Source organism: Cajanus cajan, chromosome 9 (genome assembly GCF_000230855.2).
Source record: "Cajanus cajan strain Asha chromosome 9, NIPB_CcT2T_4, whole genome shotgun sequence".
Classification (NCBI taxonomy): domain Eukaryota; kingdom Viridiplantae; phylum Streptophyta; class Magnoliopsida; order Fabales; family Fabaceae; genus Cajanus; species Cajanus cajan.
This window is the reverse complement of record NC_138525.1, coordinates 46,960,755-47,079,699: the sequence shown is the minus strand read 5'-3', so window position 1 is coordinate 47,079,699 and position 118,945 is coordinate 46,960,755. Positions and strand designations below refer to the sequence as shown.

Genomic DNA, 118,945 nt, shown 5'->3' with positions numbered 1-118,945 from the left:
GCAAAAGAAAGAAGTAATCTAATGACTTCTATTCTTGCTACAGGGGCAAAAGTCTCATCATAATCAATTCCCTCTTCTTGATTATACCCCTTAGCCACTAACCTTGCCTTATTTCTTATAATGATTCTAGATTCATCAAGCTTATTTCTAAAAACCCACTTGGTTCCTATAATTGGATAATCATTTGGTAATGGCACTAAATCCCATATTCATTTCTTTCAAATTGATTTAGTTCCTCTTGCATAGCCATTAACCAATGTTCATCTTGTAGTGCTTCATCTATTGTCTTAGGTTCAACTTGTGAGATAAAAGCCATAATATTACAAATATTCTTGATGGATCTTCTAGTTGACACTCCTTTACCAATATTTCTAATTATATTTTCCATTGATAAGTCCTTAGAAGTTTTCCATTCCTTAGGCAATTGTTCACTTATCTTTTCAGTGGTTTCATTCATTTCACTTTGTTTAGGCTTTTCATTAGGTTCACTTTCTAATGGTGGTTGATCAAGCAAATTAGTCAAGTCCTCTATTTCAGTTTGCTTTGTCTCTTGTTTGTTAGTCTCATCAAACAAAACATGAACTGATTCTTCAACAATTAGAGTTCTCTTGTTATATACTCTATAGGCTTTGCTATTTTTAGAATATCCTAAGAAGATTGCCTCATCAACTTTTGCATCAAATTTTCCAAGTTGCTCTTTGCCATTATTCAACACAAAACACTTACACCCAAATACTCTAAAGTATGAAATATTAGGCTTCCTCCCATTATAAATCTAGGGTGTTTTCTTTAGAATAGGCCTAATTAGAACCTTGTTTAACACATGATAAGCTGTGTTAATCACATTAGCCCAAAAATATTTTGGTAGTTTGGTCTCATTCAACATAGTCCTAGCTAATTCCTCAAGAGACCTATTTTTCCTTTCAACAACCCCATTTTGTTGAGGTGTCCTAGGTGCTGAAAAATTATGATTAATACCATGCTCCTCACAGAATTTTTGGAACAAAATGTTTTGGAATTCACCTCCATGATCACTTTTAATTGATGTGATATTTGTGTTCTTTTCATTTTGAACAAGCTTGGAAAATTTCTTAAAAGCATTAAAAGCTTTACTTTTATTTGCAAGAAACATAACCCAAGTGAATCTTGAATAGTCATCTACAATAACTAACCCATAGTAGTTCCCACCTAGACTCATGGTTCTTCAAGGACCAAACAAATCCATGTGAATTAATTGTAAAGGTCTAGTATTTGAAATCTAATTTTTGCTTTTAAAGCTAGCCTTCAGTTGCTTGCCCTTTTGACAAGCATCATGTAGTTTTCCTTATTAGACTTGAGTTTAGGAAATCCTATCACTAACTCCTTTCTACTAAGTTTTTTTAAGTGATCCATGTGAATATGTGCAGCTCTTCTATGCCAAAGCCAAATATTGTCTTCTTTGGTTATTAAACACTTGGTGTTGGAAATTTCTATTGAGTGTTCTAAATCTAGCATGTATATGTTGTCAATTCTTTTTCCAATGAATCTAATTTCTTTTGTCAATTTATCACAGATCAAGCAACCACTAGTGGAAAATTAGGATACTACGTCACCCATTTTACGTCGGATATACAAACAACCAACGTAATAAAAACGTGGTGGCATGGGTTCGACGTAAATTTTAACATCTACGTCGGCTATTCATTGTGTGCGACGTAGATGTTAAAATTTACGTCGGACCCAATTAAGGCCGACGTAAATAACTCCTTAAATGAAGGTGTGCGTGCACTATAGATTTCAAATCATGGCACCTTCTTCCTCATCATCCCTTCTCCCGCGCGTTGTGGATTTTTCTTCCTTATCCCTATGCCTCCTCCTCAAATCTGCACCTTCTTCTGATTTTCTTCTTCGGAGAGTTTCGTTGGTTTCTTCTTCGCGTGTTGATGGAAATGGCTTAACCATACATCCATTTGTTTTTCTATGAGGTAGCATCTTCTATCAAGTTTGTGTTTTTTGGGATGTTTTTTTCGTAATAATGTTTGTGTTGCATTTCGTGTTTTTGAAGCTGGAGAAGGAAGTGACCAAGTCCGGGTTTGGAGAACCCCCTGCCTGGGTCTATCAAGCAGAACAGGCCGTTCTGCTTGGAGAACGGGGTGTTCTGCTTGGAGAATGGGGCGTTCTGCTTGCAGAACGGCCGTTCTCAAAGCAGAACGGCCCGTTCTCCAAGAAGAACGACCCGTTCTGCCTGCACTCGTTTTTCTTTCTTTCTTTCTTTTTTTTTTTAAATTTTTATGACTTTTTTACGTCGGACCTTGGTATGTCCGACATAAATTTACGTCGGTTTTTGTGCCCCAACATAAATTTACGTCTCCCGCTTCTACGTCAGAAGTTTTTCTGACGTAAATACCCCTCCAATAGCCGATGTAAAATGTGTATTGTGTACTAGTGAACAAGTGTTATCAAATTTAATTTTAAAACTTGTCACTAAGTTGACTTATGCTAAGCAAGTTATGTTTCAGCCCTTCAACAAGCAATACATTCTCAATCAATGTTAAGGAGGAAGAGTTACCAATGTTTCCATGACCAAGAATCCTCCCTTTGTTGTTGTCACCATAAGTAACAAACCCTTCATTCTTTAATTTCAGACTTGAGAATTTTGAAGGATCTCCAGTCATATATGCCTTGAGTAGCCACTATCAAGATATCATAATAAGCTTTTGACTCTCAAGCATTCCTAAAACAAAGATCAGAAAATTGATTTAGGTACCCATGTGAAGGGTCCTTGATGGCTAGTTCTCAGCCTTTGGCTCTTTTTAATCCAAATCATTTCTCCGTTCGGAACTCCATACTTCCTAGAGTAGCAATTCCTTATTGTATGACCTTTCTTACAACAATAATAGCAAGTTGTTTGTTTAATGAAATTGCCTTTGTATTTTTTGAAAAATTGGTTTTTCTTGAAAACTCTTTCCTTAGTTTTTAATGGCATGTTCATGCTTTGATTAAAACCAAGTCCACTTCTATCAAAAGTATTTTTTTGCTTTCCCAAAATGATATTCAAATTTTCATTTCCATTTGTGAACTTTGCAAGAGTAATTTTCAAATCAACATTTTCCTTTTCCAAAGCCTTGCAATTTTCACAAACAACTTTTGAAGAAGGGGAGATTTCACAATTAGCTTCATTGAAGTTCAAAATAGTTTGAAGATTGTCATGCTCATTTTTCAAATTTTCAAGCTCTTGTTCAGCTCTAATTAAAGCATTTTCATACCATGACAACTTGTTTTTAAGCTTTGAATTTAAAGCATCTAGTTTCACAGCCTTTTTGTGAATTTGAATGGAAGCTTGTTGAAGTTAATCATAATCCAGATTAGATTCAAGGTCAGAATCACTTACTATTGTGGCTTGATCAGCACCATCCATCAAACATAAATTGTTCTCTTCAAATTCAGATTCATCACTTGTTGTGCTTGAGTCATTGTATTTCCAAGCAATGTAGGCTCTTTTTCCTTTGACATTTTTCTTCACTTTCTTTTTCCTCCTGTTGCTTCTTTAAGAGGTTTGGACATTCAGCTTTTATGTGTCCTGGTTTTCCACACTCAAAACAATTGTAAGAGGATGTACTTGCTTCCTCTTTCTTATTGGCCTTCTTGTTGAACTTGTAGGGGGAATTCCTCTTCTTTCTTAGGAATTTTCTGAACTTCTTCACTAGCAAGTTGAGGTTCTCTGTTTTAGAATCTTCACAGCTTGATTCTTCACACACTTCTTTGCCTTTGACTGATTTCAAGGCTCTTAGTGACACTCCTTTTCCTTTTTTGTCTTGTTGTTCATTTTCCTCAAATATATGCAGCTTTTTCTCACGCTCTCTTAGCTTTCCAAAGAGAGTAGCAAGGGTCAATGAAGTCAAGTCCTTTGATTCTTCTATGCCAGTAACCTTTTCTTGCCATGATCTATCCAAGCATTGCAACACTTTTAAATTTAATTCTTCTTCTTCAGATTTCCTGCCAAGATCAACAAGGTGATTTATCAAGTGTGTAAACCTCTTTTTAAAATCAGAAATTGATTCACCATTATTCATTCTCAACAATTCATATTCTCTTATAAGAGTGTGCTTTCTAGATCTCTTTACATCAGTTGTTCCTGCATGAGTAACTTGCAAAGTGTCCCACATTTCTTTAGCAGATTTGCATTGAGAAATTCTAAAAAACTTATCAATAGACAATGCAGATGTAATAATGTTCTTTGCTCTATAGTCATATTGGGCTCTTTTTCTCTCATCATCACTCCACTCACTCCAATGTTTTTCTCTCTTCCCATCATCATCTTTGGTCATAGGGATATAGGGTCCATTTTCAATTGCATCCCACACAGCAATGTCAATTACTTCAATGAAAATTCTTATCCTAATTTTCCAATAGACATAGTTTTCACCATTAAAAACAGGAGGTCTATGAATAGACACACCCTCACCATAAGGTAGGTTGCTATTGGACATTTTTGAAATCTTGAATAACACTCAAGAACCTTGCTCTAGATACCAATTGTTAGAAAAGAATGGCTCAATCCAAGAGGGGAGGGGGGTGAATTGGATTCTATGAAACTTTAAAAATTTTCATAGTTCTTAGGATCTTTATTTCAATTCAAACTTTTCTAATATGAATTTTCAAAGAAGTTCCTTAAAAGACTTGCTAATGAAAATGAGTCCTATATGCTTTCTTTATTAATCTTTGATAAAGTTCAAAGTTAAGAACAATCAATATGAAACACTTTAATTCAGTTTAAAGCAATGTTGTGCATACAAACATGTTAATCAAGATTATTCTCTTTAACACACAACCAAGATATTACTCAAAGTAAAAGATAAGGGTAAGAGAAGAATGCACAAGTCTTTTATCATGGTTCATCCACTCCACATGTGACCTACATCCAATCCTCAATCAGGTTATCCTCAATCATAACCTGATCAAGATTTGTTCCACTATCTCAATGAAGAAGTTTTACAAGCATAGCACACATGCATATACTCCTACATTCAAGATAACCACTTTCTTAACCCCAAGAAAACACCTTTTGAAAAAACCCACTACAAGAATTCTTTACCACTTGAGACACCTACTCAAGGTTTACAATTATTCACAAAGAATTAAAGGAAAGAATTCACCTGGAAGCTGAACAAATCAGACTGTGAATTCAGAAGAAAATCTCAATCTTTCTCTTCCAAGAATGATATGATGATGATGATCTTTCTCAAAGCATTTCAAAAAACGTTTTACTTCTTGGTTGTTAACTCATTCTTTGTTCTAAAGTTTCAAAGTGTGAAAACTATTTATAACATTTTCAGAACCAAATAATCAATTATTTTAAAGGAAAATCGATTATTTTGTTATTCATGATTTCTGGAAATCAACCAAGAACAGATTAATCGATTATTTTACAGGATAATCGATTATTCTAGAGAGTGATTCTTGGGATAATCAATTATTTCACATATAATCGATTATTACAGTAAGGCATTATTTTCACCTGTTGCTGGAATAATCGATTATATTTAATGATAATCGATTATTTTGAGTCAATTTTCAAAAACTCTGTTTTATATCTCAAAATAACTTTTCAAGTATCTAACTCATCATCATACTCACTCTTAGTCAGATTAGATAAAGATTGACTCATGCACAAAGCACACACATGCAAAATAAGCTAAACAAAACAATATAACTTATGAGCTATCCCTATTACACATCATAATAGCCATATTTTCTTCTTGACTTTGTTTTTGACTTGTTGATGTCCATGGACAGCTTTGATTCTCATAATCCACATTTTGTTATCATGAAAACCTTCATTCTCCAAGTTTGAGTTGATTCACCACTCCATGAATCTCAACAGTACGACCGACCCACGTTTGACCTTGGAGCCTGCGAGCTTTGTCGGAAACCACACTCAAGGTGATAACCAGTTACTCTGGCCTGAAATACTGTGACAAACCTTAGAGTTTGCTAGGTGACGGCAACATAGATATTGGGTTCCTATAATGGGGGCACCTTGGGGGCCCTAAAGACCACTGAGATTAGAACCGTCCTATACAATGCACTTTTCTTGACAGGGACCACAAACCAAGGATTGGATCATGATCGTTCGTGGGTGATGGAAATCTTGATGAGAAACCGGATTGATGTTGATTCTTCTTCAAGCTCCTCCTAGATCTTTTGCTCCTTGATTCTTCTTAAGCTTTCCTAAGGTCTCCAATGGAGGAGGAGACCTTAGAACCACCACGGTTTGGTGGAGAACTCTCCCAAGAGATGCCACTCCTTAGTGAAGAGATAAGTCTCTTCAATTCTCACCACACTCTTATAGGGAAGGGATAAGAGAATTGGATGAATATCAAAGAGGTTTAGGGACTTTTAGAAGAGAGAAATCTGAACAATCTTAAAAAACAATTCTCAATATATGCCAAAAGTGTTTTACAATGAAGGAAAAACAAATATATAGGAGTAGGAAGCTTGGAGAGCAAGCTAGCCTTAACCATGGTTCACCAGGAACCATGGTAAGGTCTAGCTAACCGTCCATGGTCTAGAAGCTTGGAGAGCAAGCTACTCACTTAGCTTGCTTGGTAAGCAAGCTAAGGAGAAGCTTGAGCTTCAAGCTTCTAAGCTTGAGAAAGAACAAGAAATCCGGCCAAGTGACACCTAGGCAAGGTGGGCGGCTCATGGACTTAATTTTACTCCAACCGATTTTTAAAAAAATGTTGATTTGGTCTAGATAGGTTCATCCAATGTGAATGGTACCTAGCTAAATCAAATCTATGAAAAATTAGGAGCAAAATGAGTCTAATATATAAAATTTTGCCTAGGCCCATCTCTTGGTCCAATTGCTAGTAACAGTCTCTAGCTTGCTAGTCACACTCTCTAGCTTGCTAATGGCACTCCCAATCCTACTACTAGAAAAATAAGAAAAGGAAATAATATACAATAGCTAATAAAAGGAAATAAAGTGCCTCACAAATATAAAGGCAAAAATACACCTATACAAGTATCTACTATATACAAGGTACAAGAAATCAAACTATACAATGTATGTACAATGGAAACTCAAGAGACTAATAAGAGGAATCATACTCAATACTCATATTGAGCATAGGTCTAAGAAGCACCTCCTCTGTAGAAGCCTCCTCTAACCTCCTAACCATGGACCTAGTTAAAGGCCCAATGGTCTTCATGGGTGAGCCTCCTTGGATCAACCTTCACCCTTCTTGGTCTTACCTCTTCCAAAGGGATCCTTGGGGATTAGACTTCCATTATACCCTCCCCCTTTGAAAGGATTTGTCCTCACAGTGGTCCTTCCGCAAAGATAGCATCACCTACAATGAAAATAAGAAACAAAACATTAGGGATGACATATTCATATAACATATGTGGAAAGTGCACCCTATGAGGAATTCCTTCTATAGTCTTAGCAAGGGTCCTTTGACTAGGAAGGATGGGTTTTCTAAGTATAAGAATAGGATCCTCACTATAGTGTATTCTAAGTGTAAAACTAAATCCTAAAAATATGAAAGTGCTAAAACTATAAAAAACTAATGAAATAGTCCTACATATTAAAATATCTTGCCTAAAGTACCCTATGTAATAACCTAGGCTTCTACAAGAAAACAAAGTGAATATAATAAGGAAACTACCTAGACAACCCTTGATCATATTATTTGTTAGATACAACATGGAAGAGGGTGTAAAGATTTTAAAGAGTCATATAGTCTAATTTGGTCTTGAAGGGAAGTAGTAAAGTTAAGTTCAAAGAAGTTTGAACTTCCCTTAAGATCAAAAATAGAAAATAAGACATCATGAGATGTATCTAATAAACAATATAAACCAAAGGTTGGGTGCTTTATTAGAACAACTAAAGTAGAAGAAGTCCTAATTAGACAATGGTTGTCTACTTTAGGCACTGCCAAAGTAGTAGCTAAGAAGTAGAACTAGGTGAAGTCCACTTCTTCTTCACAAGACTAAGAACTTGAGATCCTTTCTTTTCAAAAATATTTAGATTGTGGATCTTAAGCTCTAAGTTTGTGGCAACAGTAGAAAAAGAGTTAAAATCTTTGTGAAGAAGAAAAGTCTTTTTGTAATCATTTTGAATTAAAAAGTGACTTTTCTTTTTCACAAGATTTTTGGAGGAGACACTATCCTCCTTACTCTTTTCTAAGAGTAGTGTCTTTTTAGTATTGAGAAGATAAAGAGGTTGTTCAACTAGAAGACATTTTTTAATAGAATTTTCTATTAAAAATTGACTTCTAGGAACAACTTCCTTAGAGGAGACACTACCCTCCAACTCTAGAACCTTCTTTTTCTCCTCTTTTCTTTTTTTTGATTTCATAAATACTTGATCCTCCAACACTTGTGAAGGTGAAAGAGGAGTCAAGGTATGTTTCTCGCCTAGATGGACTAGGCGAATTTTGTTTGTAACACTATCATGAATGGCCTTCCTATCATGTTGCCAAGGCCTTCTAAGTAAAATGTGGCTTGCATCTATTGGAATTATATCACATAAAATTTCATCTTTATATTTTCCAATGGAGAAAGGAACATTTACTTGATCCTTAACTTCTATAGGTCCATCCTCATTAAGCCATTGAAGTTTATAAGATTTAGGATGGGATATAGTAGTTAGGTTAAGCTTATCAACCAACCTTTGGCTTACAAAGTTATTACAAGATCCACTATCAACAATGAGAGAACAAGTTTTCTTAAAAAAATTGCATCTAGAATGGAAAAGGTTCTCTCTTTGTGATTGGTCTTGATCATTGGGTTGGTTTGTAAGTAACCTTTGAGCAATGAATAGGTCACCTTCACATGGTGCTTCCTCACTAGAACTAAGACTAGCATCTTCTTCATTTGAGGATGATGAAAAAGATGAAGTGCTTTCCTCACTTAGGATCTCATTGCCCCTAATGATCATGGTCTTTTTTGTGGGGCATTGGGAAGCTATGTGTCCCCTCCCAAAGCACTTAAAACACTTAATTAAACTAGTTCTAGGCTCATCAGAAGGTTTTTTTTTTCTTTTTCTAGTGGTCTATCCTTTGAATAAGAGGAGTGATCCTCATTCTTGAAGTCCTTCATAGGGTAGGGGGTAGTTTCTTTTCTAAAGCTAGGCTTTCTTATAAATTGTTACTCTACCCTCACACAAAGTTGAACTAGTTCATTAAGGTCTCTATAGGGTAGTAGTTCAACCTTGTCCCTAATTTCTAGGTTAAGACCACTTTGGAACCTAGCAATGGTGGTTCTCTCTTCTTCCCTAATTCCAGCCCTTAGCATAAGCAACTCCATTTGTTGCCTATATTCCTCCACACTTTGATTTTCTTGTTGGAGTCTTTGAAGCTTGTTCATTAACTCTCTCTCATAATAGGGAGGAATGTGCCTTCTCCTTAAGGCATCCTAAGTTCATTCCAATATTTAATGGAGAGCTCTCTCATAATTTGTTTTTCTCTTATTAGGGAAGTCCACCAATGCATGGCACTCCCTTGAAAACTAAGGGTGGTCATAGGAACTCTTTTCTCTTCACTCACATTGTGGCAAGTGAAGAGTTGTTCAACCTTCATCTCCCAATCCAAGTAATCATCAACATTATCCTTTCCATGAAAGGGAGGAAGGTCAACTCTAGGTTCTCTAAGAGAAGTTATTTCATGTCTAAGCCTATGTTGCCTAGGGGGTCTTTGATAGTAGCCATCATCATTGTGACTACTGTAAAACCCTTCACTTGAGGATAAGTGAGTGTGTGAATGGTGATTCTTGGGTTGTGAGTGTTCTTCTTCATGTTGGCCTCCATGAGGCTTAAAAGGCCCTTCACCATTATGCCTTTTGGGCCTAGAAGGCCCATGACCCTCATTGGCATGGTGTTTGTTAGCTTCACCCCCCACCACAAGCTTACTCAACAACTCTCTTATTGTTTCATTGTTTTTTTCATTTTCTATTTCTTTTCTTCTAATATATTCCCTAAGTTCTCTAAGCTCTTCTTTAGTACTCCTACGACTTCTAGGAGCATGATGACCATGCACACTACTTTCATGAGAATGATCACTCATTTTTGCAAGAGAAAGGTTTTCACTAATGTTAAAGAATTTTGCAAATTGAGTGATAAAGATTTTCACAAAAGGTTTTCTCTTTTTAGTGTAATACTAAGTACTTAGAGGTCTAAGTATGCAAGTTGCACTATCAAGGGTGGTGAGCTACAAGGAGCCACTTAATAACCAAGCCTTTTCAAGTGGAAATTACTAAACCCCCGTATACTTTTCTCACAAAACAACTTTTCACACAAGCAAGTCAAGTAGTTGTGTGTGTGTGCACGAAACCCCTATTAGGCAAAGGAAGCCTTCTAAACGACCTTAGAATTAAAACAAGTTAAAGGAAAACAAGTAAAGCATACAGTAGTCATATGGTCCTAGGGTGGAAGTCCAAGTGACACTTAGAATCCCTTGGAACACTTCCACAAGTACTAAACGGTTTATGAAAGCAAGTAAACTAGGCATCTCCTAGTGGAAGCCCAAATGACACTTGCCTTTTGGGGACCCTTCCACAAGTACTAAACGGATCTAATAATCTTTATTTGAGACTATTTAGGAAGTGGTGGGACTTAATCAAAGATTTTTCCCAAACAACCACTCCTAAATGTAAGTTTTTCTCTAACCAAAGAAAGTTAAAAGTTAACCCAAGGGTAGGGTTAAGGAATTACAACAAGAAAATGATACAAATCAAAAGAAATTGAAGAGTCTCTTCAAAGGAACTTGGTGACTGAGTTTGGAACAGCTTTTCGTAACAAGTTTAGTGACCAATTTGAAGGAAGGTAGGGATCTCCACAAATCCGTCACAATTCTCCAAATCCGTCTCTAATTTCCTTCCAAAATCCGTCTCCAATTTTTGACCTAAAATTAAGAACAAGTCTTGGCTGCAAAAAGGAACAAACAAGTGAGATTTTCCAAGGTGATTCACTCAAGTAATTTGTACCTTAATCTTCTTCAAGTGTTGACCCCTTTGAGATTAACCCAATGTGCCTCAATTATCTCTTCCTTCCAAGTGTAATGGCTTGAAAAAGAGTTATGTCCCACCAAGGCATAACAATCAACAAGAGAGAGTAGAGGACAATAAATTAAAACTGAAAATGCACAATTAGAATAGGCTACACTCTCATAGGAATTAATGTGACAAAACAAAGAAAGCCAAGAAGACACAAAGCAACAATTAAAGGTTTATTTCAAAGCTAGCACACAAAGGAATAACCCTAGAAATGGCTCTAGAATGGACTATAAAATAATAATAAAAAATTGTGCTATGATTTTGAATATTTGAAAGTCTTTTTCCAACCACTGGACAGCAATCAAACCTCATAAAAATTCACACAAAAAATTCAAGGCCAAGTGCTACTATTAGTGTTTTGTTTTCACTTTTCTTTTTCTAGGTTTTTCTCTTTTGTTTTCTTTTCTTTTTCTTGTATTTTTGTCTATTTCTTTTCTTTCTTTTCTTTTAATACAGAGAAAAAGCACTTAAAACAGAGGCCAAACAATTAATAAAGAGGTTTCCAAGTGGTGGAGAAAAGAGAAGTAAGAAGAGTAAGAAGTGTAAGTGTACTAGTAAAAAATTTCAACCATAAAATGTTACTAGTTTTAGTACTAGTTTGCTCTTATCTTTTGTACACTTTGATTTTCGTTTTTTTACACACTTCTAACTCTGTTTTCTTTTTTCAAAACAAGCACAAGACACACAAGGAATTGCTGGCCACAAATTGCTAAGAAACTAATAGCAAATGAAGTTCACAAAAAAATTGACTCTAGAACATATGTTAGGACTAATAACATGCATTGGAATCATTTTATGAGCACTCTAAGATTTATTAATGTTCAGCCAGCAAAGACACCATACAAGAACAAAGATCAATGCATATAGATTCAAAAATAAAAAGGCACACAAAGGATTTAATGACAAGCAAAGCAACTACACATGACTCTAAGACAAAACTAGAAGATTAAGAAATGAAAAATGCTTGTATTCTTGTTTCTTTTTAGGAGTTTCTTTTTATACCGAATATAATAGGAGTCCAATGGAAGATAAAAGCAATCCTAAAAAATTTAAAAAGACATACAAAGAATACCTAAGGCACACACAAAGATTGATTCACAATAATTTAGAACATGAATCAAGAACAAACAAGACAAAGTGAATGTGTTCTATAGATTTATAGATGTGACACAAGAACAACTAAAGGCACACAAACACAAGACAATAAAAGGAAATACATGTAGGAATAGTTTAGAAACAATTACACATGTTTTTACCAAACAAAATTGGAAGACAAAAGCTCAAGAACGAATTTACCAAGGAGACCTAGCTCTTGATACCAAATGATGGAAAACTTGTTGAGAAACCAGATTGATGTTGATTTGTTTTCAAGCTCCTCCTAGATCTTTTGATCCTTAATTCTTCTTAAGCTTTCCTAAGGTCTCCAATGGAGGAGGAGACCTTAGAACCACCACGTTTTGGTGGAGAACTCTCCCAAGAGACTCCACTCCTTAGTGAAGAGATAAGTCTCTTCAATTCTCACCACACTCTTCTAGGGAAGGGATAAGAGAATTGGATGAATATCAAAGAGGTTTAGGGACTTTTAGAAGAGAGAAATCCGAACAATCTTCAGAAACAATTCTCAATATATGCCAAAATTGCTTTACAATGAAGGTAAAACAAATATAAAAGAGTAGGAAGCTTGGAGAGCAAGCTAGCCTTAACCATGGTTCACTAGGAACCATGGTAAGGTCTAGCTAACCGTCCATGGTCTAGAAGCTTGGAGAGCAAGCTACTCACTTAGCTTGCTTGGTAAGCAAGCTAAGGAGAAGCTCGAGCTTCAAGCTTCTAAGCTTGAGAAAGAACAAGAAATCTGGCCAAGTGACACCTAGGCAAGGTGGGCGACTCATGGACTTAATTTTATTCCAACCGGTTTGAAAAAATGTTGATTTGGTTTAGTTAGGTTCATCCGATGTGAATGGAACCTAGCTAAATGAAATATATGAAAAATTAGGAGCGAAATGAGTATAATATGTAAAATTTTGCCTAGGCCCATATCTTGGTCCAATTGCTAGTAACACTCTCTAGCTTGCTAGTCACACTCTCTAGCTTGCTAATGCCACTCCCAATCCTACTACTAGAAAAATAAGAAAAGAGTGTATTTCTAGATTAGGTTAAATGGAGTCAAAAAGCCCAAGTAACGTACCCTAGAAACAATAGACAATAGCTAATAAAAGGAAATAAAGTGCCTCACAAATACAAAGGCAAAAATACACCTATACAAGTATCTACTATATACAAGGTACAAGAAATCAAACTATACAATGTATGTACAATGGAAACTCAAGAGACTAATAAGAGGAATCATACTCAATACTCATATTGAGCATAGGTCTAAGAAACACCTCCTCTGTAGAAGCTTCCTCTAGCCTCCTAACCATGGACCTAGTTAAAGGCCCAATGGTCTTCATGGGTGAACCTCCTTGGATCAGCCTTCACCCTTCTTGGTCTTACCTCTTCCAAAGGGATCCTTGGGGATTAGATTTCCATCGTGGGTGTACGTTGATTGAGCATATGTGTGTGCATTTGTTTGTATCATTTTGTTCTAATAAGATGGATTGGAATTTTAAAATAAGCAAACAATAAAGAAAAATAATAATAATAAAAATTTTATACCCCTTTGTACATTCTTAGGTCATTATTCCATTAACATCATATAGATAGTTTTTTTTTTAAAAAAAATGATGAAAAGAAATCTCATCTTTACCATGCATCTTTTCTCTTTAGATAATAGAAACATGATAAAGATTAGGCAAAAAAAATGACATGCATTCTAGATTAGCTCATTAATTTCATTCATTTTATTTTATTAGCTAAGGAGGATTAGGTTGCAATACGTATATAAAGTTAAGAAAAGTGAATGCTCTAATATGCGACAGTATCTGCACTCTAAAGAAAAGCCCAAATTAATTTTTAAAAAATACTATGGTTGGGCTCTTGCTTTGATATGTTTTTTAAAGTAAGTCTTCTTAGAATCTAATTCTCGCTTAATACTGTCAAAATCTATTTTAGCATTCACAGATAAACAAATCAATGAGACTGATATTTATTATTCTCAACTTTCTCTACATTCTGCATTACATTCATTTAGAACATATCCCTTCCTCCTTGTAAAAGAATAAATGAGAATAAAAAGGGAAATTAACCTATGTGCGTTGGTCGAAAATAATTTAAAGTAAGCCATGCATAAAGAGTTTAAGGTAAAGAACTCCACTATCATTAAGACGCCAACTCTTGCCCCAAAAGGATAAAGTCGTGTCGTGCAACCGTGAAATCCAAGCGGAATAGGAGAAACGACTAGAAATGGATGGATTCACACTCCTAACGAGTTGCAAGCTAATAAAGAGAACACTAAGGCAAAGTGAATAGAGCTTTCTTTAAAGATGCTTTCAACAAGAGAGAAGCATTTCTTGTTAAGAAGTTGCTAGAATGAAAACTCGCAAAGGGCATTCTAGGAAAAAAAATCGAGAAGCAATGTTTGTTCGAGCTGAAAATCGAGTGACCTCTTGAATGTTCCTCTTGAGAAGCAAGACTCCATGGAAAGCTCTATCATCGCTTCTACCCATTCCTACTTCTTAGGAAAGGCTCAGGATATGGGTTGAAAATACCTTTACGAGAGAAGAAGCCAAAGGACCTCCCTCTACACGAGATCTTCTGAAGCGCCCTCCCTCTACACGAGATCTTCTGAAGCGCTACATCTATACAAGTGGAGGACTAGCTCTACAGTTAGATGACTTAGGCCTCTCTAAGGGGCAATCTCCTTCTTTTTCTTTGTGTACGAATCACGAACTTGGGGCATGCCCGGGCCCTCAAGCTACATTAAATGGGCACGTGTAAATTGAAAATTCTATTTTAATGCCATACACTTTTCTACTTCATTTCTCTTCTCCCTTTTATCTACTCTAAGCCTCGTCAACAAACCTTAAATGAACAAGTACATTTGAAATAAGGACTTCATTAGAAACAATGGCTTAATACGCAATAAAAAAACATATAAAGATTAATCAAATTTGGCATGACTTGTGGATAAAATTCCAAACGAAATCAGTGCAAGGGGGATCCCCCTTTAATGAAGGAATGAAAAATGATCACAAATGTTGCAAAAAATAAAAAGCCTGGCAGGAAACCCACTAAGGGGGCTGCGCAAAAATTAGGGTAAGATCTGCTAGGAGACCCACAAACAAAAAGGGTAGCCTAGGCAAAAGTGAGGATTAAAAGAAAATGTCTGCTAGGAAACTCATCTTAAGTAACCTAGGCAAAAGTTAGGACAAAGCAGCATCCCGAGCTGAGAAACCGAAAGGCAGCTCGGGAAGATCATTTAATCAATATGCAATCCCAAGTCATCGCTTAACTTTGAAGGAAATAATAAGCCAACGCAAAAAATGATTTCCTCACTTTGAATTTGCTTTTTCATTAGCCTAAACCACTAGCCTACCTCGGCCAACCATTCTTCTAAAAACCATTTTTGAAAAAATCCTTTCTAACAAAACTTCTACAAAAAAAATATATGTATATATCCCCTTCCTCTCTTTCCTCTTGACCTATATGGCATTAAGATAAATTTGAGAGATACACGGAGTATGCACAGTGAACATTCACAAGGAGAAAATGGAGGTGTCCTAGAACAGAGTCTAGGTACACCTGGTCTAAGGGCTAACATATCATATTTGGTACAAGCGAGAGGGCCGAACTACACAAACCTCAAGTTCAAAAAGCAACACTAAATTCGACACGGCTAAAGGCTAACAATCCATGCCATTGATCAATGCGCATATATTAATTTCTTGAAAGTAAAATCAATCTGCATTTAAGCATTAGCATAGAGGCATCATTGCATAGCATGCATAGGGCACAAGTGTGCATAAACGGGTATAACTTCACTTTAAAAAAATAAATTTAAAAAAAAAATCCAATCTATTCCTGCTTTGCATTTTCTTTTGCATTCTTGCATTCTTTGTGTGTGTCTATCCATCACTTGTTGGGGGAATCAAGAGGCCGAAGCATTCGTATAAAAGACCAACAGCTAGACAGTGCCTTAAGAGCCAAGATCATGTTAAAAAGCATAGCCCCAACAAGGGCATTCCATACAAGTGGTTTCATACAGCCACCTAGAAAAGAAAAACACGTCAACAACAAGACGGGATAGAACCGGACGAGGAAGAATAATCAAGCCTATAAGCATGAAAGAGGCCATCGTGCCTTACTTCTCAACTGAATGATGGAAGATCCATGAAAATGCCAAGACTAGGAATATTTTCCTTCCAAAGCCAGGAGTGGCTTCCAAAATAATACTCATCAATAAAGATTGAGCAAATAACATCATCATGGGATGGGATCCCTCCACCAATGATGATAACAAAAGAAAAAATAGAAAAAGGCAAGTTTCGTACATGTTGAAAAAGCTGAAGCATTTAGAAAAATAGCAGAAAAAGACAAGCTTCAAACGTGAAAGAGCCGAAGCTAAACAGAGAAATGAAATTTGAAAAAACCTACCACAAGAAGATGCTTGGAGAGGCATCACAATACTCACCTTGAAAAGAACAACACCAAACTCTTACCAACCATCCCACAATAAAGACGCCTGGAGAGGCATCACAATACTCACATGGCAGGGGCAACACCAGAATCCCTATCACCCATCTATCGCCCATCAACATAGGGGCACATCAAGTACATATTTCCCATCCTCCTTGGGGCATTTTCCATCACAAGTCAACAACGAGGGTACCGTCGAGTACCTCAAATCAAAAAAGAATCACCATCAAGTATCCACCCAAGATTTCAAAGGTCCTCTTTCAAAGGATATCAACAATCATCAAAGTCGAGAGTTGCCGTCGAGCCTCTCAAATCATTAATCGACAACGAGGGTACCACCGAGTTCCTTGAAGTAAAAATTGGGACTGCCGTCGAGCTCCTACCATAGGCCGGCTGAAGCCTTAAAATAAGTCCAACTTGGTTGAGAGCCACCGTCGATCCTCTCAAATCAGTGAACGACAACGAGGGTACTGTCAAGTTCCTCGAAGTCAAAATTGGGACTGCTGTCGAGCTCCCACCATAGGTCGGCTGAAGCCTTAAAATCAGTCCAGCTTGATAGAGAGCTGCCGTCGAGCCTCTCAAATCATTAACCGACAATGAGGATACCGCCAAGTTCTTCGAAGTCAAAATCAGAACTGCCATCGAGCTCCCACCATAGGTCGACTGAAGCCTTAAAATCAGTCCAGCTTGATCGAGAGTTGCCGTCGAGCCTCTCAAATCATTAATCAACAACGAGGATACCGTCGAGTTCATCGAAGTCAAAACTGGGACTGTCGTCGAGCTCCCACCATAGGTCCGCTGAAGCCTTCATAATCAACATAGCTTGATCGAGAGCTGTCGTCGAGCCTCTCAAATCATTAATCAACAATGAAGATACCACTGAGTTCCTTGAAGTAAAAAATAGGGATTATCGTCGAGCTCCCACCATAGGCTGGCTGAAGCCTTAAAATCAATCCAGCTTGATCGAGAGCCGCTGTCGAGCCTCTCAAATTAGTGAATGACAACGAGGGTACCGTCAAGTTCTTCGAAGTCAAAATAGGGATTGCCATCGAGCTCCCACCATAGGTCGGCTGAAGCCTTAAAATCAGTCCAGCTTGATTGAGAGCCGCCATCGAGCCTCTCAAATTAGTAAATGACAACAAGGGTACCGTCGAGTTCCTCGAAGTCAAAATTGGGACCGCCGTCGAGCTTCCACCACTAGGCCGGCTGAAGCCCTAAATGTCAGTCCAGCTTGGAGAGGCTGAGCTTAGAATATAATCCCTCTTTAACAAGCTCACAAATAAAAGAATTCACTACATGGGAAAAGCAGAAGCAACAGGAAGCATTTACATCAAGACCAGAAGCCTAGATGTTTCAAATTTTTGCCTCACTATCACAAGAAAAACAATGGAGCATCTACTCGAAGACTGAAGATCAGGTGTATAGTTTGTCACCCTTGTTACCCCATAGAGTATGCAACCCAACACTTAGCTTCTCTAAAAGGTAATGATACGAGCAAATACACATATCCAAGGGAAGAAACATAGAAGCGTCACACAAAGAGACAAAGAGAAGACCCGAACGAAATATCTACGTCTTTACTTGCCTTTGGAAAAGCAACACATAGCTATTCCAAAGGACAAGTAAAGAGGGGCAGCTGTAGACACCCAATTTCGTCCGAGGGGCATACAAACAAAGAAATGGACATCTATTATCAAGGAAAGGAACTCCCAAAGCAGAAAACAACAAGACAGGACATCAGTGGACCCAAAGCCTAAAATAATTAGTTTTAGTGGCATGGAACGGGCTATTCCAAAATCGAAACGGGTCATTCCCGAATCTGGAACGGGTCGTTCCTAAATTGGAACAGGCCGTTCCGAGCCACCTAAAAGGCTTAAAGACTCTTGGTTGGAACGGGCCGTTCCAAACCAATCAAAAGGCCTAAAAAACTTGGTCTAGAACGGGCTGTTCCTAAACCAGAACGGGCTGTTCCTAAACCAGAACAGACCATTCCAAACTGTTAAAAAGGCCTAAAAACCTAGTTTGGAACGGGCCGTTCTAAGCAAGGGAATATAGTGTTAATCTCAACTCTAGAACGGGCCGTTCTCAGTTTAGAACAGACCGTTCCTAGGTGCGTGATTAACACACAACATTCGGATCCAGAACGGGTCGTTTCGGTTTTGGAATGGGCCATTCTGGCCACTTTCTGATGCCTATAAATAGACAACCCGGGCATTGTTCTCAAGACAAAAATTTCGTCCAAGACTCCTTAGAGCTCGAAATTTCTCTCTCTCTCTCTCCTATTGTATTTCTTGAGTTTTGTGAGGCATATTGTAGTGTGAAAGGTTGCCGCAAAGCACCTAAAATCTCCATAGTTGAAGATCTAATAAAGTTTGCTACGAGGTATTACTCAATAATCTCTTGTTCTATCTTTCTCTTCTTTTATTTCATATATTGCTATAATAAATGCAATCATGTAGATATCTTAGGGTTCATCGTGTAATTTAATTTTCATGTAAATAACATTAATAAAAGGGATTAAATATTAGAACTATTAATTCTTATTACGTTATCTTCATCATAGGGTACCGATTTAGGGCATTGTAGGGGTGCTTAATACCTTTCCTACACGTAACTGACCCCCGAACCCAATTCTGGTTATCAAGGCCATTATTGAACTTTTAAAAACCTTTTCTTTTTCCAATGTTTTGAGTAAAACATTGGTGGCGACTCCATGAACTCATTTTTCAAAACCATTAATTAAGGATTAGTCTAGTGTCCGGGCATTCCTTAATTGATGAGATCTTTAAAAGGATGTCTAAACCATAGGTCGCGAGATAAGAAATTTTTAGGTTGCGACATGAGGACCACAAATTTGGCGGTAAAAATGCGATCGGGACCCACCTAATACAAGACCTCCCATTCGGATATGAACCCATAGAGCCCTCACCGTTGGACAATGGTCTGTCAAAAGGGCATTATGAAAAGAAGAGGGAAGAAGGGGTCCACGCTGTCATCTTTGCTCCAAAGAGTCGAGCTACATCACAGGCAAAGATTAGAGATGACAAGGTAGTAAACAAAATCCCCATCACATATGTAGAGCTACTACCCCAACTCTTGGAGGCCTTGATGTTAGTACGACTTCCTCCTACGAAGAAGATGAACCCTCGTTACCCATCGTGGTACAAGCCTGAGGAAAAGTGCGACTATCATTCTGACTCCCCATGGCACTCCGTGGAGCGATGCAAGGCCCTACGATTTTGTGTGCAACAACTTAGAGACGCCAGTTGGTTGAAATTTCACACCAACACACTTAACATCAACAAATACCCATTGCACAAGCACGATAAGAAGTGACCTTGGAATTGAATATTGAAAGGCCATTGGGGCAGGGGCTCCATTAAGTTTTGTTTTCTTTTTGCCCACAACATTTGCCCAGGGTTGTGGGATCTCACAATAAGGGCTTGTTTTTTTTACATTCATCAATAATATACGTCATTTCCATAAATCTCGTGTTTATTCTTTTCCCCCTCTTCCCACATATTAAATTCTAAAATGAATCACAATAAAAAATAAACATGACCGTAGATAATTAAATTAGTCAAAGCTTCGAACATCTACAACGCATTATCTGAGTCTAAGGTAGATAAGAAGATCACCTCCTTGAAACACACAAAAATAAGAAAGTGATCAGAAGAGTCTTACACAAGATTCTCATTGCATAAGAAGAGTCTTGCAAAAAAACAACTTTCGCTCAATTTGGTTGACAAAGGAAGCACAAATCTCGGCTCATGAAAGAACTCTCTCTCAACACCCGTAGGTTGGGGCAACATCTTTCTCCTTGGTGTACGGGATGGGGGGTAGTGTTAATCATCAAAGACGCTGGTCCGCGGATTCCGTTAATCCAGATTCTCCTAGTGTGGATTCAATAATTTCTTTTACTTACCTGACTTCAAATTCTGCAACAAAAACAGAAGATGGAACAGACTCTGCAATAGATTCTTCTTTTTTTCTTGCGCTAACGCTATAGATTGGTACGCTTCCAGATCCAGAAAATGCAGATGGCAGGAGATTTTATCAAAGCAAAGAAGTGTTATGCTAAAAAATAATATCACTTGCAAAATACTGCTAGGATGAAAACCCGCAAAGGGCATCTTAGGTAAAAAAAAAATCAAAAGTTCTCGCTAGGACACGTCCTAGGCAAAAATTAGGGATCTAAAAAGGATAAAAATAGCAAGTGATGATTCTCATAGTTGAAAGCTAAAAGGCGGCTTGAACACCTCTACAAGGGGCCAAATTCTACGAAGACTCAGATATGTAGTTCAAGATAATTAAGAGAATAATTATAATAATTATCCAAGGAAATGTTTATTTAAAAAACTTAAACACTCACCTACCTCAACTACCCATTCATTTTAAATCATCCTACCTCCACTACCCATTCATTCTAAATCATCCTACCTCCACTAACCATTCATTCTAAACCATCTTTTTCTTTCCTTTGTGTCTTGTCCAATCTTAATGACGTATATTGTTGATGGTTGTCAAAATTTAAACAAGTACAAAAAAAAGAGAAAAAAAAATGAAAATGACCTGCTATGATGAAAACCCGTAAAAGGGCGTCCTAAGCAAAAATTAGGGCAAATAAAAAGAGAAAAAAAATACCTGCTAGGATACATCCTAGGCAAAAATTAGGGTTTCTAAACAAAAAGAAAAAAGGAGCCCCAAGATGACTCAATACACCAAACGACCAATATGACTAATGTTGCACATCAATCAAAGCAGTCCATTCGAGGGAAATAGAAAAGAAAAGCCACAATCTAAAAAAGGGGGAAACTAAAATATGCATCGCATGCATCTAAAAAAAAACATCTCACACACTTAGAAAACTTTATTTATCAAAGGGGAATTATTCAAAATATGCAATAACTACCATCATGCATAAATAAGCATTCAACATCTTTTTGCTTCTCAACAAGAAAAGTCAAAAAGTAGCCCAAATTAGGGGCATCAACAATCATCAATCAGGAGAGCATAAACAATCAGTCATCAACGAACCAAAGGGACTTCACAAGCAGACACTTGGAGAGGCATCACAATACTCACATGGCAGGGGTAGCACTAGAATCCCTGTCACCCATCTACTCCTTTGCCCACCAGCACAAGGGCACCCACCTACGAGCAATCCTCCTCTTCATCAGACAACCTCTCCATAGACATAAAAAGGCAAGCTTCGTAAATGTTGAAAAAAGCCGAAGCATTTAGAAAAATAGAAGAAAAAGGCAAGCTTCAAACATGAAAGAGCCGAACCGAAACAAAAATGAAATCCAGAAAAAAAACCTACCACAAGCAAGCGCTTGGAGAGGCATCACAATACTCACGTGGCAGGGGCAACACTGGAATCCCTGCCAGCCATCCATTTCTCTGCCCACCAACATAGGGGCACATCAAACCTCTCCTGCCCATCCACCTAGGGGCAGTCTTTCATCCCACAACACCAATGAGAAGACATCAAGTACAAGTATAAAAAGGGTTACCTGACCTTAGTGAAAGGGTTGCTAGATCCCCAAAACTAGTACAAAGAGGGTTACCTGACCTTAGTGAAAGGGTTGCTAGATCCCCAAAACTAGTACGAAGAGGGTTACTTGACCTTAGTGAAAGGGTTGCTAGATCCCCAAAACTAGTACAAAGAGGGTTACCTGACCTTAGTGAAAGGGTTGCTAGATCCCCAAAACTAGTACGAAGAGGGTAACCTGACCTTAGTGAAAGGGTTGCTAGATCCCCAAAACTAGTACCAAGAGGGTTACCTGACCTTAATGAATGGGTTGCTAGATCCCCAAAACTAGTACAAGATTGAAGAGGGTTACCTAACCTTAGAGTGAAACAAGCTACAAATAAAGGAACACATTATCGTAAGAGAAACAATGGAGCTTCTACTCGAAGACTGAAGATCAGGTGTACAGTTTGTCAGCCTTGTACGAGCAAATAAACCTATCCAAGGGAAACAACGCAGAAGCACCAACGCCAAAGAGACGAAGAGAAGACCTGGATGAAATGTCTACGTCTTTACTTGCCTTTGAAAAAGCAACACATAGCTATTCCAAAGGACAAGTAAAGAGGGGCAGTTGTAAACACCCAATTTCATCCGGACCAACAAAAGCTATGAAATGGACGTCTATCATCAAAGAAATGGAGCTCCCAAGCATGGAAATAACAAGAAAAGACATCAGGAGGCCTAAAAGCCCAAACAAGCTATTTTTAGTAGCCTGGAATGGGTTGTTGCAAAACCAGAACAGGATGTTCCCAATTTGGAACGAGCCATTCCAAGTTCCTAAAAGGGCCTAAAACCCTAGTTTGGACGGGCTGTTCCTAGACTGGAACGGGCAGTTCCTAGACTAGAACGGGTCATTCCAAAACTAGAACGGGTTATTCCAAGCTCCTAAAAAAGGGGTTAAAACCTTAACTGGAATGGGCCGTTCCAAAACTAGAATGGGCCATTCCAAGTTATTAAAAAGGCCTAAAAACCCTTTCACTAAGGTCCTTAAAGCTTGAAATTTCTCTCTCTCTCTCCCATTGTATTTCTTGAGTTTTGTGAGACATAGACATATTGTAGTGTGAAAGGTTGCCGCAAAGCACCTAAAATCTTCATAGTTGAAGATCTAATAAAGCTCGCTACGAGGTATTACTCATCAATCTCTTGTTCTATCTTTCTCTTCTTTTATTTCATATATTGCTATAATAAATGCAATTATGTAGATATTTTAGGGTTCACTGTGTAATTTAATTTCATGTAAATAATCATTAATAAAGGGGATTAAATATTTAAATTATTAATTCTTTGATGGAATCATACTTTGGAATGTAAGAGGTGACACACTACAAGATCCAAGAGGAGTGGGCTAGACATGGAGGATTGGGCCAGTCAAGGCCCAATGGGCCTCATGGGCTTGAAAGGCCCAATACAAACTTCACATGGACCTATCTTGATAAGACCATTCATTTTATGTTTTATTGCCAATTCATAGAGTAGGAAGTTACTTTGTTTTTGGTCTTGTATTTTGACCATAGATTAGGGTTTGTGAACTTTGGGCTTGTAATTTGGCTTCATGGGCTTTGGGCTTTTGATACCCAATATTGGGCTCATTCTCTTTCTTGTAATTTTTCCTATTCATTGTACTTCTTGGACCATTGTATTTAGGTCATTAGATTAGGACTTAAGGAGGTTTATTAGTTTAATTGGATTAGGCAAAACTAGGTTTAATTTAGGATGCATTTAAGTTGCATTTTGAGTCCATGGTTGGCGCCACCTTGGATGAACATGTGTGACTCAAAATTCAACCCTAAATGCATACTAAATCAAAGTTAAATGCACCTAGCACTAGTGTGAACCAGACTTATGCATGTGTGTGAAGTTTTGAATTCAAATTCAAATTCAAAATTCAAATTCAAAACTTGGCGCCACATGTGAAGCCTTCACATTTGCACCAAGTGTCCTTGGATCCGGGTCCATATAAGCTTCCTCCTTCACACATTGTAGACACTTTTGAGATATATGAAATTTGAGAGCTCATTCAGCCAAATTTCTCTTGAGAGTCACCGTGAGAGAGAGCTTCACTTTTAGGAACCCTACTTGGTTTTTCCTCCTCTTTGAAGTGAGCTTTCCCTTGAACCTTAAGCTTGGATGATTCCATCCAAGGCTTAGGCCTTATTCCAACCGAGAATCTTCCTTCATTCAAGTCTTCATAACTTCGGTTTCAAGTCTGCTTGAAGAAGATCCGAGCATAGGAGAAGCTAAGGAGAAGAGCTCAATCACTTCTCTTACCTTCTCCATCATTTTTGGTATCAAGAGCAAGGTTCTTCAAGGAGATAAGTGTTCTAAATTTTTTTGGTCCATGTGTTGTTGTTGTCTTTGTGTTCTTGTGTGTTTTGTTGAGTTTCATTTCGGATCTATTTTTTCTTGACAATTTTCGGTTCCAAAGATCCATTGTTGATTGTATTTTGATTTTCTTCTACAATCAATGTTTAGGACCTATTTGCTTGTGCTTATTTTTGCTTTTGTTTGAGTCTCTCCATTCCTTGCATGTGTCCGTGATTGGACCTCATACATTTGCTTTAGATTTTTTGTTTTGAATCCTTGTTTTGTCTTAGTAGTTTGTGTTTAGTCCTTATATGTTGCAAATTCCTTGAATAGCATGTTTAACCTAGTTTTCTTTTGAGTTCATTGGCTATATTGTGGTCTCGGATTGCTTACTCTTCTTGCCTACCTATATGTGCTTTTTATTTTACCTTATTGAGTTCATAATTTGCTATTAGTTCTAGCAAATTTCTTAGAGTTAGGTTTCCATTGTGTACTTAAGTTTTCAAATCACTTTCTATTAAAAAATTCTTGAAAATTTTTTTGTGTTGCTTAAAATTTCAAGTGATTCATCCTACTTCTAGTGCACTATTTCTTTGGATTCAAATTTTAAAAGTGTAGAGGCTGAAAAAAAGAGAAAAATATAGAGCATATTGTCTCAAAATAGTTATAAAAAAAAAAAGTGAACAAAAGAATCCAATTCAAAACCTAAAAACTAGTGCACTAGTTTCACCATTTTTTCACTTGAAATTTGACAAACTTGTAGTCTCGGTTTCTATATAATGGAATTGTGAAAATTTTGAAAAAAACAGGCAAATATCTTCTCTAGAATCTTAATTTGAATTCAGAAAAAGAAAGAATAAAAAAAATATATATAACATTTTTAAAGGTAAAAGCCGAGATGAGCAAAAACAAGCAAATTCACTTGATTCCTCAAAATTCTTTGGACTACTATTTAGTTTGTTCTTATTCAATTGCTTTCAAATTTTTGTGTGTTGTTAATCTACTCTAGTACCTATCTAGGAACCTTCCTAACTGAGTGCTAGCCTTCTTTGGAGTCTTATTTTTCATCTTTCTTTGTTGGACATCTTTGAGTCTTGTCATAAACACCTTAATCTTCAATTTTTGGTATAAGCTTCTTAAATTGTGCTTTTGTTGCTTGTCTTGTTTTCTTTTACTAAACATTCTGTGCTGGAAGTGGCATCAAATCCTTGCTTAAGGATCAAGCATTGACTCAACAAAAAGTAGGAAAAGACTTGGACATTAATACTACAAAATTTGACCTAATTTAGTGACCAAACTTTTCCTAAACTACCTTCACAAGAGTGATCATTCCTTTAACCTTGTGAGCAGCCTACATTAACCATTTTGTTGTGTTCATTGTGCAGGGTCCAGGAGCAACTTCATCCAAGGGTTAGTGGCGGATTAGAACACTTAAACAAGTGTTAGAAAAATTTGACAACAAATCCGTCACTAATTGGGTCACAAAAGCCGCCATTATTTGCTTTCTAGTTTAGTTTAAATTTTTCCAATTCTCTTGTATTTTAAACCAATTTTTAAAGCTTGAAGGGAGTATTAAGAAGCTGGTCAGGTATATCTAAGCCCTTGATAGCCTACTCAAGTGTAGTACTAGTGGAAGTGGCTTGGAAATTTCATATGTTTCAAGCTTCCACTTAGGGCAAACCGACTAGTTGATTATCCTTGCTTCCTTTAAGTTGTTTGATCTTAATTGTGTTTAATTTGCTGCCTTGTTTCGTCTAGACTTGTGTAGATTTAATTTTTCACGTTTAAGATAGCTTACAAAACAAATTGTGAAAAGCATACACATAAAATTTTTTGTGAAAATCTTTGTGGAGTTGAAAATACCACAAGGGAGTTTAGTGATTTCCACTTGAAAAGACTTGGTTATTAAGTGTCTCTTAGTAGATCACCTCCCTTGATAGTGCAACTTGTACACTTAGACTTCCAAGTGCTATTTTTGTTCCTAGAAAATACCAAAAATATTTTATCTCTTTCGCATAGCATTTAAACTTCTTATTGCTTAATCATGAGTCATATTTCTCAAAGTGATAGTGATCTTGAATCTCCTAAAAGTTTTTCTAGAATTGTTAAGGAGGTTGAGGCACTAAAACTATGGAGACAACAAGAGGTACTTCAAAAAGAAAGAGAAAAGATTGAAAGAGAAGTACAACTTGTTGCTCTTGAGGAAGAGATAGATAAAATTAAGCAACAAGAAGCAAAACTTCTAAAAAAACTTAATAAAAGAAAAAGTCAAAAGAGTTCCACAAAAAGTTCTAATGCCTCTACAAGCCAAGAGGATGTAGGTAGTTTGAATATGGATGCATATTACCAACCTACACCTAGAAGAGTTATTAAAGAAACCAAAGTGAAGGAATCAAGGGTTGATCTCCCTTACTTTCATGGAAAAAAGGATGTTGATGCCTACTTGGATTGGGAAATGAAAGTGGAGCAAATCTTCACTTGTCACCAAGTAGGTGAAGAAAGAAAAGTTCCCTTAGCCACCCTAGCTTTCCAAGGACAAGCTATATATTGGTGGACATCCTTGGAGAGAGAGAGAAGACTTCACGATGACCCTCCTATTAGTTATTGGAATGAATTGAGGAGTGCTATGAGAAGAAGGCACATACCTTCTTATTATAGTAGGGAGCTTATGGATAAGCTCCAAAGACTCCAACAAAAGAACATGAGTGTGGAGGAGTATAGACAAAAAATGGAGTTGTATCTCATAAGGGCTGGGATAAGGGAAGAAGAAAGATTGACCATTGCTAGATTTCTAAGTGGTCTTAATTTTGATATAAGAGATAGGGTTGAGTTACTCCCTTATAGGGACCTTGATGATTTGGTCCAACTTTTAAGGGTGGAACAACAAAATTTGAGGATAAATTCTTTCAAAGGCAAAACTCAAACTAGTTCTTATATCAAGAAGGAGGACAAGAGGGAGGGTCAATATGACTCTTCTAAAAACTCTAGTAAGGGTCAAGAAAAAGAAACAGAAAAAGAAAAAGATAAAAATAAAAGTGTTGTCACTTCTAATAGTAAAACTAGTGACATCAAATGCTTTAAATGTCTTGGAAAAGGCCATATAGCTTCTCAATGTCCAACTAAAAAGGTCATGATTTTAAGAGGACAAGACGTTTACAGTAGTCTTGATGAATCTAGTTCTTCCACTTCAAGTGATAATGAGACTAGTGAGGAAGATCATCAAATCAAAAAGCTATATCCTGTTGATGGTGATCTTCTTATGATCAAAAGGCTTCTTGGAAGCCAACCTTGTCCCACTTCACTATCACAAAGAGAGAACATCTTTCACACAAGATGTTTAGTTTCTAAAAGAACTTGTTCTCTCATTGTTGATAGTGGATCATGCTCTAATTGTTGTAGTACAAGGTTGGTTAATAAGTTAGCCCTTACCACTATTCCTCACCCTCAACCTTATAAACTTCATTGGCTCAATGAAGGTGAGGAATTGGAGGTAAATCAACAAGTGAAGGTCAAGTTTTCTATATGGGATTATAAAGACAAAGTTTTATGTGATGTGATCCCTATGGAAGCTTGTCATATTTTGCTTGGTAGGCCATGGCAATTTGATAAACATACTATACATGATGGCCTTACTAACAAAATATTCTTCACTCATAAAAATAAAGAAATTGTTTTCAATCCTTTAACACCACCCCAAGTGTTTGAGGATCAAAAACAAATGAAAAGAAAAAGAAATAAAGAGAGAAAATAAAGTAAATTAGGAAAGAGTGTGGATGAAGGGGACTCCACTAAGACCTTTGTGACCAAAGAGAGTTATTTTATTTCCAAACAAGCCTTGAAAAGAACTCTCTTTATTCATAAAAGTCTTCTCTTATCCTAATGCTGCCACTAATCTTAAAGTTGAAAATGAGAAACAAAATAAACTTCAAACCTAGCATCCACAATCTCAGAAGAACACATGAAGTCATCATAATAGAAGAAGAGAGAAAATAAAAATGGACTAGCGCTTATCCACAAGTCAAAGCTGCATGTGTTAGAGCAAGTACACCTACTAGTCAGTAAAAGACAATGCCTCTACAGCTACAATGCCAGAAAAGTACAGAGATGTCTAGGTTATAATTAAACCCATACATAGAAGTATACAAATGGTACAAAATTTTTCACATAACCCAAAATCACTGAGCAAACATTTAATGCAAGACCAAATGCATTAAATGTAAGATCTACAAAGCCTGCACAAACTAAATAAGAGAATCAGATGATGGCTAGTCAAGCATCAAGATTAGGTCTGATCACAGACGAAAGAATATTCAACAAACACTAAATGAGGCTTACTACAAGTCGAGACATTGAAGTATCAAAAGAAAAGCCAAAACAAAACTAAACCTGGAACAAGAAAAGATGTGTTCAACATCAAATGAAACCAGATGGTCAACTCTGATAAAAGAATAGTTAAGGCAAGGCACATCATGAGAACCACACAAATCAAATTGAATAAAACAAAGTACAATATGTGCACTAGACGACTATGAGTCCAATATCAGATGAAAGTGTGTCAAGAACAACCTCTAGTGTAACATAAGGAATTAGACGAAGCATGAGACAAAGAATAGAAGAAAGTCAACAACACATAAGATGAAGGATAACACAGACTAAAAGATACTTCAGACAAAAAAAAAGTTTGTCCATTCACATTGTTGACCATATCAAAAGAAAGGTCATAGCATTAAACTCAGATGCTAAGACGGAGGTCAAGATTGAGATACACAGGACCAATAAATGCAAACGAAGACTGCCACGCAAGCAATTAAAGAATCAAGTCTTAGAGGACAAATAAAGGCATCGTCTACAATCACTTAAATGCTCTCAACGTAAACGCGTGATCAAAGGAAAGAGACGAAAAAGAAGAAAAACACGCAAAAGAATGCATGTGTCTGTAGACCCCTAAAATTGTCCGGGTCGGAAATAAAGCTTGAAGACTCTCGAAGACTGAAGGATAATCAGCCAGAAGGACTCCTCGAAGGCCCTAGGAGGGTTCTCTGTAGGTCCAGAGGTCTTAGAATAGCTCAAAATAAAGAAGTGGAGGGAAAAAGCCCAATACGGCCGTACTGAACTTAATACGGCCGTATTGAAGCTTCAATACGGCCATACTGAAGTCAGTACGACCGTATTGACACTTCAATACAACCGCAGCGAACTCAATACGGGCGTATTGAAATTTCTGAACTTCAATACGACCGTATTGAACTTCAATACGACCGTATTGAAGTTCAAAAATTTCAATACGGCCGTATTGCCCCTGTAGGCCGTATTGCGCCTATTCCCTATAAATATGACGTCAATTGGACGTCATTCGACACTTTTTCACTCAGTTTTGACTCCCTCCTTGAGTATTCTGGGGTTTTTGAGCAGTGTTCTGCCCTAGAAATCTCTCTGGGAGTCGATCCGACGAAGTTCTGGAATTCCGAGCACTTAGCTTGGAGATTCGAACCTAGTCGAAGGGAAATCCTCCGGATTTCCATAGTCAAAATTTTATAGGAGAGAGCGAGCGAGCTTGTAGAGCGAGGGAACGCCAAAAAGCTTCCCAGTTTTACTCAATATATAAAAGCACGCTTCAAGAGGTTTCTTCTTAAATCCTTCCTTTTACTGCTTTCTGTGTGCATATTTAAACTGTCATCATGTAGATAGTTAATTTATAATCGCTTATAATAAATAGGGGTAATTTAGTAATTTTACGCTATTATTTTAGAAATAATCTGTCATAGGGAACCCGAAAGGGGCGCTGTGGGGTGCTAACACCTTCCCCACGCGTAACCGACTCCCTTACCCGACTCTGGTTGTAATGGCCAAAGTTGATTTATAAAATCAATTGCCTTATCCCTTTTTCCAATGTTTTGAGTAAAACATTGGTGGCGACTCCACGAACCCTCCTTTTGCGAAAACCACTAATCCATGGAGGGTCCCGCTTGGGATTAATATGGATTGGTGAGCCTTTTAATAAAATTGCTCGTTTGACGAGGTCTCAGTTTGAGAATAAGTCATTCTAGCAATCCACATTTTTAAAACGAATAATGAGTCCAACCATCCTTCGCGAATGCCGAAAGCCCGTTTCGGGCCGGTGGCGACAGATGGCGACTCCGCTGGGGAAGCCTCGAAAGTCAGTCCCATTTAGTGACAGATTATTCTTAACAAATAATAGTTAAAATTACTTCATTACCCCTTGCTTGTATGATAACATGATTTATTATATGGCTTTTAATAACTGTTGTATGTTTAATTTTCCGCAATTGTTTGAAATAAAATTGCACACAAACCTTTGCACACAACAGTTCCCTCTATACCCGGGGGCATGAGTGGTAATCCATAGGGAGTGGATGTTAGTACGGCCGGTTGATGGGTTTATAGGAGCCTATGAGACCGTTGTCGGAAAACATCACTCAAGGTGATAACCATGAACTTGAGTCCGACGGTGCGTTGGAACTTTCCATCGACCTACGACAAGAGGAATTGGGTCCCTATAATGGGGGCACCTTGGGGGCCTTTGACCAAGTGAGAACAGTTAGATCCTCCTTGAATATGCACTTTTCTGCAGGAGACCCCTACCTCGTGATTCGCTCGTGACTGTTCGTGGATGAGTGAATTGCTTGTGTGAATGCTTATGTGCAATTGTTTGTGCATTAATAACCTCGTGATAAGGTCTAAAAATAATCCCCATGCATAAAAAACCATGACATGAGAGGAAAGACCATGTGTGAAAATATAATAAAAGTGAGGAGCATGTACATCATTACCAATAAGACATCATGCATCCTTATGAAAACATACATTTTAGGATCACCAATACCTCTTGACATGAGTGAAAGAGACCCATGACTATAGAGATTCTCCGTTGGGGAGAAATCATAGATAAAGAAGGGTGGTAAACTTCTGTCTTAAAAAGGCAGCGCCTTAAAGATGGAGGTTTATCAAGCTCATGTTAAAGAGTGTATTCATTCCATAAAATAAACTAACTAAACATTCATTTTAGAAAGTGGCTGGTCATCTCTCTGTCCTTACGCGCGCACGGAAAATCAAGAAAATGGAAGCATTGGAGGAGCAAAACAAGAAGCTCACAACCGAGCTTTCACAGCTTAAAGAGCAGATGGCGCAAATGATGGAACTCATGCGTCATCACAACATCCATGGATCTCATCACAGTGAACATGGGTCCCATCATGAGGGAGAGGAGGAAGAGCATGAAAAAGATCCTCCGCATGCTGTACCCCTTGGGGCTGGAATCATGATTAAAGAGCCCGAGGTTTCAAAAGAACAATTCCACGCCCTAGAGGATCGATTGAGGGCTATGGAGGGGCATGATTTTGACATCAAAGATGCCGCTGACATGTGCTTAGTGAGGGACATTCAATTCCCTCCTAAATTTAAAGTGCCGGATTTCCCAAAGTACGTGGGATCGACTTGCCCCAAAAGTCATCTCACCATGTACTGTCGCAAGATGGCTGCATATGCCACAAATGAAAAGCTCTTGATCCATTGCTTTCAAGAGAGCTTAGCTGAAACTGCACTCAATTGGTATATGCAGCTGGATGGAAATCAAGTGTGCACGTGGAGGCAGTTGGCCGACGCCTTTCTCAAGCGCTATAAATACAACATCGACCTAACACCCGATAGGTCTGATCTTCAAGCCTTGAGTAAAAAGAATGATGAATCCTTCAAGGCGTACGCCCAACGTTGGAGGGAGTTAGCGGCACAGATAGAGCCCCCGCTGTCGGATAAGGAGACGGTGTCCTTATTCATCAACTCGTTGACTGGTCCCTATTACGATAAAATGATAGGGAACACAACGACACTCTTCTCGGACATCATCACCATTGGAGAAAGGGTGGAACAAGGACTTAAAAGTGGGAAGCTGGCTAAGCCTTCCCAACCATATGAAGCTAAGAAGGCCTTCGGGAAGAAGAAAGAAGGAGGAGTCAACGCTGTAACCATTTCTCCATCTTCTTCCACTTCGAAGTCAGGCAAATCGCAATACAACTCTGTGAAGAAGTTTGACAAACTTCCGACCACTTATAGCGATCTCCTGCCGAAGCTAGTAGAAGCCCAACTTCTAGCCTATATTCCACCAAGAAAGATCGACCCACCTTACCCCGATTGGTATAAGCCTCAAGACAAATGTCTATACCATTCGGGAGCACCAGGGCATTCAACAGAGAACTGTCTAGCTCTCAAACACAAGGTCCAAGGCCTTATTGATGCTGGGTGGGTCACTTTCGATTCGACAGCGCCCGATGTGAGCAAGAATCCTCTACCAAAGCAGGAGTAGAGTATGGCAAGCCACGATAGGGCCCCTCCACATTTTTCTTTTTGGGACTCATGATCAGTACCCGAGATCATGAGGACCTTTTTCATGTAAATAAGGGTTTTGTACAGTTTTACATACATATATCAATAAAAAGGCATTTTTCACATATTATTCTCTCATTCTGTTCTTTTCTCTCTCTCTTATTAACATTAATAAATTCTAAACCTAAACAGAACCAACAAATAATTATGTCTGTGATTGTTCGCCCCGATCGGGATCCAAAAGCCGAGGATGAATGGGTTGAGTCGGACAGTGATGAGGAGACCATCTCTCCGGATCTGCAAAGACTGCTAGATCAAGAAGCTCGTCTACTCCAACCGTATCAAGAAGAATTGGAGACCGTAAATTTGGGGCAGGGTCAAGAAATACAAGAGGTCAACATTGGGACCCATATCAGTGATGAAATAAAATCACAATTGATCCAATTATTAAGGGAATACAAGGATGTATTTGCATGGTCGTACCGTGATATGCCCGGTTTGGACTCTAAAATCGTCGAGCACAAGTTGCCATTGAAAGAAGGGTTTCGACCCGTTAAACAAAAGCTTCGACGAATCAAGCCCGAATGGTCTTTAAAGATCAAGGAGGAAGTGGAAAAACAATTAGACGCGGGATTCTTGGTTGTATCCCAATATCCCGAATGGCTGGCTAACATTGTGCCAGTTATCAAAAAGAATGGAAAGGTTAGAGTGTGTGTTGACTATAGGGATCTGAATCGTGCCAGTCCAAAGGACGATTTTCCCTTGCCACATATTGATACACTCGTGGATCACACAGCCACGAACACGCTCTATTCCTTTATGGATGGATACTCGGGGTATAACCAAATCAAAATGAATAAGGAAGACCGCGAGAAAACTTCTTTCATCACACCCTGGGGCACTTTTTGCTATAGGGTAATGCCTTTTGGACTTAAAAATGCGGGCGCCACCTACCAACGAGCGATGGTGACACTATTCCACGACATGATCCACAAGGAAGTTGAAGTATACGTGGATGACATGATCGCAAAGTCGAAAGACGAGATGAACCATATTCAATATTTGAGAAAATTATTCAATCGGCTTCGCAAGTATCAGCTTAAGCTAAATCCGGCTAAGTGTACTTTCGGAGTCCGGTCGGGTAAGCTTCTCGGGTTCATCGTTAGTGAAAAAGGCATAGAGGTGGACCCCGATAAAGTAAAGGCAATAATGGAAATGCCTCCTCCTAAAACCGAGAAGGAGATAAGAGGATTCCTTGGCAGGGTGAACTACATTGCAAGGTTCATCGCACAGTTGACTGACACGTGCAAGCCAATATTCAAGCTGTTGCGCAAGAATCATTCCGAAACTTGGGATGAGAATTGTCAACGAGCTTTTGACAAGGTCAAACAGTGCTTGGCCAATCCACCAGTATTGGTGCCACCTGTCGAGGGAAGGCCATTAATCCTCTATCTAACAGTGCTTGATGAGTCCATGGGAGCCGTGCTAGGACAACAGGACGAAACTGGAAAGAAAGAACGAGCCATCTACTACTTGAGCAAGAAATTTCCAGATTATGAAACCCGCTACACGCCATTAGAAAAGACTTGCTGTGCGTTAGCGTGGGCAACACAAAGGCTCAGGCAGTATATGATAAGGCATACTACTTGGTTGGTTTCTAAAATGGATCCAATTAAGTATGTGTTCGACAAGCCAATAATCACTGGGAAGATCGCCCGATGGCAAGTACAATTATCAGAATTTGACATCATACATGTCACACAAAAAGCCATCAAAGGCAGTACCCTAGCTGATTACCTAGCACACGGGCCGACCAATGATTACCAATCCCTTCAGGATGATTTCCCCGATGAGCATATAATGAGTATTCAACATGAAGAACCAAAAGATGATGCGTGGACCATGTATTTTGATGGAGCCTCCAACATGCTTGGACAGGGGATTGGGACAGTGTTAATCTCCCCACAAGGAAAGCATATCCCTCTAACAGCAAGACTCAATTTCGACTGTACAAATAATATGGCCGAATACGAGGCTTGCGCGTTAGGAATCCAAGCGGCTATCAACAATGGTATCCTCAAACTCAAAGTATTTGGAGATTCGGCTTTAGTCATCCATCAGCTACGAGGTGACTGGGAAGTCCGAAATCCTAAACTGATACCATATGTTGAGCATATCAAAGATTTGACACAATTCTTCCAAAGTGTCATCTTTGAATACATTCCAAGGGAGGAGAATCAGTTTGCTGACGCCCTTGCTACGCTCTCATCAATGTTCGCCTTGGATAGTGAACATGAAATGCCTGTCATTAATATCCGGCGGCATAATAAGCAAGCGTTCTGCCTTCTGATAGATGAAGATATCGACGATTGTCCATGGTTCCACGATATCAAACAATATCTGAAAAAAGGGGAATATCCTGACATGGCCAACGATAATGACAAAAAGCATATCCGAAGAAGGGCCATGGGATTTTTGCTAAAAGGAGAAACCCTCTACAAAAAGAATTATGACTCGGTCTTGTTGAGGTGTATAGACCAAGTCGAAGCTCAAAATGTGATCAAAGAAATACATGAGGGGGTTTTCGGTACCCACATTCCCGGACCTGCAATGGCTAGGAAAATCCTTAGGGCAGGGTACTATTGGTCGACCATGGAAAGGGATTGTTACCAATACGTTCGGAAATGCCACAAATGTCAAGCATATGCCGACAATATTCATGTCCCACCAACGCCACTCAATGTGTTGGCTTTACCTTGGCCATTTGCAATGTGGGGCATGGATGTTATTGGACCCATCGAACCAAAGGCATCCAATGGACACAGATTCATCCTTGTGGCCATTGACTATTTCACCAAATGGGTAGAAGCGGCATCATATGCTCATGTGACCCGAAAGGTGGTAACATCCTTCATAAGGAAAAACATCATATGCAGATACGGTATTCCCGATAAGATCATCACTGATAATGGATCCAATCTAAATAACAAGATGGTGGAAGAACTGTGCCAAGAGTTCAAGATCCAACACCACAACTCTTCCCCATACCGACCAAAAATGAATGGGGCAGTCGAGGCAGCCAATAAGAATATCAAGAAAATAGTACAAAAGATGGTTGTCTCATTCAAAGACTGGCATGATATGTTACCCTTTGCTCTCCATGGATACAGGACTTCAGTACGCACATCCACAGGAGCTACTCCATTTTCCCTTGTTTATGGAATGGAGGCAGTTCTGCCTGTTGAAGTCGAAATACCTTCTCTGAGAGTAATCATGGAAGCAAAACTTTCCGAGGCAGAATGGGTTCAAAGCCGGTATGACCAGTTGAACCTCATTGAAGAGAAACGGCTGAACGCCATATGCCATGGTCAAGCCTATCAGAGGAAGATCAAAAAGGCTTTTGACAAGAAAGTCCACCCTCGAGTCTACCATGAGGGAGAGCTAGTGATGAAGAAATTGCTACCAGCTCAAAAGGACAAAATCGGAAAGTGGGCCCCGAATTACGAAGGACCGTACGTAGTAAAGCGAGCCTTCTCCGGAGGAGCACTGATCCTCACAAACATGGACGGAGAAGAACTTCAATACCCAGTCAACGCTGACGTGGTAAAGAAGTATTATGCTTGAAGACGTTGCTTGCACAAGCCCGCTAGGATGAAAACCCAAAAAGGGCATCCTAGGCAAAAATTAGGGCAAAACAAAAAGCCCGCCAGTACAAGGGTACTAGGCAAAACAAAGGCAAAATTATCCCCGCTAGGATACGTCCTAGGCAAAAATTAGGGGCAAAAGAATAAGATGTAAAAACAAAGCAAACAACGATCACTTGAATCGAAAACCGAAAGGCGGTACAAGTGATAATCTTCTAGAAGCAAGCGTCTTACAGTATCTACACTCCTGGCTCAGGCATCTCACCCGAAGCAATTAGGGGAACGGGAAGGTCGACAATTACAGATATAATTGTTTAAAGCTAAAATGTATATAGCCTACCCTGGCCAGCCATTCTTCGGAAATTCCTTCTGTACATCTTTCTGTAAAAACATTTTTGAATATTAATAAAATATCCATTCATTTCTTTTCTCTCTTGACCATGTGATTATGCCTTTAAATTGGTATTTCTAAAAATTGTATGAGAGTCATTAATAATCGGTCAATAAAAGAAAATTGGAGGGGTTCCTGTAAAATCCATAATCTCCTGCATAAAGGCCCACAAAAATACTCCCTCGCGTCAATGACAGAAAGTCCTCCAAGAAGAAGAGGATAGGGAGAGCCACTCACTTTTCTAAATAAATGAACAAAAATAAAAAATTGTATTGCATTTGTGCATCACACACACATTAGTTGCACATTCAAAGACCTTATCATGAGGCAACCGCATAAAATAGAAAAATAGAAAATTGCTTGTGTATGACAACAGCAAACAAAATGCAAAGATTCAAAAAATCAACAGCGTCATACAGAATAACTGAGCCTGGAGAGGCTTGCCGAAAGAATACTCTCAGAATAACTGAGCCTGGAGAGGCTCGCCGAAATAATACTCTCTCAGAATAATTGAGCCTGGAGAGGCTTGCCGAAATAATACTCGTACAGAATAATTGAGCCTGGAGAGGCTTGCCGAAACAATACTCCCACAGAATAATTGAGCCTGGAGAGGCTTGTCGAAATAATACTCCTTCAAAATAATTGAGCCTGGAGAGGCTTGCCGAAATAATACTCCTACAAAATAACTGAGCCTGGAGAGGCTCGCCGAAATAATACTCTCTCATAATAACTGAGACATTTCTGTACAGAAAAAGCCGAAAAACAACAGAAAAGGCAAAAATACAGAAAAAGCCAAATCAGAAGAAAAGGCAAGATACAGAAAAAGCCGAAAATAAAAAAGGCAAGGATATAGAAAATCCAACAAACAGTTTGAACCGAATAACTAAGCCTGGAGAGGCTTACCAAAATAATACTCCACATCCTCCACAGTATGCAGAATAACTGAGTCTGGAGAGGCTCGCAGAAATAATACTCCCCAGAGGGAACCTCAGCTCAAGCTCGCGGGAAAATCCCCAGCGAGAGCTATCAAAGCAAGATCGACGCAATCCCCAATGGAAGTGCGATCATCCAAACAGTATATACAAGTCGAAGGACTTAAACTTCCTCAGTGAAGATAGCTCTCCAGCTCAAAGCGCTGAGCAAGGCTAAGCCTGTAGAGGCTTCCTAAATAATACTCTGGGATACAATAAGATCCCCAAATCCCCAGTCGCCTACTCAAGAGGCATCCCTGCAAAAAGGAGAAGAAAATCAAAAATATCAATAAATATTCCCCAAACGGAATGTGGCATCCAGCCAAGCACCAAACATCAAGATCATTTGCCTAACAGAAGAGGCCAGTCAAGAAATGAATGACAAAATCCCCAGCGGATAAACAGCCTACACAGAGGCTACAAAAATCAGAAAATCCAAAAGAGATACCCGAATAAGGACAACCGGGATACTCCACCAACGTCAAAGGACGTCAGCCAAACATAAGGCATCGCTCAACTCAGAGAGAGAGCATCTGTGTCTACACCCCAAGGAGTCAAAAATTCCCCATGGGTACCAACAATGCAATGCAAGTTGGGGCACAAGAACCTATGAATGACTGCACATCCCCTAGACGGATCCCTGCGTTATCCAGCCCTCAGCGGCACAAAATCAGAAAAACCGTCGAAGCAGCATCGTGGACTGTGGAGACAAAAATCATATCAAATCATTGCCGAAGTGATCAGAAGACACGGAAGCAGGCCTGGAGAGGGTAAACTCACGCTGCTGAATATTAAGAGGCAGGACCTGGAGAGGGTAAACTCACGCTGCTGAATATTAAGAGGCAGGACCTGGAGAGGGTAAACTCACACTGCTGAATGTTAAGAGGCAGGGCCTGGAGAGGCAATACTCAACTGCTGAATGTTAAGAGGCAGGGCCTGGAGAGGCAATACTCAACTGCCGAATGTTAAGAGGCAGGGCCTGGAGAGGCAATACTCAACTGCCGAATGTTAAGAGGCGGGACCTGGAGAGGGTAAACTCACGCTGCTGAATGTTAAGAGGCAGGGCCTGGAGAGGCAATACTCAACTGCTGAATGTTAAGAGGCAGGGCCTGGAGAGGCAATACTCAACTGCCGAATGTTAAGAGGCAGGGCCTGGAGAGGCAATACTCAACTGCCGAATGTTAAGAGGCGGGACCTGGAGAGGGTAAACTCACGCTGCTGAATGTTAAGAGGCAGGACCTGGAGAGGGTAAACTCACACTGCTGAATGTTAAGAGGCAGGGCCTGGAGAGGCAATACTCAACTGCTGAATGTTAAGAGGCAGGACCTGGAGAGGGTAAACTCACACTGCTGAATGTTAAGAGGCAGGACCTGAAGAGGGTAAACTTAGCTACCGAGGTTGTCAGGAGCGCCGAGGTATGCAACAACCTGGAGAGGTTACTCAACAATTTTCCACCGAAAGACGCTACAAGTCAGAAGGTCGGTGCATCACCCGGACAATTGGGTCAACTCCTTTACTTGTCAGCCGGTACACCAAAAGACCGTTTGACTAAGTAAAGGGGGGGCAGCTGTAGACCCCTAAAATTGTCCGGGTCGGAAATAAAGCTTGAAGACTCTCGAAGACTGAAGGATAATCAGCCAGAAGGACTCCTCGAAGGCCCTAGGAGGGTTCTCTGTAGGTCCAGAGGTCTTAGAATAGCTCAAAATAAAGAAGTGGAGGGAAAAAGCCCAATACGGCCGTACTGAACTTAATACGGCCGTATTGAAGCTTCAATACGGCCATACTGAAGTCAGTACGACCGTATTGACACTTCAATACAACCGCAGCGAACTCAATACGGGCGTATTGAAATTTCTGAACTTCAATACGACCGTATTGAACTTCAATACGACCGTATTGAAGTTCAAAAATTTCAATACGGCCGTATTGCCCCTGTAGGCCGTATTGCGCCTATTCCCTATAAATATGACGTCAATTGGACGTCATTCGACACTTTTTCACTCAGTTTTGACTCCCTCCTTGAGTATTCTGGGGTTTTTGAGCAGTGTTCTGCCCTAGAAATCTCTCTGGGAGTCGATCCGACGAAGTTCTGGAATTCCGAGCACTTAGCTTGGAGATTCGAACCTAGTCGAAGGGAAATCCTCCGGATTTCCATAGTCAAAATTTTATAGGAGAGAGCGAGCGAGCTTGTAGAGCGAGGGAACGCCAAAAAGCTTCCCAGTTTTACTCAATATATAAAAGCACGCTTCAAGAGGTTTCTTCTTAAATCCTTCCTTTTACTGCTTTCTGTGTGCATATTTAAACTGTCATCATGTAGATAGTTAATTTATAATCGCTTATAATAAATAGGGGTAATTTAGTAATTTTACGCTATTATTTTAGAAATAATCTGTCATAGGGAACCCGAAAGGGGCGCTGTGGGGTGCTAACACCTTCCCCACGCGTAACCGACTCCCTTACCCGACTCTGGTTGTAATGGCCAAAGTTGATTTATAAAATCAATTGCCTTATCCCTTTTTCCAATGTTTTGAGTAAAACATTGGTGGCGACTCCACGAACCCTCCTTTTGCGAAAACCACTAATCCATGGAGGGTCCCGCTTGGGATTAATATGGATTGGTGAGCCTTTTAATAAAATTGCTCGTTTGACGAGGTCTCAGTTTGAGAATAAGTCATTCTAGCAATCCACATTTTTAAAACGAATAATGAGTCCAACCATCCTTCGCGAATGCCGAAAGCCCGTTTCGGGCCGGTGGCGACAGTGTCAGAAAAAGTACATCACTTTTTCAGATAAGGACAACACTCTACAACTACATGACCAGAAAAGGAAAAAAAGGTTCCTAGGTCTCTGCTAAATTCAGACACAATTGCTAACAATTCAAAGAAGACTACACGCAATGTCTATTACAGGAAGCAACATTTAATGCAAGAACTCAAACATTAAATGTAAGGATCAAACTACTCATGAACGACTATATTTGCTTCAACGGAAACTTGCAAAGGGAAAATTCTACAAGACAATATATATATATATATATATATATATATATATATATATATATATATATATATATATCACTATCTCAAACCTTGAAAGGTTGGCTTTTGGCATTGCATTCTCAACAAAGTGATATCAAGCCCACGAAGCAGCGAAACCAAAGATAAAGCGTATAGAGTCAAATGTACTATAGGATAACTATCTCTGTAGACTAAGGAGTTCCAAGCATGTGCATCTTAGCAACAAAAACCTTAGTGAGTGTACCAACTTATGTATCCTCTCTGTGAGAATAGACCAAACACTCAATCGTTGTAAAGACTAAGGTTGTATACCTTAGTGAGTGTACAAACTTATTTATCCTCTCTGTGAGAGTAACCTAAACACTCAAACCAAACCCGTTCAGCTATCACAAGTAAAGCCTGAAGAGGCTAGGTAAAGAATACTTGTAAATCCTGGAGAGGCTTGTCAAAGAATACTCACTGCGAGCCAGAAATGGATGATTAAAGAATACTAGCATCTTTGAGTGAAGACAACAGGCCAGGAGTTGGTCGAGAATACTCACTAAGAGCCAGAAGTGGCTGATTAAAGAATACTAGCGTCGATGAGTGAAGTCGATGGGCTAGGAGTTGGTTGAGAATACTCACTAAGAGCCAAAGTGGCTAAGTAAAGAATACTAGCGTCTACAAGTGAAGCTGACGAGCCAGAAGTGGTTGAGAATATTTGGGACTACGAGTGGTCGTGACCTGGGTGGTCTATAATACTCACTACTAGCCTGAAGAGGCTGAACAAAAAATACTTGCACTTCATTGATTATCTAGAGGAACCCTTCTTTGAAGGAGACTAGACTTAGCTTAGTTTGAATGAACCTATACTATAATGTTTTCAGACCCACCTTTATTTGAATAACTTAAAACACTGAAAGCTTCGTCTAATGTTCGTCTATTAAAACTATCTTCAAATGAGAACCACACTTATTAAATTTATTCTTTGAAAGAATGATTTTCATTTAAAAAACATTTTCGTTAAGCAGATGATAATTTCCCAGACGTAAAAGTATTTTGATTGAACCAATTTTGGGCAGTTCTAGTTTATCATTCACTAATATTATTTCACTGGATGAAAAAGAGCCTTCTTGCAAAAAATTTTAAAAATTCCTTTGTTCACACACACACACATATTCAACCCCTCCCCCTTCTATGTGTTTTTCATCTAATCTCATTAAACTCAACTCTGGAATGGGCCGTTTTGGTTTAAGAATAGATTGTTCTAGATATGAAATTAACGCACAACGAAGGGGTACAGAACGGCCCGTTCCAGATCTAGAACGGGCCATTCTGGTCACTTCTGATGTCTATAAATAACATACTCCGACACTATTCTCGGGGCTGGAAAAATTAATCTAGAAGTCCATATAGTTTGAAATCTCTCTTCCTCTCTCTCTTTTTGTATTTATTGAGATCTGTGAGGAATTTGTTAGTGTGAAAGGTTGGCATAAAGCACCTAAAGTCTCCATATTTGAAGATTTATTAAAGCTTGTTAAGAGGTATTTCAATAAATATTCTTTTCCTTTTATTCCTCATCTCTAATAGATATTGTTATAATAAAAATAATCATGTAGACGTTTTAGGATAAACTATGTAATTTAAATTTCACTCTACTACAGGATGTATTATCTACATCAGTTCTGCGAAGTCATCTACATCAGTTCTAAAACCGATGTAGAATAGAGCGACTTAGAAAATGTATACACTTCTACATCGGTTTTAGAACTAATGTAGATTATGCATATTCTACATCAGTTTGCCTGAGAACCGAAGTAGATTTATGTATAAATCTACATTGATTCTCAGGAAAACTGATGTAGATTTATGCATAAATTTACATCGGTTCTTTAGAAAATCGATGTAGATTGCATTTTTAACATAAAAAAAAAAATCATGCTTGTTTTAAGATTCTTTTTGAGTACCTGTAACGAACATATATATAAATCTTAGACAAATTTTTTTATCTATATATAATGGACAAATATTGTGCATCAAGATTAACTTGGCCACCAAATTACAATAACAAAAAACACACAAACAAATTATAATATACATGTTTATGTATAAATTTTAATGAAGTGGATAAATATTGATGACACCTAATAACAACATAACCATACACTCATTACTATATAATAACTAGAAAACAATGTGCACTTTAATCATAAACTTCTTTAAGTTTTAATTGAGTTAGTATTTAGTACTGTTATAATAATCATGAGTCCAACATATCACTCAAAATGATACATATTTGAAGAAGATTTAAAAACTAATACTATAATTAAAATATTAAAAATAAATTAAAAAAAATTATAATTATATAATTAAACACTATCTTGAAAATTTTGGAACATTACAAGCGTAGTGCAAAAGCTAATTAACACTTGAAGCAAAAATTCTGAAACTGAAAATTAGAAAACTAAGGTAATTAACAATGGTAGGTTAGTTAACATGATATATTCATTACAATCTCAGTATGAACAATTTATCAACTAATTTTTCTTACAATTGTTACTGGAATCTATTCTCATGGTTAATGACTTGATATAGCTATAATCAATTCCATCATCCATAAGACAAATTTTCATCCTATACTCCAAAAAAAATTCTTTTTACAAACAGAAATGACATTGAATTGAAAAATAAGACATTAAATTGAAGCACAATATGTGTTAGCAACCCAAAAAAAAATTAAAGATCAAAGAAATTGTAACCAAAGAGTAAGAATCAATTTATTAAAGAAAAACTAAAGTGGTATTAAAGAGATTATGAATTAATTTAAGTTCATATTACCACTAATCAAGCTTTTAGAGATTTTTTAGATTCATTATGAGTCTCAATTTTGAATTCCCTATGGAAAAGGCTACATGTCAGATTCAATACTTTCTAAATTCATTGCAGCCTAGTTGACATTAACCCTGGATGATAATCAAGTAATATATCCTCTTTACTTTTTAAGAGATCAAATTTTCCCAGCATTATACTTTTCAATTAACTTAACCCAAGAGCATTGGCGCAAATTTAGCAATTGAGTATGCTAATAACTTAACCCCTTTAGTTTGAATTATGCGCCTAAATGCTCCAAACAAGCCAGTGTTGTAGACATGATCTCAATCGCCAGCACCCTTTAACCGCATCCTGCGCCTCACAAGATCCAAAGAAAATATTGTTGCATGTTGCATGAGACATTAAACAAAAACTTAGGTAACGTCCATAAAAAATCATGCCAAAAGTAGAATAATATCTTATCTAACTAGTTTCATCAAAATGACATTTTACTTTGCAAATGAAGTCATAGAAAGGCATTACTGTGTATATTCTTTCAATGAAAAACAGTTCTTACACTGGGCAACCATTACTCAAGGAAGATAAGTTAGCTTACACCACAAGACATATCACATCATGCCACTAGAAATACAACTTCCAACAGCAATTATTCCAGAGAAAAATAGTTTATACCAATGACGTATTATGATAGTGCGGAGCAAAAAAATATTGGCCATATAATATAATTAACCACAATGGTCTGTTAGGTACTAAAGACAGGAAACTGAACTGCTATTTGCAACAAATCATGGAAAATCATCTAGGACAAAAAATGAGCATGTACTTTCAACTTTCAATTATTTAAAAAATGACAATTAATCCAATTATAATAAAAATTTGGACTAGTTTTTGCCTATTGACTACTAAGATGGGTGGTGTTCATTGGATTGTTGATAATTGTGGCAACGTTGCTTCATGTTTTGCCGTTTCTTTTGGTTGGATTACATTTGAGAGACAGGATTCAATTTATCCTAACCTAGAAGTAATGATTAGTTTTGAATTAGGGATTGATGTGAATGTTTTTCAAAAATAGCACATTACACTGCTTAAGGCAGAGTTTCATACCTCTTCCCATCCAACCAATTGTAGACACCCAATTTCGTTCGGAGGGCATACAAACGAAGAAATGGACGTCTATTATCAAGGAAAGGAGCTCCTAATCATGGAAATAACAGGACATGACATCAGAAGGCTAAAAGCCCAAATAAGCTAGTTTTAGTAGCCTAGAACGGGTTGTTCCAAAACTGGAACGGGCCGTTCCAATTTACAAAAAGGGCCTAAAACCCTAAATTGGAACGGGCCGTTCGAAAATTGGAACGGGCCGTTCCAAGCTCTTTAAAAAAAAGGCTAAAACCTACATTTGGAACGGGCCATTCCAAGTGACAAAAAAGGCTTGAATTCTTAATTTGGAACATGCTAAAAAGGCTACGAAAATACTACGGCCTAGAGAGGCTACGAAAATACTACGGCCTGGAGAGGTTATACTACAACAAAAAAGAAGGGTTACCTACCTTTAGAAGAGGCTGGCCGAAGCCTTAAAATATCAGTCCAGCCTGGAGAGGCTACGAAAATACTCCCTCTTAAACGAGCTACAAATAAAGGGACACACTATCACAAGAAAAACAATGGAGCATCTACTCGAAGACTAAAGATCAAGTGTATACTTTGTCACCCTTGTTACCCCATAGAGTATGCAAGCCAACACTCAGCTGCTCTAAAAGGTAATGATACGAGCAAATACACCTATCCAAGGGAAGCAACGTAGAAGCGTCACACAAAGAGACAAAGAGAAGACCTGGACGAAATATCTACGTCTTTACTTGCCTTTGGAAAAGAAACACATAGCTATTCCAAAGGACAAGTAAAGAAGGGCAATTGTAGACACCTAATTTCGTTCGGGGGGCATACAAACGAAGAAATGGACGTCTATTATCAAGGAAATGAGCTCCCAAACATGGAAATAACAGGACATGACATCAGAAGGCTAAAAGCCCAAATAAGCTACTTTTAGTAGCCTAGAACGGGCTGTTCCAAAACTGGAATGGGCTGTTCCAATTTACAGAAAGGGCCCAAAACTGGAACGGGCCGTTCCAAGCTCTTTAAAAAAAGGCTAAAACCTACATTTGGAACGGGCCGTTCCCAAATTGGAACGGGCCGTTCCCAAATTGGAACGGGCCGTTCCAAGTGACAAAAAAGGCTTGAATTCTTAATTTGGAACGGGCTGTTCCAGAATGGAAATTATGTGTTAAACGCACCTCTGGAACGGGTCCTTTCGATTTCAGAACGGGCCGTTCTAATACACTAAATTAACACATAACGAGCAGATCCAGAACAGGCCGTTCCGATTTTGGAATGGGCCGTTCTGGGACCCTTCTGATGCCTATAAATAGACAGTTCGGGCACAGTTCTGAAGACCCAAAAAATTTCGTCCAAGACTCCTTAGAGCATGAAATTTCTCTCTCTTTCCCTCTTGTTGTATTTCTTGAGATTTGTGAGGCATATTGTAGTGTGAAAGGTTGCCATAAAGCACCTTCTCTATATTTGAAGATTCAATAGAGCTCGTTCAAGAGGTATTTCAAACAATCTTCTTCTATATCTTTTACTTATCATCTTTATCTCTATCTTTTATTTATAATAAATGCAATTATGTAGATATTTTAGGATTAGTCGTATAATTTAATTTTTCAATAAATATTAATAAAGAGGATTCAATATTTAATTTATTAATTCTTATTATGTTAACTTCATCATAGGGTACCGATTGAGGGCGTTGTAGGGGTGCTTAATACCTTCTCTACACGTAACCGACCCCCGAACCCAATTCTGGTTATCAAGGCCATTATTGGATCTCTAAAAACCTTTTATTTTTCCGACATTTTGAGTAAAACATTGGTGGCGACTCCATGAACTCATTTTTTAAAACCATTAATTAAGGATTAGTCTGGTGTCTGGGCATTCCTTAATTGATGAGACTTTCAAAAGGATGTCTAAACCATTAGTCGCGAGATCAGAAATTTTTGGGTTGTGATAGATGGCGACTCCATTGGAGAGGTTTTAAGAGGGTCAAGCCCAAATAGATGATGAAGTTAATAAAATAAGAATAATAATTTAAATATTTTTCCCCCTTACTTTGTTTGTTTATTTGCTTGGCTTTAATATTTGTTTGCCTGTTTAAATTCTGCACTTGCTGGAATACAAATTGTACACAAAACCTTTGCACTCAACAGTTCCCCATACACTCGGGGGCATGAGGGTATTAAACATAGGGAGGGGTTGACGTACAACCGGCCCAAGTTTGGCCTTGAGCCTGCGAGCCTTGTCGGAAATCACACTTAAGGTGATAACCAGTTACTCTAGCCTGAAATACTACGACAGACCTTAGAGTTTGCCAGGTGACGGCAACAGAGATACTGGGTCCCTATAATGGGGGCACCTTGGGAGCCTTGTGAACCAGTGAGATTAGAACCATCCTATACAATGCATTTTTCTTTACAAGGACCACAGACCAAGGATTTGAACATGATCGTTCGTGGGTGTACGTTGATTGAGCATATGTGTATTTGTTTGTATTATTTTGTTCTAATAAGATGGATTGGAATTTTAAAATAAATAGATAATAAAAAATAAATAAATAATAATAAAAAATTTATACCTCTTAGTACATTCTTAGGTCAGCATTTCATTAACATCATATAGGTAGTTTCCTTTTTGTAAAAAAAAAATCAATAAAAGAAATTTCATCTTTACCATGCATAATTCTTCTTTAGATAATAGAAACATGATAAAGATTAGGCAAAAAAAAAATGACATGCATTCTAGATTAGCTCATTAATTTCATTCATTTTATTTTATTAGCTGAGGAGGATTAGGTTGTAGTACGTATAGAAAGTTAAGAAAAGTGAATGCTCTAATATACGACAGTATCTGCGCTATAAAGAAAAACCCAAATCAATTTAAAAAAAAATACTATGGTTGGGCCCTTGCTTCGATATGTTTGTTGAAGTAAGTCTTCTTAGAATCTAATATAGATTCTCGCTTAATACTGTCAAAATCAATTTGAGCATTCACAAATAAACAAATCAATGAGACTGATATTTATTATTCTCAACTTTCTCTACATTCTCCATTACATTCATTTAGAGCATATCCCTCCTTGTAAAAGAATAAATGAGAATAAAAAGGGAAATTAACCTATGTGCGTTAGTCGGGAGTAATGGAAGCAAACTGTGCATAAAGAGTTAAGGGTAAATCATTAAGACGCCAACACTCTTTCCCCAAAGAAAATAAAGCCTTGTCGTGAAACTGTGAAATCCAAGCAGAATAGGAATAGACGAATCCACACTCCTAACGAGTTGCAAGCTAAGAAAGAGAACCTAAGGAGGACGAATCCCTCAAAAGGCAAAGTCAATAGAGTTTTCTTGAAAGATGATTTCAACAAGAGAGAAGCATTGCTTGTTAAGAAGCTGCTAGAATGAAAACCCGCAAAGGGCATACTAGGCAAAAAAAAAAGCAATGTTTGTTCGAGTTGAAAATCGAGAGACAGCTTGAATGTTCCTTTTGAGAAACAAGACTCCATGGAAAGCTCTATCATCGCTTCTACCTATTCCTAACTCTTAGGAAAAGACTCAGGGTACGGATTGGCAATACCTTCATGAGAGAAGAAGCCAAAGGACCTCCTTCTACACGAGATCTTCTGAAGTGCCACATCCAAGCAAGTGTGGTACTAGCCCTACAGTCTGACAACCTAGGCCTCTCTAAGGGGCAACCTCCCTCTACTTCTTTGTGTATGAATCATGAACTCGGGGCATGCCCAGGCCCTCAAGCTACATTAAATGGGCACGTGTAAATTGAAAATTTTATTTTAATTCCATACACTTTTCTACTTCATTTCTCTTCTCCCGTTTATCTACTCTAAGCCTCGTCAACAAACCTTAAATGAACAAGTACATTCGAAATAAGGACGTCATTAGAAACAATGGCTTTATACACCATAAAAAAACACATAAAGATCAATCAAACTTGGCATGACTTGTGGATAAAAGTCCAAACGAAATCAGTGCAAGGGGCATCCCCCTTTAATGAAGGAATGAAAAATGATCACAAATGTTGCAAAGACAAAGGCCCGGCAGGAAACCCACTAAGGGGGCTGCGCAAAAGTTAGGGCAAGATCTGCTAGGCAACCCACAATTAAAAAGGGTAACCTAGGCAAAAGTAAGGATCAAAAGAAAATGTTTGCTAGGGACCACACTCAAGTAACCTAGGCAAAAGTTAGGACAAAGCAGCATCCCGAGCTGAAAATCGAAAGGCAGCTCAAGAAGATCATTTAATCAATATTGAATCCCAAGTCATCACTTAACTTTGAAGGAAATAATAAGCTAACGCGGAAAATTATTTCCTCACTTTGAATGTGCTTGTTCATCAGCCTAAACTACTAGCCTACCTCGGCCAGCGATTCTTCTATAAACTATGTTTGAAAAAAAATCCTTTCTACCAAAACTTTTACAAAAAATATATATATATCATATTCCTTTCTTTCCTCTTGACCTATATGGCATTAAGAAAAATTTGAGAGATACACGGAGTATGCACAGTGAACACTCACAAGGAAAAGATGGAGGTGTCCTAGAATAAAGTCTAGGTACACTTAATCTAAGGGCTAACATATCATATCCGGTACTAGCGAGAGGGCTGAGCTACACAAACCTTAGGTTCAAGAAGCAACACTGAATTTGACAAGGCTAAAGGGTAACAATCCATGTCATTGATCAATGCGCATAGATTAATTTCTTGAAAGTAAAAATAAATTTGCATTGTAAGCATTAGCATAGAAGCATCATTGCATAACATGCATATGGCACAAGTGTGCACAAAAGGGTATAAGTTCAAAAAAAATTACAAAAAAAAAAAAATCCAATCCATTTCTGCTTTGCATTTTCTTTTGCATTCTTGCATTCTTTGTGTGTGTCTATCCATCACTTGCTGGAGGAATCAAGAGGCCGAAGCACTCGTAAAAAAGATCAACAACTATACAGTGCCTTAAAATCCGAGATCATGTCAAAAAGCATAGCCCCAACAAGGGCATTCCATACAAGTGGTTTCATATAACCACCAATAAAAAAGACACATCAACAACAAGACGGGATAGAATCGGAGTCGACCGAATAAGCAAGCCCATAAGCATGAAGATGCCATCGCGCCCTACTCCTCAACTGAATGAAGGATGATCTAAGAGAATGCCAAGACCAGAAATGGCTCCCTAACCAAAGCCAGGAGTGGCTTCCAAAACAATACTCATTAATAAAGATTCAGCAAATAACATCATGGAATGGATCCCTCCACCAATGATGACAATAAAGAGAAAAAGTAACAATATGAGAAAAAGGCAAGCTTTGTAAATGTTGAAAAAAGCCGAAGCATTTAGAAAAATATCAAAAAAGACAAGCTTCAAACATGAAAAAGCCAAAGCTAAACAAAAATGAAATTAAAAAAAAAAATACTCTAGCACAAGCAGATGCCTAGAGAGGCATTACAATACTCACCTTGACAAGAACAACACTAAACTCTTACCAACCATCCCACAATGAAGGCGCCTAGAGAGGTATCACAATACTCACATGGTAGGGGCAGCAACAAAATCTTTGTCAACCATCTACTCCTTTTCCCACCAGCACAAGGGCACCACTTACCAACAATCCTCATCAAGGGGAAATCATATCATCAGCACCAGCAGACGGCCTGGAGAGGATATGAAAATACTACGGCCTGGAGAGGCTATGAAAATACTACGGCCTGAGAGGCTATGAAAATACTATGGCCTGGAGAGGCTATGAAAATACTACGGCCTGGAGAGGCTATCAAAATACTATGGCTTGGAGAGGCTACGAAAATACTACAGCCTGGAGAGGCCACGAAAATACTACGGCCTGGAGAGTCTATGAAAATACTACAACAAAAAAGAAGGGTTACCTACCTTTAGTAGAGGCTAGCTGAAGCCTTAAAATATCAGTCCATCCTGGAGAGGCTATGAAAATACTCCCTCTTAAACGAGCTACAAATTAAGGGACACACTATCACAAGAAAAACATTGGAGAATCTACTCGAAGACTAAAGATCAGGTGTACAGTTTTTCACCCTTGTTACCCCATAGAGTATGCAAGCCAACACTCAGCTACTCTAAAAGGTAATGATATGAGCAAATACACCTATCTAAGGGAAGCAACATAGAAGCATCACACAAAGAGACAAAGAGAAGACCCGGACGAAATGTCTACATCTTTACTTGCCTTTGGAAAAGCAACACATAGTTATTCCAAAGGACAAGTAAAGAGGGGCAGCTGTAGACACCCAATTTCGTCCAGGGGGCATACAAACGAAGAAATGGACGTCTATTATCAAGGAAAGGAGCTCCCAATCATGGAAATAACAGGACATGCATCAGAAGGCTAAAAGCCCAAATAAGCTGGATTTAGTAGCCTGGAACGGGCTGTTCCAAAACTGGAACGGGCCCTTCCAATTTACAAAAAGGGCCTAAAACCCTAAATTGGAACTGGTCGTTCCAAAATTGGAACGGGCCATTCCAGGCTCTTTAAAAAAAGGCTAAAACCTACATTTGGAACGGGCCGTTCCAAGTGACAAAAAAGGCTTGAATTCTTAATTTGGAACGGGCCGTTCCAGAATGGCAATTTTGTGTTAAACGCACCTCTAGAACGGGCCATTTCGATTCCAGAACGGGTCGTTCTAATACACTAAATTAACACATAACGGATAGATCCAGAACGGGTCGTTTCGATTTTAGAACGGGCCGTTATGGGACCCTTCTGATGCCTATAAATAGACAGCTCGAGCACAGTTCTGAAGACCCCAAAAATTTCGTCCAAGACTCCTTAAAGCACGAAATTTCTCTCTCTTTCCCTCCTGTTCTATTTCTTGAGATTTGTGAGGCATATTGTAGTGTGAAAGGTTGCCATAAAGCACCTTCTCTATATTTGAAGATTCAATGGAGCTCTTTCAAGAGGTATTTAAAACAATCTTCTTCTATATCTTTTACTTATCATCTTTATCTCTATCTTTTATTTATAATAAACGCAATTATGTAGATATTTTAAAGTTAGTCGTATAATTTAATTTTTCAATATGTAAATAAATATTAATAAAGAGGACTCAATATTTAATTTATTAATTCTTATTATGTTAACTTCATCATAGGGTACCGATTGAGGGCGTTGTAGGGGTATTTAATACCTTCCCTACATGTAACAGACCCCCGAACCCAATTCTGGTTATCAAGGCCATTATTGGATCTCTAAAAGGCTTTTCTTTTTCCGATGTTTTGAGTAAAACATTGGTGGCAACTCCATGAACTCATTTTTTAAAACCATTAATTAAGGATTAGTCTAGTGTCCGGGCATTCCTTAATTGATGAGACTTTCGAAAGGATATCTAAACTATTAGTCGCGAGATCGGAAATTTTTGGGTTGTGACAGATGGCGACTCCACTGGGAAGTTTTCAGAGGGTCAAGCCCAAATAAATGATGAAGTTAATAAAATAAGAATAATAATTTAAATATTTTTCCCCCTTACTTTGTTTGTTTATTTGCTTGGCTTTAATATTTGTTTGCCTGTTTAAATTCTGCACTTGTTGGAATACAAATTGTACACAAAACCTTTGCACACAACAGTTCCCCATACACTCGGGGGGCATGAGGGTTTTAAACATAGGGAGTGGTTGACGTACGACCGACCCAAGTTTGGCTTTGAGCCTGCGAGCCTTGTAAGAAATCACACTCAAGGTGATAACCGGTTACTCTAGCCTGAAATACTGTGACAGACCTTAGAGTTTTCCAGGTGACGGTGACAGAGATACTGGGTCCCTATAATGGGGGCACCTTAGGAGCCTTGAGAACCAGTGAGATTAGAACCATCCTATACAATGAACTTTTCTTGACAGGGACCACATACCAAGGATTTGAACACGATCGTTCATGGGTGTACGTTGATTGAGGATGTGTGTGTGAATTTGTTTGTATCATTTTGTTCTAATAAGATGGATTGGAATTTTAAAATAAACAAACAAATAATAAAAAATACAAAATAATAATAAAAATTTTGTACCCCTTTGTACATTCTTAGGTCAGCATTCCATTAACATCATATAGGTAGTTTCCTTTTTGTAAAAAAAATCAATAAAAGAAATCTCATCTTTACAATGCGTTATTCCCCTTTAGATAATAGAAACATGATAAAGATTAGGCAAAAAAAATGACATGCATTCTAGATTTGCTAATTAATTTCATTCATTTTATTTTATTAGCTAAGAAGGATTAGGTTGTAGTAGTATAGAAAGTTAAGAAAAGTGAATGCTCTAATATACGACAGTATCTGCTTTATAAAGAAAAACCCAAATCAATTTTTAAAAAAATACTATGGTTGGGCCCTTGCTTCGATATGTTTGTTGAAGTAAGTCTTCTTAGAATCTAATATAGATTCTCGCTTCATACTGTCGAAATCAATTTGAGCATTCACAACTAAACAAATCAATGAGACTGATATTTATTATTCTCAACTTTCTCTACATTCTCCATTACATTTATTTAGAACATATCCCTCCTTGTAAAAGAATAAATGAGAATAAAAAGGGAAATTAACCTATGTGCGTTAGTCGGGAGTAATGGAAGCAAACTGTGCATAAAGAGTTTAGGGTAAATCATTAAGACGCCAACTCTTACCCCAAACAAAATAAAGTCGTCTCATGCAACTATGAAATCCAAGCGGAATAGGAACAGACGAATCCACACTCCTAACGAGTTGCAAGCTACGAAAGAGAACCTAAGCAGGACAAATCCCTCAAAAGGCAAAGTGAATAGAGTTTTCTTGAAAGATGATTTCAACAAGAGAGAAGCATTGCTTGTTAAGAAGCTGCTAGAATGAAAACCCGCAAACGACATACTAGGCCAAAAAAAAAAAAAGCAATGTTTGTTCGAGTTGAAAATCGAGAGACAGCTTGAATGTTCCTTTTGAGAAACAAGGCTCCATGGAAAGCTCTATCATCGCTTCTACCTATTCCTACCTCTTAGGAAAAGACTCGGGATATGGATTGGGAATACCTTTATGAGAGAAGAAGCCTAAGGACCTCCCTCTACACGAGATCTTCTAAAGTACCACATCCAAGCAAGTGTGGGACTAGCCCTACAGTCTGACAACCTAGGCCTCTCTAAGGGGCAACCTCCCTCTACTTCTTTGTGTATGAATCACGAACTCGGGGCATGCCCAGGCCCTCGAGCTACATTAAATGGGCACGTGTAAATTGAAAATTTTATTTTAATGCCATACACTTTTCTACTTCATTTCTCTTCTCCCGTTTATCTACTCTAAGCCTCGTCAACAAACCCTAAATGAACAAGTACATTCAAAATAAGGACGTCATTAGAAACAATGGCTTTATACACCATAAAAAAACACATAAAGATCAATCAAACTTGGCATGACTTGTGGATAAAAGTCCAAACGAAAACAGTGCAAGGGGCATCCCCCTTTAATGAAGGAATGAAAAATGATCACAAATTTTGCAAAGACAAAGGCTCGGCAGGACCCACTAAGGGGGCTACGCAAAAGTTAGGGCAAGATCTGCTAGGCAACCCACAATTAAAAAGGGTAACCTAGGCAAAAGTAAGGATAAAAGAAAATGTCTGCTAGGGAACACATCTCAAGTAACCTAGGCAAAAGTTAGGACAAAGCAGCATCCAGAGCTGAAAATCGAAAGGCAGCTCGAGAAGATCATTTAATTAATATGCAATCCCAAGTCATCACTTAACTTTGAAGGAAATAATAAGCTAACGCGGAAAATTATTTCCTCACTTTGAATGTGCTTGTTCATCAGCCTAAACCACAAGCCTACCTCGGCCAACCATTCTTCTATAAAACGTTTTTGAAAAAAATCCTTTCTACCAAAACTTTTACAAAAAAAAATATATATATCCTCTTCCTTTCTTTCCTCTTGACGTATATAGCAATAAGATAAATTTGAGAGATACACGAGTATGCACAATGACACTCACATGGAGAAGATGGAGGTTTCCTAGAACAGAGTCTAGGTACACCTAATCTAAGGGCCAACATATCATATCCGGTACAAGCGAGAGGGCTGAACTACACAAACCTTGAGTTCAGGAAGCAACACTGAATTCGACAAGGCTAAAGGGTAACAATCCATGTCATTGATCAATGCACATAGATTAATTTCTTGAAAGTAAAAATAAATTTGTGTTGTAAGCATTAGCATAGAAGCATCATTGCATAACATGCATATGGCACAAGTGTGCACAAAAGGGTATAAGTTCACAAAAAAATTAAAACAAAAAAAAATCCAATCCATTTCTGCCTTCCATTTTCTTTTGCATTCTTGCATTCTTTGTGTGTGTCTATCCATCACTTGCTAGAGGAATCAAGAGGCCGAAGCACTTGTAAAAAATATCAACAACTATACAGTGCCTTAAAGTCCAAGATCATGTCAAAAACCATAGCCCCAACAAGGGCATTCCATACAAGTGATTTCATATAACCATCAAGAAAAAAGACACATCAACGGCAAGACGGGATAGAACTGGAGTCGACCGAATAAGTAAGCCCATTAGCATGAAGATGCCATCGCGCCCTACTCCTCAACTGAATGAAGGATGATCTGAGAGAATGCCAAGACCAGAAATGGCTCCCTAACCAAAGCCAGGAGTGGCTTCCAAAACAATACTCATTAATAAAGATTCAGCAAATAACATCATGGAATGGATCCCTCCACCAATGATGACAATAAAGAGAAAAAGCAACAATATGAGAAAAAGGCAAGTTTCGTAAGTGTTGAAAAAAGCCAAAGCATTTAGAAAAATATCAAAAAAGACAAGCTTCAAACATGAAAAAGCCGAAGCTAAACAAAAATGAAATTCAAAACAAAAAAAAACTTTATCACAAGCAAATGCCTGGAGAGGCATTACAATACTCACCTTGATAATAACAACACTAAACTCTTACCAACCATCCCACAATGAAGGAGCCTGGAGAGGCATCACAATACTCACATGGTAGGGGCAACAACAGAATCTTTGTCAACCATCGACTCCTTTGCCCACCAGCACAAGGGCACCACTTACCAACAATCCTCGTCAAGTGGCAATCACATCATCAGCACTAGCAGACGGCCTGGAGAGGCTATGAAAATACTACGGCCTGGAGAGGCTATGAAAATACTACGGCCTGGAGAGGCTATGAAAATACCACGGCCTGGAGAGGCTATAAAAATACTATGGCCTGGAGAGGCTACGAAAATACTATGGCCTGGAGAGGCTATGAAAATACTACAACAAAAAAGAAGGGTTACCTACCTTTAGAAGAGGCTGGCTGAAGCCTTAAAATATCAATCCAGCCTAGAGAGGCTACGAAAATACTCCCTCTTAAACGAGCTACAAATAAAGGGACACACTATCACAAGAAAAACATTGGAGCATCTAATCGAAGACTAAAGGGAAGCAACGTAGAAGCGTCACACAAAGAGACAAAGAGAAGACCCGGACGAAATGTCTACGCCTTTACTTGCCTTTCGAAAAGCAACACATAGCTATTCCAAAGGACAAGTAAAGATGGGCAGCTATAGACACCCAATTTTGTCTAGGGGGCATACAAACAAACAAATGGACGTCTATTATCAAGGAAAGGAGCTCCCAATCATAGAAATAACAGGAAATGACATCAGGAGGCTAAAAGCCCAAATAAGCTAGTTTTAGTAGCCCGGAACGGGCTGTTCCAAAAGTGGAACGGGCCGTTCCAGGCTCTTTAAAAAAAGGCTAAAACCTACATTTGGAAAGGGTCGTTTCCAAATTGGAATGGGCCGTTCCAATTGACAAAAAAGGCTTGAATTCTTAATTTGGAACTGGCCGTTCCAAAATGGAAATTGTGTTAAACGCACCTCTGGAACGGGCCGTTCTTATTTCAGAACGGGTCGTTCCAATACATTAAATTAACACATATCAGACAGATCTAGAATGGGCCGTTCCGATTTTAGAACAGGCCGTTCTGGGACCCTTCTGATTCCTATAAATAGACAGCTCGGGCATAGTTCTGAAGACCCCAAAAATTCCATCCAAGACTCCTTAGAGCACGAAATTTCTCTCTCTTTCCTTCCTATAGTATTTCTTGATATTTGTGAGGCATATTGTAGTGTGAAAGGCTGCCATAAAGCACCTTCTTTATATTTGAAGATTCAATAGAGCTCGTTCAAGAGGTATTTCAAACAATCTTCTTCTATATCTTTTATTTATCATCTTTATCTCTATCTTTTATTTAAAATTAACGCAATTATGTAGATATTTTAGGGTTAGTCGTATAATTTAATTTTTCAATATGTAAATAAATATTAATAAAGAGGATTCAATATTTAATTTATTAATTCTTATTATGTTAACTTCATCATAGGGTACCGATTGAGGGCGTTGTAGGGGTGCTTAATACCTTCCCTACACGTAACCGACCCCCGAACTCAATTCTAGTTATCAAGGCCATTATTGGATCTTTAAAAACTTTTTCATTTTCTGATGTTTTTAGTAAAACATTGGTGGCGACTCCGTGAACTCATTTTTTAAAACCATTAATTAAGGATTAGTCTGGTGTCCGGGCATTCCTTAATTGATGAGACTTTCAAAAGTATGTCTAAACCATTAGTCGCGAGATCAGAAATTTTCAGGTTGCGACACCAATTTCACATTCATATAAATGATTGTTAATTCCCAGCTTCACAATAGTAATCATATTTGACATTGGCCAAAAGTAATTAAGTGAGTTTCGAATATAAATTGCACGCATAATATCATAGCTGGGCACTAGACATGGAAAATTCTATATGTAAACTTAAATAGTTTAGGCTACTATATAGTTATAACCAAGAAGCACCAACCTGTTTGTTAGAAAAGAATGGCACAATCCAAGAGGGGGGGTGAATTGGATTCTATGACACTTTAAAAATTTCAGAGTATTTAGGATCTTTATTTCACTTAAACTTTTCTAAGACTGAATTTTCAATGAAGTTTCTTTAAAGACTTGTTATAGAAGAATGAATTCTATATGCTTTCTTGATTACAAAATAATAAGGTTCAAATGTAATGCTCTAATTCAGTTTAAACCATCAATATTCATGCACACATGCTAATCAAGAATCATCTTCTTTAATGTACAATCAAGATATTACTCAAAGTAAAAGATAAGGGTAGAAGAAGATTGCATAAGTCTTTTATCCTGGTTCAGCCACTCCACATGTGACCTACATCCAGTCCTCAATCAACACCTGATCAAGATTTGTTCCACTATCTTAATGAAGAAGGTTTACAAGCATACCACACATGCATATACTCCTACATTCAAGATAACCACTTTCTTGACCCCAAGAAAGCACCCCTTGTAGAAACCCACTACAAGAATTTCTTACCACTTGAGAAACCCTCTCAAGATTTTACAATTATTCACAAAGAATTAAGGAACGAATTCACCTGGAATTCAGAAGCAAATCTTAATCCCTTTCCTTTCAAGAATGTGATGATGATGATGATCTTTTCAAAGTTTTTCACAAACGTTTTTCTTCTTGGATTCACAAAGAAAACTCTCCAAGATTGTTACAAAGACTCCACAAAAATGTTTTTCTAAATTTGATTCTAAATTCTAACTCTGTTCTGAAGTTTCAAAAAGTTCAAACTATTTATAAAAGTTTCAGAACCAGATAATCGATTATTTTAAAGAATAATCGGTTATTTTGTTCTTCAAGTTTTCTGGAAACCAACCAAGAACAATATAATCGATTATTTTGCTGGATAATCGATTATTCCAGAGAGTCATTTCTGGGATAATCGATTATTTTGCTGGATAATCGGTTATTCCAGAGAGTCATTTCTGGGATAATCGATTATTTCACAAATAATCGATTATTGCAGCAAGGCATCCCATTTTTCCCGTTGCTGGAATAATCGATTATATTTAATGATAATCGATTATTTTGAGTTAGTTTTCAAAACTTCGTTTTAAGTCTCAAAATAACTTTTTAGTCCCTTTAACTCATCATCATACACTCTATAATTAGTTTAGATATAGATTTAGCTTATGCACACAGCACACACAACAAATAAACTCATTCAAAACAATTTATACACTAATTCCTATTACATAGCACTTTTCTTTGACTTTGTTTTTGCCTTCTAAGTTGTTGTTGTTTGTTGTTGTCCTTGACACACATTTGTGATCATCAAAACTCTTTTAAGCTTCAGAGGTGATCTTGATCTCATCAAGTTCAGGCTCCCCTAATCTCAATACTGTTGAGGATGCAATTTGAGAGAAGATTGTCACAAGCAAGACAAACCACAGCAGTAGAATCATCAGGCCTACATTTGAAAGAAATAGAAAACTAATATTTACAAAACCATATTTCGGGAGCATAATTAACCTTCTGAATAAGCTATTCCTAAATTTCACAAAAGTATAAAAATTTACCTTTGTGACTGCCATAAAGAACATAAACAAACAAACTAATAGCTATACTAGGATAATTTTAAAACAACACCATCTCTACTTAGGATAGTATATCTAAGCTTGGACAAAGTTAAAAAACAAAATTCTAAACTGGTAAAGAATGAAAGTAAAGTAGCCACCCTCCAATGGCACCAAGTAGAAAAACATCGGATTGCTTAGCGGCAAAAAAGGTTTCCTCAAGCAATGGAACTCTCGTGGCATCCAATGCAGCTCCACCTAGAAGCATCTATTGGAACTCGTATTTGATCCATGGTTCAGCAAACACTCAATAGAAAATGAAAATGTTGGGATTATGAAAAATCAAGAGAGAAAGGGTTACCTTCGAAGGAACCAGCAAGGAAAAGAACGTCCTTGGCGATAGAGATGACTTCGGGGATAATTCTATCGCCAGGGAGGACAATAATAGTGTAGCGGTGGTGCGACTTGGAATGAGGGGGCTTTGTCTTCCACGCGATTGCTTCACTTTTTCAATCGACTTTACCAAAGACAAGTAATAGGGCTTCAAATAGGGTTTAGATGTGAGGAGAATGGCTATTGAGCCTGAGAAGAATGATTTGAACATGTGAAGAATAGGGTTTGGGTTTCGGTGTCTGCTTGCTTTACGAGAGAAGATGAATGAGAGGAGAAAGCGTGATTCGTGTGAGAGAAGAACGCACAATTTTTTCCCACTTATGAAGATAATACTACATCGATTACCCAAAGCCTGATGTAGAATAGAACTCATTTACATCGGTCACACTCAAAATCGATGTAAATATGCCAAAATTTCATACTTAATTACAAAATTGCCACCGCATTTTAATTTTACATTATTTTTGGAAAAACTGATGTAAATTGACGATGTAGAATAATGTCTTTCTAAAAGTGTCAAGTATGTCAATAACAATTCATAAACAGGACTAAATATTTAGATTATTAATTCTTATCGTGTTATCTTCATCATAGGGTACCGATTTAGGGCATTGTAGGGGTGCTTAATACCTTCCTTACACATAATTGACCCTCGAACCCAATTTTTGGTTATCGAGGCCATTATTGAATTTTTAAAACCTTTTTTTTTCCAATGTTTTGAGTAAAACATTGGTGGCAACTCCATGAATCTACTTTTCAAAACCATTAATCAAGGATTAGTCTGGTGTCCGAGAATTCCTTAATTGATGAGATTTTCAAAAGGATGTATAAATCGTAGGTCGCGAGATCAAAAATTTTCAGGTTGCGATAGATGGCGACTCCACTGGGGACGTTTAAAGAGGGTCAGGCCCATATAAATGATGAAGTTAATAAAATAAGAATAATAATTTAAATATCTTCTTCCCTTAGCACAAAATAGTCCCCCTACACCCAGGGGCATCAGGGTATTAAACATAGGGAGTGGTTGACGTACGACTGGCCCAAGTTTGGCCTTGGAGCCTGCGAGCCTTGTCGAAAATCAAACTCAAGGTAATAACCAGTTACTCTAGCCTGAAATATTGTGACAAACCTTAGAGTTTGCCAGGTGAAAGTGATAAAGGTACTGGGTCCTTATAATGGGGGCACCTTGGGAGCCTTTAAAGACCAAAGTAAGTATAATTAGAACTGTCCTATACAATGCACTTTTCTTGATAGGAACCACAAACCAAGAATTTGAACATGATCATTCGTGGGTTTATGTTGATTGAGCATGTGTGTGTGTATTTGTTTGTATTATTTCTTCTAATTAGAGCGGATTAGAATTTTAAAACAAGCAAACAGATAATATTAAAAAGGAATTATACCCCTTTGCATATTCTTAGGTCATCATTCCATTAATATCATATAGGTAGTTTCATTTTTAAAGAAAAAAATGAATAAAAGAAATCTCATCTTTACCATGCATCATTCCCTTTTAGATAATAGAAACATGATACAGATTAGTCAAAAAATGACATGAATTCTAGATTAGCTCATTAATTCCATTCATTTTGTTTTATTAGTTATGAAGGATTAGGTTGCGATATGTATAGAAAGTTAAGAAAAGTGAATGCTCTAATATACGACAGTATCTGCGCTCTAAAGAAAATCCCAAATCGATCTTTAAAAATACTATGGTTGGGCCCTTGCTTTGATATGTTTATTGAAGTAAGTCTTCTTAGAATCTAATATATATTCTCGCTTAATATTGTCAAAATCTATTTGAGGATTCACAGATAAACAAATCAATGAGACTAATATTTATTATTCTCAACTTTCTTTACATTCTGCATTACATTCATTTAGAACATATCCTTCCTTGTAAAAGAATAAATGAAAATAAAAAGGGAAATTAACCTATGTGCATTATTCGAAAGTAATGGAAAGTAGGCCATGCATAAAGAGTTTAGGGTAAAGAACTCCACAATCATCAAGGCGCCAACTCTTTCCCTAAGAGGATAAAGTTGTGTGATTCAACCGTGAAATCCAAGCAGAATATGAAAAATGACTAGGAATGGACGGATCCACACTCCTAACAAGTTGCAAGCTAATAAAGAGAACCTAAGGAGGAAAAATCCCTCAAACACTAAGGCAAAGTGAATATAGCTTTCTTAAAAGATGATTTCAATAAGAGAGAAGCATTGCTTGTTAAAAAGTTGCTAGAAAGAAAACCTGCAAAGGGCGTTCTAGGAAAAAAAAATTGAAAGCACTCAGAAGCATTGCTTGTTAAAAAGCTACTAGAATCAAAACCCGCAAAGGGTGTTCTAGGCAAAAAAAATTGAAAGGACTCCGCATCACGCCTAAAGAGGCATCATAATACTCACATGGCAGGGGCAACACCAGAATCCCTGTCACCCATTTACTCCTTTGCCCACCAGCACAAGGGCACCACCTACCAGCAATCCTCGTCTTCATCAAACGTCCTTGCAAAAAAAAAGGCAAATAGATCATAAGAATCACCAATCGGCCTAAAGAGGTTGACACAACAGTACTCAAGACATCAGCAACCGACTTGGAGAGGCTGGCACAACAGTACTCAAGACATCAGCAACCGGCTTGGAGAGGCCAGCACAACAATACTCAAGCCATCAGCAACTAACTTAAAGAGGTCGGCACAACAATACTCAAGACCTCAGCAACTAGCCTGGAGAGGCTGACACAACAATAATCAAGACATCAACAACTGCCTTGGAGAGGCTGACACAACAATACTCAAGACATCAGCAACCGGCTTCGAGAGGCTAACACAACAATACTCAAAACATCAACAACCAGCCTAGAGAGGCCGGCACAACAATACTCAAAACATCAATAACCAGCCTAGAGAGGTCGGCACAACAATACTCAAAACATCAGCAACTGGCCTAGAGAGGCCGGCACAACAATACTCAGCATCATTAGGTGGCCTAGAAAGGCCAGATATAACAATACTCAACATCAAGATCGGTAAGGGTTGCTAGACCCCAAAACTAGCATTGGGTCGGCTGAAGCCCTAAATGTCAGTCCAGCTTGGAGAGGCTGAGCTTAGAATATACTCCCTCTTTAAAAAGCTACAAATAAAAAAAAACACTACCTTGCGACAAACAGAACAGCAAGAAGCATATACATCAAGCCAGAAGCCTAGATGGTACAAGTTTACCATCCTTGTCACCTAATCGAGCATACAACCCAACACTCAGTTGCTCTCAGTGGCAAGGATATAGGTAAACACCATCTACCCGAAGGAGATGATGTGGGGGCATCTACACCCTTTAAGTAAAAGGGAAGGTTCGGACGTAACAAAAGAAGAGACATGGAACATTCACATGGATCCTGAAGCCTGGATGTTTTGATTTACCATCCTTGAACACCCAATGGGGCATACAACCCAACACTCAGTTTCCTCAAAGTATAAGGATATCGGTAAATACCATCTACTTGAAGGAAACCACATGGAGGCATCTAATGTTAAAATAAGAGAGAAGACCCGGATCTCCACTTCACTACCACAAGAGAAGCAATTAGAGCAAATGGCATGGAGCATTTACTTGTAGACTGAAGATCAGGTGTACAGTTTGTTAGTCTTGTTACCCAATAGAGTACGCAACCAATACTCAACTTCTCTAAAGGCAAGGATACAAGCAAATCTACCTATCTAAAGGAAGCAACGTAGAAGCGCTAACATAAAGAGACAAAGAGAAGACCCGAATGAAATGTCTGTGTCTTTACTTGCCTTTGGAAAAGCAACACATAACTATTCCAAAGGACAAGTAAAGAGGGGCATCTATAGACACCTAATTTCGTCCAAGGCATACAAACAAGCAAATAGACTTCCATTATCGAAGAAAAGGAGCTACCAAGTATGGAAACAACAGGGCATGGCATCAGAAGGCCTAAAGCCCAACAAAAGACTAATTTAATAGCCCAAAATGGCTCTTTCCCAATCTGGAACGACCTGCTCCCAAACTAGAATGGGCTATTCTCAAGCTGGAATGACCTATTTCCAACTTGAAACGGGTAGTTCTTAAACTGGAACGGGTCGTTCCTGATAGCAAACTTAGGAGAAGTGATGGATGATCTTCTCCACGGATTTGCTTAGGCCGGATCTTCTTCAATGGAGGCTTGATTCTTCAACTCAAGAACACTTAGAAGCTTAAGAACTCACGGATGCACTCAACCTAGAACTAGGAGGGAAGCATCCAAGCTCAAGCATCAATGGAGAGCACACTTCAAAGAGGAGGATTCTAAGGTGAAATCCTAAGGTTTTGAAGATGAACTCTAAGGGACTTTTGAGAGAGGAAACTCGGCCAATGGCTCACAAATTTCAATTATGATCAAAAGTGAATACAAAAGGTGAAAGAATGGCTTAAGTATGCACGGAATTATGACCCATAGGTGCCTAAACTAAAGCCTCACAAAATGGCGCCTAAAGTTTGAATTCAAATTTGAATTTTGAATTCAAACTTTGGTGCACATGTGTAAGTCCGAAAATTTAGGTGCCAAGGTGCATTTAGGTGTGATTTGAGAGTCATTTAGGGTTAATTTGAGTGGCACATCTTCAGCCACCCATGGTGCTAAACATGTGACTCAAATGTAACTTAAATGACTTCCAAATTAAACCTAATTTAACCTAATTAGCATACTTTAGTATTCCTTGTATTTTCCTATTCTAATGACCTAATTACATTGGTCAAACAATTACAATGGAAAGAAAAAATTACAAGAATGAAAATGAGCCCAATATTGGGTACCAAAAGCCCAAAGGCCCATGAAGCCCAAAACTAGGCCCAACTAGCCTAAAACCTAAAATGCTACTCTATGTGGTCCAAAATACAAGACCAAAATATATGATACCTATACTAACATGATGTATACAAAACATATGAAAATAGCTATAACAAAATATGGCCCATGAAAAGTTCAACTTGGGCCTTCCCAGGCCCATCAGGCCCATTGGGCCCTGACTGGCCCAAACCTTCATGTCTAGCCAACTCCTCTTGGTTCTTTGAGTATGTCACCTCTTGCACTCCAAAGCATGATTCCATCATCCCCTCCCTCTTGAAAAGGATTTGTCCTCAAATCTTGAGGATGAATGGAAGAAGAAAAATTAACACCTACATATAAAACATGCAAGGAATAAGAAGTAACATGATAAGATAAAAGATCATGGATCCTAAGAGGAGTCCTAGTATCTAACCTAACAAAGAAAGATAAAATATTAGACTCTCTAGAAATAGGCTCTTCTTCTAAGCATAACCTAGAAGTAAAACCTAAAAATGTAAGAACACTATGACTAAGACAATGAAAAGACTGATTTTTAAACACTACAATATCTTGCCTAAAATACCCTAAATGGTAGCCTATGCTTTTCCTAAAATATAAAGAAAAGAATACTAGAAAACGTCCTAAACAATTTTGAATCATATTGTTTGGTAGATAAAATGTCTTGGAAAATCTTGAAAACTCATATAAACTATTTTTGTCTTGTAGGGAAGGGTGCAAATTAAGTTCAAATAAAGATGAACTTCCCATAAGATCAAAAATAGAATATGAAATATGACAAGATGTATCTATCAAACAATATATTCCAAAATTTGGGTGCTTTATTAGAAAAACTATGGTAGAAGGATTCCTAAAGAGAGGAAGGCTATCTTCCTTGGGCACCTCCAAGGAAGTAGCACAAGAAGTGGAACTAAATGTAGTCCACTCCTTCTTCACTACATCTTGAAGTTGAGATTCATTTTTCTTTAGAATGATTTGTTCTTGAATCTCTACTTCATGACTAGTGGTAAGATTAGGGTAAGAGTTAAGGTCTTTATTTATGAAGAGAGTATTTTGTAAATGATTTTTAGTGGTAGAACAACTCTCTTCACTCACAAGTCCTTTAGAGGAATTATTTTCCTCCTTACTCTTCCCTAAGAGCAATGCCTTTTTTCTTTCTTTTTCTCTTGTTTTTCTCAATTTTTCTTTTGCTAAAAGTTTTTCTCTCTTTTGTTTAATAATGTGAATTTCTTCCTCTAAAATTGCAATTTGTGCTTTTTTTTCAAGTTTTTCTTTTTCTTTTTTTAAAGCTTCTTGCTTTGTCCAAGGTGTTAGTGATTTAAGTCTTTGAGTAGAATGTGAAAAACCTTTTGGAGAGCTTAATTCACTACCACTTGAGAAATATTTTCTCATGATTAAACAAAAGAATTTTTTTGTATATGCTATGCAAAAAGTTATAAAATGTTTTTGGTATTTTCTAGGAATGAAAATAACACTTGGAAGTCTAAGTGTACAAGTTGCACTATCAAGGGAGGTGAGCTACAAAGAGCCACTTAATAACCAAGCCTTTTCAAGTGGAAATCACTAAACTCCTTTGTGGTATCTCCAATTCCCCAAAACTTTTCACAAAAATTTTGAATGCTTTTTCACAATTTGTTTGTTTTTTTGAGACTAAACTAAACGTGAGCAAGTAAATCTACACAAGTCTAGACGTTTCAAGGCAACAAAATAAAGCAATTAAAAGACAAAGAACTTTAAAGGAAACAATGTAAGCAACTAGTCGGATATCCTAAGTGGAAGCTTGAAACATATGAAATTTCCAAGCCACTTCCACTAGCACTACACGTGAGGATGCTAACAAGGAGTTAGATATACCTGACCAGCTTCTTAATACTCCCTCCAAGCTTTACAAATTGATTTTAAAATACAAGAGAGATTGCAAAATTTAAACGAGCCTAGAAAGCAATAAATGGCGGTTTTGGTGACCAATTTAGTGACGGTTTTTGTGTTCAACTTTTCTAACACTTGTTTAAGTGTCTTAATCCGCCACTAATCCTTCAAATTTGATGCTCCTTGTAGACCCCTAAAATTGTCCGGGTCAGAAATAAGACTTGAAGACTATCAAAGATCAATGGAAAGTCAGCCAGAAGGACTCCCAGAAGACCATAGGATGACTATCTGTAGGTTTAGAGGTCTTAGAGTAGCTAAAAATAAGAAAGTGAGAGGAGTGGAGCTCAAAACGGCCTCTTTGGAGCTCAGTACGGCCCGTATTGCATTTTTGAACTGCAATATGGCCGTACTGAAACCAATACGGCCGTATTGATGCTTTTGAACCTCAATACGGCCGTATTGAATTCAATACGGCCGTATTGAAGTTCAAAACTTCAATACGGGCCGTATTGACACCAGGGGCCGTACTGCGCCTCACCCCTATAAATAAGACGTCATTTGGACGTCATTTGACACTTTTCCACACTTCTTGGACTCTCTTCTTGAGTATTCTGGGGTTTTTGAGCAGTGTTCTGCCCTAGAATTCTCTCTGAGAGCCGATCCGACGAAGTTCTTGAGTTCTGAGCATTTAGCTTGAGAATTCGAACTAGTCGAAGGGAAATCTTTTTGATTTCCATAGTAAAGATTAATTTTTAGGGAAGGAGCGAGCGAGCGTGTAGTGGGAGGGAGCGCCAAAAAGCCTCCTAACATCTGTTTAGATATATAAAAGCACGCTTCAAGAGGTTTTTCTTAAAATCCCTTCTTTTATTGCTTTCTGATTGTCGCATATTTAATTTTGTCATCATGTAGATATTTAATTTATAATCGTTTATAATAAATAGGGGTAATTTAGTAATTTTACACTGTTATTTATGAAATAATCCGTCATAGGGAACCCTAATGGGGCGTTGTGGGGTGCTAACACCTGCCCCGCACGTAACCGACTCCCTTACCCAACTCTGGTTGTAATGGCCAAGGTTGATTTGCGAAAATCAATTGCCTTATCCCTTTTTCCAATGTTTTGAGTAAAACATTGGTGGCGACTCCAAGAATCCTTCTTTTTGTGAAAACCACTAATCCATGGAGGATCCCGCTTGGGATTAACATGGATTGGTGAATCATTTAATAAAATTGTTAGTTCGATGAGGTCTCAGTTTGAGAATAAGTCGTTCTAACAATCCATCATCTTTCAAAACTATAAAAACGAGTCCGACCATCGTCGCGAATGCCAAGGTCCGTTTCGGCGGGTGGCGACAGATGGCGACTCCACTGGGGAAGCCTCGAGAGTCAATCCCATTTAGTGATGGATTATTTCTAAAATAATAGTTTAAAATTACTTCATTACCCCTCGCTTGTATAATAACATGTTTTATTTATTTGGCTTTAATAACTGTTGTATGTTTAAATTTCGCACTTGTTTGAAATACAAACTGCACACAAACCTTTGCACACAACAGTTCCCTCTATACCCGGGGGCATGAGTGGAAAGCCATAGGGAGTGGATGCTAGTACGGCCGGTTGTCGAATGGGTCTATAGGTGCCCGTAGACCGTTGTCGGAAAACATCACTCAAGGTGATAACCATGAACTCAAGTCCGACAGTGCGTTGGAACTTTCCATCGACTTACGACAAGAGGAATTGGGTCCCTATAATGGGGGCACCTTGGGGGCCTCAGACCGGTGAGAACAGTTAGAACCACCTTGAATATGCACTTTTCTGCAGGATACCCCTACCTCGTGATTCGCTCGTGACTGTTCGTGGATGAGTGAATTGTTTGTGTATAGGTTTATGTGATATTGTTTGTGCATTAATAAAGCCTCGTGATAAGGTCTAAGAATAATCCCCATGCATGAAAATACCATGACATGAGAGGAAAGACCATGTGTGAAAATATAATAAAAGTAAGGAGCATGTACATCATTACCAATAAGACATCATGCATCCTCATAAACCATGCATTTTAGGTTCACCAATACCTCTTGACATGAGTAAAAGAGACCCATAATTATCGAGATTCTCCGTTGGGGAGGGATCATAAGTCAAGGAGGGTGGTAACACTCTGTTTTAAAAAGGCAGCGCCTTAAAAATGGAGGGTTATCAAGCTCATGTCAAGAGCGTATTCATTCCATAAAATAAACTAATTAAGCATTCATTTTAGAAAGTGGCTGGTCATCTCTCTGTCCTCACACGCGCACAGAAAATCAAGAAGATGGAAGCGCTGGAGGACCAAAATAAGAAGCTTACAGCCGAGCTCTCGCAGCTCAAAGAACAAATGGCGCAAATGATGGAGCTCATGCGTCATCATAATGTACATGGGTCTCACCACAATGACCATGAGTCCCATCATCATGAGGAGGAGGAGCACGAGGAAGAACCTCCACGAGCTGTACCCCTTGGGGCGGGGATCATGATTAAAGAGCCCGAGGTTTCAAAGGAACAATTCCATGCTCTTGAGGATCGGCTAAGAGCTATGGAGGGGCATGATTTTGACATCAAAGATGCCGCCGACATGTGCTTGGTGAGGGACATCCAATTCCCTCCCAAATTTAAAGTGCCAGATTTCCCAAAATATGTGGGATCGACTTGCCCCAAAAGTCATCTCACCATGTATTGCCGAAAAATGGCTGCATATGCTACCAATGAAAATCTCTTAATTCATTGCTTTCAAGAGAGCTTGGCTGAAACCGCACTCAATTGGTATATGCAGCTGGATGGAAATCAAGTGTGCACATGGAGGCAGTTGGCCGATGCCTTTCTTAAGCGCTATAAGTATAACATCGACCTAACACCCGATAGGTCCGATCTTCAAGCCTTGAGTAAGACAAATGATGAATCCTTCAAGGCGTACGCCCAACGATGGAGGGAGTTGGCGGCACAAATAGAACCCTCGCTGTCGGATAAGGAGACGGTGTCCTTGTTCATAAACTCGTTGACCGGTCCCTATTATGACAAAATGATAGGGAATACGACAACACTCTTCTCGGACATCATCACCATTGGAGAAAGGGTGGAACAAGGGCTGAAAAGTGGGAAGCTAGCTAAGCCCTCCCAATCATTCGAAGCTAAGAAGACCTTCGGGAAGAAGAAGGAGGGAGGAGTCAACGCCATAACCATTTCTTCATCTTCTTCCACTTCGAAGTCAGGAAAGTCGCAGTATAACCCTGTGAGGAAGCTTGATAAACTTCCGACCACATATAGCGACCTCCTGCCGAAGCTAGTGGAAGCTCATCTTCTAGCTTACGTTCCACCAAGGAAGATGGATCCACCTTATCCCGAGTGGTACAAACCACAAGATAAATGCCTATACCACTCGGGGGCACCAGGACATTCAACGGAGAACTGTAAGGCTCTCAAATACAAGGTCCAAGACCTTATTGATGCCGGGTGGGTCACCTTCGATTCGACAGTGCCCGACGTGAGCAAGAATCCTCTGCCGAAGCAGGAGTAGAGAGAAGATCAAGCCACGATAGGGCCCCTCCATATTCTTCTTTTAGGGGCTCATGATCAGTACCCGAGATCATGAGAACCTTTTCATGTAAATAAGGGTCTTCGTACAAATTTTAATACATATCAATAAAGAGGCATTTTTCACATATCATTCTCTCTTTTGTTCTTTTCTCTCTTTCTCTTATTAATATTAATAATTCTAAACCAAAACAGAACCAATAAAATAATTATGTCTGTAATTGTTCGCTCTGACCGGGATCCGGAAGTTAAGGATGAATGGGTTGAGTTGGAGAGTGATGAGGAGGCCATCTCTCCGGATCTGCAAAGACTGCTAGATCAAAAAGCTCGTATACTCCAACCGTGTCAAGAGAAATTGGAGACTGTGAATTTGGGGGCAGGGCCGAGAGATAAAAAAAAAAAAAAAAAAAAAAAAAAAAAAAAAAAGTCAACATTGGGACCCATATCGGTGATGAAATAAGGACACATGTTTCCGCTATGATTATAATAAAATCATTCATTGCTTCTTTTCTTGCTTATAATAAAATTCTAAACCACATTATTTTTAACCCTGTTTGAATAAACATGAATGAGGTTAAAATCATCTTAATAATAATAAACCCGCATCATTTTTATGTGGAAGTGTGTGTGACAACTTGGAGCACCTTCCCTTGGCCTCGACAAGTGCCATCATGGGTAAAAAGAATCCTTCAAAAACAAAAATCATAAAAAAAAAAGCTCGGCAGGAAACCCAAAAGAGGGACTGCGCAAAAATAAGAGCAAAGAACCCGCTAGGAATCCCACAAAAGGGTGACCTAGGCAAAAATTAGGGTTGCAAAAATGAACAAAAACAAAAGAAATCCATGATGGTACCATGAACCGAGTTCAAAAAGAAAGGTTCAAGGGAAGCTATCTAAGTTGTCAAATCACAACGTCAATAAACAAAGACTTTCTTAACTTCATAAGTGTTTAATCAAACAAGCCTAAACACATGAGCCTACCTTGGCCACCCATTCTTACAAAAACCATTTTCAAAATAATAATAATCCCCTCTAAAACACAAACTTTCAAAAACATCTTTCCTTTCTTTCCTCTTGTCCCAAATGATTTTAGAATAATCTAGTGGAAACATGGAGAAATAAATCATCACTGAAAATGGATCTAATCTGAATAATAAAATGGTGGAAGAACTGTGCCAAGAATTCAAGATCCAACACCACAACTCTTCCCCATATCGGCCGAAGATAAATGGGGCAGTCAAGGCAACCAATAAGAACATCAAGAAAATAGTGCAAAAGATGGTTGTCTCATTTAAAGACTGGCACGAGATGTTACCCTTCGCTCTTCATGGTTATAGGACTTCAGTATGCACATCTACAGGAGCTACTCCATTCTCCCTCGTCTATGGGATAGAGGCAGTTCTACCCGTCGAAGTCGAAATACCTTCTCTAAGGGTAATCATGGAAGCAAAACTTTTCGAGGCAGAATGGGTTCAAAGCCGATACGACCAGTTGAACCTTATCAAAGAGAAACGGCTGAACGCCATATGCCATGGTCAAGCCTATCAGAGGAAGATCAAAAAAGGATTTTGACAAGAAAGTCCACCCTCGAGTCTACCATGAGGGAGAGTTGGTAATGAAGAAGTTGTTACCAGTTCAAATGGACAAAATCGGAAAGTGGGCCCCGAATTACGAAGGACCATACGTGGTGAAGCGAGCCTTCTCAGGAGGAGCATTGATCCTCACAGACATGGATGGAGAAGAACTTCGATACCCAGTCAACGCTGACGTGGTAAAGAAGTACTACGCTTGAAGACGTTGCTTGCATAGGCCCGCTAGGATGAAAACCCAAAAAGGGCGTCCTAGGCAAAAGTTAGGGCAAAATAAAAAGCCCGCCAGTACAAGGGTACTAGGCAGAACAAAGGCGAATTTATCCCCCGCTAGGATACGTCCTAGACAAAAATTAGGGGCAAAAGAATAAGATGCAAAAACAAAGCAAGCAACGATCACTTGAATCGAAAACCAAAAGGCGGTTCAAGTGATTATCTTCCAGAAGCAAGCGTCTTGCAGCATCTACACTCCTGGCTCAGGCATCTCACCCGAAGCAACTAGGGGAATGTAAAGAGCAATAGTTACAGATATAATTGTTAAGCCCAATGTATATAGCCTACCCTGGCCAGCCATTCTTCAGAAATTTCCTTCTGTATATCTTTCTGTAAAAACACTTGTGAATATCAATAAAATATCTATTCATTTTCTCTTCTCTCTTGACCATGTGTTTATGCCTCTAAATTGGTATTTCATAAAAATTGTACGAAATTCCTTTAATAATCGGTCAATAAAGAAAATTGGAGGGGTTCCTATAAAATCCGTAATCTCCTGCATAAAAGGCTCACAAAAATCTTCCCTCACGACGACGACAGAAATTCCTCCAAGAAAATGAGGATAGGGAGAGCCATTCATTTTTCTAAAAACATTAACAAAATAATTAAACTTGCATTTTATGCATCATACACACATTAGTTGCACATTCAAAAACCTTATCATGAGGCAATAGCATAAAATAGAAAAATAGAAAAATTGCTTGTGTATGACAGCAGTCAACAGAAAAAGCCAAAAAACGACAAAAAAGGCAAAAATACAGAAAAAGCCAAAAATCAACAAAAAAAAGGCAAAATACAGAAAACCCAACAAATTGTACAGAATAACTGAGCCTGGAGAGGCTTGCCGAAATAATACTCGTACAGAATAACTGAGCCTGGAGAGGCTTGCCGAAATAATACTCGTACAGAATAACTGAGCCTGGAGAGGCTTGCCGAAATAATACTCGTACAGAATAATTGAGCCTGGAGAGGCTTGCCGAAATAATACTCCCTCATCACACAGAATAACTGAGCCTGGAGAGGCTTGTCGAAATAATACTCCCCAGAGACTTCTCAGCTCACTCTCGTGGATCAAATCTCCAGTAAGAGCTATCAAAGCAAGATCAGTAAAATTCCACAATGGAAGCAATGGTCGCCCAAACACGAAATATCCGAGTCAAAAGACTCAGACTTCCTCAGTGGAAGATAGCTTTCCAACTCAAGCGATGAGTGAAGCTAAGCCTGCAGAGGCTTCCTAAATAATACTCTGGGATACGTCAAATCCTCAATCCACATTTGCCTACTTAGAGGTACTCCTTCAAAAGGAGGAAAAATCAAAAAGATCAATAATCATTCCCCAAGCGGAATTCGGCATCGAGCCAATCATTGAACGTCAAGATGATCCGCCTAACAGAAGAGGCCAATCAAAATCAACGACAGAATCCCTCAGTGGATAACAGCCTACACAGAGGCAACAAAAACTGGAAAATCAAAAGAGTCACCCGAATAAGGATAACCGGGATTCTCCACCAACGTCGAAAGGACGTCAGCCAATCATAAGGCATCGCTCACATCAGAAAAGAGCATCTTTGTGTCTACACCCCAAGGAATCAGAAATTCCCCAATGGGTACCAACTACGCAATGGAAAGTTGGGACACAAGAACCTATGAGTAACTGCACATCCCCTAGACGGATCCCTGCGTTATCCAGCCCTCATCGGCATCAAAATAAAAAACAACCGTCGAAGCAGCATCGTGGACTGTGGAGACAAAATCATACGAAAGAATCCCCCAGCGGATAATAGCCTACACAGAGGCAACAAAACCAGAAAAACAAAAAGAGTCACCCGAATAAGGATAACCGGGATACTCCACCAACGTCGAAAGGACGTCAGCCAACCATAAGGCACCGCTCACATCAGAAAGAGCATCTTTGTGTCTGCATCCCCAAGGAAACAGAAATTCCTCAATGGGCACCAATTACGCAATGCAAAATTGGGACACAAGAACCTATGAGTAACTGCACATCCCCTAGACGGATCCCTGCGTTATCCAGCCCTCAGCGGCACCAAAATCAAAAACAAATCGTCGAAGCAGCATCGTGGACTGTGGAGACAAAACCATCACAGACCCTGGAGAGGGCAAACTCAACTGCCTAGGTTGCCAGAAACACCGAAGCAGAGCCTGGAGAGGCGGTACTCGGCTACCCCGAGGTTGTCAAGAACACGGAGGTATGCAACTGCCAGTGTCGTCAAGAACACGCTGGTATAGCCTGGAGAGGCGGTACTCGGCTACCCCGAGGTTGTCAAGAACACGGAGGTATGCAACTACCACGAGGTTGTCAAGAACACGTTGGTATAGCCTAGAGAGGCGGTACTCGGCTACCCCGAGGTTGTCAAGAACACGGAGGTATGCAACTACCACGAGGTTGTCAAGAACACGTTGGTATAGCCTGGAGAGGCGGTACTCGGCTACCCCGAGGTTGTCAAGAACATGGAGGTATGCAACTACCACGAGGTTGTCAAGAACACGTTGGTATAGCCTGGAGAGGCGGTACTCGGCTACCCCGAGGTTGTCAAGAACACGGAGGTATGCAACTACCACGAGGTTGTCAAGAACACGTTGGTATAGCTTGGAGAGGCGGTACTCGGCTACCCCGAGGTTGTCAAGAACACGGAGGTATGCAACTACCACGAGGTTGTCAAGAACACGGAGGTATGCAGCTTCTGGCTCGGGCGGCGAGCGAAGCTAAGCCTGGAGAGGCGGTACTCAGCTACCCCGAGGTTGTCAAGAACACGGAGGTATGCATGAGCCTGGAGAGGCGACGACTAATACTCAACCTGGAGAGGCTACTCAACAATTTTCCACCGGAAGACACTACAAGTCAGAAGGATGGCCTACTCCCCGGACAATTGGGTCAACTCCTTTACTTGTCAACCGGTACACTAAAAAGCCGCTTGACTAAGTAAAGGGGGGGCAGCTGTAGACCCCTAAAATTGTCCGGGTCGGAAATAAGACTTGAAGACTATCAAAGATCAATGGAAAGTCAGCCAGAAGGACTCCCAGAAGACCATAGGATGACTATCTGTAGGTTTAGAGGTCTTAGAGTAGCTAAAAATAAGAAAGTGAGAGGAGTGGAGCTCAAAACGGCCTCTTTGGAGCTCAGTACGGCCCGTATTGCATTTTTGAACTGCAATACGGCCGTACTGAAACCAATACGGCCGTATTGATGCTTTTGAACCTCAATACGGCCGTATTGAATTCAATACGGCCGTATTGAAGTTCAAAACTTCAATACGGGCCGTATTGACACCAGGGGCCGTACTGCGCCTCACCCCTATAAATAAGACGTCATTTGGACGTCATTTGACACTTTTCCACACTTCTTGGACTCTCTTCTTGAGTATTCTGGGGTTTTTGAGCAGTGTTCTGCCCTAGAATTCTCTCTGAGAGCCGATCCGACGAAGTTCTTGAGTTCTGAGCATTTAGCTTGAGAATTCGAACTAGTCGAAGGGAAATCTTTTTGATTTCCATAGTAAAGATTAATTTTTAGGGAAGGAGCGAGCGAGCGTGTAGTGGGAGGGAGCGCCAAAAAGCCTCCTAACATCTGTTTAGATATATAAAAGCACGCTTCAAGAGGTTTTTCTTAAAATCCCTTCTTTTATTGCTTTCTGATTGTCGCATATTTAATTTTGTCATCATGTAGATATTTAATTTATAATCGTTTATAATAAATAGGGGTAATTTAGTAATTTTACACTGTTATTTATGAAATAATCCGTCATAGGGAACCCTAATGGGGCGTTGTGGGGTGCTAACACCTTCCCCGCACGTAACCGACTCCCTTACCCAACTCTGGTTGTAATGGCCAAGGTTGATTTGCGAAAATCAATTGCCTTATCCCTTTTTCCAATGTTTTGAGTAAAACATTGGTGGCGACTCCAAGAACCCTTCTTTTTGTGAAAACCACTAATCCATGGAGGATCCCGCTTGGGATTAACATGGATTGGTGAATCATTTAATAAAATTGTTAGTTCGATGAGGTCTCAGTTTGAGAATAAGTCGTTCTAACAATCCATCATCTTTCAAAACTATAAAAACGAGTCCGACCATCGTCGCGAATGCCAAGGTCCGTTTCGGCGGGTGGCGACACTCCTGGACCTGCAAAGAATCACAACAAAAAAGGTTAATGGTGGCTGCCTCACAAGGCGAAAGGAATGGTCACTCAAGTGAAGGAAGTTTAGGAGAAGTTTTGGTCACTAAATTAGGTCAAATTTTTAGGTCTTAGTGTCCAAACTTTTCCTAATCTTTGTTGAGCAATGCTTGATCCTTGAGCAAGGATTTGAGGCCACTTCCAGCACAGGAATTTATTGAAAGAAAACTAGACAAGCAATAAAAGCACAATTTGAAAAGCTTATACCAAAATTAAGAGTAATAGATGTATATGACAAGACTCAAAGAGGTTCAACAAGTAAAACTGAAAATTAAGACTCCAAATAAAAGCTATCACTCAGAGAGAAGAGTTCCTAGATAGGTACTAGAATAGATGAACAAAACAAAAAAAATTTGAAGACAATTGGACAAGTATAGCAAAAGTAGTAGCCAAAACAATTACAAGGAATCAAGTAGGTTTTTCAACTTGTATACCTCTCGGCTTTTTCCTTTTAATTTTCTTTCTCTATTTTTTTTTAATTCTTTCTTTTTCTATCTTCAAGTTAAGAGTCCAGAGAGTATATTTGCCTTTTGTTTCAAATTTTATATGATTCCAAGCTATAGAAAAATGAGAAAACAAAACAGCCAAAAATTAGGTCAAATTTCAAGTAACTTGAGTAACTAGTGCACTAGTCTTTAGGTTTTTGGTTTGGATTCCTTTTGAACTCCTTTCTTTTTTGATCTTTTGAACACTTTAGGCTCTGTTTTATCTCTGTTTTCAGCCTCTAATTTTTTTAAAATTTGAATCCACAAGAAGAGTGCACTAGAAGTAGGTTTACACTTGAAATTTTGAGTCACAAAATTTTTTATAAGATTTTCAATGGAATGTGATTTGAAAACTTAAGAACATAATAGAAACCTAACTCTAAAGAAACTTGCTAGGACTAATAGCAAATTATGAACACAATAAGGTAAAGAAAAAAGCACATATAGGTAGGCACAAAATGAGCAATGACCGAGACCAATATGTAGACACAAAAATCAAAATAAAACTAGGTTAAACATGCTATTCAAGGAATTGGCAACATGTAAGGATTAAACACAAACTTCTAAGACAAAACATAGATTCAAAACCAAAATCTAAATGCAATGCATGAGGTCCAATCACGGACACATACAAGAATGGAGAGACTCAAAATAAAATCAAAATAGCACAAGCAAATAGTTCCTAAACAAGTTGATTGAGGAAGAAATTCAAAAACAATCAACCAATGGATCTATGGAACAAAAAATGTGAGACAAAGCATATAGATCCGAATTGAAACTCTAACAAAACAATAAGAACAGCAAGAACAACACAAAATCACAAGAAGAAGACGGACACAAGAAGAAGAACTTATCTCCTTGAAGAACCTTGCTCTTGATACCAAAAATGATAGCAAACTTAGGAGAAGTGATGGATGATCTTCTCCACGGATTTGCTTAGGCCGGATCTTCTTCAATGGAGGCTTGATTCTTCAACTCAAGAACACTTAGAAGCTTAAGAACTCACGGATGCACTCAACCTAGAACTAGGAGGGAAGCATCCAAGCTCAAGCATCAATGGAGAGCACACTTCAAAGAGGAGGATTCTAAGGTGAAATCCTAAGGTTTTGAAGATGAACTCTAAGGGACTTTTGAGAGAGGAAACTCGGCCAATGGCTCACAAATTTCAATTATGATCAAAAGTGAATACAAAAGGTGAAAGAATGGCTTAAGTATGCACGGAATTATGACCCATAGGTGCCTAAACTAAAGCCTCACAAAATGGCGCCTAAAGTTTGAATTCAAATTTGAATTTTGAATTCAAATTTGAATTTTGAATTCAAACTTTGGTGCACATGTCTAAGTCCGAAAATTTAGGTGCCAAGGTGCATTTAGGTGTGATTTGAGAGTCATTTAGGGTTAATTTGAGTGGCACATCTTCAGCCACCCATGGTGCTAAACATGTGACTCAAATGTAACTTAAATGACTTCCAAATTAAACCTAATTTAACCTAATTAGCATACTTTAGTATTCCTTGTATTTTCCTATTCTAATGACCTAATTACATTGGTCAAACAATTACAATGGAAAGGAAAAATTACAAGAATGAAAATGAGCCCAATATTGGGTACCAAAAGCCCAAAGGCCCATGAAGCCCAAAACTAGGCCCAACTAGCCTAAAACCTAAAATGCTACTCTATGTGGTCCAAAATACAAGACCAAAATATATGATACCTATACTAACATGATGTATACAAAACATATGAAAATAGCTATAACAAAATATGGCCCATGAAAAGTTCAACTTGGGCCTTCCCAGGCCCATCAGGCCCATTGGGCCCTGACTGGCCCAAACCTTCATGTCTAGCCAACTCCTCTTGGTTCTTTGAGTATGTCACCTCTTGCACTCCAAAGCATGATTCCATCAGTTCCTAACCACAAAAAAGGTCTAAAACCCTAGTCTAGAACGGGTCATTCCAGCACAAGAAGTTATGTGTTAAACTCAACTATGGAATGGTCCATTCTGGTTTAAGAATAGACCGTTCAAGATACGAAATTAACGAACAACGAAAGGGTCCAGAACGGGCCATTCCAGATCTGGAACGGGCCATTCTGGTCACTTCTAATGTCTATAATTAGTATACACTAACACTATTCTCGAGGCCAAAAAAATTCATCTAGAAGTCCATATAATTCGAAATCTCTCATCCTCTCTCTCTTTTTGTATTTCTTGAGATCTGTGCGGAATTTGTTAGTGTGAAAGGTTGGCACAAAGCACCTAAAGTCTCCATATTTGAAAATCTATTAAAGCTTATTAAGAGGCATTTCAATCAATCTTCTTCTCTTCTTTTTATTCCTCATCTCTAATAGATATTGTTATAATAAAAATAATCATGTAAACGTTTTAGGATAAACCGTTTAATTTAAATTTCAAGTATGTAACTAAAAATTAATAAAGGGGACTAAATATTTATATTATTAATTCTTATCGTGTTATATTCATCATAGTGTACCGATTTAGGACGTTGTAGGGGTTCTTAATACCTTCCCTACACGAAATCGACCCCAGAACCCAATTTTTGGTTATCGAGGCCATTATTGAATTTTTAAAACCTTTTGTTTTTCCAATATTTTGAGTAAAACATTGGTGGCGACTCCATAAACCTAATTTTCAAAACCATTAATCAAGGATTAGTCTGGTGTTCGAGCATTCCTTAATTGATGAAATTTTAATAGGATGTGTAAACCATAGGTCGCGATATCAAAAAATTTCGGGTTGCGACACCTCCTAATGTATGCACGTAGGTATTCTAACCCCCTTGCCCTTTGAGGACTTAGGTGGGGGAACTCTAGGTTTTGATCCACTAGCCTCCCTGATGGAATAACACTAAGGTCAAGAAGACCAAGAGGTGATATACTAAAGGAGGCAAGAGGAATGGGATAGTAAGGCCATTTTTGGACCTTAGCTCCTAGGTTTTATAGCATTTATTTCTTTATTCCTATTTTGCCCTTGTCTTTAATTTCCTATTTTACCCTTGTATTTTGGGGTATTTTAGTCATACAATTTATTTTACTTGTATTTCCAATTTTACCCTTGTATTTTGGGGTGTTTAGGACTTAGAATTTATTTTCTTTTGTATTTCCCATTTTACCCTTGTATTATGGGGTGCTCTAGATTATTAGGGTTTTTAATTTTGGGCTAGGGTGTTAATTAGAGGGTGACACATTTTTGGTGCTTATTGGGTCTATTTTTGGTGTTAGAAAGGCTTAGGCCCAAGTGGAGGGCAAAGGTTGCATGGTCTTATCATGCACCTAGATATAGCCAATCTAAACCCAAAGATTCCATCCTTGGCCACCAAGTTGCATCTAGGGTTCATTTGCATTTCATTTGGAATGCATTTGCCTACTCCAAATGCAACCCTAGATGCCTCCCCTCCTATAAATACCCAACACCCCACCACTTGTAAATACTTTGGATTATATGATATTGAGTGAGCCTTTTGTGCCTCAAAATCCATCCTTAGTCCCTAGGATAGTTTCGGCTAGCCTCCTCCTATCTCCACCCTTGGAGAGTAGGAAACCTAGAGTGGCCTCCACCTACCTTGGAGTGAGCCAACTTTGAGCACCCAAACACCTCCACCCTAAGTGCTTCCGCCCAAACACCATCATTTCACGCCAACCTCCTTTCCTTCACCATATATCCTCCTTTTGTCCACCTTGTTGAACCTAGATCAAGGGCAAGGCTTCCTCTCCTTCATCCCTACATCATTTCATGGAGAAGGAACCCATCAAGTGGTATCAGAGCCAAGGTTCTACAAGGGTAACATCTAATCTTTTTGTGTCTCCTTTGAGTCTTTTGCTTTCGGTCACTTTCCTTCTTCTTGTTTTCTTTGTATGGCCGAATAGCTTTGGGGTTCACACCTTGTTCTTTGTGAGCCTTCCTTGCAATTTTAGGTTCCATTGTTAGGTTTACCATGCTTTTCTAAATTTTAGGTTGAGTCTCACATGAAAATGCCATGAATATGCTTTTTATTTTTGAATCCACCTAAAAGTTTTGTCTTTGTATGTTTCCTATAATTTGTCAACAAAAATTTCCATGTATGTGCCCAAACACTTTGCATGACTACATGATCAAAATATATGCCATATTGCATGATAGTGGGCGTGACATTTAGAAGCTTTTTAGAGGTCATTCATGCATGCTAAATAGTCCTAGCATGTTCCTTGTAATTTTGAGTTTCCATGTGTGAAATGCTTCCTTGCACATGCATATAACTTGCTGCCCACTTTTCCTTTGCATTCCACTTGTTTTGGTTAATTTTGTATGCTTAAAGGAACCCTAAAAGAATCTAAGAGGTGGCTGAAAAAAAAAAAAATTGTGCAAACAACTTGTACTAACTTGTACAAAACAATTTCCACTAAAAAGATTCCTTAAGGTACCTCTAAGAAACCGCCACTTGTCATCACTTCCTCTCCTAAAGTTTAACCTAATTTTTGACCATCCACAAGTGCAAAACCTAAGCAACATTTGGGCTTAATTTAACAAAAAATTTCGGACCCAAGACATATAAAAGAAAACATTGCCGTGAAAAGAAAGAAAAAGACTAGAACAAAAAAAAAATTCTTGGACCAAAAAGGACTTGTTGCTAGACTTGTGGACTTGGACCAATACCTATGCATTTGGGAGTTGGACTTATGACATTTTGACCTTAATTTGGGACCTTTGGCTGGACCGAAACATATAAAGGACCTAATCAAGTGGACTAAACACTAACCTAATTCTAGTGCCTTTCTAGGATTACTCTTTGAGTGCTTCCTTTCTTTGATTGAGTCTTAATTTTTTTTGCTTGTCTTTCTTGGCCTCTTTTTTTTTGTCTCCATAAATTCTCTCTGAGTTTATCCTTTCCTAATTGTGCTTTTCAGTTTTATTTCTTGGACTCTTGCTTTGGGTTGGTTTCATTTTGATTGTAGGTGAAAAACCACTCTAGTCAATTTTCATACCTTTGGTGGATTTGAGTGGAGGGGTGAACCGAATCCAAGCCTAGCCTTTGGAGGGACTTACACCACACATAAAGGAGTGAACAAACACTTGGAGAGGTCTAACACGTTTGTTCATTGTGAAGGAACCCAATTGGAGGAGTTTGAAGACTTAAATTCTTGTTTTTGTATAATTTTTTGCTTACTTTTCTCTCTCGGCCTCTTTGTTGTTTTTGGCCTTAGTTTCATTCTTTTGGTTTGTAATTTGGCCATTTCTAAACCTCTTCAACTTGGTTTTAGTTCGTGTAGTTGAAGGTGATTTGAAAACCTTCACCTAGGACCTCGACTAGAACATGTTTTAAGTGCTTTCCTTTTGCATGTTTTAGAGCTTTTGGTAGTATAATTGTTTAGGCTTTTATCTTTGTCTTCAAATTCGTTTAGAAGGCTTGCTATTTGCCTACTAGGGGTAACGTGCACACACACACTTTATTGTTGTGCCAAATTGTTTTGTAAGAAAAGTAGAAAAGACTTAGTGATTTTTACTTGATAGGGCTTGGTTATTAAGTGATTCTTTGTAGTCCACCTCCCCTTGAAAGTTCACTTTGTACACTTAGGCCTTTTCCTACCTATCTTGCACTTTGAAAACCTTTTGTGAAAACCATTTTTTATCACTCACTCTTTGTGAAAACTTTTCTAACCCCTTTGAAAACAATTTGTGAAAACCTTTTTCTTGATCAAAGATGAGTGATCATTTTAGTGCACATGGTCATAATTCTTGTAGTACTAGGTATAGTGTTAGGGATGAACTTAGGCAACTCAAGGAGTACCTAAAAAAAATATAAAAAGAGAGGAAGAATTAAGACAAAAAGAAAAAGAGTTTGAAAAGAATAATGAGGAAATAAGAAATTTACTTGCAAAGTTGGTAGAAACTAGTGGATCCAAACCTAGGATTGTTCCAACTAGATCTCAAATAGGAAAAGAAGTTAGAGTCCCTAGGAGTATGCATGAGGAGGAAAATACAAAAAGAGAGGAAGAACTTAGAAGAAAAGAAAAAGAAAAGAAAATAGAAAAGAAAGAAAAAATGAAGAAAAGCATAGAAAAAGTTCAAGAGTGGTTAGAAAATGAAAAACAACAAACACTCTTAGAAAAGAGTAAGGAGGATAATGTTTCCTCCAAAGGGCTTATGCTTGAAGAGAGTCACTTTCCCATTGAAAATGATTTAAAAGAAACTCTCTTTATTCATCAAGACCTCAACTCTTTCTCCCATTTTGCCACTAGTCATGAAGTGGAGATTCAAAAACAAACCCTTTTTAAAGAAAAAGAATCTCAACTTCAAGATTTAGTGAAGAAGAAATGGACTTCACTTAGTTCCACTTCTTGTGCTACTTCCTTGGTGGTGCCCAAGGTAGATAGCCTTCCTTTGTGTAGGACTTTTCCTACCTTAGTTGTGTCAATAATGCACCCAATTTATGGAATATATTATTTGTTGGATATAACATATGAACCTTCAAGGTTCCTTGTAACAAATTCTTTTCATAACTATCCAACAAATAATATAATCCAAAATTGCTTAGGAAATTTTCTAGTTGTATTTCCTTTGTTTTCTAGGAAATGCATAGGTTACCACATAGGGTACTTTAGGCAAGATGTTCTAGTTTTTAGGACTAATGCATTAGTGTGCTATAGTTTTAGTCTTTTTACCTTTTTAGGTTTTAGTTATACACCTAGACTTCATCATGGGAAGGATCCTATCCTTAGCATTAGGGAGTCTAGTATTTTTAGTTTAGAAAATCTTTCTAACATTTTTAGTGGCACTCCTCTTAGGATGCAATTTCCATCTATATCATATACTATTACCTCTCATGCTTACTTTTATGTTTTTGTTGGTCATGACGTCCACCATAAAGAACCTCTTGATTTGAGGTCAAATCCTTTTCAAGAGGGAGGGAATGATGGAATAACACTAAGGTCGAGAAGACCAAGAGGTGATATACTAAAGGAGGCAAGAGGAATGGGATAGTAAGGCCATTTTTGGACCTTAGCTCCTAGGTTTTATAGCATTTATTTCTTTATTCCTATTTTGCCCTTGTCTTTAATTTCCTATTTTACCCTTGTATTTTGGGGTATTTTAGTCATACAATTTATTTTACTTGTATTTCCAATTTTACCCTTGTATTTTGGGGTGTTTAGGACTTAGAATTTATTTTCTTTTGTATTTCCCATTTTACCCTTGTATTATGGGGTGCTCTAGATTATTAGGGTTTTTAATTTTGGGCTAGGGTGTTAATTAGAGGGTGACACATTTTTGGTGCTTATTGGGTCTATTTTTGGTGTTAGAAAGGCTTAGGCCCAAGTGGAGGGCAAAGGTTGCATGGTCTTATCATGCACCTAGATATAGCCAATCTAAACCCAAAGATTCCATCCTTGGCCACCAAGTTGCATCTAGGGTTCATTTGCATTTCATTTGGAATGCATTTGCCTACTCCAAATGCAACCCTAGATGCCTCCCCTCCTATAAATACCCAACACCCCACCACTTGTAAATACTTTGGATTATATGATATTGAGTGAGCCTTTTGTGCCTCAAAATCCATCCTTAGTCCCTAGGATAGTTTCGGCTAGCCTCCTCCTATCTCCACCCTTGGAGAGTAGGAAACCTAGAGTGGCCTCCACCTACCTTGGAGTGAGCCAACTTTGAGCACCCAAACACCTCCACCCTAAGTGCTTCCGCCCAAACACCATCATTTCACGCCAACCTCCTTTCCTTCACCATATATCCTCCTTTTGTCCACCTTGTTGAATCTAGATCAAGGGCAAGGCTTCCTCTCCTTCATCCCTACATCATTTCATGGAGAAGGAACCCATCACTCCCCTCCCACAACTAACCTTGCAAGTAATTGTCTTATTTCCTCATTATTCTTTGCATTCTTCTTTTCTCTTTTTCTAAGTTATTCCTCTCTTTTTAGATTTTCCTCCTCTTTTTTTTCTCAAATACCATTTTAACTCTCTAGGTTCATCTCTAAAACTAGGCCTAGTACTACAAGAATTATGACCATGTACACTAGAATGATCACTCATCTTTGATGAAGAAAAGATTTTCACAAATTTGTTGCAAAAAATTTGGCACTAAAAGTTTTCACAAAGAGTGAGTGATAAAAAGTTTTCACAAAAAGTTTTTAAGGTGTAAGAGTGGTATAAAAAGGCTTAAGTGTACAAAGTGAACTATCAAGGGAGGTGGACTATTAAGAATCACTTAAAAACCAAGCCTTTTCAAGTAGAAATCACTAAGCTCTTTTACACTTTTCTTACAAAAACAATTTTGCACAAGAATTAGGTGTGTGTGTCCATGGTCCCTCTAGTAGGCAACTTGTAGCCTTCTAAAACGAAACAAGTAATATAAAAGAACCTAAAAATTATACTACCAAAGCTATAAAGCATGAAAATAAAGCAATTAAAGCATGTGCTAGTCGGATTTCCTAGGGTGGGAGCTTCAAGTGACCTTGGTGGTATTCAAGCCACTCCCACAAGCACTAGTCGAATTACCCTACAACTACTAGGTTTAAAGAGGTCAATTACAACCCAAAAAATCAAAGAAACAAAGGCCAAATACAAGTGGCCAAAAATTTCATAAGAAAGAAACAACTAGAAAATTCAAGCCTTCAAGCCTCCAATTTGCCTTTACAATGAACACCCAAGTTAGTCCTCTCCTTGGTGTTTGCTCTCTTAATTTTGTGTGATTCTCCAAAGAACCTTGGACACAATTTGGACAGCCCCTCCACTCAATCCACCAAGAGAGTGTATGGTGTTTAGAAGCTTTCCTCACCTAGGCCAAGAAGAAACCAAAACCAAGAGTACAAGAAGCCAAGGAATAAAAACTAAAAAGGCACAATTAAAAAGGCTAAACTCAAGTGGAGATTGATGAGAGAAACTTAAGAGTAGAAGAAAGACTCAAAAACTAAAATTAAGGCATATTAAAGAAAGGCAAGCACACAAGAGAATTAGTCCTAGAATGACACTAGAATGGAATTCAACAAGTAGGCTTAAAAGAAAGTAATGTACTTAACATGTTTGATTAAATGTCCCATTCGGCCATTAAGCATTGTTCAATAGTCCAAGAATGACTCCAAGTGCCAAGGTGTGAAAATTGGTCCAAAATTCCACAAGTCTAGCAATGGTTTGCTTTTCTCCTTTTTTTATTTTTTTTATTTTGATCCTTTTGTTCCTTTTTAGACTTGACTAGGGTGCGGTTTTGATGTTCCGAAATTCCAGCCACTCTTTCTTTTTTCTTTTTTTTTTATAAATTTATATTTGTCCTTTGCTTGATTTTTACACTTGTGTTTGTTAGTTTGATTAGCAAGTTCTTGGAGTATCCTCTTAGTAACTTTCAATAGCTCAATGAGACAAGATTTGAGTGTTTTTATTAAGATTTTAATGTGCAATGTCCAATAGAAAAATTATGCACATAAAAGTTACTTTCATGCTCAAATCATCAAACACCTTATAGGCATGTCAAGTGCACAAGAAATATTCAAGATTATTGGAAGGGCTGAAAATTTTTCAAGCAAGAATGTGCAAAGAATTTAATCACACATGACATTTAAGTGATGTAGAACATGCTAGAACTAATTAGCATGCATGATTGAAAGGTTCACGACCATTTCATCAAACAAGTGGCATGCATGTCATTTTTTTTATTATTTCAATGTTTAAGCATGAATACTTGGAATTTCTTTCAAGGTTTCAAAAGAGACAAGCTTATGACAAAACCGGATGGATTATAAAATAAAAAAAAACATCATTATATCATGCAGCCAAATTTTTCGAGCAACTCAAATTTAAAAGAAAAATGGTAGGAACCAAAGCAAAGAAGCCTAAAGCACCAAGATGATTCACAAGAATGAGAATGGCATGAATCAACACATGAAAGAAGAAATATGGATAATGAAAATATGACCAGATGATGACTCATTTAAGCACAACTTAAAAGACAAACAAGAAGACTCAAAGACATGACCGAATTTGTAAGATACTAAGATGTTACCCTTGAAGAACCATTGGCTCTAGATACCACATGATGGCATCCTTGCTAGCATTGATGGAGAAAGGTTGATCAATGAGAAGGAAGCCTTGAATTCTTGGATCAAAGCTCTTTAAGGGATGTCTTTGATGGAGGGAATGGACAAAAATAGAGAGTGGAGGTTAAGTGTTTGATGGAATGTTTGAGAAGGCACTCTAGGTTTGGCTCACTCCATGGGTGATGAAGGCCACTTCTAGGGTTTACTCTCAAGGAAAGAGATAGGGATGGTGGTGGCCGAATTATCCAAGGGAGACTAAGGAATCATATAAAGGCATAATGGCTCTCTCTATATTCAACATCCAAAGTATTTACAAGGAGTGATGCTTAGGGTATTTATAAGTGTGGGGTGACATCAAAACCCTAGGGAAGTGTGATGGCTAGGTCATCATTGGGTGATCATTCCTTCACTAAATGGGAAGGAAATGCACATCAAATGACACCCAAATGAACCCTAGAAAGGCACTGCCCACTTACCCTAAAACTGGGATTTTTTTGGGTTAAGCTAGGCTACATCTAGGTGCATGATGGGAGAATGCAACCTAGGTGCCCTTCCACTTGGGCCAATGCTCTTCTTAGCCCAAAAGACCCATTATTGTCACGACCAAACATTTATATCACCTAGGAAATAAAGTCGTAACTTCTAAGTGCCCTAAAATATAAGGGCAAAATAGGAAATACAAGGAAAATAAATTCTAAGTCCAAAGCACCCCAAAATACAAGGGTAAAAATGGAAAATAACTTCATATAAAATAAACCCTATGCGAATGAGGCTTAGGAGAGTAATTAGTACTCTATGATCAAAAAGAGGGTGTCCCTTGGTGTGTGAGCTCCCTCCTCCTCTTCTACTCTCTTACCATGGACCTAGTGATGGGGACCACATGTGTCTTCAAGGATGGTCCTCCATCAAAAAATCTCCTTCTCATGACAACCTTCATTTTTTCCCACGTACAAATAGGCCTTTCTCCATTTCTGCACCTGTTAATCACAAATTGATCCCACCAAATACTAGCATAATCAGTAAATTCAACAATAGCCAGTTTTACCTTTTTCACCTCTAAATAATTATGACAATCAAACACATGCTCAATCTTTCTCTCCCACTCCAAGTACACTTTAGGATCATTCTTTCCATGAAATGTTGGGTGAGTTGGATGTGAATGAGAGAGCCAAGGCTCCAAATTTGAATTTCAAATGCAAATTTGGAAAACTAGGGTTTAAAGTGACCATACCATGGTTCATGTTAAACTCTAGTTAACCTAACTTCTCCCACAAGCTTCCCCACTCTTATAAATACCCTACACACTTGTAGTTGACCACATTTTGATGATATATGATTTTCACTTTAGAGAATTCTCTCAAAGAGTCCTTAGAGCTTTAGATAAATTCTCCCTCCTTAAGCACCTTCACAAAGGAATCTTTCCTTTATGCTTTGGTGTTTCTTCTTCCTTCTTAGGAAGACATTATCAACCACGGATCCAACTTCACTACAAGAAAATGACGATTTTGTAGCAGTTATATGGCCTACATTGCGACAGTTAGAACTGCCGCAAAGACACCATTGCGACGGTTCACCAACTGTCGCAAAAATATCTGTCACGAGTGAATTTTGCAACGGTTACCAGAACCGTTGCACAATCCGTCGCAAAATTGGAATTGTGACCCTTACAGCACCCGTCGCACTAACTGCCTCTAAATCAGTCACTAAATATTTATTTTTTAGACGTCTCAAATTCGATTTGCTATTCTTATAAAGGATTCTATTTCACAATACTTCACTTTTTAGCATGTTTTGTCCTTATTTACACAATTTCTGGGAAACTTCCCAGAAGGTCACCCATCCCTGTATTACTCCAAGTCAAGCACACTTAACTGTGAAGTTCTGATGAGATAAGCTATAGAAAAGCAAATACATATTGTCAGTATAAGTAATACAAATTAATTCATTTAAGTCATTCTTAACTATACAATCTCATACTTATATTATCTTTGGATCCCTCTCATTCCGGTGTGTCCGAACCGTTATAAATATATAATAATTATATTATTAATAGTAATTATATTGTATTTAATTAATCTTTATTTATATATATACTTACTTTTATAATTAACAATCTACTTATTTCTATTTAAAATTAATATTATGATATAATTTAAATTATTTATTATAAATTTAAAAGTTTAAATAATAATTTATATATTTTAAAATGACAAAGGTTATAATAACACCGGTGTAACTTTTACTAAGTATTACACCGCTTAATAATCTTATATTAAATGTGAATTTTGTAAATCCAACTGTTGGATTGAAAGTTCATATCACTTTATAGGTTTATATCAAATTTTGTTAAAATTGAACAACTTAAAGGTAATCAAAGCATTCATATTTTAATATATTTTGAAATGTATATATTCGTCAATTTTGTTTTACAAGAATGAAGTATCAAATCATTTTGAATTAATATAAAATTTTGTATATATGATCTAAGAGTAAAAAACTTTCAATATAACGGTTGAATTTATAAAGTTATTGAGCGGTGTAATACTTAGTAAAAGTTACATGATGTTATTATAACCTTTCTCTTTTAAAATATTATTTTTATAAATTAAATTTTATCATTTTAAATAAATTATTAATTAACTTAATTTATTTATTCATCTTAAATCTAAGATATAAAATTTAAAAAATATATTTATCCTTGCTTTATTTTCTAATCAATTTTTTCAATATTAATTATTAGAAAAATTTAATAACTTTTAATTTAATAATTGGATCGATAAAATTTAACTTATACCATGAGTTATTGAGTGGAGTAACTTTATTAAGAGTTACTTTGTGAGTAATTTGATTCTTCCTCTCTCTCTCTCTCTCTCTCTCTCTATATATATATATATATATATATATATATATATATATATATATATATATATTATCATAATTGTGTATCTCATATTAAACAAAATATATATAAAATTGTTAATAAAATATGTTTATTAAGATAATATAATACTTCCAAAAGAAAAATATTACTTTTGGTCTAATCTACTATTAAATGTATTTTTAATCCTAAACTTTATCAAATTTCACCGTAATTTTTGAACAAAATAATACTTAGTTTGAAACCATATGTTTTGAGTAAAACATTGGTGGTGACTCCAAGAACCTATTTTCAAAACCATTAATTAAGGATTAGTCTGGTGTTCAGACATTTCTTAATTGATGAGATCTTTAAAAGGATGTCGAAACCATATGTCGCAAGATCCGAAATTTTTGGGTTGCAACAAAAGGAAGAAAAAGAAGCAAAGCACACAAGGAAGATTTCCTTGTTGAAGGTACTTAAGGAGGATAACCTCCTCTAGTTCCCTTGGCTTTGGATTTGAGAGAGAATTTTTTTGAAATTGAAACTCTTCTATAACCCAAAGTGGGAGATTTATGCGCATAGGAGCCTTTTATAGAGATAGGAAACGTCGAGGAGAAGTTAAGTTAACCTAGTGTTTAAGTTAAACCATGGTATGGTTTACTTAAACTCTAGGCACCAAATTTGATTTGAAACATGGCTCTCCCATGTGCTTCCATGTGCTCTTGCATCTTAGACATGTGATGGTTGCATTTAGATGTGATTTAGGAAGCACTTGGAGTTGCATTTGAAGGATGCCATATGCACCACCCTTGGCCGGTCACATGGTACATCAATGTACTCTAAATGATTGTTAAATCACATATAAATGTAATACCACATTCTAGCTAGGCTCCATATCTAGTAGCCCAAATCAATTCTACACTACTTGGCCAAAATACTAGGTCGAAAAGAAATACAAGCCTTAATAGGCCTCAAATCCTACACCACATGGGCTATAAGTAATAACCCAACTCAAGAGTAGCTTAGATCCACTATCCTCAACATTGACCCAATCCTTCTGTATCCTCCTAGTCATGGTCCTAGTAGAAGGTTCCGTGGCCATGCCTTTGCCATAATTTACTTAGACATTAAAATGATATTTTTATTACTACAAGATGAAGTGTCAAAGAATAAAGTATAAAATTGAGATTACACGTTGGATGTAAGAATTAACACTATTAACAAAATATGTATATGAACAATTTGGTGTACAAGATAATATTATTATTAACATATTTTAGTTATTGTTCCGGCCAAAAGGTGGACTAGGGTTTTTTCCCAGATCGTTCCTTAGAGCCAGAGCATTGAAAAGTGTAATCTGCCGTCTTAGCTCTAGGGTTTTAGGTTTTATACTTTTCTGTTCATGGGCTTCGTGGGCCCCGAGATTATCGGGATTCTCCTTAACCGTTCTTATCTCGAGGCCGTGGGGTAAGTGGTGGTTAGTCAAGTCGGGATTTTACCGACAAGGCCCGTACTAAGGGACCTGCTGGGAGGAAGACGAGTGCCCCTCACTGGTGCATGTAATTGAGCCAGGGCCGGGTTGATGTACGCTGGGAAACCAGTCGGATATTAGACGAGTGGGGGGGTCCAGTCGGCATTTTACCGGGAAGGTACACTTACCTTCCAGCCTTGAGCCGGTAAGGCGAGAGGGCTTGTGGCCTGGGAAACCAGTCGGATATTAGACGAGTGGGGGGGTCCAGTAGGCATTTTACCGGGAAGGTACACTTGCCTTCCAGCCCTGAGCCGGTAAGGCGAGAGGGCTTGTGGCCTGGGAAACCAGTCGGATATTATTAGACGAGTGGGGGGGGGGTCTAGTCGGCATTTTACCGGGAAGGTACACTTGCCTTCCAGCCCTGAGCCGGTAAGGCGAGAGGGCTTGTGGCCTAGTCGCCGTGGTGAGGGTCAGTATCACGCCGAGAAATATTGGTATTAGGTTGGGCATTCGTCTTCCCCTCTGAATGGTGGGACATGTTGTCACGTAACTGTCCGAGAGGTGTCCCTTCGTGTTGCGTTACTGTGATATGCATTTATTGCGGGGTGGCTTTTTAGTGAAACGATGATATCAGCGCCACGTGTCCTGAAACGTGTGGGGAGCTTTACTGTTGAAAGTTGTAACGTTCCCAGCTTGCGCCGTAACTCTTAAATGCAAGTCTCTTCGTTTAAACGGTGCGTTTTCAAAAGGTGGATTTCTTGGTACGCTTCCCTTGCCTATATGTATTAGGGCCTTTCACTGCTTTGGTCTTTGCTTTCACTTCCTCCATTTTTGGGCTTTAGCATCTCCTTCGCGGTGGTTCATCTTTCTTGGTCCATGGTGGTTTGCGGCGTTCCGGTGAAGTTGTTGGGTGAGGAAGAGTTGTTGGGTGCCCTTAGGTACGCGTCTATTTAAACCCATTGGTCTTTTTGTTTTGCAGAAAAAGAAAAGAAAACCTTAGTAGTTGCTTAAGTTAATCTATTCATCTGTAATGGCCTCCATAAACTATAGGGAACTATGTGAGTGGGTTAAAGATGATGTCTTGCGTTGCGATTCTTGTATGAACTCGTGGGCCGCAGTTGATAGCTTCTGTAGTGAGCATGTGGTGTGTGAGGGGGGGATAGTGTGATTATTTGCGAACCCTGTGTTGACAGGGAGCCCGTACGCGTGATAGGGGCCTCCTCCGAGAGGTTCACCTTTTGTTATACTACCATGATTTCGAGGCTTAGGGTAAGGTGGCCCCTTTCTGAGTGTGAAAAAGGGGTGCTTCAGACACTGAATGTAGCCCCGACGCAACTTCACCCAAACAGTTGGGCGTTTGTCCGAGGGTTTGAGATTTTGTGTATTGGTCTTGGTATTTCTCCTACCTTAGATAAGTTTTTCTATTTTTTTGAATCTCGAGTGAGCAAGCGGACTAGTTGGGTGTCTGTTGGTGGGGTCAATGGGCGAGGGCTTTTGACATTGTTCCAGTCGTCCTACAAAGATTTTAAGAAGTCGTATTTTCAACTTCGTTGTACTCCTGGTAATGAGAGTTTGCTTGATGGATACCCTTTGTATTGGAACCGGCGAGCGGTATCCTATGGTGGTTTGTCATTGGAGAAGGTCGCCGAGGAGGACCGAGAGGATGTTAAAAAACTTTAGGAGCTCCAAACGATTTTCAACACCGCTAGGCTTCTAGACTTAGAAAATAGACCTGGTGAATTGAGAATCTATATAGGTAGTCGGTCTCTCGTCGATAACCCCTATCATTTCTTTCACTTGATCTTTGCATTCTCTTATAATGGTAACATGTGTGTTCAACTCTTGTGCAGGAAAAATGGCGAGCTTGAGCAATCGCGAGATGAGGAAGTTATGGAAGCAGCAAGAAGCTTCCAAAGCCGTCGAGATGGCAACGGTCGGTGAGAAGGCGAGTGGTGCGGGGGTCCCTCCAAAGAAGGATAGCGTCGCCGAGAGTCCCCTCAAACGTCGCCGGGAGACCGAGAATCCCATCACCCTAGTGAATCTCGAGACTGAGATCGGGGGAGAGGAGCTGGAAAAAGACGTCGAGGTCCAGTCGGTTGAGCGGACGCTGAGTATGTGTATTGGGGACAACTGAGAACCACTTGACCACAGCACCGACCAAGGAAAGCCTTGTCCTTCTGGGACGAGAAATTTAACCATTCGTCCCACATCCGCAATACAGATCAGCTTGAGGGCGATAAGGAGGACTTAGAGAAAATGAGCCCCTTTTCAATTGCGAAGGGGGTTGAATCTCTAACTAATCGTCTGTCCGCTTTGTCTCTCATCAATGAAGATAAAATTCGCGGAATGGCCCGAGAGATCAAGTAGCAGGGAAAAAAGATCAATTCCCTCGAAGAGGCCGTGAAAAAAGGGAAGGCGGATGCGAAGTGGGCAAAGTCTGAGAGGGATAAGTTGCTTGAGGGTCGGCGCGCCTTTGATGACGAGAGGAAAAATTGGGCTTCTGAGAAATCCATTTTGGAGAAGGAGCTTGAAGAACTGAAAATTGCCCGAGACAAGAGTGTTACCGCGGTTCAAGCTCTTGAAGCCAAGTTGTCCTTAGTGAGAACTGAAGTTGAAGGATTGCAGGTTGATCTTCACTCCACTAAAATGGATTCGTTGAAGAAATTCGTGCAGGGGTTTGACGCAGCTACGAGTCAAGTAAAGTTCCTTCATCCTGATATTGACCTTGAAGGCCTTGGCTACATCAAAGAAATTGTGAATGGCGAGCTTGTGGATCCTCCTGAAGACGACTGATTTTTACTTCAGCACATCATCCAACTTTCATGTTTTGTGCCTTTGGTGCGTTGTCACCTTGGAACTCTATTGTACTGCTGTTAAAACTTTATGAAGCTTTTTCTTTTCTCGTAGTTTCATTGTTGGTTATTCTTATATGCTCGTTCTTTCCCCGATTGTGATGAAAATATGAAATATTTCTAAGTTATATAAATCGTACCATACTTGAAAAAGTCATCCTAGTTTCGACGACAACAAAAATAGTAGATTTTTCTAAGTTTATAAATGAAGCTCGGTGATAACAGTCGGGAAAATTTATCTAAGTTGAAAAGTGATTCTCAATGCAAACAGGCGTCCAAATACCGATTAGAAAATTCTAGAATTTTTCCACGTTAAAAATTGAATAAATTGAAAATGAAAGAAACTAGTCGTCTAAAATCCGACTAGAAAAATGCCATAATTTTTCCAAGTTAAAAATGGCAAATGAAAGAAAATAGTCGTCCAAAATCCGACTAAAAAAATGTCATAATTTTTCCAAGTTAACAATCGAAAATGAAAGAAACTAGTCGTCCCAAATCCGACTAGAAAAATGTCGTAACTTTTCTAAGTTAAAAATTGAAAATGAAAGAAACTAGTCGTCTAAAATCCGACTAGAAAAATGCCATAATTTTTCCAAGTTAACAATTGAAAATGAAAGAAACTAGTCGTCCCAAATCCGACTAGAAAAATGTCGTAACTTTTCTAAGTTAAAAATTGAAAATGAAAGAAACTAGTCGTCTAAAATCCGACTAGAAAAATGCCATAATTTTTCCAAGTTAACAATTGAAAATGAAAGAAATTAGTCGTCCAAAATCAGACTAGAAAAATGTCGTAACTTTTCTAAGTTAAAAATTGAAAATGAAAGAAACTAGTCGTCTAAAATCCGACTAGAAAAATGCCATAATTTTTCCAAGTTAACAATTGAAAATGAAAGAAACTAGTCGTCCCAAATCCGACTAGAAAAATGTCGTAACTTTTCTAAGTTAAAAATTGAAAATGAAAGAAACTAGTCGTCTAAAATCCGACTAGAAAAATGCCATAATTTTTCCAAGTTAACAATTCAAAATGAAAGAAACTAGTCGTCCAAAATCCGACTAGAAAAATGTCGTAACTTTTCTAAGTTAAAAATTGAAAATGAAAGAAACTAGTCGCCTAAAATCTGACTAGAAAAATGCCATAATTTTTCCAAGTTAACAATTGAAAATGAAAGAAACTAGTCGTCCAAAATCCGACTAGAAAAGTGTCGTAACTTTTCTAAGTTAAAAATTTGAAAACGAAAGAAACTAGTCGTCTAAAATCCGACTAGAAAAATGCCATAATTTTTCCAAGTTAACAATCGAAAATGAAAGAAACTAGTCGTCCCAAATCCGACTAGAAAAATGTCGTAACTTTTCTAAGTTAAAAGTTCGAACCTCAATGCAAATTGTCGTCCACATCCCGAATAGAAGAAGAGCAAAATTTATCCTAGTTAAAAGTTTAGTTTGATGAAAACAAACTCGGTAGTATTCTGACTGCCATGACCGAAAGATTTTCAAAGCGGGCGATGTTCGTCCCAATTCCGAGTTGATATGATGAGTCCTCCTAGTTAGGGAGTCGCCATTGTTTGACCAGTCCGACTTTTGCCGACAAATCACGAGTTTGTCTTCGAGTTATTTATATTTGCCCAGTCGGACTTTTGCCGACAATCACGAGTTTGTCTTCGAGTTATTTATACTCGCCCAGTCGGAATTTTGCAGACAATCACGAGTTTGTCTTCGAGTTATTTATACTCGCCCAGTCGGACTTTTGCCGACAATCACGAGTTTGTCTTCGAGTTATTTATACTCGACCAGACGGACTTTTGCCGACAATCACGAGTTTGTCTTCGAGTTATTTATACTCGCTCAGTCAGACTTTTGCCGACAATCACGAGTTTGTCTTCGAGTTATTTATACTCGCCCAGTCGGACTTTTGCCGACAATCACGAGTTTGGCTTCGAGTTATTTATACTCGCCCAGTCAGACTTTTGCCGACAATCACGAGTTTGTCTTCGAGTTATTTATACTCGCCCAGCCGGACTTTTGCCGACAATCACGAGTTTGACTTCGAGTTCTTTATACTCGCCCAATCGGACTTTTGCCGACAATGACGAGTTTGTGCCTTTAAAATAAGACATGTTAGGAGTCAATAATAGAGAGCAATGAGATTGCATTTATTAGAATTGAAAACGTGGTGCCTCGTTAAAAACCTTCTCAGCAAAAACCCCTCATATTTTTATAGGGACAAAATACCGAGTTAGGAAAAGAGTGCACCTAATACAAATGGACAAAGAAGCTAGCTATAGTAAAAGCGCAAATTTGCAGCGTTCCACGTCCTCGGTATCAACCCTCCATCGAAGGTCCTCAGTCGGTAAGCTCCTTTGCCGACCACATCATCAATTTTATAGGGGCCAACCCATTTAGGAGACAGCTTGTTCTTCATCTGTGTTAGCTGAGCAAGCCTCAAAACTAGGTCGCCTACGATAAAGTCTCTTGGATTCACCTTTGTGTTGTATTTGAAGGCGGCTCTCCTATGGGCAGCTACTTGATTTATTCTTGCTTTTTCTCTTGTCTCTGAGATCAAGTCTAAATCAACTCGCCTTCCCTGGTCGGATTCCTCTTCAGAAAAAGCCGTAGCGCGCACTGAAGGCTCTGCAATTTCGATCGGGATCATGGCGTCGGTTCCGTACACCAGATTGAAAGGAGTGTCTCGGGTCGTTGAATGAACAGTCGTGTGGTACGACCATAACACTCGGGGAAGCTCTTCCACCCATGAAGCGCCTGACTCTTGCACACGCTTCTTCAAACCTGAAAGGATTACCTTGTTGGCCGACTCCGCCTGGCCGTTAGACTGTGGGTGTTCAACAGAAGTGAATGCCATTCGGATGCCGACCTCTTTGCAAAAATCACGAACTCTTGTACTTGCAAACTGTGTCCCATTATCTGAAATGAGCATTTGAGGGACTCCATACCTGCACACCACATTCTTCCAAAGAAAAGTTCTTACCTTCTTCGCTGAGATGGTTGCAACTGGCTCCGCCTCGATCCATTTACTAAAGTAGTCAACCGCCACTATTAAGAATTTCAGTTGCCTTATCGTAGTCGGGAATGGACCGAGAATATCAATCCCCCACTTATGGAAAGGCCAGGGAGATAGGATTGAATGTAGTCGTTCGGCCGGGGAATGGTGTAAAGCTGCATGTCTTTGGCATCTGTCACACTTTTGGACCCAATTGACACAGTCATTCCTCAAAGATGGCCAAAAATACCCGGCTCGGACAACTTTGTATACCAGAGCTCGGCCTCCTATATGGCTTCCGCACATTCCACTGTGTACCTCATTCATTACTCTCTTTGCTTGCGGCATGGTCAAACATCTTAAGAGGGGAGAGCTGAAGCCCCTTCGGTACAGTCTTTCGTTGATGACTACGAACCTGGCCGATTCCCTTTGCACCAACGACGCCTCCCTCTTGTCTTCTGGTAACTCCCCCCGAGTTAGATATGCGATGTACGGTCCCATCCACGAGTTAAGCTCTTCTTGGATGAACAGGACGTTCCCTTGCACCTGGTTTATACTTGGTTGTGCTAGCGTCTCTTGAATGACTGACCGAGTAGTTCCTGGTTTCTTTGTGCTTGCAAGTTTGGAGAGCAAGTCGGCCCTCGAATTTTGCTCTCGGGGGACGTGGTTAAGAGTGAACTCTCGAAAATTTTCCGATAAGAGCCTAACCTTTTCCAGGTACTTGGCCAGTTGAGGGTCCTTTGCCTGGAAGGTGCCGACTACCTGCCTTGTGATCAGTTGGGAGTCACTCCGGGCTGATAGGCTCGTCGCTCCCATTTCCTTTGCCAGTGTCATGCCGGCCAACAACGCTTCGTACTCGGCTTGGTTATTGCTTGCTCGGAACTCGAACCGTAATGATTGTTCCAATAAAATACCTCCTGGTCCTTCCAGGACGATCCCTGCTCCATTTCCCCCAAGGTTTGAAGCTCCGTCTACTGATAAGATCCACTGTGTCTCTTCGGTACTACCTTCATCGGCTGGTGAGGTTAGTTCCGTCACGAAGTCGGCTAGCGTTTGAGCTTTGATTGCTCCTCTCGGCTCGTACTTGATGGAATACTCTGATAGTTCCACAGACCACTTCATCATCCTTCCTGCCAAGTCGGGCTTCTGCAGCACTTGCCTGATCGGATGGTCTGTCCGGACTACGACCTCATAACTCTGGAAATAATGTCTCAGCTTGCATGCCGTGACCAGTATCGCCAAGGCTAACTTTTCTATCTTCTGATAACGGACCTCTGCTCCTTGTAAGACCCTGGTAACAAAATAAACGGGCAATTGTGAGTTACCTGTTTCCTGTACTAAGACTGTGCTGATGGCGCTATCGGATGCCGACAGATACATCAGTAAGGGGAGATCGGCCTGCGGTTTGGAGAGTATTAGCGGTGAGGTGAGAGCCTGCTTGAGTTCGCCGAATGCTCTCTCACATTCATCTGTCCACGCAAACTTGTCATTTTTCCTCAAACATTGGAACAAGGGGAGCGACTTGTTTGCTGCCTTCGAAAGGAACCGAGAAAGGGAGGCCATCCTCCCTGTAAACTACTGTACCTCCTTTACTGTAGTTGGGCTTCTCATACTGACTATAGCCAAGCACTTATCGGGATTTGCCTCGATGCCACGATGCGTCAGTAGGAAACCGAGGAATTTTCCGCTTGGACGCCGAAAGAGCACTTCGTGGGATTCAGTTTGAGTTGGTAGTGTGCTAGGGTGTCGAACGACTCTTGAAGGTCGGAAAAATGCCGACTCACGCTGGGCGACTTGACCACCATGTCGTCTACGTACGCCTCCACATTCCTTCCGAGTTGATCGGCCAGCACCTTGTCCATAAGCCTCTGGTACGTCACCCCTGCATTCTTCAATCCGAAAGGCATCACCTTGTAACAGTAGCTGGCCTGATCAGCCATGAACGTTGTTTTATCTTCATCAGCTGGGTGCATCCTGATCTGATTGTACCCCGAGCACGCGTCCATGAAACTCAACAATTCATACCCCGATGCGTTGTCGACTAGACAATCTATGTTGGGCAGCGAGTATGAATCTTTTGGACAAGCTTTGTTTAAATCGGTGAAGTCCGTGCACATCCTCCAATTTCCGTTACTCTTTCGTACCATTACCACATTCGCCAGCCATGTCGGGTATTGGATTTCTCGAATGTGACCAGCTGTCAACAATTTCTTTGTCTCCTCGGCTATGGCCCTCTTCTTATCCTCTCCAAACTTTCGTCGTTTCTGGATCACCGGTTTCGCATTGGGGTCGACCATTAGACGGTGACATAGAAAGTCGGGATCAATGCCTGGCATGTCGCCAGCACTCCATGCGAAAGCCGACACATTGCTCTTCAATACGATCAGCAACCCTTCCTCATCTTCCTTAGTTAAGGACACACCAATCTTGACCATTTTTCCCTCGGCCAAGCTAACTTCCTTCACGTCTTCTGCTGGGGCTGGTCGGGAATCGAAGTGGGTCATCCTCAGATCCAACTCGATTGATTGGATCCCCCGATCAACCTGTGTCACATATAACTGTCTCCTCGCCCTCAAACTGTCCTCGTAGCACTTCCTTGCGACTTCTTGATCAACACGGAGGACCCCAACCTTCCCGCTGGGTAAAGGGTACTTCAGCTTCAAGTGGGCTGTGGAGACAACTGCTCCCAACTTATTCAATGTCGGTCGTCCGACTAGTATGCTGTAGGACGACTGAGCATTGACCACCAGGTATCGGACAGTGATAGTCTTCATGTAGTCTCCCTGGCTGAAAGTTGTCTCCAAGTCGGCGTATCCCCTAGCTATTACCTGATCACCTGCAAAACCAACTAAAGTACCTGCATATGACATTAGACGGTCAGTCGGAATTTTCATCCCGACGAAAGCTTCCCAGAACATTATGTTTGCCGAGCTGCCCTGGTCCACCAGTACGCGTTTCACATTATAACCCATGACTATCGCCGAGACGACAATCGGGTCATCCTCATGTGGGGACACACCTTCGAAGTCGGCGTCTGAAAAGGTGATAGGAGGCCGAGATGGTTTCACCCGGTCCGAGACGGATAAAACAGACTGAGAGTACCTCTTCCGTGCTGCTGATGTCGGGCCCCCTCCAGCGAATCCTCCCGCTATAGTGTTGAAGTCTCCATGGACAGCTTGCTGGTGAGTCTCTGTACTCTTTCCTGGAGGATCTCTCGGGGGAGACCTCCCCTCTCGCCTCTCTCTTCGCGTGTTTTCTCCTTCACGCATGCGTCACCTGTCGGACGGGCCCTCCTCCTGCTTCCCTACAATGAATTTTTTTAAACATCCCTCCTTAATGAGGCGCTCTATCTGTCTACCGAGGACGAAGCAATTCTCGGTAGTATGCACGTGGGTCCGGTGGAATTCGCACAAATCAGTTTTATACGGTCCCAACTGTCTGTCAGTCGCTGCGGGAAACTCGAAAAGTGATGCACTGTTGACGTCATGCAATATGTGTCGCCTGGGAACATTGAGCGGAGTAAACTTCTCCTCTTCCCTGTTATGCATCCACTCGGCTCTTGGCCGACCGACATGATCGGCCTGCTGGTAGTTACCCTCCTTTGTGTTGTAACGATCGCGTCGCTTACTCCAGTCCGACCGCGGTCGGAGATGCTTGTTACTCTCCTTGTTACTGCCTCCTGCCTCTCGGCTCTCCGCTGCTCTCTTACTGATCTGCCCCTCCTCCGTCTTAATGTGGCTTAGTGCGAAAGCTCTTACTTCCGACATCGTCTGGAAATTTGCTCTTTCCAGCGCGACGTCCAATGCACCAGATCTCAGACCTTTCTAGAATGCAATGACAGCCATCCTCTCGTCCAAAGATGCTATGTTCAAGGCGACTTCATTGAAACGCTGCAGGAAGTCCTTCAACGACTCCTCCCGTTGTTGCTTGAGGTCGAACAAGTCCGACGTAATCGGTGGCTTCTTCTTGTTAGCGGCGAACTGTGCCATGAAGAGCCGACTGAAAATGTCGAAGTCGGTGATTGATCGGTCAGGGAGGCCGCTGAACCAATCAAGTGTCGCCTTCTTAAGTGTTCCCATAAATAGCTTGCAACGGACTTCCATGTTTCCCCCACATATTAGCATTTGAGCTCAAAAATCCGTCAGATGTTGACTGGGATCCTGCGTTCCATCAAAGGGTTCAATTTGCGGTATCCGATGATCCCTGGGGATGGCCTCGGCCTCTATGGCTTCCGAGAACGGCCGAAAATCCCTAGGGACTTCCAACATGACATTCTCCTCCACCGTTCTGGTACTGGCTTCTATCCTAGCCTGCATCTCATCCGCTCGCCTCCTGATCTCCTCGTTTTCACGTTGGATGGCCTCCTCTCTCTCCCTGGATCGCGCATTCTCCTCCCTTAAGCCATTGATCATGGCCATCATCTCCTCCATGGTTGGTGGTTGTGAGTTGTTGTTATTGTCGCCTCTCGCCATGGTAGGGTGTAGGTTTTTTGTGTTTGTTGGGGCGTAGGAAAAGTTTCACCGTAGCCCCACGGTGGGCGCCAAAATGTTTCGGCCAAAAGGTGGACTAGGGTTTTTTCCCAGATCGTGCCTTAGAGCCAGAGCATTTAAAAGTGTAATCTGCCGTCTTAGCTCTAGGGTTTTAGGTTTTATACTTTTCTGTTCATGGGCTTCGTGGGCCCCGAGATTATCGGGATTCTCCTTAACCGTTCTTATCTCGAGGCCGTGGGGTAAGTGGTGGTTAGTCAAGTCGGGATTTTACCGACAAGGCCCGTACTAAGGGACCTGTCGGGAGGAAGACGAGTGCCCCTCACTGGTGCATGTAATTGAGCCAGGGCCGAGTTGATGTACGCTGGGAAACCAGTCGGATATTAGACGAGTGGGGGGTCCAGTCGACATTTTACCGGGAAGGTACACTTGCCTTCCAGCCCTGAGCCAGTAAGGCGAGAGGGCTTGTGGCCTGAGAAACCAGTCGGATATTAGACGAGTGGGGGGGTCCAGTCGGCATTTTACCGGGAAGGTACACTTGCCTTCCAGCCCTGAGCCGGTAAGGCGAGAGGGCTTGTGGCCTGGGAAACTAGTCGGATATTAGACGAGTGGGGGGGGTCCAGTCGGCATTTTACCGAGAAGGTACAGTTATAATTAATAGGATAAAAAATATATATTAAACATTATAGAATATATTAATTTATAAATATTATATAATTAAATTTTTCTATTACTATTATTATTATACAAAATATATTTTAAATCAAATACCTGTACATCACACGGGCAAACATACTACTTAAAACAAATGGAAAATTTTATATAAAATATTTTAATAGTTACCATAATTTACTTAGACATTGAAATGATATTTTTATTATTACCAGATGAAGTGTTAAAGAATCAAGTATAAAATTGAGATTACACGTTGGATGTAAGAATTAACACTATTAACAAAATATGTATATGAACAATTCGGTGTACAAGATAATATTATTATTAACATATTTTAGTTATAATAGGATAAAAAACATATATTAAACATTATAGAATATATTAATTTATAAATATTATATAATTAACTTTTTCTATTACTATTATTATTATACAAAATATATTTTAAATCAAATACCTATACATCACACGGGAAAACATACTTGTTAAAACAAATGGAAAATTTTGAATAAAGTATTTTAATAGTTACTAATCATTATTAAATTTTTACAAATATAAAACAAAGTGCTATAGAAAATAATTAAGAAAACAAATATATCAAATAAAAAAAATAATTTAGATAAAAATATTTTAATAATTACTAATCATTATTCAATATATGAAATATTGTAAAATAAAGAGTACTACTGAAAATAATTAAAAAAATATTAAAACAAATTTATCAAAATAAAATGTAAAATTTAGATAAAAATATTTTAATAATTACTAATGATTATAATTTGGAAAAATAAAAATAAAAAATGTTAATAAATCACTTGACACAAACGGTAGTCTATATAATTATAATCAATAAATAAAAAAATGGTATTACAAATATAAATTTTTTTAAATGGTTTAAATCATAAAAATTTGAATTGTTTACATTCCTGAATTCTTAAATCGCTTAAATCATTTAATTAAAAAATATGAATTGATAAAAAAAAGTAGCTTATATATATAATTATGATCAATAAATAAAAATTTGTATTAGCAAATGTCAAAATTCTTAAATGGCTTAAATAATAAAAAAAATTTGAAATATTTTCATTCATGAATTCTTAAATTAATTAATTAAGAAACATTACATTATTAATCAAAGTTAATAATTTTTTAATAGTATTATTTACCGTAAAAAATTATTATAATAATTTATTTACCGTAAAAGTATTTAGTCACTTAGAAATGATTCGCTTATAAAGGTTTTATCCAAAATTAAAAAAAACGGAGTTAGTAATCACTATAAGATTTGAGTTAAAAAAATAATTACATTCAATATTTTAAAAATAAAATATATTTTAATATTTTATCATCATAATTAAACAATTATAGTAATTATATTATATTGTAAATATTGAAAATAGTTAGTAATCATTATCAGGTTTAAGTTTTAATTTTATTATTAATTACTAACAATTACAAATATTATTATTAATAATTAATAATTATTTTTTGTTCCAAAAATTATTCTTCTATATATTTAAACTTCGATAGTTATGAATTCAAATATTTTTCTTAAACATATATTTGTAGACACATATATATATACCCAACTCTTACTTTTTTTTGAAGGGTACCCAACTCTTACTTATTATTTACTATTTCTAGAATATAGGTCAGATAATAATCATTGTATTTAGCTAATAAAAGAAAATAATGACTAAATGATTTTTGGATGCTTAGGTTATATTATGAATGTTTAAATACTAGGTTTCATTATTATAATAGAAGAATAATATCAAGAATTGAATATTTGTATTTTATGTTAATCAGAGGAAATATGAAAATAAATATCTGGGTGTGATTTAAAAAATGCAACAAATAGAACGGATTATGAGAATAAGGTGACTCAATAAGTTAATAAGTATGAAAAAACAATAGTTTAAAATTGAAAAAAGAAGATGCATGTGGAAACTTTTCAATCAGTTATAGTTAGTTAATTACTAACAATAACTAATTGTAGTTAAGTAACTGTCGCGCATTGTATCTTCTTTTTTTTTTTTTTTTTTGGATGCTTGGAAGCATCAAAATTAGTAACTATAAAAACTATAGAAATGAAGGTCCAAATGCGTGGTTAGAATTCAATAATCTTGCATTGGACTCTTCTTGCATTCTTTCGCACAGCAACATACTCTACATTTCTGAAGTCATGGTGTCTCGTTCTTTGCGACCACAACAATCGTCATTTGTTGAATTTGACCCCTCGAATCCTTTGGAATTTCTCTGCAAAGCATTGGATATGGTGGCTCGAAGAAGCGACTTTCTTGAAAATGACTCAGCGGAGAAGGAGATTGTGTCCGCGCTGCGCAGAGCCAAAGAGACTGTGTTGAACGAAAAGAAGGCTGCAATGGCTGAGAAGAAAGACAAGGAAGTGAAAACCTACGAAGACAAAACGAAGGATGCAGTGGTTGAGAAGAAAGACAAGGAAGTGAAAACCTACGAAGAGAAAGAGAACCCTAGTCAGTCTTTAACACTTTCTTTTTTATGTCATTTGTATTATCATTATTTTATTTTATTTTCTTCTCTTTAATTTTGTTATTTTTTATTTTGTGTTCCTTTTCAATGGGTGGACAGGGCCAAACAGTGGCGTAGGTATAGATTTAGAAAATTATTCGTGGCAACAGACTCTTAAAGAGGTCATAATTCTTCTTCCTTTGCCTGCTGGAATGAGTTATGAAAATGTTGACTTATCCATAAAGGAGAACCATCTGAAAATTGGATTCCACGGTCAACCACCCATTATCGATGTAAGTTAATTTATATAATTTTTTTTGCTATTATCGATGTAAGTTTATATAATTTTTTGCTTAATTATTCATCCTTTCTTGCATGTTATATATTTTTCTTGATTTGTAATTTTAAAAATTTTCAGGGTGAGCTGTTTGCACCCCTCATTGAAGATGAATGTTATTGTTGCGGTAAACAATCACTAAATTATATCCACCAAAAATTACTTTAAGTAATAATTATTATTTATTACATTTTGTTCGGTTTTATTTTGAGGTGAGGGATATTATAGTGTGTGCATGAGCTAATATTGAGGGTTACTTGCTTGGTTTACTATTGTAGTGAGAGCTAATGATCTTTTAATAGTGTCACTCATTGTCTACAAATATATATTGCAGAAGATGATCACGATACAGTTTATATTCTTTTGACCAAGCAAAATCAATTGGAGTTGTGGAAAAGTGTGATAAAGGGTGATCCTGAACTCTTTATCCCAACATTTGAAACTCTGGGTCCTGATTTTCCCGATCCCGATCCCGAAACTCGAAGGGAAATCAAAAGAATTATGGTAATTGATTGATTATTGTTACTTGTCAATATTTTAACTTGCACTTGGTTTGATATTTTAGTTCTTTTCATGGGGAGTGACTTTCATCTATATTTACTGGGATCAACATTATTAAAATTAATATAATATATATCGATTATTTGGTATATTTAATTCAAGTTGTGTTAGGAATGATTTTACAGAGCAGCAAAAATCTCTATAGGTTTATTATAGAAAAAAAAGAAGGAAAAAGAGCATATTGTACATATTATTAGCTGACTAAATCGAGAATGCTAGTTAAATTTGTCATTATGTTGAAAATTCTTTAAATAAGACCTCTATTGTTTAATAGAGAGAAATTTTGTAAAATTTATATAATCTGAGGTTTTCTATACCAAAAGGAGACTGCTCTTTTTGGGGTATACTTGGATAACATGGTTCTTATAGGAATTTTGTTCATAATCAATATAGAAATTATTCAGTTGTTCAGTCTTATTGTGTGATTCTGCAGTTCTTTGTTAAGATTTTGTTCTTCTTTTCCTTTCTCAAGAAGAGATTCCTAACGAGTTGCTTGTCATATATATACTATCCGATGAAAGACAATTTGCCTCTTTTAATTTGTTCAGTCATGTTTTTGTGTCACATTGAGTTGTGCCTAAAACATATATTGAAATGACATTGTTTTGGATTTTAGAATATGTTTTGGTTAATTTGTTCAGTATTGTACAGTTTGAGACGACACTGAGGCGTATGGGCTACCATAAATTTAGAGTTTAAATGAGCAACAGCTCAAGAAGTATCGGAGGAAAATTCACCATGTAGAAACATATAAAAGCCAGCACTGATGCAATATCAGTTATTTGGTATGTTTAATTAAAGTTAATTGTCATACTATCTAAACATATATACTAATGAATTTACCTTATTTTGCAGAATCCAAAGAGATGGACCTCATATGGTGTTGAGATCATGTTGCTTTTTATTTTCTTTTTTCTTTGGGTCTGACCTTTGATACATATTGTGGCGATACCATTGATATAATGGTGGCACCAAAATTTTACGATAAACTTTGTTCATAATAGTTGATAGTTGATAGTTGATTCTGGGAAAAATAAACATATACGGGATGAAATGTTTGCTGTTCTCTTATTTTGTCTTTTGGAATAATGTTCTCTAAGCTCATATTCTCGTATTAGTTATTCTCTATGCGCTTTTGATTGAACTACTTAATGAACAAAAGTATTCGGAGTTTGGCCCATGTTACGTAATTGTGATCTTATTTTCACTATCCCTAAAAATGATATTATGAAAACCAATTCTATATTGAAGTAAACATTCTTGATCACTTACCAGTCGTGTGCGCAAGACAGATTTGACACTAATAAGTAACCAGTATAACATGAATTATTTTGGTGTAAAAGTTGAGTTAAAATATTTGAAAAACTTTTACTTCGAACATTGATTAAAAATTTTGAATCACTGCATTTGATTAATTAGTTTAGGGTTTGACTATTTTTTGAATTATAATAAATAACATTCTTGATTATTAGTGGGAGAAAGACACTATATATATGTGTCTTTATTATTTTTTTTATAAAATAATGAAATAGTTAAAAAAAATAAAAATTTATGAACCAAAATTAATAAAATATAAATTTACGTTACTGAGAGAAAAAGTTCAAGGTCTAAAGATAAAAATTGACATAAATTTATAAACTAAAATTAATAAAAAAAAAATATTTGAGACTAAAAATTTTCTTATTTTAATTAATTATTATTTTAGTTTGTGTAATAGACAAGTTGAATATTTATTATATATAACTAAAATTTAAAATAAATTATGTATATAAATAAATATTATATTTGAATATATAAATTATATATTAAATTTGAATAAATAAATATTTTAAATATAAAATTATATTTTAAATTTATGATAAGTAATTTATATTCTAGTAAAATATTATTCTTATTTATTTATAGTTTATTTTAAAAATCATAAAATAATATATAAAAAATTATGATAAATAAGATTTAAATTATATATTAAATTAAAAAAAAAAACTTTTTAAAATTCTTCATCGAAGTAAAATCCTGAAAATATTAACATACAAAAAAGCCATTAGTGTTATACATAGAAGTAAATATTAAAATTGAATTTATAAATAATTATGATAAATAAAAAATATTAAAAATAAGGCACGATACAACATTATGATTAGCACTTCTCAACTCTTTCGTCCTAGTTTCTACATTTCGAAAAGCTTATTGGAAGGGAGACACCTTTCGTTCAAGATTCTGGACGGTTACCAAGCTAAGTCTTTGCTTCTTGCAAGCTGGACGATTTACGCCTGAAACTAGTTTATTTATGGAATAAAGTTTCTGGTTGGAAGTTGGTATATATCTTTGGGAAAAAAGGAGTTTTTGAATTTGTTTTCAAGAATAAAGATGATCGTGTCTTGCATCCAATTCGTCGAAGACTCCTCAACGCATTACGTGAAAGAAGCATAATAAGATGAGTCGAGGACTCCCTGGCACATTGTAATAGTTGACATAGTATGAGATGATACTTCAGGTATTATAACCTTAATGGATCCAGTTATGCGCCTAATTCCGCTAAGGATAATATAAGTAATGTTGGTTAGTAATAGAAATGACACTTTTTTGCATGATTACTAAAATTACTAGTTATTGACCTGTCTAAATCTCAAAGATTAACATGAATATTGGAGTATCTTTTGCAGATATCCATTTGTCCCATTATCGCAACTCGAAAATTTTTAATCTTGTGATCTATGGTTTAGACATTCAATTGAAAATCTCATCAATTAGGGAATGCTCGGAAACCAAACTTATCCCTAATTAATGTTTTTGAAAATGATTCATGGAGTCGCCACCAATGTTTTACTCAAAAAATTGGAAAAAAAAAAAAGTTTTTAAAGATCCAATAATGACCTTGATAACCAGAATTGAGTTCGGGGTCGATTACGTGTAGGGAAGGTATTAAGCACCCCTGCAACGCCCTTAATCGGTACCCTTATGATGAAGATAATGTAATAAGAATTAATAGTTTAAATATTTAATCCCCTTTACTAATGATTATTTACATGAAATTTAAATTACACGATGAACCCTAAGATATCTACATGATTGCGTTTATTATAGCAACATTTGAAATAAAAGAAGAGAAAGACGGAGCAAGAAATTGATGAGTAATACCTCGTAGCAAGCTTCATTAGATCTTCAACTATGGAGATTTAGGTGCTTTGTGGCAACCCTTCACACTACACAAATACCTCACAAATCTCAAGAAATACAATAGAAGGGAGAAAGAGATAGAAATTTCGAGCTCTAAGGAGTCTTGGACGAAATTTTGAGGCCCTGAGAACAGTGCCCGAGTCTACTATTTATAGACATCAAAAATTTATCAGAATGGCACGTTCTAGATTCGAAACGACCCGTTCTGGATCTATACGTTATGTGTTAATTTTGCCTCCTGGAACGACCCATTTTGAAACTAGAACAACCCGTTCCAGAGTTGAGTTTAACACATAAATGCTTATGCTGGAATGGCCTGTTCTAAACTAAGGTTTTAGCCTCTTTTGTAACTTGGAACGACTTGTTCCTGTTTTGGGAACGACTCGTTCCAAACTTAGGTTTTAGCCTTTTTATGAACTTGGAATGGCTCGTTCCAGTTTTGGAACGACCCATTCCAAACTAGGGTTTTAGGCCTTTTTTGTAACTTGGAACGGTCCTTTCTAGTTTGGGAACGACTTGTTTCGGGCTACTAAAACCAACTTATTTGGGCTTTAGGCTTTCTGATGTCATGTCCTATTGTTTCCATGCTTCGGGAGCTTCTTTCATTGATAATAGACGTCCATTTCCTTGTTTTTATACGCCCGGAAGAAATTGGGTGTCTATAGCTGCCCCTCTTTACTTGTCCTTTGGAATAGCTATGTGTTTTTTTTCAAAGGCAAGTAAAGACGTAAACATTTCATTTGGGTCTTCTCCTAGTCTATTTTGTGTTGGTGCTTCTGCGTTGTTTCCCTTGGATAGGTGTATTTGCTTGTATCCTCGCCCTACAGAGTAGTTGAGTGTTGGTTGCGTACTCTATTGGGTAATAAGGCTGACAAACTGTACACCTGAGTTTCAGTCTTCGAGTAGAAGCTCCACTGTTTCTCTTGTGATAATGCGCTCTTTTAATTGTAGCTTGTTAAAAAGGGAGTATTATTATGGCTGGCCTCTCCAGGTTGCCTGCTGATGCTGAGTATTATTATGGCTGACCTTTCTAGGCTGCCTACTGATGTTGAGTATTATTATACCTGACCTTTCCAGGTTGCCTGCTGAATGCTGAGTATTATTATGTCTAGCCTCTCCAGGTTTCCTACTGAATGTTGGGTGTTAATGTTGAGTATTATTATGCCTGGCCTCTCCAAGCTGCCTGCTAAATGTTGAGTATTATTATGTCTGGCCTCTCCAGGCTGCCTGCTGAATACTAAGTATTATTATGCCTGACCTCTCTAGACTGCTTGTTGAATGTTGAGTATTATTATTACTGGCCTCTCTAGGTCGCCTGCTGAATGCTAAGTATTATTATGCCTAGCCTCTCCAGGCTGCCTACTAAATGCTGAGTATTATTATGCCTGGCGTCTCCAGGCTGCGTGTTGATTCTTATGATTTGTGCCTCTTTTCTTTGGGGAGGACGTTTGATGAAGACTTGGATTGCTCGTAGGTGGTGCCCTTGTGCTGGTGGGCAAAGGAGTAGATGGGTGACATGGATTCTGGTGCTGCCCCTGCCATGTGAGTATTGTGATGCCTCTCCAGGCATTTGTTGTGGAGTCCTTTCGGTTCGTTGATGACTAATTGTTTATGCTTTCCTAATTGATGATTGTTGATGCCCCTAGTTTGGGCTGCTTTTGCCTTTTGTCAGGATGCAAAAAATGCTGGATGTTATTCATGCAGGATTTTTATTTATTTATTTATAAATAATCCCCTTTGGATAAAGAAAACTTTCTAAGTGTGTGAATTGCTTTTGGATGCGTGCAACGCATGTTTTGATTTTAGTTTTTTTTAGAAGGTGGCTCTCCTTTTCTCCTTCTCACGAAGAGACTGCTTCGATTGATGCACAACTTTAGTTGTATTGGCCATTTGATGTATTGAACCATCTTGGGGCTCCCTCTTTTTTATGTTTAGAGACCCTAACTTTTGCCTAGGTTGTATCTTAGCAGGTATTTTTTCTCTTTTTATTTGCCCTAATTTTTGCCTAGGACGCCCTTTACAGGTTTTCATCCCAGCAGGTCATTTTCATTTTTTTGTTGACATGTTCAATTTTGACAACCATAAAAAATATACGTCATTATGATTGGACAAGACAAAAAGGACGGGAAAGGATGATTTATAATGGGTGGTTGAGGTAGGTCAGTGTTTAGGTTTTTTTTTTTTTAAAACAAACATTTCCTTGGATAATTATTATAATCATTCTCCTAATTATTTTGGACTACATGTCTGAGTCTTAGGCAAAGTCTTCATATTTTGGCCTCTCATAGAAGTATTCAAGCCGCATTTTAGATTCGAGCTTGGAGAGTCATCACTTACTATTTTTTTTAGATCCCTAATTTTTGCATAGGACATGTCCTACCTGGAACTTTTGATCTTTCTTTTTTTTTTGGCTTAGGACGCCCTTTGCGGGTTTTCATCCTAGTGGTATTTTACAAGTGACGTTTTTCAGGCATAATACTTCTTTGCTTTAACAAAACTTCTTGCCATCCATATTTGGGAAGACTAGTGCCTTCTACCCTCATCCCATACACCAAGGAGAAAGATGCTGCCTCAGCCTATGGGTGTCGAGAGTCTTTTCATGGACCAAGATTTGTGTTTTCTTTGTCGACCAAAAATGAGTTGAAATGATTATTATATTTTTGTGTAAGACTCCTCTTGTGCGATGAGAATCTTATGGTTCTGCATTTGATCACTTTCTCATCTTTGTGTGTTTCAAGGAAGTGATTTCCTTATCTTCCTTAGACTCATATAATTTTGTTATCTTCAGTCATGTTTGTTTTTATTTCATGGTGATTGATTTTGGAATTTAATGTGTGACACAAGAGACAAAAGATTTTTGAAATGATGTATATTATTAATGAATGCAAAAAAAACTTGTACAAGCCCTTATTTTGAACTCGTAATCGTGGGCGAAGGTCATAAGTTTGAGCAAACATTGTTTTTTGGAAAAAGAGAGCCCCTAACAACTGTCATCCCAAGATGGTTACTCATCTAGTCATTCTTTGATGTGTGCTTTGTTGGCCTCAAACTTGAGCTGCCCGGCGTCGATAAGCTCTTGTACACGAGATTTCAAAGCCTTGCAATTTTCTATGGAGTGGCCTACTACCCCGGCGTGATAATCGTATGTTTCCTCGGGCCTATACCTTAGTGGGTAAGGCGGTTGCTGCTTTCTCTGTGGTGGGGTTCTTATAGCATGGATGCCTTCATCAATTGGGGGAATAACCCTATGTAGCTTATAGGAATTTTGTCTAGTTCCCCTTCTGCCTTTCGTGATGCTTTGGTCGTTCGAGGAGTAATGGAAGAGGTTAGAACATTGATTTCATTTTCCCTAAAAATCTTCTTATACCCTTGGCTTTCGGGGGATGTTCTTATCTTCCCATTTTTTAGACCTTGTTTGACTCTTTCCCCGATAGTGACTATGTCGGTAAAGAGAGCTGAAGTGTTCCCTATCATCTTGTCATAATAGGGTCCACTTAAGGAGTTGATGAACATTGTCACCATTTCCTTGTTAGATAATGAAGGCTCTATTTGCGTAGCCAATTTTCTTCATCTTTGTGCATAGGTTTTGAATGACTCATCGCCCTTCTTTCTCAAGCTTTGTAAATTAGACCTATCAGGAATTAGGTTGATGTTATACTTGTATCGAAGGAGAAAAGCGTCGGCTAACTGTTTCCATGTCTGGATCTTCCCTCCATCCAGTTGCATGTACCAATTGAGAGTAGCATCTGAAAGGCTTTTCTGAAAATAGTGTATTAGGAGTTTTTCATTTCCCACGTAGGCTGCCATCTTCCTACAGTACATTGTTAGATGTTCTTTTGGACAACTGGCTCTGGTGTACTTTTGGAAGTCAGGGATTTTGAACTTGGCGGGGAATTGGATGTCCTGCACCAAGCACATATTCGCAGCCTCTTGAACGTCAAAATTGTGGCCTTCCACAACTCTCAATCTTTCTTCCAAGGCGTTCAGATGATCTTTGGAAACGTCACTGACGTTGCTAGCACTATTGTCGTGCTACAATTTGTTCATTGCCTCAAGCATTCTAGCCATTTGTTCCTTGAGTTGTTCAAGCTCCTTATTGAGGACACAATTTCTTTCCTCTAGGCCTTCCATAGCTTTTATCTTTTGAGCTCGTGTGAGTACGGAATATTGAAAAGGAACCTTTAAGGGACAAGATAATTTCCTATCAAGCTTATTTAAATGGTAATGCATGAAGGGAGTTTCTTTCAAAGACTTGATGGCTCATCCTTGTCGAAAGGTGAGTTATCAGTGTTCCTCTTCATAATATTTTATGATGTGATAGAGGTCACACTGATTTCTCTTCTTTGATACAAATCCCCTTGTGATCCTAAATATATGATATGCATGTTCCCTTTTTCTATTTTTTTGATATATTTGTTTTTTATTTTGATTTATTTATTATTTTTTTTAGAAAATGCATGAAGCCCCCTTTTTAAAGAAGGGATGTATGCTTCTCACAGATCTTATTTTCACGCTAGGTTTTCTCTCATGATAATGTATTTTTATTTTCTTATGTTTTTCTTTACCTTAGGGAAATTATAAAAAATAAATGAATGGTTTGAATAAACAAAATGCAACAAACATATGCTCATACAAAGTAACCCACGAATAGTCACGTTCAAATCCTTGGTCTGTGGTCTCTGTTAAGAAAAGTGCATTGTATAGGATAGTTCTAATCACACTGGTCTTAAGGCCCCCAAGGTGCCCCCATTATAGGGACCTGATATCTCTGTCGCGATCACCTGACAATTTTTAAGGTCTATCACAATATTTCAGGCTAGAGTAACCGATTGTCACCTTGAGTGTGATTTCTGACAAGGCTCACTGGCTCCAAGGCCAAACTTGGGCCGGCCGTACGTCAACCACTCCCTATGTTTAATACCCTCATGCCCCGGGGTGTAGGGGGACTGTTGTATGCTATGGTTTATGTGCAATTGTTAATTCAAACATGTGCAAAATTTAAACAAGCATACAGATAATAAAGCCATACAAGTAAAAAAAAACAAGTAAAGGGGATAAGATATTTAAATTATTATTCTTATTTTATTAACTTCATCATTTATATGGGCCTGACTCTTTTTAAACTTCCCTAGTGGAGTTGCCATCTATCGCAACCAAAAAATTTCCGATCTTGCGACCTATGGTTTGGACATCCAATTGAAAATCTCATCAATTAGGGAATGCTCGGAAACTAGACTAATTCCTAATTAATGTTTTTGAAAATGGTTCATGGAGTTTCCACCAATGTTTTATCAAAACATTGAAAAAAAAGGCTTTTAAAGATCCAATAATGGCCTTGATAACCATAATTGAGTTCGGGGTCGATTACGTGTAGGGAAGGTATTAAGCACCCCTGCAACGCCCTCAGTCAGTACCTTATGATGAAGATAGCGTAATAAGAATTGATAGTTTAAATATTTAATCCCCTTTATTAATGATTATTTATATGAAATTTAAATTACACGATTAACCCTAAGATATCTACATGATTGCATTTATTATAACAATATTTGAAATAAAAGAAGAGAAAGATGGAACAAGAGATTGATGAGTAATACCTCATAGCAAGCTTTATTAGATCTTCAACTATGGAGATTTAGGTGCTTTGTGGCAACCCTTCACACTACAAAAATACCTCACAAATCTCAAGAAATACAATAGGAGGGAGAGAGAGAAAGAAATTTCGAGCTCTAAGGAGTCTTGGACGAAATTTTGAGTCCCTGAGAACTGTTCCCAAGTCTACTATTTATAGACATCAAAAAGTTACCAGAACGGCCCGTTCCAGATTTGGAACAGCCTGTTCTGGATCTATACATTATGTGTTAATTTTGCCTCCTGGAACGGCCCATTCCGAAACCAGAACGACCCGTTCCAAAGTTAATTTTAACACATAAATGCCTATGCTGGAACGACCCGTTGCAGTTTTGCAAATGACCCGTTCCAAACTTAGGTTTTAGCCTTTTTTATGAACTTGGAACGGTCCGTTCCAAACTAGGGTTTTAGGCCCTTTTTATAACTTGGAACGGCCCGTTCCAGTTTGGGAACGGCCCGTTCCGGGTTACGAAAACTAATTTATTTGGGCTTTAGGCTTTTTGATGTCATGTCTTGTTGTTTCCATGCTTCGGGAGCTTCTTTCCTTGATAATAGACGTCCATTTCCTTGTTTGTATGCCCCCTAGACGAAATTGGGGGTGTCTACACCCATTTGGACAGGTATGATAAAAAACTATGAAGAGTATTGTGAGGAGCAGCTAAGTACTACTCAGACGAGGACGGAGAAAGAGAAAGATAAGAGCGACAAAATTACCTACCTCTTAGGTATGATCATCATTTGATTTTATTATCTACCTTTAATCATGATGAATATAGAAAAATTCTAAGATACAATACACATCTGTTAGAAAATATTCGTCAAGAGTTTTCGTGTACTTAAATGATTTGTTGTAATCATGTCTAAAAAAGATGACAACTGCAACCTTGTAATACCTTCATAACCATGATTATAGGCTAGAGCATGGAGAAGATTTTCTATAAAAGAATACTTGGAGTTAAGCCTGAAGAGGCTTTCATGTAAAAGAATATTTGGGTAGTGGATTGAAGAGGTCAGTGAAAGAACACTTGTTTGTGATGGAACCATCTTCTCCATGGGAGCAAGTTGATGATTCCTTCTCTTCTCCAAGGTTGAAGGACGATGATGGTGACCTCTTCAAGGGTGGAAAATGATGCAAAGTTGAACAGATGGAGGGAGGGAGGTGGCACAACAAGGAACTAAGGGAAATGGGTGGTATTTTGGTGTTTTCAATTCTTTAAGTTAGCTCACTTCACTTAGAATGATGAAGGCCAACCAAGAGAGACTGATAGTCATATTTTAGCACATCTTTCTTTATATGCTTTCACCTTTTGATTTCTTTTAGTGTCATATATTTATGTATTAGTTTAGATTTGTTTTAGTGAGTCATTTAGGACTTAGTTGTAAATTTTACTAAATTTTCGTAATAATTCTCTTTTGACACAGTTTCTTGTGCAAGATAAATTTTCGTAATAATTTTCTCTTTTGACACAGTTTCTTGTGAAAGCCATATCTAGAGCTATACAACTCGAAATTGGGAAAACTTGATGTCCATGGAAAGATAAGAAGGAGATATACAACTTCTATGTTGAGAGAAAAACCCAGTTTGGACGTTTTCAAGCATAAAATTGCTCCTCATGCTCGGGGCCCTACAATGATGTTTTCAGCTTGTCTTGAAATTGTTTATTTGTAGTTAATTAGGCTCTAGGAATGTAATTAGTGGGTTGGACCCTCAGTTTAGGCCCATTACCTTGTCTTTAAATTCATGTAATGACTCTTGGAATTAATTTTGTACTCTCATTTTTCAGATTTGGGGATTCTTGCTCAAGAAGTTTCTCTCAAATTCTCTCTTTCTCTCCCGAAATCTCTCTCTCTCTCTCTCATGAAATTTCTGTCTTCTCTACTGGAATTGGCTAAAGCAACATGATTATGAGGCGAGCCTAATCCATCAATCAATTTAGGGTTTCATGAACTACGATAAATTTAAGTTCCTAATTTTTAACGAATGAATTATCTCTTCCTCTTCTCTTTTCTGTTTATGATAATTTTGTTTTCCATGATATTTGATGAATCATAATTTTTTTGCATTTTCTTACCTTTGTAATCACCTATTAAATATCATTAGTGCCTAATTGTTTTCTCTTGCCATATTTTATTGTTTTGAGGTTTATTGAGCTATTAATCTCGAACTTCATTTAATTGGATTTATTAGCCTAATTAATTTCATGATCATTTTGCAGAGAACTTGGAAGAACTTATTATACTAGGAGCACTGCCACATGGACCTGCCACGTGGACCAAATTCAACATAGTTTTTATTTTATTTTTTTATTTCGTATTTTGCTGTGTAATGGGCCAACTAGGTCAGCCCAATGGTTAGACCCAAATTTAAAATTTTGGAAGGAACCTAGGTCAATTTATTTAGGTCAGCTTAGGGGGACAAACATGAGAGAGAGCCGCCACTCCCTTTTTGGGGTTCCTGGACGAGTTTGGAAAGAGACCATTTTTGTATGCCAACATTTACTTTTCCGTAGCTTGTTCCCTTAGCTTAGCTGTTCGTTTTCTTTTTCTTCTTCCATTTTTCTTTTTCTTTTCTTCTTCCTTGTCTTCCTCCATGGAAGGCTAAAATATAACATTTTCTAACTCAGTTTAATGCTCACTGAGGTCTATTTATTTCATCGCATCTTCAAGTTCTAATCTTTGTTTTCTCCATGCTTAATGGTATCCGTTCAAATGGACTAAATGCTTTGCTCATGGTTTGCTTAATCCCGTGAAACAGAGGAAAGAATGTGTGCTAATGCTTCATTTGTATGCCTTCAAAACAATGGTAATGACGTTTAGTGATTACTATAAACTGAACCAAGGTTTAAAATGGTAGAAGATAATATTTTGAATCAATGATGTGTGTGTTATAACTGAGTTGGAGAGTGTACTCTTTCATTGACTACTGTTCATGTGTTTGTTTATTTGAATCTAAAATCTCGCCCTCATAGTGTGTGTATTCGTGTTTGCATTATAAGAACCTCTGACTAGCCCGTTGCTCCTTGAGAGAGATGACCTAGGAGTCACTCCCTAGTATTACAATTTTCATATTCTATTTGATCAGGTATGACACCGGTTAATATTGAATTTTCATCATTTTGAATCATAAATAGAAATGATAAGATGCAATTTCAGATTTGAAATAACCTAAATCAACCTAATCAATTTGATTACCGTTCTTGAATTTTGTTGTAACCTTGAGTTCGCGATTGCAGTTCTTGTTTTAATGAAATTCATAATCTAGATTTAGATCTTTGTATTGATTAATTTTGAATTGAAATAGGTTGGTTGAGAATTCGTATTTTTTGTGAACAATGAAAATTATACCGTGTGAATTGAAGCCTTGAACCGATATTTGATAATATCGAAATCCTGTGTTGAGATTCTCTTTTCTCTTTTCTATATTGTTGTTTTCAATCTTTTCGAAATAAAATCCCCCAAAAATCTAACTCAATTGCATGATAAAAAAATATGAAATAGAATGAACTTGTGTTCTTGAGAGATGGCCTAGGTTAGTTCTTTACATTACAACATTTTTAAGAAACCTAGTTTTGTTTGATAGTGACTCAGCAATGCTATCAAAATGGCGCTGTTGCCGGGGACACAAGTCATTTTGTTTTGATTTTTATCATGTCTACTAATTGTTTGATTAAGTATTTTAGTATTGTATACCATGTGTTTGTATAAATGTCTTTATTTTTTTTGTCTTTATATAATATAGTGTATTTTGTTGGTTTTATATCTTTAGTCTTTAGATTTGTAGTATAGGTCTATTTTTTTTTATTTCTATTTTTGTTTTCTTTAGTCACTATCTCACTGGAGATTTATCTATATATCTATTTCGAATAATAGGTAAACTTTTGTTTTTCAGTCTCTATGTTAGTATCTATTTTTGATCACTAACCATTGTAGGTAGGTATTTTGTCTTTCGGTGCTATTTCTGTCTGCAACAATATAGAGCACGAAATTGCTGCAATACAAAGCGCAAAACTGCAGTAAAATAGAGTGCAAACTGCAGCAAAATAGAGTGTAAAAATTGTAGCAAATTGTTGTTGTTTCATTGTAGTTTCGTCGTTATTTCATTGTCGTTCTTGTTGCTATTTCGTTGTTATTTGATTGTTGTTTCTTTTTGCTATTTTTGTTTCTGCAAAACAGAGTGAGAAATAGGGGATTGCAACAGTAAAAAACAAAGGACTAGTAGACATCCTTAAGTGGAGAAATTGCCTTTCATGGAACCCATTCGAAAATTTTCATTTCTTCTCCGATTAAGCTGAAACTTGGTCGACAAAGGTAAAATGTGATTCTAAGCAAACAAACTGTCTTTGTGAGTTATCTGGGCTTGAAATTGTGAAATTCCTTCATCTTGATAGATTTTTATAAATTTTTACATAGGGGTATTTTGGTCATTTAAAAGTAGGTCTGATTGGGCTGAAATTTTGCCAGAAGGTAGCTAAAATTCATACATCAAGGCATGATGTTGGGGATCCTTTTTGCCAAACTCCTTCATCTAGACCACTTTTTCAATTTTTTTGTGATTTTTCCATTTTAAAATTCACCAAAAAATTATAGAAAATAGGAAATATGATATGAAATGATGTTCTGGTGTTGAATATTTTTTAAAATTCATTTGGTGTAGTTTTGCATGTTTTAGACCTCATTTCATACATATTTGACTTTTCTGTTGACTTTAAATTTTCATTTACTTTGACTTCTGTAGACACCCAATTTCGTCTAGACCCGTAAACAATAAAATGGGCTTCTACTATGAAAAGAAAGAGCTCCCAAAGCATGAAGGCAACACCATATGCCAATAAGGAATACTTGAAGCCCAACAAACCTGGTTTAGTAGCCTAAACGGGTTGTTCCAAAACCAGAACGGACCGTTTCCAAGTCGGAACGGGCCGCTCCTAAATTGTAATAGGGTGTTCCAAGCTACTGAAAGACCCAAAAACTCTAATTGATAACGGGCCAAAATGGGT

General features: G+C 38.1%; 3 protein-coding genes across 3 annotated transcripts; 2 read left to right on the top strand and 1 right to left on the bottom strand.

The window, feature by feature from the left end:
* Positions 1 to 32,818: 32,818 nt before the first annotated feature.
* On the top strand, positions 32,819 to 93,533 carry LOC145952118 (uncharacterized). The gene is made up of 4 exons (XM_083064344.1): positions 32,819 to 34,379; positions 92,152 to 92,301; positions 92,591 to 92,851; positions 93,151 to 93,533. The coding sequence occupies exons 1-4, from the start codon at positions 32,819 to 32,821 to the stop codon at positions 93,531 to 93,533; spliced, it is 2,355 nt and encodes a 784-aa protein (XP_082920470.1).
* Positions 93,534 to 98,248: 4,715 nt separating this feature from the next.
* On the bottom strand, positions 98,249 to 99,856 carry LOC109790825 (uncharacterized). The gene has a single exon (XM_020350063.2). The coding sequence runs from the start codon at positions 99,854 to 99,856 to the stop codon at positions 98,249 to 98,251; it is 1,608 nt and encodes a 535-aa protein (XP_020205652.2).
* A 3,988-nt stretch (positions 99,857 to 103,844) lies between these two features.
* LOC109790824 (protein BOBBER 1) lies at positions 103,845 to 106,241 on the top strand. Its single transcript, XM_020350062.3, has 6 exons — positions 103,845 to 104,244; positions 104,360 to 104,532; positions 104,658 to 104,703; positions 104,911 to 105,080; positions 105,789 to 105,922; positions 105,993 to 106,241. Exons 1-5 carry the CDS (start codon positions 103,935 to 103,937, stop codon positions 105,834 to 105,836), a joined length of 747 nt encoding a protein of 248 aa, XP_020205651.2. The 5' UTR covers positions 103,845 to 103,934; the 3' UTR covers positions 105,837 to 105,922; positions 105,993 to 106,241.
* Positions 106,242 to 118,945: the final 12,704 nt, after the last annotated feature.

What these genes read in the sequence shown, in the direction of transcription:
- LOC145952118 (XM_083064344.1), top strand. Translation starts at nt 32,819, where the DNA reads ATGATCAGTACCCGAGATCATGAGGACCTTTTTCATGTAAATAAGGGT. An exon ending in GCCATTAGAAAAGACTTGCT is followed by an intron (nt 34,380 to 92,151) that starts GTGCGTTAGCGT and finishes CTCCTACCTTAG; the next exon opens with ATAAGTTTTTCTATTTTTTT. An exon ending in GTCGGTTGAGCGGACGCTGA is followed by an intron (nt 92,852 to 93,150) that starts GTATGTGTATTG and finishes CCGTGAAAAAAG; the next exon opens with GGAAGGCGGATGCGAAGTGG.
- LOC109790824 (XM_020350062.3), top strand. Translation starts at nt 103,935, where the DNA reads ATGGTGTCTCGTTCTTTGCGACCACAACAATCGTCATTTGTTGAATTT. An exon ending in CGAAGAGAAAGAGAACCCTA is followed by an intron (nt 104,245 to 104,359) that starts GTCAGTCTTTAA and finishes ATGGGTGGACAG; the next exon opens with GGCCAAACAGTGGCGTAGGT. An exon ending in GTCAACCACCCATTATCGAT is followed by an intron (nt 104,533 to 104,657) that starts GTAAGTTAATTT and finishes AAAAATTTTCAG; the next exon opens with GGTGAGCTGTTTGCACCCCT.
- LOC109790825 (XM_020350063.2), bottom strand. Translation starts at nt 99,856, where the DNA reads ATGCGTGAAGGAGAAAACACGCGAAGAGAGAGGCGAGAGGGGAGGTCT.